This window comes from Onychomys torridus, chromosome 5 (assembly GCF_903995425.1).
Source record: "Onychomys torridus chromosome 5, mOncTor1.1, whole genome shotgun sequence".
Taxonomy (NCBI): Eukaryota; Metazoa; Chordata; class Mammalia; order Rodentia; family Cricetidae; genus Onychomys; species Onychomys torridus.
In genome coordinates, this window is record NC_050447.1 from 69,977,179 (window position 1) to 70,094,928 (window position 117,750).

The window sequence follows — 117,750 nt, forward strand, 5'->3', positions numbered from 1 at the left end:
GAATGGCATGGTGATCAATATGAAACAGACAATATGCAGCTGAGGGTGAACCTGAACTGATCCCTCTCCCTCCCTATGCTGGGGTTACATGCATTGCCCCCTGGCTTATACAGTGCTGGGGATCAAACCCAGGACCCCATGCATACAAGGCAAACACTCAACCAACTGAGCCACACACACAGGTCTGTTTCATCACTATGATTCTGTGAGCTAATTATCTTTTGCTCACCAGTTGGTTCTTCTGGATCGTGGTCACAAACGCTGCTGCTGAATTCTACTGAGAGCTCAGCTGGGCAGAACACCCACAGAGAATCACTCAGAAGACAAACAGCTGGGGTTAGCCTTTGCTTGGGCCTCTGGGTTCTCCCCACCATGACCTCCGTCCTCCACAAACTAAACATGCTTTCGTGATGTGGCAGCTGGGCTCCAAGAGAAAGTTACAAGAGATGATGAAACACAGTTTTATTGTAATCAGACATGCATGGCTAAGGGTTAAGGTCTTACTGGAGAGAGAGCTTCCTTATGTAAATTCCAGCCCTCTAGTAGCTGAGGCAGGTAGATAGAGAGTTTAAGGCCAGTCTCACTACAAATACAGAAAATTCTAAATAGGAACTTCTGCCTGCCTCTAATTATAGAATCTTTGAAGAACTAGAGAGGGAATGCTAACAGGAAAAAGAAACAAAAATTAGTGACAATGCTGTGGGGAAGGGAGGCAGGCAAGAGTGGTCTTGCTTATAGTCCTCTGAGAAACAGGCTGATGTTGGGGAAACACCAGCTTCTCCATATGCCTTTTCAAATTTTTAAATGTTCTTCAGGTTAAAAAAGAAGAAGCTGGGCAGCAGTGGTGCACCCCTTTAATCCCAGCACTTGGGAGGAAGAGCTAGGCAGATCTCTGTGAGTTCGAGGCCAGCCTGGTCTACAGAGCAAGATCCAGGACAGGCACCAAAACTACACAAAGAAACTCTGTTGAAAGAAAGAAAGGAAGGAAGGAAGGAAGGAAGGAAGGAAGGGAGGGAGAGAGAGAGAGACAGAAAGAGAGAGAGAGAGAGAGAGAGAGAGAGAGAGAGAGAGAGAGAGAAAGGAAGGAAGGAAGGAAGAAAGAAAGGAAGAAAGGAAGGAAGAAAGAAAGGAAGAGAGAGAAAAATTCTACAGACCAGAATTGGGCCTCCGGGTTCTCCCCATCATGACATCTTGCCATGTAACCCAGGTCGACCTCAAGCTTGATTCTGCTGCCTCAGCCTCTCAAGCCCTCAGTGACCTTTAAAAACTGATAGTTCACAGCTCTTCCTAGTGTACAGTTAATTGAGTGCATTAACTTGGTCAGACACTGCTGAAGAAGCTCTCCTTGAAGGCATATTCTAGATGGGATTAACATTCTGAGTGAAGCTTGTGACTCTTCATTTTGTGGGCTGGTCCTTTCATTAGAAAGCCTTAAGTATAAAGACTGAAGTTTCCCAAGATAGGAAGAATTTCTTTTCATTTAGACTGTATTAGAGAAACCCTGCCTCAGAGAAACCCTGCCTTGGTTTCTTGCCTGTGGAATTTAGATTCCAGACTGAAGTTCCAGACTGCTGATCTTATATAAACCTTAGGCATCCCTGCCTCGCTCACATTCATCACATTCACTCTCTTGTTCCCTCTGTCTCTCCCTCCTCTCTTTCCCCTATAGGTCTCGTTTTTCTGGAGAATCCTAACACATGTGTACTATAATTATGTTAGTAAAACATCATGTGTCATTTAAGCTCCCTAAGAAACTAGCTCTGGAGGTGGGATGTATGGCCATAAACTTTGTAATTAATATAAGCTTCTATGTGTTTATTTGGGGCTGAACAGCTGCGGGACCAGGCAGGACACAGGAAAACTTCCAGCTACAGACGCATGCCTTTAATCCAGATCTTGAGGCGGGAAGACATACCTTTAATCTGGACCACACCTTCTGCTGGAAGCCTATGTAAGGAGAAGGAAGAAGGAAGCTAAAACATCCAGCCTCATGGACTGAGCAGCTACTGGATTCTTGAACCTTCCATTCACAGGCAGCCATTGTTGGATTAGCTGGACCACAGCCTGTAAGCCATTCTAATAAATCCCTTTTCTATATAGATTCATTCTATAAATTCTGTTATTCTAGAGAACCCTGACTAATATATTTCCCTGAGATGAAAATTATCTCTGCTGTGTGTTGCATTAGATTTGCTAGAGCTTTTTGATCATGGAAAATTTATCAAAAATAATATGTATTTTTGCATATAACCCAAAATATGAACTAGAAGTAACATTTCTTACACAGTATACCACATATTGGACTAGACTCCTCCTAGAATGCAGAAAACCCTGGATTTGATCCCCAGCACCTAAAATGGGAACTTTGGGAACTCTGGGAACATCCTCACATCACAGACATACCCTAGGGCATTTCTTAATCAAGTCAAGTCATTAGTCACACTTAGCTCCCAGAACTGTGATACAATATATTTTTGTAGTTTAAATCACTCAATTTGTGGTGATTTGTTTTGGCAGTTCCCAAGATCATATCACTGTTAGACACAGAAGGACTAAAGATTCCAGAAAAGATAAAGTGTGAAAAGAACAGGCTTGATGGCTAGCTCATTTGGAGTCACAGATATCTCTAAACCTATTCAAAAAACAAAAACAAAAATAAACTAGAGCCTACCATGACCAGGCCAATGTCCCCAGTAGATACACCATACCTTCAACTGCATCCTTATCAGCTGTAAAAGAAATGTTTCACTTTCCATTTGACTTTCTCTCACTTGTCTTTGTTTTTTTTTTCTCATTTGTTCAGAAACCAAGGAGAGAAGAAAGGAACCAAAGAAAGTCCTTCATTCCCTCAAGGACTCTGATTAAACAATCAAGAGAATGTTTTGAGCATCCATATCTGTGGTGGTTTGAACAAGAATGGCCGCCACAGACTCATATAGTTGAATAACTGGAGAGCAGCATTAGGAGGTGTGGCCTGTTTGGAGGAACAGTGTCACTGGGGGTGGGCTTTGAGGTCACAGAAGCTCAAGCCAGGACCAGTGGCTCCCTTTGTCCTCTTTGCTGCCTGCCAATCCAGATGTAGAACTCTGAGCTGCTTCTCCAACACAGTGTCTGCCTGCACACTGCTATGCTTCCTGCCATAATAATAATGGAATAAACCTCTGAAACTGTAAGCCAGCCCCAACTGAATGTTTTCTTTTTTAAGAGTTGCTATGGTTATGGTGTCTCTTCATAGCAATAGAAACCCTAAGACAATATCCTCCTTCCCAGAAAGATTGGTGGCTTCCAGGCAAAGTATCACAGCCACTCCAGCAACCTGAGGTACAAGTGGAGACATGAGGTCTTACGGCAGCAAAGTAGTGAGCAGAGGCACCAAAGTTAACATACAAGGATCCATGAGATGGCTCCACAGACGAAATCATGTCAAGACCAATGACCTGAGTTCGATCCTTGGGATCCACATGATGGAAGACAAGAACCTACTCCCTCAAGATGTCCTCTGATCTGTGTGCGCACACCTGTACACACACATGCAAAATGTAAAACAACAAAGATTAGCATATGAAAGAAAGCAATGACCTTCCCTACCCAGGCTAACTTGTAACAGAGCACAATACAGGATGTTTCCTGCTCTGTGAACGACCCCTGCACCCCAAGTATAGACACCCTGACCCTTTGTCAAGCATTCACCATTACACCAACTCTAGCCCACTTTCACCCTCAGAAGTGTCTTTTTCTTTTAATAAACCAACTTGGTATCTACCGCTATCCACACATTCCTGGTACAATTCCTTGTTCCAGGACATTACCTGGAATTCCCACCAAGTGCCCTCCAGACTCCTGTATCCACCTTGAACTGGCTACCGAGCAAGCCTCAGCCCTGGACAAGGGAAAGGAGTAAGTATCCTAACATATTCTCTCCACAGACAGGTCGCAGCTGTGTCAGCCAATGGGGCCATTCAAGTGGTTCTTCCTCAGCAAGAAAGGTCTACTTCAAGGTGGCTCCAGCCCTGTGTAAGAAACTGAGATGGCTGGTGACTTTGGTATATCAGTTTCTTCTGCTAACAGCCTTGCCATGTTCTGTTACACTGCCACTGAATTTGGCAACAGGAGGTCTACTGACCTTGGATAGAGTGTGTGGTCTTCAGTCCTGTGCCTCCTTTTTGGAACCTCATAAGGAACACTGGCATACTAAAGACCTCTAAAGGAAAGAAGTCCCAATTCTGCCAAACAAGAATTTTTGAGCCTTCATGTAGAAAACCTATGGCTAGTCCATAAAACATTTGAAGTTCAGAGGGTCAAATATTTATTTAGGAAGTCTGAATGAGAAGAAAGTAAATGGCTCAGACCTAAGTGTGACCCCTAGCACCCATGTAAAAATCTAGGCTCATGCTGGGCGGTGGTGGCGCACGCCTTTAAGCCCAGCACTCAGGAGGCAGAGCCAGGCGGATCTTTGAGAGTTCAAGGCCAGCCTGGTCTAGAGAGCAAGATCCAGGAAAGGCGCAAAGCTACACAGAGAAACCCTGTCTCAAAAAAACAAACAAACAAACAAACAAAAATCTAGGCACACACCTTTAATCCCACTACTCAGGAGGCAGAAGCAGGCAGATCTCTGAATCTGAAGCCAGCCTGGCTACATAGAGAAATCTTGTCTCAAAGTAATAAACAAAAATCTGGGCTCTGTGGTATGTGCCTATAATCTCCGTGGTGGGGAGAAAAAGCCCAAGAGAACCCTGGAGCTCACTAGGGATCCAACCTATCTTAATTAGCGAATGCCAGTTCCCAATGAGAGTCCTTGTTTTAGAGTACAGCTACTGAAAAATGACACCTAAGGTTGACTTCTGGTCTCCACAAATACGGACTTGCACACACACAAATAAAAACACACACCATATGCACACCTTTGCTCACACAGAGACACACACTTTTTAAATGAAGAAAGAATATTTTTTAACAGAAAAAAAAAGTGCATTAGAAAATATGGTTGCAGGGGCTAGTGAAATGACTGAACTGGTAAGGGCACTTGTCACCAAGCCTGAGAGCCAAGTCCCATCTCCAGAGTCCACATGGTGAAAGGAGAAAAGTGATGTCCACAAGCTGTCCTCGGATGGCTACAGTCTCATAATTTCAGAGGCTTTGGTTACCCTGTCCTTACATATTAGGTAAGTGAAGACAGTGAAAAAGATTAAGTATGCCATGGTGGAAATTCACAGTACAGGAAAGCTATCCACCCCACTGCAGCCAAGGAACAGAAAGTGAGCTCAGAACTATGCCAAAACTCTTCCCAAAGCCTTCAAGCTTTGACTCCAAAACTGGAGGTCAAGGCATTTGGGATCCAGTGACCACCTGAATGCCCATTCTAAAACACTACTACATTGGGGGTCTATTGTGGAATATTAGTTGAAGATGTGTTACATTTGTTTATACTGTGGAACATTTGTTTAATGACACAAAGATGTGTTGCCTTCTTTTATGTTGCATTGGTTTAACTCTGTGAAGCTGTGTTACTTTGCCTGTGTAAAACACCTGATTGGTCTAACAACGAGCTGAATGGCCTAGGCAGGAAGAGAAGTAGGCGGGGCTGGCATGCAGAGAGAATAAATGGAGAAAAAGAAAGATCAAGGAACGAGAAAAGAAGGGCAGCGAACACCAGGGTCCAGTCATCCAGCTATACAGCAAGCCACAGAGTAAGAAGGAAAGAAAGTCATATAGAATAAAGAAAGGTAAAATCCCAGAGGCAAAGGTAGATGGGATTATTCAAGTTAAGAAAAGCTGGCTAGAAATAAGCCCAAGATAAGGCTAGGCATTCATAAGTAAGAAAACATCTCCATGTATTTATTTGGGAGCTGGCCCCCCAAAAGAGTAAAGAGCAAAGAGTTAAAAAAACAACAACAGGGGTCCAAGCTTTCTACACTTGACCTCTTGGGAAACATTTCAGATCTAATCCCTAGCATAAACACTGTAAGAACTGAGCCCTGGACACCAGAGAGGATAAAATCAAAGCACAGAAGAGCAATGGGTGCTAGAGGTCAGGCAGTCGGGGGACGGGGTGGGGGGGTGGTGGAATAGGAAGCCCAAGGCAGGTGAGGTTCCCCTCCTCACCAAAAGACATGACATGTTGGAACAGGATTACGTTCTGTGGTCTGTGGAGAACCAGGAGGAGTGAGTCGCACAGAGCAGAGAAGGCACATTGAGAAAGCCCCTTGGGAAGTCTTTCATACAACTAGAGCCTGAATATTTGTGTTCTTCTAGGCCTTTGGGGGATACTCACATCAGGAGTCTGTGGGGAAGGTCTATAAGGCTGTTTCATAGAGCGCTTTTGTGTGATTTTGTTTAAAGGGGTTGCTTCCCTGGGAAGATGCAGCTCACACCAATGGTCATGGCTTAGCAAGTGCAATGCTAGCTGGACTTCATCCTGCATCCACCTGCTGGTGCAGTACCAGCTGCACAACTGGATGTGGCAACCTCAAAAAACCCTAGCAAAAGGCTATTCCAATTCAATTCACAGTAGCAAATTAGTGCACAGGAACATTGGGAAGCTTATTTACTACTCATTTATAAATATGACTCAACATTTTAGAAGTAGTGTTGAAAAAGAGGAAAAGTGTTTACATGCCTCTTCAGAGACAGAATGATTCCAATTCTATAGAGGTGATACACAACTCTTAATAAGTATAAAGGAGGCCTGAGTGGACACTGCCTGGAAGGCACAAGAGGGCCAATTCGGCTGCCGTCAGGGCCCAGATCCAGTGCTTTGAGTCGGTTCACACTAACATCTGCTTCATCTGTGAGCTACTGGAGTGAGCAGAGGAACCAGTGCTGTAGAACCAGATGTTACAACTAAATAGGGCCAGACCTAAGCCTGCCAGCCATCCCCCACGGAAGAGCCACTGCAGCTGCATCCCATGCTGCTTACGCTGCTGGGAGACAAGAGCAGGGGACAGAGGTGCTGCCCTCAGGCTACAAGCACAAAGGTTGAGCCTGCAAGCCTTGGGGCAGCCAACATCAACATCAGGGCAGGGAGGTATGCTGCAACCTGGAACTCGGATGCCCTGCCTAGCTGCAAGATTACCCTAGCTCTGAGCTACAGCAGGATATCCAAGATGAGTCTTATCGATGGTCCAGTATTTATGGTATGTCAAAAACCAGAAACTTTGAACCAGACTAACAGCTGGGTGCAATGAATACTTGCATGTAAAGCTGTTTGGGAAAAAAAAAAAAAAAAAATGTAGCGAGCAACACACTGCAGTTTCCAATGCCATTACAACAAACCAATGTTCCATGGAGAGGTGGGGAAGATAGAGGAATGGAGTGATGTGTGTTCAGTGGGTGGGACTAGAGATGCAACAGAGAGATGCAACAGCTGTGACAGGTGTGAGAAAAGGCTGCAGCGGATAGGGGAACACATTATTACTGAGTAGGGTCTGCAGGGTGGTGTGTAGCAGTCTGGAGCTTGCACAGACTCAGCCCCTGAACACACTGCCCAGCCACAAGATTGCCCTGGTTCTCAGCAGCGACAAAATGTTAGAGAAGAAGAACATGGCTTGTTTTCTGGATTGAACCTCCTTGAAAGACCTCCATGGTCTCTGCAGTCCCCAGAGACCATGTTGCTATCCATGGTCCATGCTGCTGCCCTAGGCAATGTTGAAGCTGGAGGTTCATAGATGTCTGTGGTCTGGGCTGCCTCTGGAAGCCATGTCAATGTCTGAGGCCCATGCTATCGATGAAGGTCAGGTGGACGTCCATAATCTGTGCTACCACAGGAGGCTGTGTTAGTTTCCATGTTCTGGGTTGCCACCGGAGGTCATGTTGATGTGCATGGCCTGTACTGCTGTCTAAGGCCATGTTGATGTTAATGGGCTATTTTGTCACTAAGAGCCATATTGGAGCCCATGGTCCTGCTGCAGCCAGGGACTATGTTGATGATGTCCATGACCTGTGTTACCAAAAGGCCATGAAGATATCTATGGTCTATCCCGCCCCCTGAATCCATGTTGATGTCTATAGGTCATGGTGTCACTGGGGGCCATGTTGATGTAAGTGGTCTGTGCTGCCACCTGAGTCCTTGTTGTCCATGGTATGTCCTGCCACCAGGGGTCATGTTGGTGTCTGTGGCCTATGCTACCATTGAGGGTCATGAGATGTCCATGCTTCTGATAGAGGCTGTATGGATATCCATAATCTGTGCTCCCACAGAAGGCCATGTTGATGTCCATCATCTGAGTTACCACTAAAGGCCATGTGGATGTCCCTGCTCCATACTACTGCCTGAAGTCATATTGATGTCCGTGAGCTGAACTGCCACCAGGGACCATATTGATGTCCATGGCTCACAAACTGGAAGCTGTGTTGATGTCCTTGGCTTCTGCTGCCGCCAAAGGCCATGATGGTATCTGTGACCCATGCTGTGGCAGAGGGCTGGGTTGATGTTCTTCATCTGTAGTGCCACCAGAGACCATGTTGAGGTCCACGGCATAAGCTGATGCCAAAGGCCATCAGCTGTGGTCTGTGGTCCATGGTCTGTGCTATTGTGGTCCGTGCTATTGTGAGAACCATGTAGAAGTCCATGATCTGTGCTCCCACTGACTGTAAAGAGCAAGGTAGCTACTTTGGCAGTGGTTTCAGTGACTGCAGACTCACAGTTGAGAAGAGGGACATAGAAGTCTTCTGTGACAACCGCCATACCCCTAAACTCCTCCCCAAAAAGTGTAATAGTCTAGACAGGAAGGCATTGAAGAGAACTCTTAAAGGATGCTGAAGTTTGGCTCTCCACAATTGATGACTTCTGGGGGGAATGTGGATGGGAAAGGACTCAGTTTTCTTCAAGGAAGTTTAACCATGCCCCAGTGAGTATATGGGAAGCACAAGTTGGACTTTTTTTTCTTTCTTCTTTTTTGGGGGGAGGGGGAGCAGGCAGGTCACAAGGGTTGGGGGACAGACCTGAGAGGACTGAGAAGTGAGTGTAATTGGGGTACATTGTGCAAAATTCCCAAATAATCAATAAAAATATTATATTGGAAAAAAGCATAAAGGAAATGTGAATTGAACCAACTGGTGTTATAAACATAAGAAAGGGTATTATAAGACAAAACTGCCCAAAGCACAATAGAGGCTGTATCAACTGCAATCAACATGTGTCTCCATGTTGGGTGAATTATACAACAAATGGGCCTCTTTTCTTGAAGGAAATGTAAGAACTAGAAATGAAAACTAGTCTGCAATGGGCTTGAGTGCCGGGGCATAGCTCAGTGGCATGCCATGTACTTACTTAGCTTGCATGAGGCCTTGGATTTGATCTCCAACACACACACACACACACACACACACACACACACACACACACACACACATTTTACCCCCTCTGGCAGATCCTTTAAACGTCCCTTAACAGACAAGTGGTTTTAGTTTTTTTAATTATTGATTTTTATGTGAGCATACAGAGTAACAGGTTTCATCATGGCATCTTCATACTCACAGAACAATGTACTTCATCCTAATTCATTCCTCTCATTCACTGTCCTCTCAAGGTTTTTGGTTCTGATAAAAATTCATCCTAAATGGTAACTATTCTAGGAAGCATTAGTCCCACTGGGAGAACAAGACCACTACCAATTTATAGCAAGCTTTAATTAACTTACTGGCCAGGATGGTGGACTCTGGCCAGGACTTTTCCTAGCTTCCCAGAAAATGGCCATGAGTCACCAAAGCTTATAAAGTCAAACCCATAAAACTTCCATATTTCCTATCAGGTTCAATCAATGGCAAGAATATATCCTGACATACTTCCTACCCATGTATCTCACACCTACATCCTGACATACTTCCTGCCTATGTACCTCCCACCTACATCCAATCAAGGACAAGCATACATCCTGACTTATTTCCTGCTGATGTACCTCCCACCTACATGTGATCAAGCACATCCAGTGCAGTTGGGTCAAACAAACTAGTTTAAGAGAGTGAAAACATGTGGCTTGTTATCTTACATAAACAGCCTCCAGAATTTTAAGAAGTATCTATCCTTGGACTTTCAGGTTAAAGGCATTTTTGTTCTATAGATCTCTTAGGCACAGTAAATAAAACTTAAAACATAATCTTGGCTCTCACAAAGATGGCCTCCTAAACTGAGGGCATTCTGAAGATACCAATGCTATGTCTTATCTTCTAGTAAGGAAGGTGAAAGGAGAGGAAAGAGGGATTGTGGGAAATGGGGGAAGGCAAGAGTGGGGAAGAAAGAATGAAGAGCAAGGGTTGGGATGGCCTAACGGACATAGAGAAGCTGCTTTTGCTAAACTATTAACTCCTGTTTTGAGCCAATAAGGTAACTAAACACAGGAGGAAAGCCTGGCCCCTTCATGTTGTTTCCTTTCGAGATAAAAGACATGCTTGTCATACAATTCACCTGACATAGAAACACATGCTAATTACAGTTGATATAGCCTCTACTGGACTTTTAACAGTATTGTTTCTAATACCCCTTTCTTATGTTTATGACAGTAGTTGGCCCAATTCAACTGGAATCACTCTGTCTCTGAAGTAACATGTAAACACTTTCTTTTTCAACACTATTTCTAAAATGTTGTCTTATTTTTTTAAAGCATGATGAATAAGCTGCTCAAACTTCCTGTGCATTAATTTGCTACTGTGAATTTAAGTGTGTGGTCTCCTCTGCTTTGTTTCAGACTCTTGACTCTGCAGAGGCATGTCCATCACTCAAGAACATCTGCCAGGGCTGGAGAGATGGCTCAGTGGTTAAGAGTCCTTATTGCTCTTGTAGAGGGCCCAGGTTCGATTCCCAGCACCCCCATAGTAGTTGTCAACCATCTGTAGCTCCAGTTCCAGGAAATCTGATGCCCTCTTCTGACCTTCTCAGGCACCAAACACAAATGTTGTGCAGACAAGCAGGCAAAGCACTCGCACACAAAATAAAATAGATAAATCTAATTTTAAACATGTAAAGAGCAATCTGCTTGACTATCTCATCTTCCTTTCAAGTTGAAGGCACAAAGATAAACTGCCGTCCTCAACCTGCAGCCACCTGCGATTTCAGGAACAGCGTGAAAAGCAACTCACAGGATGGAGCACCCCAGATGAGGGTAGTCACCCATTGTGCTGCAGCTACCCCTGGAGCATGAGCACTCACCTCCAGAAAAAGCCCCTGTTCCCTCAAGCAGTAAGAACATCTTCAAAACCCTCATAGTCAATAGCCTGAAAAACAAGTCGTGGAACAGTAGTACTTTAATTACCAGTTAGAAAAATGAAACCTGAGTCTGGCCCTAGCAGGACACATAACACCCTAAATGTCCTAAAAGGGAATTAATGCATAGCTGTCCCTGTATATCTTGAGGACCCCTAGACCTTATATGATCACTGTATACAGGAAGTTTTCCCATAAAGAACAAAAATATGCCACTTCCCACTCAAGTAAGAATCAAACCAAATGGTAATCAACCACCTAGACAGGACAAAATCCCTAGGAAAGCTGCTTGACCTAAAAACTTCAGAAATAGCGTAAAGCCTGGATACTGTATAGATCAGCAGTGTTGTCTCTTGCCCCTTGAGAAAGCACCTTACTCTGTTCTGTAAAAACCTCTGCTTGTCTTCTACAATGTCCTCTGAGTATGTCTTCTGAATCCATATGCTGGAGATCTGAAAGACCAGGGAGCAGAGAAAGGGGAGCATGGGAATCCCCTGCCCACCCCTTCACTCCCCCCCCCACACACACAGTGCCTCTTAGGCTACACCTATCTGTAGCAGCTTCTTTTCTATATAAAGAAAATGGCAAATCCTACTACCGAGAGCCTAGCTGTAAATCTCTAACCTTCTAACAGACTCCCTGATTCCAGAATGCCTGGATTCCGAGAGAATATGAGTACTGTTCTCACTTCTCCCAGGAAAATTTACAGACCTCAGGTTGTCAGACACCAGGACTTCAAAGGGCCACCAGTAATAACTTAGCCCCCACCCATAGGAGCGTACCTTAACTGGATGTACCTGGCCTCAAACTAATTCACAATCTTCCTTTCCCAGAGTAGCACATTCCTACCGCAGAATGCCCTTCTCTCCCCTTGCTGCTCAGGAATCAGGGACAGCCTGAACTCCTCTGAAACCTATAAGAAGGCATCCCTACATTGCCTCATGGGCCTGAACTCTCCACAGAGTACTTATCATCTGTCTGTCTGTCTGTCTGTCTTTGGTGTCACTAACTCTTCTAGTAAATCTCTTACTCAAAAGGACAAATCCCAAACTTGAACATCCTCCAGGGGGTCCAGAGGATGACAGCGCCATTCACAGCTGCAGAAGAGTGAAGAGTTAACTGTCCTTTTGGACAAAATAAGTGAGATACAGGAAAGGATAAAAATCACACCGGCCTCAGTTTCTCCAATTTGGAGCAAGAAACTCAAACAGCATATTAAATTAGATACCAAGGTCATTTCTCGGGCTTTCACAGAAAATAACATCAGTTATTTTTAGACAATAACAAGGAATTGTAGGGTGTTATAGTGATTATTTTCCCAAATCACTGGCTCTGTATAATTAATACTTGTTTTGGGTTGAATGTTGTCTTAGTTACTGCTCTATTGCTGTGAAGAGACACCATGACCAAGACAGTTTATAAAAGAAGACATTTAACTGGGGGCTGGCTTGCAGTTTCAGAGGGTGAGTCCATGACCTTCATGGCAGGAAGTGTTGCAGCAGCTGGCAGGCATGACCTGGAGCAGTAACTGAGAACTTACAACTCATCTACAAGCAGAGAGAGGTGGACTGAGCCTCAAAGCCTGCCCCCAGTGACACACCTCCTCTAACAAGGCCACACCTCCTAATCCTTCCTAAGTTGTCCACCAGGAACCAAAACATTCAAATATATGAGCCTGTGGGGGCATTTCTCATTCAAACCACCACAAATATGAAATGTTCCTCCATAGGTCCACATGTTTGAACACTTGGTCCCCAGCTGGGGCTGCTGTTTGGGAAGGCTGTGGACTCTTTAGGACGTGGAGCCCCACTGGAGGATGTAAATCACTGGAAACAGACCTTCAGGCTTTATAGCCCAACCCAACACCCTGTTCACTCTTTGCTTCCTAAATGTGACTGCGATGTGACCAGCCTCCCTGCTCCTGACTTCATGCATTCCCTTCCAGCCACCATGTCTCCTTCCTCCCCATGGTGGACTATATCCCCCAGGAACAATAACCCCAAATAAACCTTTTCTCTCTGAAGTTGCTTTTGTCAGGGTATTTTATCACAATAATGAGAAAGTAACAAAGATAATACTTTAAAAAGAAAAGTTTTGGCCCAGGAACTCAATGGTTTAATAGCAAAAACAAAACAAAGTAGTGGGGATTCAACATTTCATCTATGCTCTTCTTTGATCTGATGGGAAAAATAACAAGAACTACACAGCTTTTACACACAATGGGAAAGGAGTAGACAGTGCTTAATAAATGGCCATCTTACTGTGTATCTTAATTATTCTCCTGCCACTGTCATTAAGTATCAAACAGAAGCAGCTTATGGCAAGAAGGATTGATTTTTGGCTCATGGCTCAGAGGGATTTTGGTTTCCATGGTTGAACAGTTCCATGATAGCAGAAATACATGGAGAAAATTCTCACATCTTAGTAGATCAGAAAGCAGAGAGCAGGCCCAGGAGCAGGGCTAGGTCCTAACTCTTGAAGGCCCACCCCTAGTGGCCTATAGCTACCAGCTAAGGCCTTGTGTCCCAAAGGCCATAGAAACTCTCAACACAGCACCACCAGCTGGGATCCAAGTATTCAAACACATAAGGCCATGAGGGACATGTCACACCACAACACTCTGATACTAATATTTACAGAGCATCAACCCGTCATCCAAAAGACAAACTTCTACTGGGATCCGGCTTTTCAGGAAGCACAGCTTTTTCTCTCAGGACTTGGTATTTTTGCCTGAGTTACAGATTGGACTTTGATTTGAATGAAGCCTTTCTCTGATGTTGCTGAAGCTTTGCCCTTTGCTTCTCAAACAGAGATGACTACCACCATGTAGAATTTCCAGGGAAACCTTCAACCAGAGGCATATACATACAGACACTTGTTTAAGTCCCTCTTTTCATTTCTTTGATGTACCTGGAAACAGAATTGCCGGGCCATATGCTAACTCTATTTAAGTTATAGGAGAACCCACCCTCTCAATATTTGAGCCAAATAGTAAGCCAGGGCAAAAGACAGACCTTGCTCAACTGCAAAGCAGGTAACTAACGCAGGTCACACAGAAGCCCAACACAAGGGGCCTCCCCCACCCCTTCCCTTTTCGTTTGTTTGCTTGAGGGTTCCCGTATAGTGTAGACTGTCTTCAGATTTGTAATTCTACTCCTCAGATGCTGAGGTTAATGGCATGCACCACCACACTTGGGTGAGGTGTCTCCTTTATTGGACTTAATTCTTACTGCTTCCACCTCTAGCAGGAAGGGTGACACTGTTTGTGACACTGGGTCTTGATATGTTGTTGCCCAGCCCATCTTTGAACCCATGGGCTCCATGACCCTCTCACGCCAGCCACCTGCATAGCTCGGTCCGCAGGCGTGTGCCACAGGGTCCAGACTCTGGTGTGTGTTTTGATATTCTTTCTGCAGCTTTGTAGAAGTGTTTACTGTAAGAGAAAACTTGCAATGTCCTAAATTAAATTACACAGGCCAGAGGACAGAGGTGGGGAGAGAGAAGGCAAGTTCGTTAGCGAGCTTCTGTGGAGCAAATTTACACTAGATCAAGTCAGCCGTGGTAGCACACTCGTAATCCCAGCACTCAGGCAGCTGACACAGGAGGATCGAGAGTTTGAGGCCAGTGTAGGTGACATAGTGAGTTTTAGGTCAGCCTGATATACAAGAGTGAAATCCTATTTGATTAAAAAATAACAACAAACACAAGCAAATAAACAAAAACTAGATTGACTAGGTAGGACCCAATCCCAGCTGAGGAGCTAGTGATGGTGGATGGCTACTCTGAGAGGGAGACTATCTTCTTTAAGGGTATGGCCCCTGGTAGGGGGATCACACTCTAGTGGAGGACTCCACGTCCATCAGTTTGTGGACAGCAAACGTTAGACCTGGTGGATTATAAAAATGTATTTTTAAAAAGGATTCAGCCTGGTGTGGTGGTGCATGTCTTTAATCCCAGCACTCAGGAGGCAGAGGCAGGTGGATCTCTTTGAGTTCGCAGCCAGCCTGGTCTATAGAGCAAGTTCCAAGACAGCCAGGACTGTTACATAGAGAAATTCTGTCTCACAAACAAAACAAAAAACAGCACAAAAGAACAAAACAAAAAAACAAAGAAGAGGACACAAAGTAGGGAGGTGATTGGGGTAGGCAGGTCTGAGAGGAGTTAAAGGAAGAAGTAGGGGGTGAATATGATTAAAATATTTTGTACACGTGTATGAAATTCTCAAATAATTAATAAAATATTCTATTAAAACAAACAGACTATTATACATTATTAAACCTTATCTCAAAGTCCCAGACTAATAATCGACTTTGGTTCTAAAACCAACCAATGCAGAAACACCCAAGACTTTTCCTTATTGTGCCTCTCTTTAGCCAATGTAGGTTTAACCAAAAAAGGTTCCATGTAAACAACTTATGTCTTCCTCAAATTTTTAATTTCCTATTCTTTTGTGTGTGTATGAATATATATGGTGAATGCAGTGTGTGTGTGTGTGTGTGTGTGTGTGTGTGTGTGTGTGTGTATGTGTGTGTATTCAGGCACACATACCATGCGCATGTGAATGGAGGCCAGAGGAGGATGTCCAGTGCCCTGCTCTTTCACTCTTTGCTGGATTCCTCTGAGACAGGGCCTTTTACTAAACCTGAAATTAGGCTGGCAGCCAGAAAACCCCCAAGAGCCTCTGGTCTCTGCACCACCCCACTCCACCCCACCCCACCATAGCCCCAGGATTACAGGAATGAATGAAGTCATAGATGCTGGGGATTCAAACTGAGGACCTCATGCTTGTTCAAGTGCTCTTACCTACTAAGCCATCTCTCCAGATATACACACACACACACACACACACACACACACACACACACACACACATCCAATTTTTCCTGCTTTGAGAATATTCTTAGCTCTAAGTCCGCAGACATTTTCCTACTGCTATGTAGCCTAGCTGCCTGTAGTTGTGAGAAATCGTCTTGGGATCTGGCCCTCTTTCTGGCTAGCATCTGTAACAGGTGATAATGATGATCACTACACTATAAAAGTGACTTAAGTCCAGCATGTATAACAGATGAATACACCCTTTATTCCAAAGATCCTTTTGTCTCAAGTTTAGACTAAATACCTATATGGCACAAAGTTGACCTATTGTGAATGCACAATTCAGTGACATCCCCTCATGTGGTATTGTGTTCCCAACAATATTGTGTACCCTAATAAATTTATCTGGGGTCAGAGAACAGACAGCCACTAGAACAGAGCCAGAAATGACAGCAAAAAATGGGTCAGAGCAAGCCATAGCAGAAGTTGGGCGGTGGTGGTGCACGCCTTTAATCCCAGCACTTGGGAGGCAGAGCTAGGCAGGATCTCTGTGTGTTCAAGGATACAGCCAGCATGGCGACACATGCCTTTAATCCCAGGGAGAGATAGCAGAAAGCAGAAAGGTATATAAGGCCTGAGGACCAGGAACTAAGTAAGTTAAGCATTTGGCTGGTTTAGCATTCGGGCTTTGGAGCAACAGTTCAGCTGAGAGCCCTTGGGATGAGGATTCAGAAACTTGCAGTCTGAGGAAACAAGACCAGCTGAGAAACTGGGGAGGTGAGGAAACTGTGGCTTGTTCTGTGTCTCTGATCTTCCAGCAATCACTCCAATAACTGGCCTCGGGTTTGATTTTATTAATAAGAACTTTTAAGTTTCCTACTACACCCTCACATCTATACCATTGCATAACCACCATCACAATCCAGTTTATGTGGGATGTTCTGTATGTCAAATATGTTGCTCTGATTGGTTAAAATAAATAAAGTACTGATAGGCCAGTAGCCAGGCAGGAAGGATAGGGTAGGCAGGACAAGGAGGAGGAGAATTGTGGGAAGTGGAAGGCTGGGTGGAGAGATACTGCCAGCCGCTGCCATGACAAGAAAGGTGTAAGGTACTGGTAAGCCACGAGCCACGTGGCAAAGTATAGATTAATAGAAATGGGCTAAATATAAGAGTAAGAGCTAGACAATGGTAGGCCTGAGCTAAGCATGGCCAAGCAATTTAAATAATATAAATGTCTGTGTGTTTATTTTATAAATGGGTTGTTGGACTAACAGGGCTTGGTGGGGGCTGGAGAGAAGGTCTTCAGCTACAAGTTTAGAACACATCCATCACTGCCCTGAATTTCCATGAGCTCATTTGTGAGGAAAGCTACTCTCAACCCCAGACAACAACTGGTCTTTTCCTGTCTGTTTTCCTTCTCTTGGCATGTATTGTTTGTTGAATCTTGGTCCATACAGTGGTCTGTATCTGCATCATTGAGTATGAATAGTCTGTTAGCTAAGCTGTGTTTAAATGTTACACATCTTTTCTTTCTTAAAGTCCAGTCTCTGCCTGCAGGGGTCTAGGGAAACCCATTTCCTGGGATCTTTTGACCTTGGTAGTACAGAGTTTCCTTTCCTAAGGCCATACAAAAATCCAGAAGAGTTTTCTGTTAGCATTGGAACAAAGGCCATTTAGTCTCCAACCCAGCATTCCACTAATGCCCTCACTATAACACACATCTGTAATGACAAGCTTGGGCACTAGGATCTGCCAAAAGGTCTGAGTTCCAATAAATAGACCACATAGCTGTCTTCTGAAGAGCTCTGTCTTCGACATGTATGAGGCCACCAATCCCCTCCCTTCTCCTAAGCTGAGTGAGTTCCTGTTCCCTCTAACTGCTGTGAACTCCATTCCACCCTGCCTCTCTCTTCACTCCTTTTAGGGCACCTGGTGTTTTGTTTAGAGTTACTATTGCTGTGAAGAGCCACCATGGCCATTGTAGTCAGAAGTTTTCCTCCCAATCAGCATTTTATTTATCAACCAATCAGAGCAACACACGTTCACAGCATACAGAAAGACCATCCCACAGCAGGCCATGGCAACTCTTTTTTTTTTTTGGCTTTTTGAGACAGGGTTTCTCTGTGTAGTTTTGGTGCCTGTCCTGGATCTCACTTTTGTAGACCAGGCTGGCCTCAGACTCACAGAGATCTGCCTGACTCTGCCTCCAGAATGCTGGGATTAAAGGCGTGTGCCACCACCGCCCAGCCAAGGTAACTCTTATAAAGAAAACATTTAATTGGGGTGGCTCACTTACAGTTTCAGAGGTCCAGTCCATTGTCATCATGACCGGGAGCATGGCGGAATGTAGGCAGATGTGGTGCTGGAGTTGAGAGTGCTACATCTTGACCTGAAGGCATCAGGAAGTCCAGTGAAAGTCACACTGAGAAGCTTGAGCAAAAGAGACCTCAAGGCCCGCCCCCACAGTGACCCGCTTCCTCCAAGGCCACGCCTCCTGGCTGTGCCACTCCCTTGGGGGCCATTTTCTTTCAAACCGCTACACCTGGGGTAGTTAATTTATCTCTTTAGATCAGCTTTTTCAAAAAACAGGGAGGAAAAAAAATGGTTATTCTTCTAAGAACTGTGGCTTAGAGTCATGCAGACACTAAGGCAGGGAATACAGAGGGATAGGTCACCAGCTCAAAACAGCGGATCACAGTTAAGGAGAAAACAAGGGGCCTGGCACACAAATTCACATATCTTATGAAGGTATTTTTTCAATTGAGTCTCATGCCTTTCCAGTGACTCTAGTTTGTGTCAAGTTGACATAAAACCAGCCAGCATACTTGGCTAGATGACTGTCTGGAGTAACACTTAATGGAGGAGACAAAGACATCTCCAACCAGAGGTTGATTTCATTCTTTCACGAAGGAGGAAATAGCTTTCTGTAAGGGGCCTCAATGGAGCCCTGACCTTTAATACTACTGTAATAATACATTTGTACAACATTTTATACTGTGAAATGCTATCCCGACTAACCTGAATCTGTATTTCCAATCATATTTACCTCAGAATCAATGATTTCATTTCCTTTAAAGCAGACTTATTTAGCTGAGCCACACATGTTTGTAATACTAACATTTTGGAGATGAAGGTAGAGGCAGGAGATTAATGCTGACTAACTAGAACTGACTATAATGATTACGATGTTACTGGCCAAGCTGGCTTGCTCACCCCTATCTCGGGCCAGTTAAGTTGAGAAACAATGGCTTTTTGTTTTGTTTTGTTTTAAATTCAAAAAGCTGATTTGGCAGAGAAGAATGGGGGACTCATTGCAAAACCTCTGTTGGAGGAATCAGGGGTACAAAGGGTTTTTAGAGAGAGAGAAGAGTAGGAGAATGGGAAAGCTACAGGCTGAGCAGAACTCTGTCTTGCAGGACTGGTTATCTCCTTCCCACACTGGCCAAGACATTGTAATGCACTTTGACCTCCTGGGCCTGGTTCCAGTATTTTTCATAAGCATAATGCTGTAATTTATACCTCACAGTGATTTACAAAGCTGGTGACTAAGGAGGGGCATTACTGAGGCCGCCAGAGGTTCTGGGTTCTGATGCTCTAGAAAGACTATTTAACAGTTAGCATCTTAGCAGGAAGAGGAATCAGAGGACAGAAGGGTTCAAGGGAGTAGGGACCTTCCCCCATTCCCTAGGCTGACACTAAGTATTGTATGCATGTTACACTTAGGTTAGTTTAAGCAAGCTGAGTGGACCTTGAGCATGACTGTGATGGTTTGAATGAAATGGCCCCCATATTCTCATGCATTTGAATATTTGATCCCCAGTGGGTGGCTGATGGGCAGGCTTAGGAGGAGAGGCCTTGCTGGAGGAAGTATGTCACTGGGAGAGGCTTTGAGGACTCAAAAGCCACAAACGTTCCCAGCTGTTGTTTGTGGATTGAGATGTGAGCTCTCAGCTTCTGCTCCAGCTAACACACATGCCATTCCTGCCATGCTTCCCCATGATGATGGGCTCTTACACCTTCCCTCTATAAATTGCCTTAGTCATGGTATTTTGAAATGGTCCTTATGAGACAGTTATTGACAGCCATGTTGATTAACCCAATTAAAAATTTTAATCATCTTATTAATGGCCAGAACAAGAGTGGGCTCCTGCCTCTGAAGTATCTTGGTGCCCAAGCTGAGGGGTATAGCATTTTTAAAGGCAAATACCACAAAGACCATAATCTACATCAAATTGGATGAGGGTCAGAGTAACACTGAAATGTTCATTGCTGGCAGAGGATAGAAGTTATTTCAGACATAACAGAACAATTATATTTGACTTAAATCATCTTTAGTTATTTTAGTTCACTTTATTTATATTGGTTGATACATCTGGACCATGGTCAAGGCCGTGGAAATCTCAAATGTGTTGCCAAGGCAGCCATGACCATTCAAGAGAGGAGGAGAGAGGGTTGAGAGCTGTCTAAGTAAATACAACATGGAGTTGGAACAGGATGCCATGACCTTAGGCACTATATATATATATGATTTATTTATTTATTATGTACACAGAAGAGGGCGCCAGATCTCATTACAGGTGGTTGTGAACCACCATGTGGTTGCTGGGAATTGAACTCAGGACCTCCGGAAGAGCGGTCGGTGCTCCTAACCTCTGAGCCATCTCTCCAGCCCGACCTTAGGCACTTTCATCACAGCAATAGAAAAGTAACTGAGACGATGAGTGACTCCACTTTGTTTTCAGGCTGATGTGTTCAGACCTCATTCAGTTTAGTCCAGAAAAAACGGTGACCTGTAATTTTTAACAAGTAGAGTGTGACTCACTCCAGGCACTCTTACCCTTCCTTGGGTAGTAGGTGGTTTCTTTTTTTTTTTCTTTTTTCTTTTTTAAGATTTATTTATTTATTATGTATACAGTGTTCTGTGTGCATGTGTGCCTGCAGGCCAGAAGAGGGCACCAGATCTCATTGCAGATGGTAGTGAACCACCATGTGGTTGCTGGGACTTGAACTTGAACCTTTGGAAGAGAAGCTAGTGCTCGTAACCACTGAGCCATCTCTCCAGCCCCAGTAGGTGGTTTCAGAACCATGAGTTTTAGGGATTTTAAAGGGGTAATATGTCTGTAGTTTATAGACCATTGCACCTCCAGAGGTTCTGAAGCAGTTCTCATACAAATTAATTAATACAAAGCAAGGCACGGTGTCAAACGTCTTTATCCCAGCACTGGGAGTAGGAGGGAGGCACATCTCTGTGAGTTCTAGGCCAGCCTGGTCTACATAACAAGTTCCAAGGCAACCAGGGCTATATAATGAGACCCTGTTGAAGAAGAAGAAAAAGGAGGTTGGAAGGGGAGGAGGAAGAGAAGGAGGAGAAAATCAGAGCAGAAGCAGCAGCAGCAGCAGCCACCACCGCCCCAGCTCCAGCAGCCCCAACAGGCTGGACTGATAATGTGCTAAGAAAGCACCTGGAAGGCCGAGACAGGAGGATTACTAACAAGCTCAGGGTCGCTGGACTTCATAGTGAGCTCCAAGTCATCCTAAACTATGAAATGAGACACTGAAAAAAATAGTATATGTAATTAAATAGTCCTGGTCAGAGTGTGTGTTTAGTTTATCACTCTCAGATCTGGTTTTGCAAGGTGATCCAAAGTCCTTACCTATCACTTATAGAGAACCAAGCTGGGTCTGAGCAAAAGACAACTTCTGGGCCAGGGTGTGGCACTGTGGTCATCTAACTGCCCAAGAATGACACAGAGAAAGGTAAACGTCATGGAGATCACTTAGGAGTGTGTGTGTGTGAGTGTGTGTGGAGGGTGGCATTGTGGAGCATGTTTCAGGAAGAGCAAATTGTCAGACTTTTTCTACCTGGAACTGCCTCTCCTGACCTCCCACTCCATGCCCTGGTAAGCCTGTGTGTGACCTCTTCCCTGTACCCTCACAGCTTCCCTGATTGTCATTTTACCTCACCTCACCATGCCTTAAAAGAGAGTCAAAAGAGAAAGTTAGAACAACTCAGTTTAACTATCAGTTAGGATGAGAGGAGATGAGAGGGGAGGGGAAGAAGAGGGAAGGGAAGGGAGGAGAGGAAAAGGGAGGGGAGGGGAAGGGAAAGGGGGAAGAGGGAGGAGAGGGATTTGTAACCTAGACTGGCCTTGAATCCCCTCGGTAGTAGTCAATGACAATTTTGAATTTCTGATTCTCCTGCTCCTAGCATTCCAAATGCTGGGATCACTACAAATTCCATGATTATAGGCTCCCAGTAAAGCCCTACTATGTGGTTCTTATGATGCTGAGGACCAAATCCAGAGCTTCATAAATATTAGGCAAGCATTCTATCAACTGAGCTACATCATCAAGCCAAGAGTTCCTAGCTATCTAAATACATGAGGAATATAAGGTGGGGGCACCCAACTCACAGGGGAGCAATCTTCTGTCTTAGGAGCACTTTCAGACCTAACCCTACACAAGTCCCCATCTGGCTGTTTATGTGTATCTGTTCAAATATTATTTTGTAATAAACTAGTAAATGTGTTTCCTTGAGTTTTGAGTTGCTTGGCAAATGAATAAAAACCCAAAGAGGAGAACCTGCAAAACTCAACTTACAGCAGGTTAGTGGGACAGAAACTCAGGTTAAATAACCTGGGGCTTCCATTTGGCATTGGGAGACTAGAGCAGATCTCTAGGGTGACGTTCCTGCCTATGGGATCTACCACCACAGGCAGGTATGGTGTCAGAACTCAGTAGAATGAAAGGACATCCAGCTAATATTCCCCGCAAATATAACTGGTTGATGGTAGAGAGATGTGACCAGGTGTCATAGAAGTCTTCTGGGTTGATTGTAGAGAGTATCAGAAAAATGAAGGGTGCCCCCCCCCACACACACACAACTTCTCAGACTTTCTGTGCCTGGCTCTAGGGTTAATTTGGGGCCAGGTGTTGGAAAGGACAGCAGGTGATCTGGTCTGTGCAATAGCTGGGCAGGGCTTGGCTCTCTTTCTTGTGTTGGTGAGGATCCCTGCCTCCCCTTCCAACCTGTGAGCAGGTACATATGCAAACACAACCACCTGTTCCTTATCACCACTGTAGCCCTTCTGTCAGTAAATGAAATTCTTCCCTGGTTATGACATCCCTTTGACCTTGTGCACAAAACCTGATCTCATGCTCTCTTCTGAGCCACCTGGGAACTTGCCCCAGTTTCTACCTACTTACCTTTCGCTGGGGGTCTGGTTGTCAAGGCAACGCTTTGCTGGGAGCTCACCCTTCGGATCAAAGGCCATCTGTGTCTTGCGTGCCACCTTACTGATGTCTTCTCGGGGTCTAGGAATGCGAACAAGGGCGGTTCTCTATTGTTTTCTAGCTTTTCGTTCTCCAGTCCCTGCAGTGGCAACCTCCAGTATGGTATAGCTCCATCGCGGTTAAGACTGCTTCCTGAATGTCATCCAAAACAACCCATCAATCCTACCTGCTTGGGTCATCTGATGCAGCCACGTGTTAACGGCTTGATCTAGGCGAACAAGAGCTCAAGAGCATTTTACAGGGTTGCTATCTTTCCTTTTTCCTTCCTTCCTTCATTTATTCTGTTTTGGTTTTTAATTAAAGCCTCCAAAAGAGGATAGGGGATCAGTGGGAGAGTATGCTGCCTAATTGTAAGGTTTAAACAAACACTCAGGTGGGAGTGGGCAGAGAAGCTAAGAGTCAGAAAGGTGAAAGTCTTGCTCTGAGGATGCCTGAGACCCTTCTGAAGGGCTCAGAGACCCCATGTGAGTCTGATCTTTCTCTATAGACACAGAGAAGCCCGGCCTCGGCCCATTTGGGCTGATGAATAGTTTATTGTAGTTAACGCCAGGTGCTTGACACTTCGGCTTCCTCCCAGTTCACTCGCGCCAGATCGCGGAGGTGGATCGCCGGGGCTCAGGAAGAGATGCCGAGGGGCGGGGCGTTGGGCGGGGCTTCCCAGGGGCGTGCCCGAGTGGGCGTGGTCTGGGAAATTCCCCGGCTAGGGCGGGAGCCTGCGCTGCGGTCAGCTGAGCGGCGCCCGGTGGGTCGCGAGGCCGCGCGTCACCGTCCGGCTGTCCGGTCGCCGCCCCCCCGGCCGGTCCCTGGTGGACATCGGCATCCAGAGCTCTGGGACTGGGCCAAGATGCCAACGAAGCAGTGACCTGAGAGGAGCGGATCCCGGCGGCCGGTGAGCCGGGCGGGGGGTGGCGGGCGCTGGCTGAGCGCGGCGACTCTCCCCGGCGGGCTCCACTCCATCCTGGCAGCGATTCTCGCTGCTGCCGTCTCCCGGAGCCTGCCGCGGGGAGGGTGACGAGGCTGGGGCGGCCCTCTCGTAGGACGGCTTCCCTGGCAAGGTTTCCAGGGCCCAGGCGGATCCTGACCTGGTGTGAAAGGGCAGCGGGGACGTGGGTGGGGGTCTGGGGGGGTGGCGGCCGCCCCAGAGGACCCTCCTCCTTCCCCAGGACGGTAAAACACAGGTTTGGCTGGCCGCAGGTGACTTCCAGTTCAGGTCACTGAGGTGGTTTGAAGGTGACGTCCCAGGTTGATAGTGATTAAGCAAGCAGTCGGTTCATTATAAGGAGGAAGTCGTTAAAGGTGCTGTGGCAAGGAATGAAGGCACTCTGAACGATGTGGCCCCGGAACAGTAAAGAATAGAGACCCCTTGCCAAAGTGGCAAGCTTACAGAGGGGTACATAAACTGTTGTGTCTATCTGGGAGAGTGTGCTATGTTCATGCATGTGTGTACACCCCTGTATGTTTGTATGTGTGTGGGGAGGGAGGGAGGGGGGGAGAAAAAGAGAGAGAGAATATATGAAAATGAATTTAATGAAACTGAGAACTTTATTTTTTTGTTTTGTTTTGTTTTGTTTCAAGACAGGGTTTCTCTGGGTAGCTTTGGAGCCTGTCCTGGAACTCACTCTGTAGACCAGGCTGGCCTCCAACTCACGGAGCTCCCGCTGCCCGTGCCTCCCCAGTGCTGGGATTAAGGGCGGAGCTGAGAACTTTAAAGGAATGGTTTTTACCACAGACAACCTGTAAATTGGAGGCAGTAAACAAGCTTCAGGGGAAAATGAAACCCAGGCCCTGACCCGGCCTCCATTATCGGGACTCCTGTATGCAGGAATGTATGCCCGAGGTGTTTAAGCTTGAAATGGAAACCCTTAGGGAGAACCTCAAGAAAATAACGTGAGGCAGTGCCTGGCCACTCGAGAGCTTTCACAACTATCTCCAAAGCTGCCCTTTTACCCAAAGCAGCCTCGCTCTTTTGACCTAGGGAGAGGAGCCCCATTGCCTCAGGGCTGATAATGAGGTAGGGCTGGGCAGAGTAGAGGTCACTGCCAGAGACTGCCTTGAATTGGATTGGACAAGTGAAGTTTCATTGCGGACTGTGTGCGTGTGTTTACACTGAGCCTGTTTGAGAAGTACTTTATGTATTGTGCCCAACACCATGAAAGTAATTACAGTCTTTACAACTAGCCTGTAAATTGCATATTTGTGTGTGCGTGCATGCGCTCATGCGCACACAAGAGAGAGGGAAAGTGTCTATATTTGGTGAGACTGATATAAACTTGAAAGGAATTGGTTATTATGAACTCCCTCTTTTAAGTAGCACATAGTTGTTCTAGCCATGGAACAGACCTGCTGATCCTCAAATCTGCTTTCTTGATTTTTTTTTTTTTATTAAATAGACTTAGCATGTTAATAAGTTCTTTGGATTTCCTGGAAAACCACAATCCAAAAGAAAAAAATTAAACTCTTTAAATTTTATTATATTTATTAATTCTCTAGGTGTGCATGCTTGTGTGTTGCATGTGTGTTCAGGAAAGTGTGCACGTGTTTGCCACGGTATTCAACATGTGGACAGCCAGGAGACAGTTTGTGAGAGATTCATGGATCCAATTCAGGTAATCAGGCTTGGCAGGACCTTCACCCACTGAACCATCTTTCTGACCTTAAAATCTTTTGTTTTTCGGTTTGATTTTGAGACAGGGTCTCACTATGTCTACCTGACTGGCCTGAAACTCACTTTCCAGACTAAGCTGGCCTTGAACTCAGAGAGATCTGCTTTGCTTTTGCCTCTCAAGTGCTGAGATCAAAGGCATGCACCATCACCTTCCCAAAGTCTTTTTTTTTTTTTTAATTAGCTTTATTAAAGCTTTCCTTGATTCTGCTTTGGCATGTGTATGATAACAAGTTACTAGAATATATGTTATATAATAATATGCAGATCCTCGGCAGTGGTAGAGAAAAACAGTTCTGATTTTAAAAATACAGATAAAAAGGATCTGGATGTGAACACCCTAGAACTGCAGGAAACTCATAACAATACTAACACATGGAGTTTGCGCTAACACAGCAGAAAGCATTTTACAGGTGTTGGACTTAACAGCCCTCATTAGGTTGTGTTTTCATCTTGTTTCAGCAAACACTTACTCCGAGGCTGCTGTGTGCTGATCTCTAGTAAGGAAAAGGTGGAGAGGAAGTAGATGGTATAAGTCTGGTATAATTGCTGGGAGGGCTGAGGAGCTGGACATACAAATGGCTTTTAGGTGCTCAGAAGAGCTGCTTCTCCACAAAATGTCATATTTGAGCTGGACATTCAACCTGCCCCGTGGGCGTGTGCCAGAGCAAATGGGAGCCAAATATTTTCCAGGCAGAGGACACCGCAGAGACAAGGACACAGAGGCCAAGAATGCATGGAACCATGAGCCCTTTAATGTGGTATTTGTGGCTTGGTGACAAGAGGTGACATTGATGTATATGAATAAGTAAGCCTGAAAATAAATAAAAACAAATAATTCTCCCCAACCTCAAATTTCAGCAAATGGAAAGAGAAGAATGCTATTAAAATTCATTCACCGAAAACCTGGTAAATTGTTTTCTTGTGTGCACCACAGTACTGGGGACACAGCAATAGACAAAATAGGTGAAAGTTGAACATTGCCAATGACAAGCAAAATTAAAGCCTAAGCGTAAGCCTTTAGGGATGGAGAGATGAGAGTTTGGAAGCATTTGGAGGGAGAAGTGACTGGACTGGACCCCTTTAGATTTGGGAGAAGGTGCCGGGTGCGGGTGGTGCACGCCTTTAATCCCAGGCAGGCGGATCTCTGTGAGTTCGAGGCCAGTCTGGTCTACAGAGCGAGCTCCAGGACAGGCACCAACACTACACAGAGAAACTCTGTCTCGAAAAGAAAAAAAAAAAAAAAAAGATTTGGGAGAAGAGGGAATGGAAAGAAGGAAGTCTTACTGCCATGTTCCTGCCTTCGGAAGGGAGTTAAGTCTGTTTCTGTTTTCTGTGTATTAGTAGGTCATGAAATAGCCTTACAAATAGCATTCCTAGCAAGCAATAGCAAGGCTGCTTTTATCCAGAAAGAAGATGTGTGTGTCCCACCTTCTTTTTCCACAGAGATAGTGGGTTTTGTCATGTAGCCATGGATTCTACTCAATCTCCCTTTAATTACATTTATATATTTATCCTGTCAGTAGGGGGGTGTGAGTATACACATGCACACTGTGGCACATACGAGAAGAACTCAGGCAGCATGTAAGAGTCACTTTTTCCTTCTGACATGTGGATCCTGGGGATCAAACTGGGGCGATCAGGCAGTGATCAGGCTTGACAAGTACCTTTATCTGCTGAGTTATCTTGCTAGCCCCCTTCAGCTCCTTGTGAACAGAAACTACAAATTTACCTATAGCCAACTATTGGCTCTCTTCAGGAAACCAGTTTTCATTATTTAAAACTAACTTACCAAGTTGAAGAGGGAGCTCAGCAGCAAGAACACTTTCTGCTCTTCTAGAGGACCTGAGTCCTGTTCCCAGTACTCAATTCAAGCAGCCCCAGCTCCAGGGAATCCAATGTCTCTGGCACCTGCATTCACATGCACATACCCACTTATGAACACACACCTACACATAGATTTAAAAAAGAGAGACTTCATTTACCCATGGAGGTATTTGTAGTTTGAGTTTTCCTGCCTGGCCCAGTCAGGACAAATCTCTCTTACCCGCCAGTCCCACAGTTGCTCAGACCCAACCAAGTAAACACACAGAAACTTATATTGCAGTTGCATGTAGCTACTGCAGGTATTGAACCTGCTAACATTTCATCCATAAACCTGAAGACTCATCGACACCAGGGAAAAGGACTGAGCTTGTTTTGCGTCCAGTGTCCAGCGGTTGGAAGTTGGCATACGGCAGGTAACACTAGGCACATGGCCATCCGGCTGTCAGAGCCATCCTGTAATGGAGGAGACAATGTCTGCTGGGAGTTGGGGTGGGGCAGTCATGGTTCATGTATTCTAAGCCAGCTCTGTGAAGCCACACACCATGGAAACCACACAGACATTCTTGTATTGAATAAGAAGTCAGAGTACGCAGTTGGGGATTTAGCTCAGTGGTAGAGCACTTGCCTAGCAAGTGCAAGGCCATGGGTTTGATCCTCAGCTACACACACACACACACACACACACACACACAAAGTCAGAGTAGATTATCTCTAAGGCCAACTCAGGAATGAGATTTATGCCCATGTCTCAGGGTCAGGTCATTACTATAATTACTCAACCTCAGAATTAAGAGAATGTACATGGTTAGGGACTAGGGAGCTCAGCTAGGGAATAGAGTTGGAGAGTTGCTTCTGACTTTCTACCTTGCTGATTCCTGGTCTTTCTTGTTAGTGAAGTCTTGACAAATCCTACATTTCTTACTGTATCCTCCATTGTCAAATATCTCTTCTTTCTTTACTTTGAAGCTAGGCTTGCTTGTGTAGCCCAGGCTAGTGGAGAACTTCTGGCAACCCCCTTGCTTCAGCTTCTCTACTGATGGGATTATAGGCTTGCATCATCATGCATGCCTAAAATTTTTTGGTTTCTTTCTCTCGTGCTATTTTTTTTTTTTCATTTTTTGTCTCATACTGCAAACTTTGATAGTCTAGAACTCACTGTGTATCCCAGGTTATCCTCAAACTCAAGGCATTCCTCCTGCCTCAGCTTCCCAAGCGCTGGGTTACAGATGTGCACCGTCTTCCCCTTCTTACTAAATAGCTTTGCCTAGAAATGATCAACCCAGCTTCTTATTCACCATGACATTTGAATTAAGGAATTAATTTTCCTGACACCGTTTGACAACAATGTGACTAGACAAGTTTGTGAGAATGGCCAATGTGATGGTGGGGCTGGCAGGGGGCAGTGGGGTGAGGGATACTGGGCATGCCTGTGTTGAAGGGTGGAGGGAGGACTGTGATCTTTCTGGGAAGTTAAGCATACATTTCAGAGTTGCAGAGCTGAGACCTATGAGGAGCATTATCCACTGATGAGTCAGCAGATAGTCTGTGGAGGCCAGGTGGCCCAAGGCCACACTCAGCTGCTAGTACAACTGATTTTCTACTGTCTCACCTAGGACAGCCCTGTTTTCTTCCAGTGTCCTTGTAAAATCTGGCGACCGGAACCAGTTAGAAGTATTGATGGAACAATTGGAACCAAGACCAGTTCTACTGTGGTTTCATCCATAGGCTTAGTGAAGATGGAGGTCAAGGAGGGGAGTAGTCTTCAGGACAGTCCCCTCCCTTCCCATTCCTCATCCTTCTCCCTTTGCCCCTTCCTCTTCCTCGGCTCTGTTCTTCCCCTCCCTTCTTTCCTTTCTTCTGATAAAGCCATGAAGAGATAACTTGTTGCTGGTTGTAAGTATGGTGACATGCCTGTTATCCCAGCACTGAGGAGGCTAAGGCAGGAAGTTTACCAGTTTGAGGCTAGCCTGGGCTACATAGCTAGACTCTGTCTTAAAAGAAAAATAGATTGAGAGATGTTGATTTACACATATAATAAGATGGAACTAAACACATCTTCTAGATGTCTATTTATTACTTTTTAAAAATCTGTTGAGATGGGCATAGTGGCTCATCTTTGTAATCTCAGCACTTGGCATGTGGAGGCAGGAGGCTCACCATGAATTCAAGGGCAATCTTCTCTACATAATAAGTCCCAGGCCAGCCTGGGCTATAAAATGAAACCTTGTCTCAAAAAGCAAAGATAAAAACAAAATCAAGAGAGTATGTTTGGTATAGGTGTAGCTCGTTAGAGTGCTTGCCAGTATCCATAAGTTCTGTACCTGGCACCCACTTCCCAACACATACACACACAAATCTGTCAAGTGTTTCTATGACTTTTCCAGATTAAATATCTCAGAAAATTTACTGCTGTTCCAAAAAATTCCATTTTTTATGAAATGTTATCTCCAACATAATTATGTACAGAGATGAAAATTTTAACTGATTTTTTTCTCTTCTATATGTATGTATATACATGTTCACCATGTCTGAAATTGATGTCAGGCATCTTCCTTGATTGCTCTCTAGTTTATTTATTGAAATAGGCTCTCTTCATTGAACCTGGAACCCCCAAATCCAACTAGTCTACCTGTCCAGCTTGCCCCAGGATCCCGTCTCTGCCTCCCAAATGCTGGCATCACAGGAGGTCACCATGCCTTTCTAACTTGATATGGGTTCTGGGTATCCAAACTCCAGTCCTCAAGCTTGCACAGTGAGCATTTGATCTCAGACCATCTCCTCAGACCCTTTCATTGATTTTGAGGGGCAGGTTTTCACCATATAGCCCACAGTGGTTTGAAATGTGTGATCCTCCTGCCTCAGCATCCTAAGGCAGTGGATATGTGTGCATCATCATACTCCATTGCAAAAATGAATTTTATGGAAGTCATAAACATGGGCTTAACCCAGAAAGGGTACAAGGAAGGAATCTTAAACCAATTCAGTTAGGTAAAACTAATATCCATACATGAAGCTCACAAGTGAGCAATGCTTTGGCAGTGAAATTGCCATCCTCTTTGTGGACTTCATGAGATGCATTTCTTCTTAGCAGATGCTTTAAGTAGCACAGCCAGCCTGCTCTCCCCATCAATGCTAGCACTGATTTACCCTCAAGTTCTTCAGACTAGAAGCAGTGGACCAGACTCTTGATTTTAGAGAACCCAGCATCCTGCCTCCTATGGGCATAGATAGAATGCAGCCCTCATTCTGTGCATCTGGTCTTGTTTTCATATGTGGGTATTAAGCATGCACACTACACAGCAGAGAGGGTGGTTCTACCTGTCAGAAGAAGGACTGATTTCATGTATAATGGACTACAACTCATGGAGCCACACAGGCACCTTAATCATGATGAGCTGGCAGTCTGAGAGCAATGCCTTCTCCCCTAGTTAGAAGGAAGATTGGGTACTGGGTTTGTAGCTCAGTGAGTGGTAGAGCACTTGCCTAATATGTCTAAAGCTCTAGATTCAATTCCTATTGAGTGTGGCAGGGAGCAGGGGGAGTGCTCACCAACATGAGCCCGGGTGCCTTCTTCATCCCAGGCCGTTTTGTGGCACCAGTGGCTCTCTGCTTCATCATAGTTGTACGGCAAGCATTATCATTTGATGCCATTTGTTGCATAGATGGATTTAAATTTATCTTATAATTATAGAGGTAAAATTTTTTTTTTTTAATTTATGTGTGTGTGTGTGTCTCTGTGAGTATATACCATGTGTATGTGTGTCTGTGGAGGCCAGAAGAGGACGTCAGATCTCCTAGAGCGGAAGTTACAGGCAATTTTGAGCCAACTGAATGGATGCTGGGAGCCAAAGAGGATCGAGTGCTTTTAAATACTGAGTCATCTCTCTGGACTTCAGTCATTTGCCCTTTGTAGAATAGGGCAGTGTGTGTGTTACTCTTATTTTGTATTGTTTTATGATCTATCCACATCAGTTCATGATGGTTACCTACCATTTTCATGAAGATGAGAATTTTTGCCTGGAATGTGTGTGTAACCAGTCATTGGAAAGATGTCTGTTTGCCTAAGTGGTAGGTAATAAAAAAAGTGTGTTGTTATTTGTTTTTGCCCTTTTCGGGGGGCCTGCCATCCAGCTCCCAAGTAAATCACATACAGGCTTATTTTTAATTATGAATGCCCAGCCTTAGCTTGGCTTAGTTTCTAGCCAGCTTTCCTTATCTTAAATTATCTCATCTATCTTTCCCCTCTGGGCTTTTCTTTTTCTCTTACTTCTATAAATCTTACTCACACTCTGGGGCTTGCTGGTTGTGTAGCTGGGTGACTGTTCCCTGGAGTCCTCTTCCTCTAGCTGCTAGATCACCCCACTTTCCCAGATTTCTCCTTCTATGTATTCTCTCTGCCTGCCAGCCCCGCCTATCCTTTCTCCTGCCTTGCTATTGGCCAGTTCTTTATTAGGCCATCAGGTGTTTTAGACAGGCCCAGTAACACAGCTTCACAGAGTTAAACAAATGCAACATAAACAAAACTAACACAGCTTAAAATATTCTACTACAGAAGTGGAATTGATATTTACTCATTTGTGTGTTCTCATTGACATATCTATGAAATAAAGTCATAACGTAGACATGTTTTCAGGATACACAGGAGGTATCAAGCTGCTTTAGTGTTTGTATGTGTTCACTGATAAATATCATATCAAATCCTCAATAAAAATAAAACTTCACTTGCGTCTTTTTTTTATTATAAGGTGGGTCTTTATATCAGCCTTGCAATGTGCCACTTCCGGCTTTTGGCGAGCTGTAACACCTGCTTCCTCACCTGAAAGATCAAGAGTAGGAGGTGTCAAAAAAAGGAGTAGGGCATGCCTAGTAGAGTGTTTCAGCACATACTAAGCCTAAGAATTGCCAGAAATAAATATTACCTTCCATTCCTTTGAATCAAAGACAAAAATACGAGATTTTAATAGCTTTCAATAAATATAAAATATTCAGAGTTTAATAGCTTTATTGGAATTTATCTAATTCCTAAACAATACAATTCACTCAAAATCAGGAGATTTGACCTTAAAAGATTTCAGGGGATTTAGGAAGTGATCCTTCACCAAGGCTACAGATATGCTCCTAATCATTATCACATCCTATGCTCCACATCTCATTTCCAGTTCTGCCTCTTTCTTCTACACGTGGCCCCATGGAGGTGGCCAGTGCAGCTGGATGTTTAAAGGGAAAGTCTTCACAGTGCAACTGGAGGGAGAGCCAGCAACCTTGGGAATAACTACTGCTCATTGCTAATGGATTTGTGGGCCTTTCTGAGGCCTGTGGCAGACTGGCGACAGCTATGATTTTAGCTTATGGCTTTTCCATAGGACCTGTTACCATGTCCCATCAACCTCTGAGCTGCCTGACTGAGAAGGGGGACAGCCCCTGTGAGACCCCAGGAAATGGACCCCCCAATATGGTTCACCCCAGCCTGGACACATTCACGCCTGAGGAGCTGTTGCAGCAAATGAAGGAGCTCCTGGTTGAGAACCACCAGCTGAAAGGTGAGCAGGGCTGTCATCTGGAAGCACAACAAGACTTTGAGCAGGGTTACAAGGCTCTCACAGGTCAGACTCAAAAGTGCTCTGTTCCGGGGCTGAGGGTGGAGATGAGTAATAGAGCACTTGCCCAGCCCGTGTAAGTGAGACTCTAGGGTGGATCCTTACCACTACGAGAGAGAGAGAGAGAGAGAGAGAGAGAGAGAGAGAGAGAGAGAGAGAGAGAGAGAGAAGAAAGTATTCCATCTCAGAAAATAGTATAATGACATTTAGCCCATTTAAAAGGCAAAAGAGGCACCTCTGTGATTACAATTAGGTGTAAATATTACTTGTCAGGAGAAAGCATTCTAAGCTAGGCATGATGGTGCAGGGCTGTATCCTAACTCCAGAACAGAGCCAGGGGATTCCAAGTTCAATGCTGTCATGTGCTACAAAGCAAGTTCAAGGCCATCCTGGGCTACAGATGTAGGAAAAAATTTGTTTCAAAGGAGGGATTATGTTCTGATATCTCAAGCCATGGCTAATTAATTAAACATTGTAATCAAAGAATGATAGGACTTTCCTCAGTCTTCCAGACTTCTGGTCACTAACAGGAATTTATATCTGCAAATCAATTTTATTTGGAGGATTTTGTTGTTTTGAGACAGTGTCTCATGCAGACCTGGATGGCCTCCTGCTCGCTATGTGGTGGAGACTGACCTTGAACTCTTCATCATCCTATCTTGCCTCCCAAATGCTGGGAGTACAGTTATGAGCCACCTTGCCTGGCCTTTCTTGTGACCTTTAAGGACTAGCAGTGGTGTCCTAGTTTGTGAGCAAACTCTGCTCACATCACTATAGCCTTTTCCTGCTGATGTGTCCACCCCAGGTCACTGGCGCTGTGTAGATCCACAGCCTCAGGGTATTGAAATGGCCAGAGGGGGGCTGACTCATGAAATTCCATCCATTCCCTGGTGGATGACTCCCTCTCTCTGAACCCCAAACAGAAGCCATGAAGCTAAATAACCAAGCTATGAAAGGGCGATTTGAGGAGCTTTCGGCCTGGACAGAGAAGCAGAAGGAAGAACGCCAGTTGTTTGAGACACAGAGCAAAGAAGCGAAGGAGCGCCTGATGGCCCTGAGTCATGAAAATGAGAAACTGAAGGCAGAGCTTGGGAAACTAAGAGAGAAATCAGAAAAGCCATTTGAAGTGAGTACGTGATCCACCGTGCTTTGATTTCCTTAGTATGTACAGTTGTGTGACAAAACTTTTCCTGGGAAGATACAATATACACATCTACTCACTCCAGAGAGGGATCCCAGGGCAGACCAAAGAACGGACACCATCAAAGTCCAACGTGGTGAACCAATGAGTTTTATTAGGGTCACTTACAGGAGCAGAAATGACTCAAAGACAGCAGCACCACCAAAGCCCACCCCAGCACGGGTGACAGCTCACAAAAGCTAAGAAGCCTGCAGGCAGCTCAACCAGTTGGAGAATGTCCTTTCCCAGCGACTCTGGTCTGAACTTCATCCAGGCACCTTGGCTGGTTTCTATTTTTCTCAGATAGGCGGTCTGGTCTCAGAGTCTTCTTTGTATTTCTCTGCTCTTGTTGTCTTTCCAGCTCAGCTCCCTTCAGTCAGAGGGGGACTCTCAGCTTTTATTGCTTACTCTGGCATGGAGGGACCTAGTGAGATCTGGTCAATTTCAGGGATTTCCTGAAGCTATTTTGAGTTGTTCACCTTCCTGTTTAAAGAGCTTTCCTGCAGGAAGGAAATTTTCTGTCCAGGAGGAAACTGTTCCATAGCAGCAGTAGAACCTTACTGGTCTAGACTGTGGTTCAGGCTGGACTGGTGTTTTATATGGTCTTGGAAGCGGCAGCGTGGTTTTGCTGGAAACACTGGCTGGGTCATATATATTCTCTGTTGGGGAGGGATATTGATAAGGACAGAGCTGAGGAGATGGCTCAGTCTATAAAGTACCTGCCATGCAACATGAGGACCTGATCTCCAACATCCATGTAAAATCTGGCATTTGTAAATTCAGCACCAGGAGCCAAGACTGTCAGATCCCTGAAAGTCATTGGCCAGCCAGCAAATCAGTGACCTCCAGGTTCAGTGAGAGACCTTGTCTCAAAAACTAGGATGCAGAGTGATCTAGTGATCTACAAACACCCCAGTGTCGATCCCTGACCTCCATAGAAAACACCCTCATTCATGTTCACCCTCATGTACATACCAACATAAACATACATACATACCAATATGATATATGTTTGTGCATGTGCATATATGTATATAGACAGATATCTCACAAACAAACCAGAATTTATAAGATCTCATACAGTATAGTCAAAAGATAATTCTGAGCTATGCATGGTGGCTTACAATGTAATCCCAGCACTGCAGAGACTAAGGCAGATGGCTCGAGAGCCCACAGCCAGCATGGTCCACATAGTGAGTCCCAGGCCAGGCTGAGTAGTGTGGGACTCTGTCTCAAAAAATAAAATAAAATAAAATAAAAACATTCAGGTTATAAATCAGTGTTTCATATTCATTACAATAGTAGAGGGGAGGCCGGAGAGATGGCTCAGAGGTTAGGAGCACTGGCTGCTCTTCCAGAGGTCCTGAGTTCAATTCCCAGCACCCACATGGTGGCTCACAACCATCTATAATGAGATCTGCTGACATGCAGGCAGAACACTATATACATAATAAATAAATAAATTTTTTTAAAAAGTGGTAGGTGGACCGCATTTGGTTAACCCAAAGGTCCTGTGAAATCCATTCATCTCTGAGAGTACATGTCAGAGGTACTGCTAAAGGACAAACCAGCACACTTGACCCCAGCTGGTCCTCTACCACCCCAGATGACATCCGGGTGACACCTGCCATCCGTTCCTTCCAAACCTTGTCCTTAACCCTGCCAGGGATGGAGCACTGGGTTTTCTGTTTTTGTTTCTTAAGTTTACTATCTAAAAATCTATTCTAGGCCGGGCAGTGGTGGCACACACCTTTAATCCCAGCACTTGGGAGGCAGAATCAGGCAGAGCTCTGTGAGTTCAAGGCCAGCCTGGTCTACAGAGTTCCAGGACAGGCTCCAAAACTACACAGAGAAACCCTGTCTAGAAAAACCAAAAAAATAAAAATAAAAATTAAAAAAAATCCATTCTAGGACCATGTGTAGTGAACTGGTACATACCTGTTATTCCAGCACTCCAGAGGCAGAATCAGGATTGCCACAAGTTGGAGTCCAGCCTGGGCTACATAGCAAGGCTCTGTCTTAAACAACAACAATAAAAACAAAACAAAAGCAGGTGTGGCAATGTGAGTTTGTAACCCAACACTAGATGGGGTTGGGGTGGGGGCTCCCTGGCTAGTCAGCCTAGCTGCAGTGTGACGGTCAGGTTCAGTGAGACAGTGTCTCAAGATAATAAGGTAAAAATAAAAAGAAATAAAAATAAGGTGGGGAAGTCATTGAGGAAGATATCCTGACACAGCCTCTGGCCTCCACACCCACATGCATGAGCAAGTGCACTTGTACACATGCATACACTATACACAAGTTCAAAAACAATAAATTCATGCTAGGGCTGGGGTGCAGCTCAGTGGTAGAACACTTGCCTAGCATGCACAAGATCCTGGGTCCAATCCCCAGTAATGAACAAAAGACAACAAAGAGGGTTTTAAGAATTCTATAAACTATAATTAGAAAGGTACTAAAGTTAGGGAGGGGGCGTGAAGCATGGCGTCTTGTACATCAAGCTATAGGGGTTTTCTGAGGAGGAACGAGGGAGGCCTGGAAGGTCATAGAAGAGACTATGAACTATGTGGTGTCACATTTTCCTTCCTACCCAAGAAGACTGAGGCCAGGACTTCAGAGAATGTGAGGACCACACCCCTAGTGATCAGTGAATGCAGATGAGTCTGTCCTCTCTGTGAAACAAAGCCCCCCATCTCAACAGGCCCATTCCCCATTGCTGTCATATGTGGTCATGTGTGCAATACCAATTAATGTGTATTATTGATTCTATATAGGCTGAAATCTAACTTTTTCTTAATCTTTGAGGTTTTGTCTTCTTTCTCTCAGATTTACTTTTTTCAATCTTACAACACCAGCATAGAGTAATAATATACCTGGCAGCTAGCATACTGGGGGAACTAGAGAGCCATCTCTGAGCCAGGTCACATTCTTGGTGCTCTGGCTTCTGATGTACTTGTGGTTGGGGGTTGGAGGTGGACATAAGTAGGTGTTTGTGGGGAGGGGAAAAGGTAGAAGGTTGCGTTTTAACAACTCTTGGTCCTTGTTTTCTGAGATTTTGAACTACAGTGTCCGAGTACATCATTGTCAGAGTCTGGTTGGTTATTTTCAGGATTTTAAACCATGCTTCTAGCATGCTATGGAAGCTTGCTTTCTTGTCATTAAGTTATTTTAAATTTATTTTTTGTTTGTTTGTTTGTTTTGTTTTTGTTTTTTTTCGAGACAGGGTTTCTCTGTGTAGTTTTGGTTCCTGTCCTGGAACTCGCTTTGTAGACCAGGCTGGCCTCGAACTCACAGAGATCTGCCTGGCTCTGCCTCCCGAGTGCTGGGATTAAAGGCTTTCGCCACCGCCACCCGGCTCAAATTTCTTTTTTCTTTTTCGTGTGTGGCTCTGTGGATTGAACCTAGGTTCTGACACATTTGAGGCAAGCTACCATTCAGCTTTATCCCTAGCCCCCAAATTCCCATTTTATATGGTGTGTCAAAATAAGTTGTTAACTAAGAGGGAGAATCTTCTGAAAGCATAGCAGACAAAGATGTTAGAAAAGTGCCTTTGCTAAAAACAGGCATGGTGCTGGAGATGGAGCTCAGTTAAGGAAGTGCTAAGAACCCGAGTTTAATCTCCAGAACACACATGAAAAGGCCAGGCATGGTGATGTGTGTATATAATCCCAGTGCTGGGGATGCAAAGACAGGTGGATTCCTGGGGCTCACTGCTAGCCAGCCTAGCCTACTTGTCAGTCCTAGACCAATAAGAGAACCTGTCTCCAAAATAAAACAAAAACAGAAAAGGTGGACAAGATGGTTGGCACCTGAGGAGTGACACCAATTGTTTTCCTACACACACACACACACACACACACACACACACACACACACACACGCCATAAGCATACCCACCCACATGTGCACCCCCAACACATAAATATAAAATGAGACATCGTGGTACATATCTATAATACCAGCACTTGAAAGGTAGAGGTAGGAGGCTCCAAAGACTTGGCCATCAAGTTTGCTGGCCAGACCCTTGGTTATTTTTGTGTTATTTACTCATTTTTGGTCTTCCCAGGGCTCCGTAAGTGGCTCCAGGCTCCCCAGCACAGACTTGGAGCAGGAGGTAGAGCAGCTGAAGACCCAGGTGAGGCGCCTTCAGGCTGAAAAGGCAGACCTGCTGGGCATCGTCTCAGAACTTCAGCTCAAGCTCAACTCCAGCGGCTCCTCAGAAGATTCCTTTGTCGAGATCAGGATGGCTGTAAGAACTGTGGTCGTTTTGATACGAAGCAAACTTCCAACCTCCCTTCTAGACATGTGAAAAATAGTACCTCAATGTGCTGTCAACACAGCCTATTCAAATAATGAGAAATTCCAGTATAAAAGAGATAAATCTGCTCCCATTTGTTAAGTGTAAGATGATGCTTAACAAGGGTCTGTTTATATTGGAATCCAATACTAGCTAAAATAAAAAAAATTACTCAGCTATTTGGACAAAAGATAGATTCCTCACCCCAAATCTGTTCCTCCCAAGTTGGACATTTTTATAACTGATCTGAAAAACAAATATCCCAAATGAAAACCAGAAGCATGAATTTTGTCTTTTTTTTCCCCCAAGCCAAATCTCAGAATTGTGTTGAATAGTTCACTTAGAAGAGCAAAATTGTGGTCAAATGTTTGGGTGATTTTTAAACAGCTCAAATTAGTTTTTATATAAGTGCCATAACACTGTGTGGTGGTCAGAGGACAACTTTGAGGAATTGGTTCTCTCCTACCACGTGGATCCAAGGAATTGAACTCAGGTCATCAGCCTTGGTGGCAAGTGTTTTTATCAGCTGAACCATCTTACCAACCCCTAAACTCCTTTTAACAGTGTTTTGATACGCTCTTTGCAAAGTCTAGTGAAGGACCATGATAATTAAAAATAAGAGGGACTGAAAAGATGGTTCAGCCGGAAAAGGTGCTTGCCACATAAGCCCGACAACCTGAGTTTGGTCTCTGGAACCCACAGTAAGGCAAAAGGAGAATGGTGACTTCACAGAGTTGTCACCTGACCTTGTACCTGCTCCACAGTGCAATCATCCACACATAGCCCCCACACACAAATAATATAATATAATAATAACAACCAATGCATTTTAATGATAAAATGTAATGATTGTGTAGCTTAATTGGTAAGAGTGCTTGCTTGAAAATGGACATGTGAAGCAAGCAAGCCAGCCTCCTGGGGACTCATGAAACAATTGCCCACAATTTGCTGTCAACACAGCTAAACCAAATGAGGAGTAAGCGTGTAACAGAGATAAATTGGCTATTAAATTTTGCCAAGGCAGCTGCCATTATAAATTTGCCTGCACCACTGCCTGTTAGGAAACCGAAGCCTAAAGACTCAGAACGACAGGATTTGTGAGCTGGTTATATTTCAATAAGCTAATGGAGTAAATCATCACAAATCCTCAAAGATGGTTCGGGATGCTTGGGCTACACTCTTCCCAAGCCATGGACAGAGTTTTCCAGCTCACAGGAGGAAAGTGAAGCACATTTACACTCACAATAACTGCCAACCATCTGGGAGGCAGCAGATGATGCTGACCCTGGGAGAACCCTCTTTGGAAGCTTGTTTATTTTTAAGTGTTTAGCACCGGACAAGGGTTGTCCCGTATGCATATGAGGGGTGCGTAAAGAAGCCATTGAATTGGCCCCTCCACTATTAGGAGGGAGATTTTGATTGTGAATAAGAGAGAAAAAATATTCAGAGGCATCTAGAAGAGAAAAGAAGCAAACTGGACATGGCCAAGACTGTCATTTCTTGACATAGGCACTGCCTTTGTAGTTTAGGGAATTGGAGTTGCCTTTGGACCTGACACTGGCCATATAAGCCTGGCAATGTATGCTTCATGTGTGAAGCCCTGGGTTCCATCTCCAGTGCCACATAAAACTGAGTATAGCTGGGTGGTGTTGACGCATGCCTTTAATCCCAGTACTCAAGAGGCAGAGGCAGGTAGATCTCTGTGAGTTTGAGGCCAGCCTGGTCTACAGCCAGGACTACTTCACAGGGAAACCCTGTCTCGATAAACCAAAAAAAAAGACAAAACAAAAACAAAACTGAGTGTAGTAGCATAAACCTATAATCCTGGGACTCAGTAGGTGGAGGTGGAGGCAGGAGGATCAGAAGTTCAAGGTTATTCTAACCTATATGGCCAGTTCAAGGGCAGCCTGTGATACATGAAGCCTTGTATCAAACAGAGGAGGTTAGGGTGGCTGGAGATATGACTCAGCAGTTAAAATAATACTGCCCTTCCAGAGGACCCGAGTTCCATTCCGAGTATCCACAGCTCACAACTGCCTTTAACTCCAGCTCCAGAGCACTGACACCCTCTTCTGGCCTCAGATGGTACCTGTGCTCACCTACACTTATTACACACCAATAGATACATGTATATAATCAATAATAAAATAAATAATTGGGGTGGGGCAGGAAGAACAGAGTTAAAGTGGGTATAGATTGAGGAGGAGCTCTTCTTTACCTCCTTGCTAGAAGCCGTGAATTGGCTTCTGAGAACAGAGTTTGAAGTCAGAGCTATCAAACTTCAATTCTGTGCAACCCAAGTGAATTGGCAAACTCAGGCAGTGTGTTTTAATCCCTGAGCTCTTGTGGGATGTCTCTTTTGATGATATCTAGGTATACTGAGTCTCATAAGAGAAAAAAAGCAGGTGGCTAAGCATTAGAGGGCTCTCTCCTTCAGTGAGGCTAAGAGATGCCTGAATTGAGGGTAAAAACCACACCAGGACAAAATCCTTTGTAATGGAAGTGCCATTCCACTTTGTCAGAGTTCATAGCTGATGTGGGAAAAGAGATTAAGGAGAGAAGTGGACTTTGTAGACAAGCTTGGAGAGTGGAGAGCAGCATGCAAGACACCTAAGTTACTAGATAGATCTGGAGTAGTTAGTGTGGGACTCCTTACTCACCAACTGCCCTACAGATTAGTACAGTTGGAAAATGGCCCTCTAAGGAATTCGTCAAGGTGCCCAGTGTGAGGATTTGAAAAGCATACTTCTGCAAGTGGCTGAAGATGACTGAAACACAGCTAGAGCTCCAGCCCTGTAAAGGGCTGATAAAAGCCAGGAAACGCAGACATTTTATCTCAAGCTTCCCAAGAGGCCTCTCCCAGGGTCAGCATCATCTGCTGCCTCCCAGATGGTTGGCAGTTATTGTGAGTGTAAATGTGCTTCACTTTCCTCCTGTGAGCTGGAAAACTCTGTCCATGGCTTGGGAAGAGTGTAGCCCAAGCATCCCGAACCATCTTTGAGGATTTGTGATGATTTACTCCATTAGCTTATTGAAATATAACCAGCTCACAAATCCTGTCGTTCTGAGTCTTTAGGCTTCGGTTTCCTAACAGGCAGTGGTGCAGGCAAATTTATAATGGCAGCTGCCTTGGCAAAAACATTGCTTTGTAAGCCTCATCCACACGTTTATGGAGTTGGGTTGAGTGTGTTCTGTGGTAGGAGAGTGACCTTCATGCCTAGATTTTTATAATCCTGACAAGGTGTGCAGGCCCAGAGGAGAGTGTTTTCTATTTCATTTGAGTGACCCCGTTTAGATCATATCTCATACAAAAGCTGAGTATTTTCCTTGGGTGGAATCTTTGGTCTTTTGCCTTGGGAAAGGGATCTGTCTTGCAAATTTACTGTATTCAGTCCCTTTTGTCTCTGCATTGACAGGAAGGAGAAGCTGAAGGGGCAGTGAAGGAAATGAAGAGCAACAGTCTTAGACCTACAAGAACAGACGCCATCAACATGTAGGTGGTGGAACTCCAGAGTTGTCAGGCGCCCAGAAGGGGCGATCTTGTCACTTTGAGCCTATCGTTGGAGGTTAGGCATGATGGACTGGAGAAAAGTAACTTACTTTGTTTTCGGAGGCAGGGTCTCCCTCTGTAATCCAGGTTCGATTTGAATCTGCAACCATCCTGCCTTAGCTTCCCACCAGCTAACATTCATTTTCAATAGTGTTTAATGTTGCAGCCCAAACAGGCGGGAAATGCAAACAATGTCTGGTGCCTTTCTAACCGAGTGCTGAGCCTCTGTTAAGAGGCGTTTCCTTTCTATTAGAAGTGTAAGCAAATTCATCCTCAACCAAAAAGGGACTCATTCCTAGTCAGCAGTCCTGTGTTTGCTCATTTGTTTGTCAGAGCCGCTCGAAGTAAACAGGCTGCCCAGCTTCCTTAAATGGGATGTATCCTTTTTCTCTTCCCCGTTCTTTCCTGATTATAATAAGCCACAGTAGCCAATACTGGTTACCAAGACAATGGCCATGATAGCTGTCAGTCACTGGGACATTTCTCTTGAAAGTGCCCCAGATCTTTTTCCTTAGTTTATTATTAGTGTGTATGTATATGCTAGGGAAGGAACATGCCACGGCACACATGTGGAGGCCACAGGACAGTTTACGAACACCTGTTCTCTCCACTATGTGGGTTCTGAGGATCAAACTCGGGCCATCAGACTTGATGGCAACATCTTGACCCACTGGGCCATCTCATCAACCTCAAAAATGTCAGGGAACTTACCTATGGAATCTCAAATCTGCCTTTCCCAAGCAGGTTCTAGGGAACACACAAGTCATGGAAGGGCCTTTGAGCAGAGGTGGTAGAAGATCAAGGCACTGAACTTCTTGGTTCTAATATTGAAGGCAATATTACCCAAAGCTGGTGATTTGCTTATTTTCTGTGTGTGAACATGCAACATTAGTCCATTTGCCTGTCAGTTTGCTTAGAATTTCTCTGCAGCTCTTACCTCACAGACTTTTAAAAACTTGTTTTCTATTACTTGATAAATATGCATAGAGAATGGCACAGAAAAAGTAGCAAAACTTTTTTTATGTCTGCCCCTATGTTCTCACGTCATGGAGAATGCAAATAACAACAGTTTTTCACCCACATAATTGGTATACATGAGTGTTATTCCTATTTTTTGGGGGTGGAGAGGGTTAATTTAAAATTCAACTTTCCCTAAGTTGCTGCTTTTAATATCAAGACTTTCCTGGAAATAGAGGGAAGAAAGCAAACTATTTGTAATTTTTAAGCCACTTCCTCTTCCTTTATTTTCATATGTAAAAGCTATTTCCTCTTTAAGGCCAGTAGCTTTTACCTTTTATGATCCTGGTAAGGGATCTGATATTGGTTTGTAGGCTTGGAGCTCCAGCTTTGGAGTCTGTAATCCTGGCTGGTAGCTATGTGAGCCTAGCAGATGACTGAAAGACTAGCTGCCGTCCCTGCCGTCCTTGTCACTCTGAACATTCCATTACTGGCTGATGGTCATAGTTGTTTGTGTCTCTTGACCAGATTCTGAAACTTAGAAAAACATTTGTCAGTAGTGTTTACATGTCTCTGCTTTGTGTGAAACCAAAACCAGAGAAGTTTTTCTTGCCTGACTCACAAAGGTGATAAGTCTTTAACAAGTTGGAGTGGGCAATGGCCTGAATGTACCTGAATAGTTGTCCGCAGCCCTCTCTGAAACCGGATCTCTACAGATCGCAGTAACTCTTTGCAGTGAGTGCTCACATTATGAGGTTAGCTTCCTTGAAGCATTATGTTAGCCCCCACAGCCTTCCCAGCATGCATAGAAGAGTTAAACCATGTCCGCAGGATCAGCTATGCTTGGGAAGGTTGAGAATTAACTGGAGGACGTTGGTTTCAGTTGTATTGGGTTTCTCTGTTCTTACTCTTGACATTTGTGTTGAGATTAAAACCCTTTTAACTTCCATACTGAATGTGCTGGTGATGTCTTATTAGGACCAAATCTATAGAAGATGCCAGGACCTATGTGGAGTTTGAGGAATTGACTGTGAGCCAACTCCTGCTTTGCCTGAGGGAAGGAAACCAAAAGGTGGAGAGACTTGAAATGGCACTCAGAGAAGCCAAAGAAAGGTAGGAACTATCAATGTGAAAGATGAATGGGTTGCACAAATAAGATACCATGAAGGTCTCCCTTTAAGTGTACATTCCAAGGCTTTTAGTCACATGACTGTATGCCCATTGCCACAATCCGGTCTTAGAACATTTCCTCCATAGAAAGAATCAGTACCCCTCAGCGTTCACTACCCACTTCTCCCAGTAGCTGACTCCCTGTCTTTGGAGATCTCTGAATACTGGACATTAATACAGCATTGGTCCTCTGTGACTGATTTCTTCCACTCACCAGAGTGTTTTTGAGCTTCATCTATAATGTTGTGTGTGCCAGTACTCTGTTCCTTAATGCTGGTGAATAATAAAATAGAAGATGTATAAGCCTGGCAGCTTGCTAATCATATATTCCTACTCTTTCTTCCTGCTTTCAAATAAAACAAACAAAACACAGCTTTCTCCCTGGATACCGGAAGGTGTAGAGCTCTTTAGAGGTGCACGCCCAACCCTGAGTACCCTGGAAAGGTCCCTTTTTCAATGACATTGAACTTCTCAGTATTTAACAGGGCAGGCCAATCAATCGTTGCAGAGATTCATATTCTCTGCATGGTACCAGGGTACCGGGTGCTTCCCAGACACGGCAGGACTGAAGCCAAGACATGTCATGGACACATGGTCACCCAGCCTGATTTGCACACACTGAAATCGGCTATGGCACAAATGCATTGCAAGACCAACCCTGGGTTTTTCTGAAATAAGTGGGCCAGCTTTCCGCCTTTCTCCCCAATCACTGGAAACAGATACCGGTGTTCTACATTTAATTTTAATGAAAATAAAATTTTAGGAAATATATGGGGGAAAGGACAATAGTAGGTTTGCCTTTCTTTGGGGTATGTGCAGCTTTCATGTTTCATGCTGTTTTAGGCCTTTTTTTTTTTTTTTTTTTTTTTTTTGGTTTTTGTCTGTCATTTTGAGTTTTTGTTTTTGTTTGTTACTTTAGGTTTTTGTTGTTTCAGGTTTTTTGAGATAGGATCTCACTATGTAGCCCTGGCTGGCCTGAAACATGCTGTGGTAGACCATGCTGATCTCACAGAGACCCACCTGCTCAACTCCTGAGTGCTGAGATTAAAAGTATGCACTGCCACAACTGACTTAATCTGTATTTTCTAAATATGCCAGTAAGGTGAAAGAAGTTCTTAGGGACCGTAGCCCCAGTTTAAATAGCAAGGGGAAGATGACTCAAAGTGAATATTTGCCCTAGAAAATTAAGATAACTTATAATTCAAATGTAGGTTAAAACCTGTGTCAATGTGAACGGTACTACAGTGTTAATAAGCCACCTCCTGCCTGTACCATCTGGTGTCTTATCCGTGTATTCAGCCTAGCCAGAGAGACGGTACTGCATACCAATTAGGGCTGACAGTTTGCAACACAAAACTAATAAGCAAAGACTTCTCTGCAGACTGCCCGTGGAGAAGTGGGCCTTTGACAGGAACCTGTGGAGAAGCAGTGCTTTGACCAGCTCCTTCCCACCCACACTTCTGCTTCTCAGTCACTTTCAACCCATCTGCTTGGTTCCTTTGGTAGCTGCCTTCATGGATAAGGTTTGAACTGTTATTTTCTTTGAAGATTTTTAATGGTGACATATTGACCTCTAAGTATGGCTGAGGAAGACTTACCTGTCTTGTACAACCGTCATCAACATAGTACATGCATTTCTGGAACTTGCTCTACCTCCTGTTCCCAGCTGAGATCAATAACTTTGAGCTTTAGTCAAATGCCTACTCAATGTTCATGTTACTGAGCATTGAGACACATGCACACAATGGATATGTGTGCTCACAGTTGGACCATGCACTGTGCAATGATCACTTTTCCTTCTTAGATTTTTTTAAGGTTTATTTACTTATTATGTATACAGAAGAGGGCACCAGATCTCATTATAGATGGTCGTGAGCCACCATGTAGTTGCTGGGAATTGAACTTGGGACCTTTGGAAGAACAGCCAGTGCTCTTAACCTCTGAGCCATCTCTCCAGCCCCCTTGGACTTTTTATATCTCAGTGCAAAATTAGCCACTTAAACATTTGCTTAATGTCTTGGTCTATTTCCTGTTCCTTTAACATAATGGGTTCTAAACTGTGGAAGTGGATTCAGCCTACAGTTCTGGAGGCTTTCAACAGAAAACGATCAAGCCTTTTATTAGGAACCCACTCCTGAAATGATAGCTTTCCTGAGGGCAGGGCTGCTATGGTGCCATGGTAATTAGGTGGCAACATGAAGGGCTGGAGACATGGCCAGCAGTTCAGAGCATATAGTACTCTTACAGAGGACCTAAATTTGGTCTCCAGCACCCACACTGAGTGACTCCAGAGGATCTGATGCCCTCTCCTGACCTCTGCATTCATATGCACACACACAAAATAAAAATAAAAATCCCCTGCTCCCTAAAATCTCCCCATGAGTTTTGGATGAGATGTTCAAACGGTAGCTCCAAGTTTTCCCAGTCTCTTAATTACATCTCTATTGATGTAGTGAGAAAGAATAGGAGAGGAGAATATTTTCTGAGATCTGCCTATCCAAAAGTCTTCATCTTTATTCTTGATGAACAGTTTGGCTAACCAGGGACCTCTAGGCTTGTTTTCCATGTGACGTTTAAAGCATTGCTTGGCGTGCTCTAGCTTCTGGTTACTATTGAGAGACCCATTGCCTTTCTGATTGTGTTCTTTTGGGATGGAACTTTATTCCTCACTCCTGCAGTTTCTTCAGTTTGTCCCGAGTAGTCTGAAATGTGACGACACAGGTTTCATTTTGAGGCTGTTTTTCATTCATTTGTTCTGACTTCCGTTGAACCTTTCATTCTCTGAGCTCCTTACACAGCAGTCTCCATTAATGTAGGGATTATGTCCAGACTTGGTCCTCTTTCTCTTTTCTAGAACCTGCTATCATCTTATTACTTTTAGATAGAACTGGTCATGTGGTTTTCTTCATCTGTGTTCCTCTATGACATCTGTGTTCTCTTGCTCACTCTCAGATCTGAGCAATGTTTATCTTTTTAGGGTGTTTTTTAAATTTTTTTTAAAGGTTTATTTATTTATTATGTATACAGTGTTCTGCCTGCATGTATGCCTGCAGGCCAGAAGAGGGCACCAGATCTCATTACAGATGGTTGTGAACCATCATGTGGTTGCTAGGAATTGAACTCAGGACCTTTGGAAGAACAGTCAGTGCTCTTAACCTCTGAGCCATCTCTCCAGCCCGGGTGTTTTTTTTAATTTTTAATGGGTGCAAATAATGCCTTGGGTCTCTGGGGATATTAATGATAATATCTCCTTTACACTCATCTGTTCGATTTTCAGTACAGAATGTGTTTTATTTCAAGGTTTTCCTCAAATGTCTAGTGATCTTGGCTGGTCAGCTTTAGCAGGGAGGAAGCCACTCAAAGCTTTGGGAAGACTCAGCTTGGGCATTTCCTTGGTGAGGCTGTGTCTAAAACCTTAAATGTTTTGCCTGTTCCTAGAGCAGTTCTCCAGAGAGGATGCCTCCTGTCTCCTGCTTAGATGATGTCTTTCTACACAGCAGGGTTCTTAGGATGAAAAGGACAGGGCAAGGACCGTGGTTGTCTAATGTAAATTCCCTCCCTTCAGGTAGCAAACCCAATCCCTCCACTGTGCTGACATCTCTGCATCCTGAGCCCCCTTATTTTGCCATTTTTCAGTTGCCTTTATTTAGCCCCCATCCTATGGATACACATGGTATCCCTAATCCCCTAGCCATAAAGAGTTTCAACAGTATGGCACGGGTAACTTCTTGGCTCTCCCTGTTCTTGGTTTAGAACATTAGCCCTGCCCTACTCATTCTGTCCTTTCTGTTTATTGCTGCTGCTGCTGCTGCTGCTATCTCTTTGTTCCTGCAGGCACGTGGCTGTTTGAAAGTCTCATTTGTAGGATTTGTAGTGGGAGGAAAATTACATGCATATACAAAACCTACTATGTATATAGACTTAAGTACTGGAGATTGAAGCCAGGGACATAGGCATGCTAGGCAAGGACTCTACCATGGATCCACAGCCTCAGCTCTATTTTTACTTTGTATTTTGATACAGGGTCCTCTGAAGTTGCCAAGGCTGGCCTCGATCAGCAATTGTGAGGTCGGTCACCCAGGCAGCCTCTGAACTGGTGACTTTCTCACCTCAGATTCCCCAGTAGCTGAGATTGCAGTCCTGGCCCCCCCTTGCCAGCCAGTCTTCCACCTTCAACCCCAGCCTCTCTCTGCTTCATCTGTTTTGAGACAGTTATGTTCCATGTTCCGTGTGTATTGATCTTAAGTCACAGCGGTTCTAGCCAGCGTTAAGATAAAGAACAAGGCCACTGCTAATGAGGCAAAGATAAAGAGACTTTGAAAACATCTCTTCTTACCCAGGCTGTGATAGCACCCGTGGAGTGCTTCCTCCGCTGCTCATCCTCTTGTAGGATGGAAACCTTCCTACGTGCCTTCGCTGTTGTTGTTTTTCAGAATTTCCGACTTTGAAAAGAAAGCAAATGACCATTCTGACATTGAGACCCAGACAGAGGGGCGCATAGAAGAGGAGAATGAAGAGGACAAAGACCCGGAAAGTGTGGGTACAACACTCCCAAGAGACTGTCACACCCCCATTGAAGGTGTAGCTGTGGGTTCAAGTCTTACATTGCTCTATGTACTTTAGAGATGGAGATTTTTGTTACTGGGTATTTCCTATTTCTCTTTTGTTTCCTAACCCTGGGTTTGAACTCCCTGTCAATCACAATAAGATGTATTCCAGTCTGTACTACATAAAACATTCATGTCTCCTCTTGACTGATATCATCCCCTAAATCCCTAAGCCAACAAGCCCACCACATGAAAAAGATATTTTGACTATGTTATGCTGAGATCCTTGTGGACATGACTCTGAAACTTTTAGAATTGGAAGATCTTGATTCTGACTCAGGACTCGTAGAGACAGGACCTTGTCATGGGAAAAAAATGTTCCTGAATATATATTCAGTGTTATGTAGTAATTTAGAGATATGCCTTGGAGCCTGAAGAGTCTTTTTTTTTTTTTTTTTTTGAGACAGGGTTTCTCCCTGTAGTTTTGGTGCCTGTCCTGTATCTTGATGCTCTGTAGACCAGACTGGCCTCGAACTCACAGAGATCCACCTGGCTCTGCCTCCCCAGTGTTGGGACTAAAGGCGTGTGCCATCACCACCCACCTGAAGAGTCTTAAGTTTAGGAAACATTCCCAAAGCTAGGAAGTTATGGTACTCACAGTAGTCCATGGAAGAGACTTATAAAATGATCCTTTTGTTCAGTGTATTCATCAGTGTACACACACACACACACACACACACACACACACACACACACACACACACCGCTATTTGCCACTTCTTTCTTTTTTTCCAAGGGGTGGGAAGGACAATAGCATCTTATACAACTATAGGCTAAGCTCTGACATACTGTGTAGCCCAGGAGAACTCTTGATGTTCCTGCCGCGGGTGTGCTAGGATTACAGACGTGTACCACCCTGTCTGGTTCTCAGTCCCTACTCTAAGACATGGAGAAGATTTCCAAGACTGGCCTGTTGGTGCACACCCCATAATTCCAGTGCCTGGTAGGCTGAGGCAGGAGGATTTTGAGTTTGAAGACAGCGTATGCTACATAGCAAGTTCCAGACCAGTGTGGCTACAGAAGGAAAACAGGAGGAGGGCAATGGGGCATGTGGAGAGAGAACACAGTGAACTTAGAGGAAGAGAGGACTGCTGGGGAACAGCACACCACTAACTGAAGTGAACCAAGTTATAGGAAAGTACTGACGTTTCGAGGCTGTCTGAAAACTCGTGTACCAATTGACAAGTGGAAAGAGCTGTCTGACAGAGATAAGCACGTGAACTAGAAGCAGAGGCTGGCAAGGCAGTAGGGGCCGAGTCTTCCCCCATGAACAAGACTGCACTTTGACAACTCTGTGGCTATGATCCCTGAAGCATGAGTGGGGTGGGGTTTAATAGCAAATCCATTATCACACATGCTCAGACTGATAGTTGATGCTCTACAAGGAAATAGAGCATACCCAGAAGATTGCTTTTATACAGGGCACTTGGGGAAGTCTTGCCCCAATTAAATCTACTTGGGGTATCAGTGTTAGCTGGATACAAGTGGTGCGGACTGTTTTCTCACTCAAGGTTCATTTCCTCTCTGATGGTTTCCTCATGTGAATGTCTGGCATTGTCTGTGTGATAGGTTGGAAGCGAAGTGGAAACGCTGAACGTTCAAGTGACCTCTCTGTTTAAGGAGCTTCAAGAGGCACACACGAAACTCAGTGAGGCTGAGCTAATGAAGAAGAGACTTCAAGAAAAGTAATAACTCATTAATTTTATTGCATGTTTTACAAAGTATGTTACTGTATCAAAATGGTTTTGTTACCGTATTCCTGACTAAAAGAAAGGCAGGGACCTAACTGAAATATGGTTCAGAAAATAGAGTTTCGATGTTGGTGTAGAAGCAGGAAGCCATCCTTGTTACTTGGTCATGAGGACACAGGAGGACTCGACTGTACTGTGAAGAGCACCAGCCTATGTGACCCTTGTACAGAGCTGTGAGGCTGATAAGCAAGGAAAAGATGTCTGGAATGAGCATAAGAATCGAGTGGGGATTTATTTAGAAAAGGCCCATCCCAGTCAATCCTTCCAGTCATCAAAACTGACATAGATGTCGATAATTTGGCCCCTGCCTGTTTTTCTTGATTTTAGGAACCTTCTGATGGCTAAGAATTTAGCCGATGGGTCGTAGTGCTGGCCTAGCATGTTCAAGGCCCTGTTCAACACCCAACTCTGAGATAGGGCTAGGAGTGTGAAGTCACCATGCCAGTGGCACATTACATTAATCTCAGCACTTGAGAGGCTGAGGAGGAAAGTTGGCAGTTTGAGGCCAGCCTGAACTAAATAGGGTAAAAGGAGGTGCAGGGGGCTAGTGAGATGGCTTGGTGGACAGACACTTGCCACCAAACCTGACAACCTGAGTTCCTTAGTTCCATCCCCAGGACCCACATGATGGAAGGACAGAACTGATTCCTCCAAACTGTCCTTTGATTTCCACGTGCACACCCCTACACATACCCACAAAACAAACAAGGAAATAAACATGTTTAAGAGCTAACCAAAGCTAGCAAACCAAATTAGACTAACTTGATGGCACACTGGTCAGGCAGTTTCACCTCCCCGAGCCTAGCTGCTTCTTCTGATCTCTAAGAGAAGCTCAGGGGCATTCCTTTCCTCTTACTGAATCCTTGTCAGAAATACAAGTCTTTGTGACAGACAGACTTGCTAAACGCTGAAAGGTACCCAGGGATTTTGCTATGAGATGCTGCTCAGCCAGCTACCACTTGATTGGGGGTTAAAATATCATCATGTCTCATTAAGAAGCAAGGAAGAAGGAAACGAAACAAAAAAGCAAATAGGAGGCAAAAAGAACAAAGTATTTTATTTTGCCTTCATAAATCCTGTAGACCTAACATGCTCTGTATTTTAAGTCCTTCGAGGATTTGCACAGAAGCCACGGGAGTGACAAAGCATTGTTTCTCCTCATGAAATATTCATCTTTTTCAGGTGTCAGGCTCTGGAAAGGAAACACTCTGCAACCCCATCAGAGCTGAATGAGAAGCAAGAACTTGTTTACAGCAACAAGAAGTTAGAGCTGCAGGTGGAGAGCATGCGCTCTGAAATCAAGATGGAGCAAGCCAAGACGGAGGATGAAAAGTGAGTGTGTGCCGCGGCGCGGGGTGGCGCTTGCCCAGGAAGGGGAAGGACAGCTGTCCAGACGCAGATCGGAAGTAGGACTTGAGAATCATGTCATAAAGTCTGATTTGTCATTTGGAAGAGTTCTAGGAGACTCTGGGAAGATTACATTTTTGAGTTGTATTGTAACAAAAACATGGAATTATTTTTATTCTATCATTTGGGGGACAGACAGTCTTTTGAAAGTTACCATTTTCTTTGAGGGTAAGAAAAATGCTGATCTGTGGTGGCTCTAGTTCCCTTTCTGTTGCTGTGGTAGACTATCCTGAATAAAAGCAACTTCGTGGACGAAGAGTTTATCTTGGTTGCCAGTTCCACATTCCCGCCCTTACTGGGAAGAAGTCACCGAGGTCCGGGCTGGTAGCAGCTAGTCACATCCACAGTCAAGAGCAGAGAAATGAATGCTTAGTTCTCAGCTTGCTTTTTCTACTTTTATGTAATCCAGAGCCCTAAACTAGGGGATGGCAGGCACCACCTGCTTTCCAGTCGGGTTGTCCCACATGGCGTAAGGCAATCAAGACAATCCCCACAGACATGTCCGCGAGCCAGGCTGATCAACACGATCTCTCCCTGAGACTTTTTCCTCAGGTGACTCTAGGTCGTGTCAAGCTGATAAAAGTTGGTGGGATGATAAAGGCAGAGATTTTTCTACTTGAGTTTTCAAAGGCTGTTAGGGAAACAAGAGGATGAGTTTCTGTGATATTTCCCTCATGATTCCATTTTTAATATCATATTTTAATAGATCCAGGTTAGCCACTCTGCAGTCAACACACAACAAGCTTCTTCAAGAACATAATAATGCACTGAAAACAATTGAGGAACTAACCAAAAAACAGGTATTTATAGAGGGAAAATGTACTTCTGTAGCCTGGTCAATGGAAACCATTGAATATTATATCTACAAAAAAAAAAACATGGCCCCTCAACTAAGTCTGGTTTCAGAAATCAATTTGCAGTATAATCAGTTGTGTCAAAATTGTTGTAGCTTTTCACACTATTCCTAGATAGAACATGCCGCGCATATGGAGATAATGCTGATGTCTACCAGGCAAGGCATGGGCTTTTCCTATTTCTCAAGGTTTGTTTGGAGGAGAGCTGAGAGCCTGGGCTCCTATATGAACAGTGTACAGGAAGACAGCTGGCTATGGCCATCTGCTGAATGAAATTATGCAAGGGCATCTTGCCTGCTGGCAGTGAACTTGGAACTCTGGATTTACAGCATTTAATTTAAATTAGTAACAATACCCAAGCATGATATAAAATTTACAGACCATGGTGTCTTTGAATTAAGTCTTTCAATTTATATCCTTATAAATATGCTCTTTGCCTCTTCTCTCTTCCCTCCTTTTCTCCCTCCTTCCCTCCTTTGTTCCTATAGTGGGGATTAAGCAGACCCTGAACTGCAACCCTACTGCCTCAGTCAGTCTCCTGGATAGCTAAGATTACAGGCCCAGGCTTTTCTTCTTCTCTTCTCTTCTCTTCTCTTCTCTTCTCTTCTCTTCTCTTCTCCTTTCTCCTCCCTTCTCCCCCCCCCCCCCCCCCCCCCCCCCCCTTCTCTCTCCTCTCTCTCTCTCTCTCTCTCTCTCTCTCTCTCTCTCTCTCTCTCTGTGCGTGTGTGTGTGTGTGTGTGTGTGTGTGTGTGTGTGTGTGTGTGTGTATCCATGTGTATCCACATGCATACTGGTATATCCATGTGGAAGCAAGAGGTCAATGTTTGCTGTTTTTTGAGACAGTCCACCTTAGTTGTTCAGTGTCTCTCTTATTGAACCAGAAGCTCACCAGTTGGCTAGGTGGGTTGGCCAGCAAGCCAGGCATCCTCCTGTCTCTGGATCCCCAGCACTAGGGTTGCAGATGAGAGTCACCATCACATCTGGCTTTTTTACATGGGTGCTAAGGATTTGGACTCAAGTCCTCATATACACAGCAGGCACTTCAGTGTCTCCCAGCCCTTTTTATAGCATATAACAAGATAAATAACAGTATCCATGCCTGGCAAGCTCATCAGAGTAGGGCTTGTTATTATTGTGTATTTGACAGTTATCTGGTGTTTGATGTGTGCTAAAGATCTGAACTCATATACTGTGAACAATGCTACACTCCGGGTTACCTTTAAAGAAATTGTTTGAAACAAGGAAGTGATTATTTGCAAGTCACAAGTGACTACAACTTCCTGAATGAGTTGTCACCGCTAAGTAACAGACTAGAGCTGAAGGTTTTTAAGTGTAAACTTTTCTGTTTTCCTAAAGTAGGCTGCATCATTTCAAAGCCACTTCTAGAATGAAGTTGTATTTTTTCAGGCAGAAAAGGTAGACAAGCTGATGCTGCAAGAGCTCCATGAAAAGCTGGAGCTGGCAGAGCGGGCCCTGGCATCCAAGCAGCTTCAGATGGACGAGATGAAGCAGACCATCGCTAAGCAGGAGGAGGACCTAGAGACCATGGCTGTCCTCAGGGCTCAGGTGAGAGGGTCTGGGACAGGAGCTGAGTGAGGTCAGCCCTGATCAGATTTCCAGTGTGACTACAGTGCTGTTTAACATACACAGTGCCTTTATGTTCTTTCTGCCAGTGCTTTTTTGTTCTGTTTTGTTTTGTTGATACACAGTCTCATTGTATAGCTCTGACTGACTTGGAACTCGCTCTGTAGACCAGGGTGGCAAAAGAATGCAAAAGATGATTAAAAACTGCTATTAAAACAATGTTCAGATCACCTCCATTCACTATGAAATGGATTGTTTCATGTTATAATTTGAGAACAATGAAATCACTGCCATAATGTATTAGTTATCTACTTTCCTATGTGGCAAATTATCCCGAAGTATAGCAGCTAAAGAGAGAAACCAACATTTGTTGTCTCGTGTACAGACTCTATAGGGGAAGTCCAGGAGCAGCCAAGCTAGGGAGGAAGGGGTCTGGCTCAGTTTCTCATGAGACTGCACTTAAAATGGGCTTGGCAGGCCATTTCCAAGATGACTCAGACACATGGCTGTTAGGAGGCCTCCATGTGTAGGCCTCCCCGGAGGCCTGCTCACTGCATGGCAGCTGGCCTCCCCCAAAGCAAATGACCCAGAAGAGAGCAAGGCATGAGCCACAGTATCTTTTATGACCTAGTTTCAGGATCCACCAACCATCCTCCTGTAACATCTGAGTTACCAAGGCCTGCCCTGTGGTGGGAATAGACCACAGAAGAATTTCAATACCAGGACATAAAGATCATTGGAGCCAAGTGGAGGCTGGTAACCACACAGGCAGAGGAAGTGGCTTAATGCATGGGAGAGTTCAGGGAAAGTAAGACTTTTATCTAGGTCCAAACACTCAGGGAACTGTAGACGAATTTCTAAATGGTCTTATTAAATAAAAAGCACGGAGCCAAATATAGGGGTGAAAGCCTTAGAGATCAGGGAAATAGGAATAGCCACCAACCAGCCTTACCTCACCAGCTCTGTAGCTTTCAAATGTGAGCTACTTCCTGTCTTTCCCACACCTTTATTGCTTTGCTGTTCTGCCCTCTCATTGGCTATCTCAGCCTAGCTACCTCACTTCCTTGTCACTCACTGCCTATCTGTACAAACCTCCAGGTCTCTATGGTTGGTACTGGGATGAAAGGCGTGTGTCACCACGCTTGGCTCTGTTTCCTAGTGTGTCCTTTAACACACAGAGACCCTGCCTGCTAAGTGATAGGATTAAGGGCTTGTGCTACCACTGCCTGACTTTGGTGTTTATTTAAAATGGCTTGCTATTTCCTCTGATCTCCAAGCAAACTTTATTTATTAACATACAAATAAATGATCACCACATTTCAGCACAAATAAAATATCACTACAGGGAACTAAACCAATTTCTTTTTTGAGACAGTCTTGCCATGTAGCCCAGGCTAGGCGAGAACTTCACGTCCTCTTGCCTCAGCCTCTGGAGCACTAAGATTACAGGCGTGTGCTGCTGTGCTTAGCCAGGTTTTTCAAAGACTGAGGACTATTGAGCTCATTTGAAAAATGATGACGAGTCCATATTTCCAGGACTTTTTAAAGACGGGGTCTTGCTGTGTAACCCAGGATTGGCAACACAGACCTGAACAGACGTAGGATTCTCCTGCCTCCATCTCCCAGGTGCTATCCTGAGGACCTTTAATAAGGTTAAATGAGCAGCCAACATAAGACTTAGCACAGTTCTGGAGTTGTGTATTTATTTATTTGTTTGTTTGTTTGTTTGTTTATTTGTTTAATTACTTTAAATGTAGCTTAAGACTAACATTCTGGTAAACCATTTGCTATCTGTTATTTCTGAATACTGTTTTTAAAGAATATTTTACTGAATTAATGATGCATGCATTCCTTAAGCCATTTGTATCAGTTCAGTTTGGTAGTTCCAATTGCTTAAAGCACCCACATACACACAACTTGCTTGCATCTACTGTTTAACAGCATCGGAAAGCCATGTTTTAGTACAGCAGTTAATGGCAGAAGTCTGTGTCATACCCAAATCCTATCCACAGGTGCAGCACTAACCCCAACCTCAGATAGGTCAGGGTCAGAACATCCCTGAATCCGTGCTCATCTCCATGGTAACTTACTTACCTTTTCCTCTAACAGATGGAGGTGTACTGTTCCGATTTTCATGCTGAAAGAGCAGCAAGAGAGAAGATTCATGAAGAAAAGGAGCAGCTGGCCTTGCAGCTGGCAATTTTGCTGAAGGAGAGCAATGACTTTGAGGATGGGGGCAGGTAAGACAGAGCAAGATGAAGTGTGCTGGGTAAAGCAAGCAGGTCAGCACTCATGGGCACGCCATAGAAGCCGGTCCTTACCCACCTCTGAGATCTGCTTGCTCCACCTCATCTGCTCATGGGTCACACTTAGTTCACCTGAGAGCAAAGCTTGACAGGAGCCTGCAGGAACCTGGCCAACTTCCTTGCTTCAAAATAAAATAAAATAAAATAATGAAGATAACATTATGCGTCCCAGTATCTTACCTGGCCTTAAATTGTCTGTTTTAAAAGAAAATACTAAATTCTGACTTTAAAAACTTATTTTTTTACTTTGTTTGTTTGTTTGTTTTGAGGCAGGTCATATCCTGTAACTCAAATTGGTCTAGAATTTGCTATATGCTGTCCTGGAACTTGCTCTTTAGACCAAGCTGGCCTCAAACTCACAGAGCTCTGCCTGCCTCTGCCCCCCAAATGCTGGGATTAAAGGTGTGCGCCACCCCTACCCTGTGAGGTTTTATGGGTTTTAATTTTTTTTTCTCTTAGCAAATGAAATAATTTGCTCTACTGAATTGCCATGTAGTGTCTTGATCCAGAAATATGTCACTTTTCTCTGATCCACTTTGCTATCAATAGAGAGTTTGGTTATTTCCTGATTTTAGAAAGGCCTGATTAGTGTCTTTGTCACATTCTGTCCTGGTAGTAGTTAAGAATCAGGTTAGAGGGGCTGGAGAGAAACTCAGTGGTTAAGAGTACTGTCTGTTCTTCCAGAGGACCCAGGTTCAAATCCCAGCACCCATATGGCACCTCACAGCTGTCTGTAGCCTCAGTTTCAGGGGACCCAACACCCTCACAAGGACATACATGCAGACAAAACACCAATTCTCATAAAATAAAATTAAAAAAAAAAAAAAAATCAAGTCAGAGCCAGGTGGTGATGGCACACACCTTTAATCCCAGCACTTGGGAGGCAGAGGCAGACAGATCTCTGAGTTCCAGGACATCCAGGACTATACAGATAAAGCCCACCTATAAATAAATAAATAAATTAAATAAATGAATGAATGAATGAATAGATAGATGGATGAATGGATGAATGGATGAATGAATAATAGAAAGAAAGATAGAAAGAAGAGAAAAGAAAAAGAAAACAAGAATCAAGTTAGTCCTGAGTTTTGGGTGGTGTCACTTTGTTCCACAGCACTGGTGGGTGAACCCAGGGCCTCCTTGTGCATGCTAGGCAAGCACTCTGCCACTAAGCTACATTCTCAAGTCAGTTCTGGTTCTTATGAATGTCAGCCTCACATTCGCCGCTTAATGGTGTCCTGTTGCAAGGTTATGGTACATCACAAGTAGTGTTGCTTTTGATCCCAGCAGGCAATCCTTGATGGAAATGCAGAGCAGGCATGGGGCAAGAACCAGTGACTCTGACCAGCAGGCTTATCTGCTTCAAAGAGGTGAGTTGCCTATGAGCTAGGATTTCAAGGGAAAACTCCACTACATTGTGTAGAATGTATCCCAAATCAAACCAGTCAAAATATGGCACCTCGTATTTCCCCAGAATTCCAATCTCCAAAACCCTCCCATTTCAGCCCAGACTCTTCACCAGCCACATGTCACTCCATGTACTATGTGCTGATCTGAATCACCCTCTTCAACTCACTCTGAGCCTCTATTTGCATTTATTTAGAAAGGTTTTGCTTTGTCTTGTTTGTGATGCTAGGAATTGAACCCAGATCCTCATGAAATGCTAGACAAGTCCAGGTCTTAAATGCATGGTGCTAGATTTATTATGCAGTAACAATGTTCTGGAATTTATCGTAAGATATCAAAAGGGAAGTGTTGTCTTTGAGTCTACATAGGAAAAAATAATAATAAATCCAAAGATCTAACATAGCTAGGAACGAAATTATTGGCAATGCTCTACCGACAAGATGTCATCTTACATTTCACAGGATTAAAAAAGGTTAAGTACTAGACCATCCCCAGTGCCTTTCTCATTCTGTTTGGGTTTGTTGCTGGTGCTGTGATAACATACCCCAACAAAAGCTACATAGGGAGGGTTATTTTAACTCAGGTTTCCAGGCAGGCTATCATCCATCATTGCAGGGTAGTGAGAGCAGTTGGAACTTGACAGTCACCTCACAGCCACTGTCAAGAGCAAAGTTAATGCATGCGAACCTAGAACTCAGCTAGCTCTCTCCATGCTTACCTAACTCAGGACCCAAACCCCAGGAATGGTGCTCCCACTGTGGGTTTCCCATGTAATCAACATAATCAAGACAGTTCCCACAGACATGCCCACAGGCTAGCCTGAGCTAGAGCCTCACTGAGACTCCCTTCCCAGGTGACTCTTGATTATGGCAAGATGACAATGAGAAGTAAATAAAACTGATTACTTCTGTAGAACTACAGTTTAATCACCAGCTTTGAAACATTAGTATATATAGTAAACTGTTAAATCTGGGGGCAGTCTCTCTGAATGCCATTTTGCATTTCCTCTCTGTCTGTCCCTCCCTCCTTCCCTACGTCTCCTCCAGCCCTAGCCAAAGTCTGTTTATAGGAAAATAAGTTAAAAATAAGTTTAGCAGCCAAGTGTTGTGATTTATGCCTGTAACCCTAGTACTTGGGAGGCAGAGACAGGAAGATTGAGGACTCTAGGCCAGCCTGGGCTAGTCTTTCTCAAAAAACAAATAAATAAATAAAACAGATTAATAGACATACATGAAAGTATCACAGTGAAACCCACTGTTTTGAATAATTAACATGCATTGGAGCTATATAAATAATAAAGGAGCTAGATAGATGATGACTCAGCAGCTAAGAATACTTGTTGGTCTTTCAGAGGACCCAAGTTCAGGTCCCGGCACCCACATCAGGACACTCAACACTGCCTGGAACTCCAGCTCTAGGAGATCAGTCCTTCTGGTCTCTGTAAGCACCTGAACACACACAACACACATACAAACATACATGAATTAAAAAAAAATAAAATGAATAATTTACATATACATGTATATACTGACTAAAAACAAAAATCCTAAATCACAAAGTAAATACAAACAATAAACAATGTGTTCATGGAGCATGTGCAGAGGAGATAGGTAGCACATGACCTGACATAAATATTACCCGGGGCACTTTCAGCATCAGGGAATAAAAGCTAACCTGTCTCCAAAAGTTAGGTTGGAGTATGGCAGAGAAAGATGCTAGAAGTCAACCTGTGGCCTCCACATGTGTACGCACAGTTGAGCATACCCACACACATATGTGCATACAAAAATCTATACCCACCCCACCCCCACCCCACACTGCTTGCTCCAGTGATAGTGAGCTTGCTGAACATTCCTAAGGCCCTAGTTTGACCCTCAGTATTGCAAACAAATCAATAAAAACGCCCAAGACTTGCTCACCACAAGCCATGTAATAGCCTTCTGTGTCATAAGTTCAAGCAATGTGCTTTGAAGCAAACATATGTTAAAGGCCATTTTCTTTGTTATACTCCAAAAATGACGCTTGAGGGCTGAACCAGTTACTAGTCTAAGACTCTAAAAAGCCAAAAATGTGGTCCACAAAGGTCACATAAAGATGCCCTAAAAGCAGAAGCACTTTTCAGCATCAATGGCTTTTTTTTTTTTTTTTTGATCAAAGATCTTCTTAGAGTTGGGATGCATTTCAATTATGTTTTGTGAAGAACATCATGGCAGTGGGAACATGTGGAGGAGGAGGCTCTTCACATGGTGGTGGACAGGAAGCAGAGATGAGGACAGGGTCAGGGTACCCCAGAGCCCTAACACACATGCACTGACCTACTTCCTCCAGATAAGCTACACCTTCTAAAGGTCCCACTCACAATTCCAAGGACCAGTGCATGAGCCTCTGGAGAGATGCATCATACCCACAAGGCCTTCTGCAGAGTCAGGGGCCCTCCTCTTAATTGTGCTGAATCTCCCCCCATACCTGAGGCTGGCTGCACCTGCTACCTTTTCACCCGGCTTCCCCACCTCATTGATATCCCAGCACAGAGTGGTACTTTCATACAGCTACTGAATAAAGGAGATTGTTGTCTGCTTCTGAGAATGGGCATGCCCTTCTAGGAGACCTTCCCAGCTTGTTTAATCACTCTTTTGTTTATATCCCATCCATCTCTTACTCTTGTGGATTTAATTCTTTTTGGTTTTTGGAGACAGGGTTTCTCTGTGTAGCTTTGCGCCTTTCCTGGAACTCACTTGGTAGACCAGGCTGGCCTCGAACTCACAGAGATTCACCTGGCTCTGCCTCCCAAGTGCTGGGATTAAAGGCGTGCGCCACCACCGCCCGGCTGGATTTAATTCTTAATAGTATGTGTCTTGTCCTGTGCCTAGAATTGAAACTATGATTTATTTCACAGACCTTGAGCTTGAGATGCAGTTTAAATGTTACTATTTCTAGATTTCTCTGTGTGCCTAGTCATAATTTCCACTAATAACCCAAAAGTATGCATTTGTATCCCACCAGATACTGATTACTAAGTTTAACAGATGCTCACGTTAACCATCTGTTAGGAAATTCAGGCCAAAGTGCTCTTGAGATGGAACTGATGGCACATGTCACTTCTTGTTTATTCCCAGGAGCCGAGGACATGAGTTGGGGACAGCAGCAGCCTCGGAGTATTCCGATTCACTCTTGCCCCAAATGTGGAGAAGTTCTGCCAGACATGGACACGCTGCAGATCCATGTCATGGACTGCATCATTTGAGTGTTGTGTCAGCCCCCCAACTGTTGGTAAATGCCAGATTGCTCCTCCAAGACTTGGACTTCTGTCTTATTTGTTGTCACACAGATATTTTTGTCACATTATCCTTATTTCAGGAGAAAGAAAATGTACCCGTCCTAAGGAGACCATCTCTGGACTGACACGAACTTACAAAGTAGAATCTAGTTACCGCCCTTCCAATAAGAGATCCAGTGTTTTTATGTTCCCTCAGGAGAGTCACTGAGAGCAGTCAGCCAGAATGACATATATTACGAACCTTTACGAGACAGGAAAAGGAAATGGTCGGGAAATGTGTCTGGAGTGCTTTTCTAGGCAAGTCTTCACCCTACAGACATGTTGTATGTATGATTATTCAGAGGCTGCCATATGGCTCTGCCTGAGCTATGAGCTTTCTGTGGCTGTCAGGCCAGGTGAGCATTGGGATGTGGCTCAGGAATGGAGTACTTTCCTACAGCTGGTCAATGTGACCACACCTTCAGTCTGTTTTGTACTGGAGGTGTATGGGCTAGTATAGCACATAGTTTAATTTTAAATAGAGCAGCTCCTTTCTTCCAAGATGAAGTAGAAGCTTACAGACACCAGTTATTACAAAATAAGATTTTGCTACAAGTCTGTCCCATGGCTCATATGTGACCAGTAACATTGTAGTATGTATATTAAGGTTATTAATATAACCTTAATACTGAGATGTTTTATTCATGATAACAGGAGCAGATCCTTTTCAGGGGGTCATCACATGTTCAAATGAGATTCCTGCTAAAATGGTGAACAGAGTCAGGCATAGTGGTGCACAGCACACCTGCAATTCCAGCACATGGGAAACTGAGGCAGGAGATCACCAGCTCATGGCCAGCCAGGGCTACATAAGAGTAAATAGGGATTCACCATATTTTCTGTAAAAAAATTCCAGCAAGAACTAAACAGATCACAAAAGTAAACAGTATCAAGTCCTAAAACATTTAAGAGAACATGAGAAGGTCTGCTTTGGTTTTGTTTACCATGAGATCTCTAAATACACGCAGCTGTGTATTTAAATAGAGTCAAAACAGTTGATTCATCTCAAGGGAACATCCTATCCAAGTTACAGTTATCTCCATGCCTGAACAGTTTCCCACACTGCAGGACAGTAAAACACTGTACTGGTTCAGCAGTGGTTGGGTTTGATTCTCCCACTTGCACCCTAGAGACAGTGTTTGTTAATGACATTTCTAAAATGACAGTGAAATTTTTTCTTTTCTTATAGTTTCTAGTACAAATTTCTTTATTATTTTATGCTAGATAAAGTAGATTTCTATAGTATCCCAGATAGAGGAGGAAACCAAATGGTTTCACAATGAAGTTACTGGGAAAATCCTTTCATTTTGTTCAAGTACAATTATCTGATAAATCCAAACTGTGAAGTGAGAACTCAATGGTCTTAATAAGGCCATTTGTTTGATCATGAAGAGGATTAGAAATGAAGACAAGTTCAAATCAAGACGATTGGAGAGATGCCTGTATACCATCTTTGTAGCAGCATTTTCTGCAGTAGCTAGGATACAATGCACCTAGGTGTCCCTTCACCTAAAGAAAATGCAATACACATATATAATGAAGTAGTATTCAGCCTTTAAGAATAAGGATTCTTATCACTTTAACATAGATAAACCTGGAGGACATCATGTCAAATGAAATAAGCCAGTCATAAATACCACATGACCTCACTTATATGTGGACTCTGAAAAAATTGACCTCATAGATGCTGAGAGCTGACTGGTGGTTAGCAGCACGTGAGGGAAGGCGTGAGAAGGGTGAGAGGGTGGTGATCAAAGGGTATGAAGTCTCAGGGGAGATGCTGTAGTGATCGACTGCACAGAACAGTGGCTGCTATAATTGTATAGTAAACAACTTGTAAATGCTGTGTGTGTGTTATCTGATTTATTGAATCTACTAAGGCCTTGTTCCATCTTACCAGTTAGCTCCAAGTCATAGGACCTTTGTGCATGCTATTTTCTTTCTTCCTTTTCTTGTTTTGGTTCTTTTGAGACCTGCTTTCACTATGTAGCCTTGGTTGTCCTGGAACTCACTAGTTAGACCAGGTTGGCTTCAAACTCACAGAGATTCCCTCCTCCTTCTTGACTGCTGGCATACATCACCATACCCAGCTTATGCATGTTATTTTTATGCCTGGTCATCATCCAAGTGTGTTAATAGCATGATTATCTGCACATGCTAATCAGACTTTTGTCACTGTGACAAAGTCTCTGTCAGAAAACTGGAAAGGAAGAAAGCCTGCGTTTGGCTCAGTGTTCCAGCCAGGGCAGGTGTGGTGGACCTGGGCAGCTCACACCATGGGAGGCCAGGCAGCAGAGAGAGATGCCCGATCCCATGGGCTCCCCACCTGCTGGGTAGTGCTGCTTATGTTTAGTGCCACTCTGTCCCTCTCTGGAAACTCGGGAGAGCTACTAATCTCCAGGGTTCTTAGCAATCTATTCAAGCTGACAATAAAAGTTACTCTTTGCAACCCCTCAGGTTGCCAGGCTTGCACAGTGAGCACATTACCAACTTAGCCATCTCACCAGCCCCACATCCTTGTTAACATTTGTTAACATTTCGTTCTTTCTCTTTCTGATAATGGCTTTCTTAACAGATGAGATATATATCACTGTCATTTGGCTTTGCATTTTCCTAGTGGTCAGTTATTTTAAGCCTTCTATATACCTGTTGGTGAGTCTTTGGAGACATGTCCGTCTACTCTAGTCAGTCCTTTGCCCATTTGTAAATTGCATTATTGGGTTTTGTTCCATTTCCAGAGCAACATGTTTTGGATATTAACCACTTTGTACACCTGCCACCCCCACACGCAGAGTTTGCTTAGCAAGCATTTCCTATCATTCAATAATTGGTCCTTTCAACTCTGATTATTCCTTTGCCCAGACTTCTTTTATTCTGATGGAGTTGAATTCCACTTACTTTCAGTTTTTCTTCTGCTTTTAATAAATGACTAATAGTGAATGACTGTTGAGCACGAAGACTAAGCAGAAGAGAAAATCTGTATCATACAATCCAAAGCCCAGCGAATATCACAAAGGGAAACCAGAAGATGGGGAGGGGTGCTATGATACTCTGGCCATTGCCTGAACTCATAGCTAATGGGGATACCTCCACAATACCTACACAAGATGGGACTCCTGTGAACATGCTTTCACAGATGAAGAAAGTGCTCACAATGCCCTACCTGTCCTTGAAGAGCTGTTGACAGTTAATGGGTTGCCAGAGGAAGGGGAGTCATTCTCCTTAGTAATGTAATCACTGGTAAGTTGCCCACACATTAGTAAATAACTCCTGTCTGCGCTCATGTAAGCAACCCTGAAGAATTCAATGGTTTCATTAAGACCTGTCCATAGCAGGAGGGTTAGTTGGGAAGTAGGCAGCAGGAAAGGACAGAAATCAGAGAAAGTCAGGGAGGATTATCTGATCAAAACACATTGTATTCATGTATGAAATTTTCAAAAAATGTATACATATAAAAATTTCAAGATATCAGTTTTTCTAACTTAATCTATAAATTCAATGTGATTCCAGTCAAAGCCCTAGCAAGCTATGTTGTGGACATCAACGAAATGACATCTAAATCTTAAATGGCAGGGTATTATAAAAGATCTGAAGGAGCCAGCACAATTTTGAATAATGAAGTCCAAAGCTTTGTTAAGTTCCTGGTTGTTGCTACCATTTTGCTATTAAGATGTATTCATTATTTATTTTGGGACATTAACCACTTTGTGTACGTGTGTATACATATATATGTATATATGTATATATAGTATATATATGGCTTTCAAACAACCTCAGTACACTGAGAAACTATAATCAAGACTAGAGTATTGGCAATGAAACAAATAGATAATAAAGAATGGAGTATGCAGAAAGAATCAAACTCAAATGCAATAACTAATAGTTGAGGATGAGAGCAGGGCCACATGAAGGGTGGGGGCATCAGGATGAAGACTGTTCTATCCACTCTGGCTGCTCTGGCCATTGGTTCCTCTACTTCTCAGTTTTTGGCCTTCTGCACCAGAGGCTCCTGGAACTCACTTTGTAGACCAAGTTGGCCTCAAACTCACGGAGATCTGCCTGCCTCTGCCTCTGAGTGCTGGGATTAAAGGCGTGTGCCACCACCGCCAGGCACCTGAGGCCCTTAATCTTAGAGGAAACTGCACTAGCTTCCGGAAACTCTGTGAACCACTGAAAGCATGCAAACTCTTGACAGTATATATTTTTCTTTTCTTTTTTTTACTGGAGCTGAGGACCGAACCCAGGGCCTAGCAAGTGCTTTAATTTCTCAAAGAGGTTCATGTGTACCCCCATTACTGCCCTCCCCCCAAAATTAAGAACCACTACATGGGGGTCCCTGTTTGTAATACCACCACTCGGGAGGCTGAGGCAAGAGGACTACCAGGAGTTCAAAGCCAGTTTGGGCTAAATGGCAAGACCTTATCTTAAAAAAACACAAAAAATCCCCGCAATATTTTAAAGCTAATGTGTGGGCCCCAGTTTTTCTCTAAAGAGAGTGAAGCCTCTCTTCAGTGCCTGGATTGAAGAGAAGCAAGCTGCCCCAGGTCCTTTCCTCACCATTCTCTTTCTTCGTGTTGGGGTTTAGCTATGAAGTGTCCTCCCCAAAAGATTCCTGTACTGAAGTTCTGGCCCCCAGTAGAAGCGATGTTCAGAAGACCATTTGAGATCGTGAGGATTAATCCATTGATGGATTCCAGGTTCTAGTAGACTGATGGGATATGGTGGAACTTTGGAAGGCAGGGCCTAGTTGGAGAAAGGTCACTGAGCACAGGAATGATAAACTTTGTTCTTGGACTTCCTGTCATCCTGCTTCCTGGCTGCACTGAGGTGAGTGAGCAGCTCTGCTCAACCACACCGCACCTCTTCCGCTGTGCTCTGCCTCATCAGCCATACCCTTGTGCCCCACCAAGGTCTAAAAACATCAGAACCAAAATCTTTCCTGCCTTAAGTTGTCTCAAGTATTTTGTCACAGAAGTGAAAAGTCTGCCTAACATCCACATATGCCATTCTGAAATCAAAACCAGACTCCATTAAATATGTTCTTCCCATGTTCCCCACTAAAGTGCATTACCTCAAGAAACACCCAGTTGCATAAGTCAGAAATTTATCGGCCAGCTCTACCTCCTTTCTCTCCCCCTGATATCCCACATTCAATGGATTCTGAATCTACTTCATTTTTTTTTTTAAATCACTACCTCCTCTTTCCTCAGAATCACCACTAAACCAACTTCCACACAGATTTCGTGGTTCTCTACACCCATCTGTGCTTGAGCACTTGGATTGATAGATACTGCTTCCTGTTCCTATGTTGCATGGGAAGCAAAGTTACCTGTAAAGTTAAGGAGAAGAAAGGAATTTCAGAATACCAACAAGAGTTAGTTTATCTAGACAGGAGGTGGTGCACGCCTTTAATACCAGCACTTGGAAGGCAGAGGCAGGCAGATCTTGAGTTCGAGGCCAGCCTGGTCTACAGAGTGAGTTCCAGGACAGCCAAGGCTACACAGAGAAACCCTGTCTCAACACCCCCCTCCCCAAAAAAGAATTAGTTGATCTAATTATTGCAGTCTCTCCATTACTGTGAATTTTTCACACTGATATTACTCACAGGCTCTAATGATGATGAGACAGAGTTCATAAATGGAGCATTGGTATCCATGGTACAATAGAAAAACCCTGTACATGGCAGGATTCTTTGTTTTCTAGTCATCTTGAAGCTAGTTTTAATTATGCAAAAAACCGAATGTGACCACAAGAGATAGATATACTGTGTTATCTAAAATCAGTTGGAGGAATTTAATCTCTGAATAGTGTCACTTGGCACTGGGTGTGGTAGCTAAAGCCTGTAATCCCAGCAATCTCGAAGCTGAGGCCAAAGGTTTCAAGAATTCTAGGCCAGGGTTTGAATATAGCTCAGTAGTAGAGTGGTATTGCTTAGCATACATGAACTCCTAAATTCAATTATCATCACAAAAAGAAAAAGAAGAGGAGAAGGAATCCCGAGACACACCAGGCCCTGCTACATACTGTCATAAAAGAGTAAAGGGGGCAAGGTGACTCATGCCTTTAATCCCAGCACGTGGGAGACAGACATGTGGATCTCTGTGAGTTCAAGGTTCACCTGATCTACATAGAAAATTCCAGGGCTGCATGGAGAGACCCTGTCTCAAACAACAACAAAATTGGACATGGAAGTATTCTTATTATGGAGGCTAAATGTTCTGCATTTGGAAACTTTTTTTAGTACTATGTATCAACACATTTTAAGATGTAAATATATAAAGTTTGAATTTGGTAAAGAATGATCTGATAAATTATTCTCAACTCTGACATAAATCCTAGTTCCCCAAATGCACACTATTCTAGGAATATTGGTTTCTGAGTCCAAAAATATCATCTAGCCTTCCCTCGTTCTACAGATGGTGAAACAAAACCTGAAGAGATGTTAGTTTCTGTGTATGTCAGACATAGTGAAAAGTAGAAACTTTCGTCTCTCTGTATTTAAATCCTAATATCTAAACTGGACGCGAGATCAGTAAAGCTGGTTCAGACTTCGATAGGTCCCCTTGCTTACATCGGGGAAGCCTGTGAGGAGAGGAGTGATGAGTGGTAGAAGTCTAGGCTTCTGTAGTTCTTACATCAATTTGAGGGAGATGGGTAAACCCTGCAGCTCAGGAGAAGGTAACAACGCTTGAACTTCTCCGCGCTAGGGGGCGCTAGACGCTCTATTTTAGTTACAGGAACCTGAGGCTTCGCCAACCGGAAATTCTTTGCCCATAACAAAGATGGCGCCTGGTGACCTACACCAATCAGGTTGCTCTTCTGAGAGGCGGTGTTTTACCCCCTCCCAGAATCAGTGTCATCGTACAATTCCGGCGTAGCCAATCAGAGCGTCCTCCACAGACGAGCGCGTGACGTCAGAGGTGGGGCGGAGCCGGTTGCGATTTTTGGCGCGTTCCTGCGTGGACCGGGAAGAGGACCGGGTCTGGGTGAGTAATCGCGGGCTTTGGGCGTGTGCAGGACCCTGGCTGTCCGCGAGGGGTTTGAGGTCTGCGGGAGAGAGGCGCGAAGCTCTGAGGGTGACGGGCGACGAGATCCGGGTCGAGCGAGCAGGCGGCCTTCGGCCGGGGCTGGAAGACGGAGGGCTCCTGTGCTTAAGGAGCCTGTTTTGGTTGTTTCCTTTCTAAGAGCGTCCCTTTACTTCTATTTTTTAAAAGTTTATCTTTGACAGTTTCGTGTACACCCACGTGAATGTGACACTTTTGGTCACATTCGCTTCCCGCTCCCTCTTATCCACCTCCCCTTTCTCTGAACCCCTTCCCCGTACGTGCCCTCTTTCGTGTCTTTTTAAAATAACCCACTGAATGCCATTAGGGTTGCTTACATAAAGAGCACCATTTTAAAACGCTCGCCGCCCCAGTGACTCCCTTCCTGGCCCCTATTGTACGCTACTTTGTGCACGACTCTTACAGACACGTAGTCTCTGCCCTAGGCTCCGAGGCTTGCACTCTCAGGGATCCCGACAACAAGCCCACAATAGCGGACAAATGTACAGTGACTAGGGTTCCAAAAGGGACCTACACGGTGTGGCCGATTAGAAAGGCTCCGAAATTAGCTAAGTGGAGATGAGAAAGAGCTCCAGGGGAGCTTTCTAGACAAAGTGCTTGAAAGCTGAAGGCGGTGTATGGTTCAAGACGCTGAAAGCAGGATGATCGAGCAGGAAAATGCCTTAGAAGGTGGGCATAGAGGTAGAATAAACAGAAAAGACGGAATAGAAAGAAACAAGGGGGAAAGCACCCATTGCTTCATGGGCTTTGTGAGTTTTGTTCTAAGGGTAATGGGAAATCATCAGAATGTTTCAGTTGAAAGAATTTCATGGCCTGATTTATTTCCCTAAAATAGCATTGACAGAGGGATGATGAGCTGGGGGTGGTTGCAGCACTTGAGAGGCAGAGGCTAGTTGACCTCTGTGAACTATGTAGCCAGAGCTACATAGTCAGAGACCCTGTCTCAGAGAGAGAACGAATGAATTAACTCTGGGGTAGGAGGAATCAATTGTAGGGAAGGAAAAAACCAGGGCAGGAAGGTGATACAGTTGTTCAGGCTTAAAATTAATAATGACTTGAATTAGGGTTTTCACTGTGACATTGGAGAAAAGTGGGAAATGTAGGCAGGGTTTTGTCGGTAAGAGACATAGGACTTTGAGGATGCCCTGGTTATCACGACCAGAAGGGTGTCCTGGTTAGATTTGGGGAAGCAGGGCAGGAGACTGGTAGAAATGAGCAAGACCGTTTGCTCCTAACCCTCGAGAAGCTTACAATTGGGAATACCCCAGTAGATGACCCTTCATAGGGTCCTTACAAATGTTTGTTGAGTGAGTGAAGAGAAAGTACCATAATTAATACTTGACTTGCTGAAGGTGCATATTCTAGCACAGGTGTAAGCTGAGTAATAGGATGCAGTTCTAAGTGTCACTGAAGTGTAGCCAGGGATGGTGACACAGAGGCAGACTATGAAAGAAAGCAGCCTGGTCTATCTGGCAAGTCCTGGCCAGCTGGCCTGACACAGTGAAAGGGCAAGCCAGTTGGAGACCATCTGCCTGTGAAGGCCCTGGGCTCAGTCCCACACAGGAAGGGGAAGTGGGGAGGGGAAGTGGGGAGGGGAAGTGGGGAGGGGAAGAGGGGGGGATTTTTCATTTTAATTGTCACAACAGTCTCATGAGTTGGAGGCCACCCTGAGCTGTGTTCAAGTTTGACCTAGTCTAAATAGAGTTTTGTCTCAAAACACAGGGAAGAGTTGTGCAGTGTTGTCCACTGTTCTGTTTTTCTTCAGGACAGGGTTTCTCTACAGCCCTGGCTGTCCTGGAACTCACTTTGTAGACCAGGCTGGCCTCAAACTCAGAGATCCACCTGCTTTTGACCTTTGTTGACCTATGCAGATCTGTCTGGGAGACCTGGGATTTGGGGACCTTAAAGAATGGACTGGATTACAGTCTAATGCTGCAGACAGTTTTAGTTCACTTTTAGTGTACTTTTAGACATGAATAGAACAAAGAAAGAAATGATCCAAGGAAGGTTGTTTGAGTTCAGAAAAACGTGTAAATAAACGCCAGTAAATACAGACTAAGTATTAGCCCATTCTCAGAACTTTTTCAGAACAGACCAACTTAAACACAGTTACCTGGCATGGAGAAACATGAGAGCAGGGCAGCAGACTGTGTCCAGATTCAGGGTGCGCTGGCCAGATTGGGTTCTGTAGCTGCGTTCCGATGACCAACATCTGTAGAATCCATGCCTTACAAATTGAATGCAAATGTTTGTCACAGGAGGCACAGAATCACTTCCACGGACAAACCAGGGAGCAAAATGTCTTGGGTAAAAGGAAGGGCCTCTGCCTTTTTTCCTGGAGCTTCTTTCACGGTTCCCCTGAAGCAGTGCTCACCATTCATCATCATCATACTCTTTTGGAGCCTGTCCTGGAACTCACTCTGTAGCCCAGGCTGGCCTTGAACTACACCTGTTTCTGCCTCCTGAGTGCTGGGATTAAAGGTGTGTGCCACCACCGCCCAGCATTCAACATCATTCTTTTGGCTGTGTTCTGACAACCTGCCCCCACCTCCCCAGTACTAGTATTGAAGGTGTTTGATACCACGCCCGGCTTCTGTGTTATCCTATCTTAATTGTTCATGTCCTCTCTGCTTTGCCAACTAGTGTGGCCTTAAGATCCTAACTCAGAAAGAACTGTGGAATCTCCCCCTGGGCTGCAATAAAGTAGACCTCAGATGTGCTATAATAATAAAATGGAATAATAGCCCTAAAATTGATCCCAGCCTCAACAGTTTTTGTTCACACTTAGTTGAATCTGTAGTCTTATCATCTCACACCCTACACTGCACTTTAGCTGAGTCTCCGCAACCACAATTGGAAGCCAAGTGGATGAGTACTGCTTACGTACAAGGAGGATGCTAGTAAGCTGTTGATAATGGGAGAGGGGGTGAGAAATGCCAGGTGCTGGGTGCATTCCAAGGTTAGAGTCCACAGAGTCTGGGACTTGGGTTTTGTTGGGTGTGCATCATGAGAAGGCTCAAGGGTGACGTTCTAATGTTGCTTTTTACACAGCCAAGATTCTTCACTACTCACCTCCTGGGCCACCTACCTGATCCACCTTCACACTTGCTCATCTCCACTATTCTCTTGACAGCATGGATGGTAAGGCCTTCCCATTTTATTGATTGCCCTTTGGTTCATGGAGAACTGCCATTTGGTCCTTCCTTCTACCACAGAATAGTGGGAAGGCAGGGGTGCTTAGTAACTTGTTACATCAAATTCTCAGATCAAGGGGTTGAGCTGGGCGGTCTCACTTCAGGGGTTACTCTGGATGTGAAAAATCTTTTGAAATGGTTTTAGTCTAGTTTTAATTCTTGTAGTCCTTTCTTTCTAATTTTGCTTGTTTCTCGGGGATTTGTGCAAAGATAAATCCCAGTAAAGAAATCTTGCTTTCTTTAGCAAAGCTCACCTCAGAATGTCTGTGCTGGTTCCGATGGGAACTGAACAAATAGAACACACTGTGGGGTGTTTCCTTGGGCTTTGTTTGCTTCTCTGTTTTTGCATTTCTTTCTTTCTTTTTTCTTTTTCAAGACAGGGTTTCTCTGTGCAGCCCTGGAAGTCCTGGTATTCACTGTAGACCAGGCTGGCCTCCAACTCCAAGATCTGTCTGCCCTTGCCTCCAAGTGCTGGGATTAAGGGTTGTCACCACCACTGCCCGGCTGAAACTGCAGTTCTTTTTGACTCAGGTTTATTACACTTTGTCCTCTTCAAGAAAAGTAAAACCAAACATTGAAGCTATCCTGGGCTAGATCTTGTTTCAAAAAACAGGGGGAAAAAAAAGAACTATGTTCTAATTTGAGTTAACTTTATCTTTCGCATGATAAATAATAATGTGTGGAATAATGTGTTACTTATTTATAAAGGTCAAATAAAAGCAAATATGACAAAAATGTTAATGATAGCTAGTTCTGGGTGATGACTATATATCTTTCCCCATTTAAAAGTAACAATTAGTTGGGTGGTGGTGGCATAAAGCACTCGGGAGGCAGAAGCAGGTGGACCAAAAAAAAAAAGGTAACAATTAAAGAGTGGGTAAGGTCTGATCAACATCTATGTTTAAGTATTTTTCAGTTATTCCTTATTGGTCAGAATCCATGAAAGCTGGTATTGCAGGAAGGTGACTCTTTATTCAAGTAGTGCTGTTAAGAAGTTCTAGCCCAGTGCCTGGCTCCCTTGCTCTCCCTTAGCTCAGTGTCTTCTAAGAAGCACTCGGGCAGGAAAGTCAGTAAAAGGCCAACAGAACAGCCAGCAGAGAGACAGATCTGGAGGCTTGTTTCTCGTGGGGGTCCACAGAGGTTTCCTGGTGAGAGCTGAGCTTGCTTTACCCAGCAGGGCTGCATAAGAGGATGATTGGACCATGGGCCTGGGTGTCAGGTGTTGGGAAGGGTCTGTACTTTATCTAGCAAGGGAGAGGTCTTTTGCCTCACCCCTTGGCATTGTTATAAAAGCCCTTTTGAATAAAGTTCTGGGCTGTTGGGTATTGACCCAGGTCCTCCCAAAGCTATCCTGTTTCTGACTTTCCTCTCGTCGGCTAGGCCTGTCGTTCTATCTATAAGTTCCTTCTTCCTCTCTCCTCGTTGTAGGAACCCTGGAAAAGGTGGGGGCTGGTCCCCTGCAGTGTCTGTTGCAGCGTGAGTGCTGACTGAGGTGTGCTTGTCACTGAGGCCTCACCTGGGTTAGACTTACTTTTTCCCATTTCTTCTAGTGGAGGAAGATGACTTGTCTCTCCTGACGTCTCTGCTGGAGGAGAACGAGGCCGCCTTGCCTTGTCGTTCAGAAGAGAGTAACACCTTGTCTCTGCAAGACGGTGAACCTGATGAATTTGATGAGCTTTTTGATGCTGATGGTGATGGTGAATCTTACACAGAGGAGGCTGATGATGGAGAAGAGGGGAAGACAGGAAACCAGGAGGAAAATTTGGCCACTCTCTTTGGCGATGTGGGGGACTTAACAGATGATGAACTTCCTACACTGCAAGTTGAAAACAAGGTCCCTACTCCCAGCCAGGGAAAAACCAATCAGGAGTTGCAAGGTACCCTGACTGCTTACTTTCTCCAGTTATTCATGAGAAAGTAGATGACCACCAGTTTGACAGTTTTTATTACAGTAACTGCAGGTGCAAGGGTGGTGGTGGCCAATGGCTTTATTTAAAGTAAATAAACAAAAGGCTAGATAGATGACTGCAGTCAGTTAAACACATCATGAGGACCTGAGTCCACATCCACAGCGCCCACTTAAAAGCTGAGTGACCCTGGAGCGCATTGTCAAGCCAACCTAGCAGAATCTGTGAGTTCAGTGAGGGACCCTGCCTCAAAACAGGGAGCAGTCAAAGAAGACCAATACAAAGCCCTGTGTGTGCGTGCACCCACGTGACTACGCTTGAGCGAGTTGATGAGTGAGGCATTGAAGGTCAGCCTCCCAGCATCCAGGGTCCTCACATCCCTGTCAGCCAGTATAACTGATCTTCCAAAAAATGGCTCTAACCCTGTTCATGCTTCGCACAGAATATGTTACTTTAGGATTTGTGTTTGTGGTAGCCAGGGACAGAGCTACAAAGCTACCACAGTTTGTTTGAGCAAGAGACCATCCTGAGACCATTCTGAACTGCCGCTTCGAGGCAGGCACCTTTCTTAATCCTGCCACCTGTTCCTGTATTTTGAAGTTAGAACAAGAGTCAGTAGTTGGCTGTTGTTTCTTCTGAACCCAGCATTTATTGTGTTAGTTATGATACTTCAATTTGTGAAGTAAATTGGTGGACTTCTGTGACAGGTGTCCATACAAATTCCCCTTTTGGTTTTTTTGTTTTGTTTTGTTTTTCCAAGACAGGGCTTCTCTGTGTAGCTTGGGTGCCTGTCCTGGATCTTGCTCTGTAGACCAGGCTGACCTTGAACTCACAGAGATCCGCCTGCCTCTGCCTCCCGAGTGCTGGGATTAAAGGCGTGCACCACCACTGCTTGGCCCCTCTTTGGTTTTTTTGGTTTGGGTTTTGTTTTTCTTACCCTGGCTGTCACCTCAGGCTCCTGAGTTTTGGAATTACAGGCATGCACCACTATGCCCAGCTGTAGGATAAGCTCATAGCTAGCCCAAGTGTCAGGCTTGATTACTAGGGATAAAACATTTGTTTCCCTACGGAAGCCCTTGGAAGTATAACAATTATTCTTGAGTTTGAAGTATGGCACTTGTCTTAGATAGTTTTATGTCAACTTGACACAAGCCAGAATTATCTGAAAGGAGGGACCATTACTTGAAAAAATGCCTCCATAAGATCAGGCTATAAGGCATTTTCTTAGTTAGTGAACATGGGGAAGAGCCCAGCCTCTGCATCAGCACCTGTAGTTCTGCCCTGTTCTGACTTCCTTTGATGGTGAACTGTGATGTGGAAGTGTAAGCCAGACAAACCTTTTCCTCCCCAAGTTTCTTTGGTCATGGTGTTTGATCACAGCAATAGAAACCCTAACTGAGACAGGATTGTATTGTGAATCTCGAGGTTTGGGGAGGGACACCAGAAATAATGCCAGTGTTGGTGTCAAGTACAGCACTCTATCTCCCAGATCCTTAGTGTATTTTTCTTTCATAGATGAATTAAAGAAGCTGCAAGAGCAAATGAAATCCTTACAGGAGCAGCTAAAAGCAGCATCGATTAAACAGCCTCCAAGTGCACCCCTTTTGCATGGACCACCTGGTAATGTGACCATAATTCTAGCAATAATATGCGTGTTTGTTACAAAGAAACAGTAGCATTACTGTTTCCATCCAGCTCTTGCCAAAACTAACATTCCTAATTCCTTTTATTTTCAATCAAGAAGGTGGGTCTCTTCGGCCCCCTCTTAAGGAGAAGAAAGTTCGGAGAATTCAGGAATCAGCATGCTTTTCTGCAGAGCTTGATATCCCTGCCTTACCCAGAGCCAAGCGGGTGGCTAGGATGCCGAAGACTCCTGCAGGTATGATACTCAAGGTCTCACTGGGTCTCACTGCTCAGCCTTGTTGAAAATACATTGTCTACTGGGGTGGGGGTGTGGGGGGTGGGGAGAATGAGCTTGTGTGCATGCAGATGCCTGCAAAGGTGGTGGATCCCTTGGAGCTGGAATTGAAGCATTTGAGAACTACCCAACCATTCCCACACAAAGTTCTATTGGACTGTGCTACCAAGGCCCGTTGGTATGCTCTGGCCTCCATTCTAGACCAGCTGGGGCTACATATTGAGACTCATTCTCAAAACAGCAGCAAAAAGTTATCCCATATGTAGATTACAAAAAAGAATTCCATATGTAGGTTTTCTGCTTCTCAGTCATTCTCTTTTTACTTCTTATGCTAATTTTCTAGAGTCATCTTCAAGGACAAGTACACCCTCACAACCACTGCAGGTCATTTCCAATTTTCTGGAGCCCCAAAGTTCCTCTTCAAGGGTGAAAAGTACACCCTCACCACAAACTATTCCTGGAGACAAACCCAGAGGGGTGACTAGAAGGCAGAACGCAGGAACCCCTGGGAATTCTGAGGAACGGCCCCCACAGGTGCCCCAGGTCTCCGTGGAAGCCTTCTCGGGCCTGCGACTCAGGTCAGTTGTGTAACAACATCCCTTGGGGTCCCTCTGCTTGTCCCACTAGATGGCTCTATGTGCTGTCAGAAGATGGGTCCTCTAGAGGCAGTGTGCGAGCAGCGGACCCACAGCATGGGCAGCTCTTGAGTGAGGAGCTTAGCCCCTCAGTGGGTGCTCAGTGGGTGGTGCTGTCTTTAATCAGTGCAGTGTGGTGTGGTGTGAGCTGTTTAAGGAAGTTTCCTGTACAATGGAGAATGGTGGTTTGTACCTTTAATCTCAGCATGTGGGAGGCAGGAGGATCCTCAGCAGAAGGGTATCTCTGAGTTCAAGGCAAGCCTGTTCTACATATTGAGTTCCTTGGCAGCCAGGTTATGTAAGAGACCCTGTCTCCAAAAACAAAAAAAGAATGTTTACCCATTAAAAGGGAATGGACAAATAATAGATATTTAATCAGAAATTGTCAAATCAAACAGTGATAAAGATTTTATTGTAAAACTTTCCATCTTTATATAGGTGCAGTTTAGACTGTTGTGTGCAGTGTTAGGATCCTAGACTTTTTCAGTATATAAATATATACAATTCAGGTGTGATACTTTTAATTCCCACACTCAGGAAGCTGAGGGAAGAGAATTGAGTTTAAGGCTAGCCTGCATAACTACATAGCCAGCCTGGTGACAAAATGAAACACAGTCTCAAAGCAAAAAAAGATACAGTTTAACCAGAATAGCAGTGCCTTCTTATAATTGTAATGTGATTACAAAAGATTATAAAGTAAACTTTATAGACAAATCTGTGTTCAGGGAAAAGAAAGTAATCCTCACTCTGAAAAATTTTAATCTACTTTAAGAAAAAGAAAAAAACTTAACTTTAGCCAGGTTGAGGCAGGAAGATCGTGAGTTCTAGGCCAGCCTGAGCTACATTCTGAGATCTTGTCCCAAGAAACCAAAACTAACTAAATAAAAATAAATGTATGCTAAATCCATATTATACAAAAGTCCCAGATGTTCCTCTTACCAGAATAATAACATTAATTACCGGCTTCTTGACCCAGGCGACCCCGAGTGTCCTCCACAGAAATGAACAGGAAAATGACAGGTCGGAAACTGATCAGGCTGTCTCAGGTCAAGGAGAAGATGGCAACTGAGAACTTGGAAGAGACGGACTGGGTGACATTTGGGGTTATACTGAGGAAAGTCACTCCGCAGAGCGCTAACAGTGTAAGCTGCTTTACTGATGCCTTAGCTGTGCCTGCCCAGGCTAACAGTGGGGTCTCCCAGCCTTCATCTGGTGCCTGTCAGTCCTTCTCTTCAAATAACTTCTAGTCAATGCTAGTCAGTCTTGGTGTCAAGGGCACTGTTAGCAAAGAACTCTTGACTTAGAGCCAGTTTGCTTCTTATTACCCACACATTCGCACTGCATTCCAGTTGTCATGGTTTGCAGTGACACCTGTGTCGGTCCCTGAGACACTCTGATCTCTCCTGTGGAGAAGGCCAAGTAATCAGAGAGGCTGAGTCCTCAAATCCCAGAGATCCTCTGTGGTTGTACCATGACAATCCAGCAGCGTTGAGATCTTTAGCCTATGCCGGCGAGGTGTATACTCAGCTGTTAATAGCGTAGTTGGTGATAACTGGTATCTGGTCCTGTGGTCAGGTTGGAAATGATCAAGCTATAGCTGCTGCTTGTCTTGCTAGGGTGGGCGTGGGAAGCTGTGGCACACTGTCACATACCAGGTCACTGGGTGGAAGGGCTAGCCTCCCTGCTGCTTAGATCGCACAGTGAGACCCGCTCCTAAGTTTGCTTGTGCCCTGCCCTGCTTCTCTTTCGTCAGATGAGGCAGGTCATAAATACTAAAGCCCAAAGAAAGAGTAACTTAGAGTTTGAAGGCACTTTCCCAGCCAGTTAGGGTGAATTATATTCAGACACTTTTCCACAATAAAACACTTGAACCCTAAATGGAGGCACTGTAAGCCAAGGTTCAAAAATGATTAATAGTGCTGTTCACTCCAGGGGAAAACATTCAGCATCTGGAAACTGAACGATCTTCGTGACCTGACACGGTGTGTGTCCTTGTTCTTGTTTGGAGAAGTCCACAGAGATCTCTGGAAGACAGAGCAAGGGACTGTCATCGGGTTGCTCAATGCAAATCCCATGAAGCCCAAAGAGGGCTCCGAGGAGGTAAGAATCTCAGCTTTGTGTATCAGAACATCTGTACTGATCTACCGCTGGGCTTTACCTGATTCTGTGCACATCGTTCCAGTTCGCCATTTGTTGGCTCATTGCCTACCAATATTCTGTGCATCTCCTTACTCTAAACTGCTTTGAATTAGTGCCACGGTTCCCAGAGTTGCTGAACTCTCATTATTATTGCTATTTTATTTATTACCAAAGAGAAAAAAGACACACACGTGTGACACGGCTCACGTGTGGAGATGAAAGAATGACTATGGAGTCACTTCTCTTCTCCTTGTGTGGGTTCTGGTGATTGAACTCCGGGCTTCAGCCTTGCACAGTGAGCACCGTCACCTGCCATCTCGCCGGCTCAAGCTCATGAACTCCTCCACTCTGGGGTCCTTAAATTCCTTGCGTAAATGCCCATGGTTGCATCAGGAGATCGGTGGGTTGCGGTTGAATGAATTTGCTTCATTCATTTTACAGTCCTAGCTGTAGCTTGTCATCAGAGAGGATCTTCATCTTCCCCATCGTCATTAGAGTTCTGGGTTACCTTTGCTTTCCTGGTGAATTGCTAACTAGTGTGAACTGCGGTGGTAGTTTTTTTCTACTCTGACCCAGCAAGGACTTTATTTCCAGCAGAGAATGGTGAAGTCTTCATTTGTTGGTTGGGAGTGTATTTGGCTGTGTGTAACAATAAACTCGAATGGAGTTTCTTTTAAATAACAGTGGGATTTAGATGGGCATGATAGTTCACACCTCTAATCTCATTAGTCCAGAGGCCAAGGCCAGAGGAGTGCCATTAGTCTAAGACCCAGTCACATAAAAACAGAACAACAAAGTCAGACAATGGGTTTTCTTTTCCCTTTGTGTGTCTGTATGTGTGTGTTTCTCTGTCTCCTGTGCTGGCCTTGAACTAGCAGCAGGTTTCTTGTCTCTGCCTCCCAAGTTCTAAGAATGTAGGTGTAAATTACTATCCCAAACTTGTTTTTCTTTATTTTATTTTTTACTTTACTACCTTTATTTGTTTATTGTGGGCCGGAGGGGGTGCATGGGTGTCCGAGCATACATGTGGAGATCAAAGGACAGCTTGCAGAATTGGTTCTCACCTCCTACCATGTGGATGCCAAACACTGAACTCAGGTTATTAGAGTTTTTAGCAAGCACCTTTACCCACTGAACCATCTTGCCAGCCCAATTTTCCTTGTAAGTCTAGTCTAATATTGTAAGAGGAAGGTCACTGTTTTGGTCCAATCTAGGCTCTGTGGTGAATTTGGGCCATCCTCCAGTACACAGCAAGACCCTCCCCTCTCCTCCCTCAAACAAACAAACAAACAAAAATCTAGAAATAGGTAATTTAGTAATGTCATGTCTCTATGAGTATCTTATTTTATTTTTTTTTAATCACTGTGAAGAGATCCCATATCCGAGACAACTTATAAAAGGAAGTCTTTAATGGGTGCCTTGCTTACAGTTTCAGAGGGTGAGTCCATGACCATCATGGTGGGGAGCATGGCAGCAGGCAGTCAGGCAGGCATGGCACTGGAGCAGTAGCTAAGTAAGAGCTTGCATCCTGACCTGTAAATCGGAAGCAGAAAGAGAGACTGGGCCTGGTGTGGGTTATTGAGACCTCAAAGCCCACCCCCAGTGCTATACCTCCTTCAACAAGGCCACACCTCCTAATCCTTCTCAATACAGTTCAACCAACTTAGGACCTAACATTCAAATGTATGAACCTGTGGGGCAATTTTTACTCTAACACAGTGAGTTTCTGCCTTACACTGAATATCTCTGAAGCAGAAGCAGAATGCTATGTGTCTCTCCACTCCCCACTCCACCACCCCACCCCACCCCACCCCCCAGGGAGGGCAATAGTAGTCACTGTTTACTGATCCTGGGTTGGGGTGCTCTGAACAGCTTGGTGTTTTCTGCTAAAGCTCCTATGTCTGGTGGTAAGTTGTGTGCAGACTCTGCTTCCAGAGTGTGAATCCTGTTAGGCAAAGCAATTTCATTACAGACGGGCTGCAAGAACCAACAGAAGCCTGTGTTCCTTGGGGGCTCATTCCTCTAGGCTCAGGAGAACTGTCCAGTGTAGGAGTCTTACCTGTGGCCAAGTTTGCTCCATGTCTAGCTGGGGGTTTTGAAAGCTTTCTGATCTGGAATTTATCACCTAGTAACCACTGGGCCTTCTGATCTCAAGTGACAGATGTCCCGTTCTGGAAACAAGGACAGAGCCCAGTCAGTTGAGGACATTCCTTCTTATCTCAGCCTATATTCTTGGTAGGTCTGCCTGAGAATTGGCAGCAGGGAATGGGAGAGCTGAGTCAGCCAAGGTCATTCATTCTGTCCTTCTGGCCTCATACCACCATTGGCGGCAGGATAAAGGAGGGTGAGCCAGCCTCTCACTTTTTAGTGGGAAATCAAGATTCCCTATGAATTCCTGTTTCAGTCTAATTTGCCAGGCCTTGGTCACATGACCATTGTTGACTGTAAGGAATGCTGGGAAAACAGGGCTACATCTGAGTTGTCTGAGGCTGAGCACTTGGCCAGCCTGGACAGTCAGGATTCCCACAGCCAAGAGGAAGGAAAAGTCGCTTAGAGAGAAGGGAGCTGAGGGAGTCTTCTGCACTCCCCAGTCTACAGCTGATAGAGCTCTGGCTTCAAAAGTGCCTTCCCAACCAGCTGCAGACAGCCCCCGCCCGTTCTTATGATAAAGGCCTTCAGCACTTGCGTAACCTCTCTCTTACAGGTGTGCTTATCTATTGACCATCCTCAAAAAGTCTTAATTATGGGAGAAGCTATGGACCTGGGAACCTGTAAAGCCAAGAAGAAGAATGGAGAGCCGTGTACACAGATTGTTAATTTGGTGGGTCTCAAATCTGTTGGTCTGGTTTTTGCCTATGAAAAGAGTCAATCATGAGGGATAGACTTTGGGTGCTGTGGTGGTGACGAGCAAATGGATGGGAGCTCTAGAAGTCACAGGTTCTCATCTTGTACATAGTGTTGTGAGGCTGGGGGAGAGGGTCTGCACTGCTCCCAGCTGCTCATCCAGGCCTCCCTGTGTGTTTTCCCTGCAGCATGACTGTGAATACTGCCAGTACCACATCCAGGCCCAGTATAAGAAGCTTAGTGCAAAGCGGTCCGATCTGCAGTCCACCTTCTCTGGGGGACGGATTCCCAAGAAATTCCGAAAAGGCACCAGCCTCAAAGAGCGCCTGTGCCAAGATGGTTTCTACTACGGTGGGGTTTCTTCTGAGTCCTTCGCAGCGTCCATGTAAGACGTTTCTTGGGCTGCTTTGGGGAAGGATTTTGCTTGTCTCTCGACAGAGCTGGTGGCTGGACTGTCCTGTAACTGTCCTAGGGGCTTGCATGAGCTTCATTTCTCACAGCTGAAGCCAGAGTGGTTAAGGACATCTTTCAATCCTGGGGAGAGAGGAGTACATCCCTCAGAATGGAGGGAAAGTGAGTCATGTGATTGGGATGGAGCCCAGGCTTGAGGTTTAGCCAGTTGTGGTGGTCCAGCTTTTGGGAGACGGAGGCAAAAAGAACATGAGTCCACCATGGCCAGCCTAAGCTATAGAGGGAGACCCTGCTGCAAATGGAGAAAATGGTCTGGAGAGATGGCTCAGTGCACACTGATTGGCCAAGGAGCTCAGCTTGCTTCCCAGTCTTCAGGTCAGGTGACTTACAGCCGCTGTAATCCAGCTGCAGGAGATCTCATGCTCCTTTTTGACCTCTCTGGGCGCTGCATTCACTGTGCACAAGCCTACACTCAGACACATGCATATACACATAAAAAAATTTAAAAAAAACTTTTTTTTAAAAGTGAAAAAACAATCGCCAGGCAGTGGTGGTGCATGCTTTTAATCCCAGCACTTGGGAGGCAGAGCCAGGCAGATCTCAGTTCAAGGACAGCCAGGGCTACACAAAGGAACCCTGTCTAAAAAAAAAAAAAAGGAAGAAGGAGGAGGAGGAGGAAAACAATCAAGAGGTGGAGGGAATAGGATCAGGACTCCGTGTCCAGCTGTGGCAAAATTTCAGGCCAGCTTAGGCTATATGAACTACTGTGTCAAAACAAAGAAGTGCAGACCTCTTGAGTCATTCCCTTTATTATTACTGTTTGTTGTTGTTGTTGTTATATAGTGGTGTTGTAGACCTTAGAAACCACTTTAACTTCATGAACACATGTGTGATGAACACAGGCATGGTGAGGTAGGACAGGTGTCCATGGCCCTCTACTGGGATCCTAGACTGTCAAAGGAACCCCAAAGCAGGTGGATGGTGTGTGGCCTTGTCATCTTACCATAAGGATAGCATCTGAGCATGGGACAGGTGAGAGCATGTACAAAGGAACTGTGGTTGATCTAAAAACAGAAGAAGATTTTATTTCTGATCTTACAGAATTAGGCCTCATTATTTTTAGTAGCTATATAGTATCTTTATATGGTAATTTTAAGTATTCCCTGTGGGTGAGTGCTAATGGTATTTCTACAACATTGTAGTTTTTTGTTTTTCAGGACAGGATTTCATGTAGAACAGGCTGGCTTAAACTCAATATACAGTCAAAGCTGGCCTTGAATTCCTGATCCTCCTGCCTCCATCTCCCTAGTGCTGGAATATGTATATGCCACCCTGCCTAGCTTCTAATAACTTTTAAACTGACCTATAATTATAAAATGCTAAAATTTTGCAGTCATTAATTTTTTGTTTGTTTGTTTGTTTTGTTTCTCAAGACAGGGTTTCTCAGTGTAGCCTTGACTATCCTGGAACTTGCTCTGTAGACCAGGCTGGCCTCAAACTCACAGAGATCTGCCTTTGTCTGCCTCCTGAGTGCTGGGATTAAAGGGATGTGCCACCTTTAATTATTTTAAAACAAATTCTTAGTCTTCTATATCACAGTACTGACATTTTTTGAAGTTTCTGGCCCTTTGGCAAGGCCTCATGCGAATCTGTAGGTTACCTGTTCTCCATTTGTGTTTTGGTGTACAAACCAGAACTACTGGGCTACTGAGTTCTGAAGGCATTGCAGTTCAGTAACTCTCTTTCTGCTGTGGTGGCTCTTGTCTTTGCAGGGCAGCAGCTATGGCCCCTAAGAAGAAGGTTCAAACCACTTTGACTAATCTGGTTGTGAAGGGCACAAACTCCATCATCCAGGAAACAAAACAAAAACTCGGTAATTTTTTCTGCACCCTTCCTCTGCCTCCAGTGGATGCAATATTTGGGATTGAGAATGGTTATGGCTTACTTATACTCTCCAGTGATGAATGGCCACTCATCACCTGGTTAGTGGACAGTATGACATAGGCTAAAGGAAGAAGCTTGGTGACGAATGGTAAGGAAAATCTGCAGCTAATCTTAGCCTTGTGTTGGCTTCGTGTACTTAGTGAAATCTAGCTGGTCAGGCTCTCAGTATCCAGCATTAATGCCAGGTTGATCTTATCAGTTACCCTTAAAAATAGACCTAGGTCCAACAGCACCAATTCACCTGTATGGTCCTAAAAGTGACCAGTAGCCTGCATGGCCTCTTATCATGCATATTCCAGAAACGGCATATCTGTGGGCCCCGCTGACCTTGGGGACTTAGCATTTGATATTCATGATCCCCTTGCTATCCTGCTAGTCTGACTTTTAAGTTAAAAGTTCTGCATTTTCTTTTAGTAGTCCATCTTCTTCACTAACCAGTTCCTAAGTTATGACTATAGAGTTTAATAAATGATGTCACATGATATCAAACCATTTAAATTTTGAATCCTCTAGAATAAATGTTTGCATGTTTCAGGAATTCCCCAGAAGAGCTTGTCTTGCTCCGAGGAGTTCAGAGAATTGATGTCCCTGCCCACATTTGGAGCCAGAAACTTAAAGCATTTAGCCAAAACCAAGACTTCAGGTACAGTCAGCGTATGTGATTATGATGTGTGTGCCCATGTTCCCCAAACCTCTCCAATAACCCCCAGTATATGGTTTGTGTTTAAGACATAATGGGGAGCCCAAAACCTGCCTTCCAGTCTATCTCCGCATCAGCCCTCTTGAAGCAGCAGAAGCAACAGATGCTAGAAATGCGGAAGAGGAAGTCAGAAGAAATACAGAAACGGTAAGAGGAGTAGATGCCACTCCCTGCTTGGATAGCTCGTCCCAGGAATCCTCAGAACATTCTAGTGTTGTTTTTTTAATGTGACTGCCGATTTGGGTTGGCTACATTATAACTGAAATGACAGTCAGTTGTCTGCCTCTAACTTAGGCTAGTGCTCCCAGAGCCTGCTGGTCCTGAGGAGAACCGTTAGTACGACCCTGGGAAGGAGGAAGAAGGAAGGTGTGAAGAGGCTTTCTGAGCACTGACCTTGACCTCAGTATTTTATCTACAAAATGAAGTTTGGGTGTGGTGGTTCTCAAGCTAAAGCTCCAGACTTTTTTTTTGAGCTGAGGATCGAACCCAGGGCCTTGCTAGGCAAGCACTCTACCACTGAGCTAAATCCCCAACCCTTTTTTTTTTTTTTTTTTTTTTTAATATGGTGTCAGGCGTGGGGCTGGCAAGGTGGTTCAACAGGAAAGCATGATTGCCACCAAGCCATACAAACTGCATTCCATCCCCAGGCCAGCACAGTAAAAGTACAGACCCAATTCCCACAGGTTATCCTCTGACCTCCTGTGTGTACACTGTGGTGGGCAGGCATGCATGCACACATACATACATAAATAAGTAAAAGCAATTTTTGGAAAGTGTCGGCATGGTAGCACATGTCTATAGTCCCAGCCCTTGAAGGTAGAGGCAGGGGGGCTACACGTTCAAGCAACAGGGTGACCCTGTAGGAAGTCAGACATCCTTCTTGAGATATAAAAGAATCACGGTAGCCGGGCGGTGGTGGCACATGCCTTTTAATCCTAGCACTCAGGAGGCAGAGGCAGGCCTGGTCTACAGAGTGAGTTCCAGGAAAGGCTCCAAAGCTACACAGAGAAACCCTGTCTCAAAAAAAAGAATCACTGTGTAGATTGCAGTGCTATTTTTGCTAAGGTTGTTTGTTTGTTTGCTTGTTTGCTTGTTTAATTCTTTGTAAGCTTCATACATGTCTATTAGGAATTTTAGTCATTTCATGTCTGTGCCATTACACCATCTCATCCCTCCTCCCTTGTGAAGGATACTCTCTTCCTGTAGGATAAACTGAAAAGCAGGGAGATTCAGTGAGGTCCTGGGGGGTCTTAGAGCTAACCACACACAGAGATACCTCCACATCGCAGTTGAAGGTGTGTGCTGTAGACAGCATCTCCTGCAAAGCCATTGGTAAAATAGTCATCAGTTAGTTAGTGATAGAACACCTACAGCGTATTCAGTTAGTCAAGAGTGAGCGAAGCTGCTGTTGCTCTTAATTGCTAATTTGAATTATTAACCAAAGAAAGGAAATTGTTTACCAACAGCTAGTTGTCCTCACTTGCTTATCAAGGGTCTCCCAGACCCAGATAAGATAGAGTTCTAGACTTCAAGTTTTTTGAGCCCTGGGTGGATATTTACTTACATTTATTTACTTAGGGTTTGGGTTGTGGGACGGAGCCCAGGGCCTGGAGCATCATTTGTCTAGCCACATGCCCAGCCCCATATTTAGTTACTTCATGTTCCTTTTAAGATTCCTTCAAAGCTCAAGTGAAGTCCAGAGCCCAGCAGTGCCATGTTCGTCTCCACAGTCTGCTGCCCAGTCTCCTCGGATTGGGGCTGAGTTCCCCAGGTTGGAAAGAACCACAGCCCCCCAGATGCCCAAGCTTGGTAGAGGCATCTCAGAAGGGGATGATGTCCTCTTTTTTGATGAATCTCCGCCACCAAAACCAAAACTGAGTGCAGCAGCAGAAGCTAAAAAGGTAAGTGGGGTGCTGGGAGGCAGCCCAGTGAAGTGCTCGCTGTGCCTGAGGACCTGAGTTTGTATCCCCAGCACTCGTGTAAAAAGCTAGGCCTGGGGGCTGCATGTAACCTGGGCAGGAGAGAAGTGCACACAGATGGATCCGTGCTAGCCAGCCATTCCGGTGGGTTCTGGGCCCAGGGAAAGACCTTGTCTCAAATGATAAGGAGGGTGAGCCTGGGGGTGGGTCATTGGTCACAGCACTTGGACGCTCTTGTGGAGGACCCACGGTGGGTTCCTAGCACTTACATCAGACAGCTCACACAGCTATAACTGCAGTTCCAGGGGATCTCTACACAGGTATATCCTCCAGGGCACCTGTACACATGGTGCACATACAGACAAGCAGGTACTCAGACCTACAAATCCCTAAACTCTAAATAAATAAGGTGAGAGTAGTCAAGGGAGAAGAACACTGGTGTCGGTGTCTGGCAGCTCGTGTACGTGCACACAAGCACTCACATACGCTGTAAACACCCAAGGGTTGGTTTGTTCTGTTGTGTTGTTTGTTAGGTTTTCCTGGTTTCTGTTTTCATGGCTTGGCTTTGCATTCTGTGACAGACCCCATGCTAATGTCCAGGAAAGATGGTCCCTAGCAGCCATTTACCAATATAATCCTAATAGTTTCAATCCTAAATAGTTTCATTGCAATGATAATGATGTCAACATAATGCCATTAATCTAATCCAAGAAAGTGAGAGCCATTATCTCAATGCAATTTCTTGTCAGTCTAGAGGAAGCAGCCTTCGGGAAGATACTGTTACTGATAAAAGGTTATGAGCACACAATGTCAGAAAATTAGTTCAGAGTCCAACATGTAATGAATCCAGGCTGCTGCTGGTAATCCTTGCCCATGTTGATGAATACACTTCTACAGGCTTGCTTCTGAACCCACCACATGCACACTTTGTCTATCCTACATGACGTCACAGCACACAGCACCAATGAACACTGTCCGAAACACCTTGGCTTAGGTTCCATACTGTTTTACAGTATAATGTGCAGTGGTTTTGCTGTATGCACAATTTTCCACTCCTACAGAAACAGGTTTAGTTACAGAAATTAAACATAGTGGTTTAATTATAGCAAACAAAGACATTTAATATTTCCTCCTATCATTCTTCAGCATATAAGTATCAAATTAGTATATCTCTAAAATGTATTATGTTAGAACATTTAATTTTAAAAGTTGCTAAATGAATTTTTTGGCTTGAGATTAGGACAGACTTTCCAACAATATCCAAAAGGGCCCTGAACATACTTCTGCTATTTCATAGTGCTTATTTCTGTGAAACATGATTTATAGACCTAGTTCTTTGCTAGCTATTTATAGACCTATTTCTGTTCTGTCAAATTTGAGTAGTTAATTGTGTGTAGCCTTTTTAATGTATGTGTGTGTATGTGCCATGCCATGCATGTGATCAGAGGACAACTTGTCAAATTTGAGCAATTGTGCGTAGTCTTTTTGATGTGTGTGTGTGGCCACACCATCATGTGGTTAGTGGTCAGAGGACAACTTGGGAAGAGGCTCTCTCTGCCCACCATGTGGGTTCCCAGGATGCCACCCAGATAGATCATCAAGCTTTTCCCATAGGGCCATCTCACCAGCCAAATTTCTGCTAGAAGACAAAGGGGAATGGGGCTACAGGTGCCTGTCTCATCTCAACCCTTTTTTTCTTTCTAGTTAGCTGCTATTGCCAAATTAAGGGCAAAAGGCCAGATTCTTGCAAAAGCGGATCCAAACAGTATTGTAAGGAAGCAAATGGACCCCCAAGATGTGCTGGAAGTGAAGGAGCGAGCAGAGAAGAGCAACATGGATTCTCCTGAAGGTATTGCAGCTCACAGTCAGTAGTGGGAGAGACTCCGGGTTGGTAAAGGAAGGGTTCTAAGCATTGCTAGTGTCCTGACACTGTGGGTTTTGAGTTGGTCTCTAAATAATCCGAGGTGCGCTCCCTCCAACTCTATCTTCTTGCTCCAGTGTCCTGAGGCCTGGGTTTACAGTCACAGATTACCTGCCTGGCTCAGCTGGTCATTCTTGTATAATCGCATCAGCTTGGAATGGAATTATGGACAGTTTGAGCACATGGGGAAAGGATTGTTCACTGAGTCTTTGTGTATTTTATATTAGCATAAAGATTTTTGAAAGGAATGGAATTCCTTTGTTCTAATTTTCTGTTTCTATTGTTAAAAGCATAGGAGCTGCTAAATGTTGTTGAAAATTGACTTCTAATTCAGATTTTGTTCTTTTCTGTCATCATAATCAGCAGTGAGGACAGTCTGTTCCTCTCAAGTGTGCTCCCCCTCATGCTGCAGGCTCTACCTCTCCGCTTAAGTTTTTGTTACTTGTTTTTGTTGTTGTCGTTAGTTTGTTTCTGTTTTTTCAACAAAGTCTCATTATGTAGCCCAGGTTGTCTTCAGACTTGGCAATCCTCCTGCCATACCTTCGCCAATAATGGGATCACAGGCCCTCATGCCCAGCGTTCTGTTCACTCTTGAAGTCACCCCTGCCGGTTACAGGTGGGGTCCTGATGTCAGGGTTGAGGAGCCTGGAAGGCATAGGAAGAGGAGAAGGGAGCTGGGGGTGAAGCACACTGGTGCCCTCAGTCTTCTTTCTCAGCAATAGCCAATGCTGTTCTTCTGCAGATGAGTTAGAGCCTGCCAGGAAAAAAAGGAGAGAGCAACTTGCCTACTTAGAATCAGAGGAATTCCAGAGAATTCTAAAAGCAAAGTCCAAGCACACAGACATCCTGAAAGAGGTAAGCGCCTAAGGGATCAGATCAGTGTCCTTCAAAACAAGGTGCTGGTCAGACTGTCTGCTTCTCTACTCAGGTGAAGAAGTACCTATATGGCTGTATGGTTTGCTTTGAGAAGCAGGAATATTTCAGATGGGGTGTGTGTGTGTGTGTGTGTGTGTGTGTGTGTGTGTGTGTGTGTGTCTGTGCGCACTTCTGGGCATCTCTCATCTCTGCCTTAGTAGTACTAAGGTTATAGATGCATGCTCCTGCAGTCAGCTTTTCATGTGAGTTCCAAGGATCCAACTCAGCTGGTCAGGCTTTCAAAGTGGGTGTTCTTACCCACTAAGCCATCTGCTTGGCACCCTCAAGTAACATTTTAACTCTGCATTTATCCTTGCCATGAAGAATAACAACTGTTGTATTATTAAGTAGACTGCCACATCATAAAAATGTTTACATGTAGTGTGACTATGTTATATTGAAATAATGTTGTTTACTACTTGCTAATTTCTTCTCTGCAGTGTGAGAGGAATTTTTTTCCATTCAGACATTTTTATATTGACATCACAGGTGCATCCAGCCAACAGTTAACCCCATCACTTCCAATCCCCTTTAATAACAAGTATTGTAATAACAAGCATCCTTATTAAAATTAATGAATAGCCGGGCAGTGGTGGCGCACGCCTTTAATCCCAGCACTCGGGAGGCAGAGCCAGGTGGATCTCTGTGAGTTCGAGGCCAGCCTGGGCTACCAAGTGAGTCCCAGGAAAGGCGCAAAACTACACAGAGAAACCCTGTCTCGAAAAAAACAGAAAGAAAAAAAAATTCATGAATAATATAAATTGCCTATACTTACAGTTTCAGAGATATCATTATAGTATATGAACTAGTATTAGGAAGAATATAGGAAAGTATTTCTGACAATACATATTTCATCCTTTAAATGCTTGGCTATAGCTTACCCTAAGAAAAATAACGTAGTAGTCGGAGGCTTGAATCTGTAAGTGTATATGAAACAGTCTGGAAATAAGGCCTCAGCAGAACAAGTGTGAGTTATCCTGAGAACTAAAGTACAGTCCTCTTTCACTCCACACAGGAGCTGCCTAGTCATGTTCTTGGAATAGTCCAGTGTATATCAACCATGCACAAGTATGTCAAGTTGTGTAGCAATCAGTCTGTTCTCTATGTTATAGTCAGGTTCCTATACACGTCCCCTAGAGCACACCGTATCTGTGTAAGACAAGGAATGTTCCTGTGTCATACGGGGAGTGCAGAAAAAGTAGCACCCTGATCCTGCTAAAGTCAAGATAGCGGTCATTCAGAGAGCAGATTCTCAGAATGTCCCCTGGGAGCGCCACTATTCCTAATTATCTGTTCTTCTAATCGATTAATACCTAACAACAAAGTTGTAAAAGTCTTTCCACTGGACTAGAACTCAGAAAAGGTGGCAAAGCCAACCCCAAAGACTCCAGCTGAACTCCCTGTGTGTTCCCCAAGGTGCTGTGCTGTGCCCCAACCCCACAGCTGTGTCATCACCCTTCAGAAACACCTCCCTGCCCTCATCCCTCCTGTTCTAATTGCTTGGGCTGTTCTTGTGCCTGAGCACTTGGAGAGACTGGTACCTAGCAGGTGGAGCGGTCCTTCCCGGGCCGTGTGCACCTTCCTGGGTGGGGTCTGTTGGAGCAGTCTGCGTACTGACAGTGCTCGTCTTAAAACCAAGTGCCTTTAGATCTCTTTATCCTTTCGTTCCCTACTTGAAGGACTCTCTTCTGCGTATTATGATCTTAGGCTTGCAGTTGGTTTACTCTGGGGAGGGTTCTGACACTTTGTCTGTCCCCTGTTCTGTTTTGATGCTTATTGAACGAAATCACTGGAACCATTGTTGGACTCTTCGGAGCTGATTGGACTTGGCACAGTTACTCCTGTGGGTTTTCTCCTCAGGCCGAGGCTGAGGCACAGAACTCCTATTTTGAGCCACTGGTGAAGAAAGAGCAAATGGAAGAAAAGATGAGGAGCATCAGAGAAGTGAAATGCCGAGTGGTGACGTGCAAGACGGTGCGTGCAAGGCGGGGCTCGGACTGTGGGCCCCTTTTCATGACGGGGGACAGCAGGATGTCGGGAATTTGGGGGTGGGGCCATGTCTTGTAATGCCGTTTACTTAGGCAGGGGAAGTAAACAGCACAAGATAGACAAGGTTTGGCTCCCCACCTGACTGGGAGCTGTGCAGAGCTGTGCAGTGGAGCATTTGCAGGGAGATCCTGCTTTGTGGCCACCAGGACCAAGTTGTTCCTGTTGCTGTTTGTCGGGTATTGATGTATTGATGGTCAAAGATTGCTGTCCTGGAACTGACTGTGTCCCGGCTGTCCTTGAGCTTGTAGCCCTTCCGCCTCAGCCTCCCAAATCTGGCGACAGAGACATGCACAGCTCAGCCTTCCTACCGTCTGAGTGTCAGTGAGTGCTAGTCCAGGCTTCTGCTTCACTGGGAGTGGGGCAGACATCAGGAAAAGCGGTATGAGAGAGGGTCAAGAAACCCACTTGAGCCTGGTGTGGTGACTCTGTGCCTCCAGTCCCAGCATTTGGGAGGTGGTGGAAACAGGCTCTACATGAGCGTGAGTTTAAGACCAGTGGGGGCTACAGAACCCTGTCTCAAAAAAAAAAAAAAAAAACCATCATTGAAGATTTGGTCAAGTCCCTGCAGTGACAGAGTGTGGAGGCCCTGATAGCGGTGGCTGGTCCCTCCTTCAAAGCCCTCAATGGACATGTGCTTTGTGTTGGTCTGTGCAGTGCACCTACACCCACTTCAAGCCTCTGGAGACCTGCATCAGCGAACAGCATGACCTCCATTGGCACGATGGCGTGAAGAGGTTTTTCAAATGTCCTTGTGGAAACAGGGCCATCTCCCTTGACAGGCTCCCAAATAAGCACTGCAGGTATAGAACTAATTGCATGGGGTTCTCTGTCTCTGTGGTACTTCCTTTATGGTCCCTGAAACATGAGTTCGGTCACAACATGCCTTCCTATGGCTCCTGTTAACCCTTAAGATTGTTACCTGGGACCCCTGAGAGCTAGGGCCTCCCCCAGGTGAAGGGTGTGTATGGTGGCGGCTGATGGATGTTCATTAGGGTGAGCAGTGTGTACAGCCCGAGGATGGAAGAACAGGACCTTTTCAGTCAGCAGACAGCACTCCTAAGAATGGTGCCCACATCCACCCACCCCCGCTTCTCTGTTGTCAGCTCTTGACCTAGAACATTCTTCTCCAGTAAACGTAAATTAGTGCCTAGATTGTGTTCCTCACTGGGCTGTGTATTGCCCTGTTCTGGCATCTGGAATTTCTTCTCTGAAGTCTCCAGATTATAGAGGAGTTCTCAGGTCGTGGAAGGCTTATTCTTTGTAGCTGCAGAGCATAACCCGTAGATGAGGTAAAGAACATGGGTACCTCCTTGACCAGCTCCCGTGAACGAAAGGCCAGCTTTTCCCCAAAGTGACACCCCCACCCCATTGTCTTTATGTGTATAGGGTTGGGAGTCCCTAATCCCTTACTACTGAGTAAAGCCTTTTTCTTCTGTTTCAGTAATTGTGGCCTTTACAAGTGGGAGCGGGACGGGATGCTAAAGGTATGTATGGTAATGTGTTTTCATTGCTGAAACAAAATGACCCGGATATCAACTTTAAAAGAGAGAGGCTTTACTCTGTCTGGTTCACAGTTCTTCAGTTTCTGCCTGGTTAGTCTACGGCCTTGTTTTTGGACCTGTGGTGAGGCAGCAAATCATGGTGGGAGAAGATGTCAAAGGAGGCTTCTTTACCTCATAGTTCAGAACTACAAAGAACCCTTTGTCCTGTTCCTTCAGGGTCTCATCCCCAATGATCTAAGAATCTCACTAGGTTCCACTACCTCTGAGGAGCACCACGCTGGTGCCAGAGCTATAACACATGGCCTTGGGGACATTATAAATCTGTAGCTGTGCACTTGCATTGTAATCCATAGTTCAGTTAGTGACCCAGGAAAGTAAAGGTAAGCCATTTCTTACGCATGCACTCTCTGTTTTCCAGGAGAAGACTGGTCCGAAGATAGGGGGAGAAACCCTGTTGCCAAGAGGCGAAGAGCATGCCAAGTTTCTGAACAGCCTTAAATAACCCTCTGCAGATGGTCTCTCACACCTGGCCTTACTCCTTGTGGCTCTGAAAAAGCAGTAGCTTGGCTCTGTGTGGCTGTTCTTCCTGGTTGACACCATGAGAAAGAAGTGCTTGCTAAGCACACCTGTGTGCTGGTTTGACACATAGTTGACAACACCAGAGTTGACATCACCATGCACATGGGAAATCAGGATACCGTGGTCTTTCCTGTTCACACTTCAGTGCCTTCCTTACAGCAAGCCACACAGATTTTTCTGAGGCAGGGTTTCTCCTTGTAACCGCCACACAGATTTTTGCCCCGAAACTGGAAGGCGACCAGAGAGCTGTGCTTCTGGGTCTCCTTGTTGGAGGCCGAGAATGCATTTTTTTTCTTAAATCACAGTCAAGTTCACCTGTTAATATGGATACCGAAAGACAGAAGAACGAATTTAGGATGGCTGTCTCCCAACTACTAGGCTTGGTTTCCTTGCCTGTAAAATGAAGCCTGGGCTGCACGTCCGTGTAATGCCCCAACACTCAGGTTCTGGGTGATGACTTTCCTTGCTGAGTCTGGATGTGCTGACATCGGAGCCCCACTCTTTCCTTGAGTTCCAGCCTTGTCATGGACATCAAGTCAGTGTGTTGATACAGAGAGGGAAGTGCTCTGCTGACAGTGCTGTGGGACTCAGATAGAAATTCCTCATGGTGGGTTGATTTAAATTAAAGCAGACATACAACTGAGAAGCTGTAAAGCATGACTCGAAAACTAACTGTTCAGACAGATCCCATGGGCTTTGGGGGTTGTAAGTTACTTTACTCTGTATGTCAGGAACCTTAGAGGTCAAAGCCTGTAGTTTACCCCAGGAAACATAGTTCTTGAGATCAGGCTGGCTGGACAGCCATTTTAGTATTCGACCTGGTGAATGCTGGTGCTGTCTAACAGTAGAATAAGCCGGGAGATCGTTACCCTGGAGTCTGACAGCATCATGTCAAGAGTATAATCCTATGGAAAGTAGGTATGAAGACAGATGGTTGAGGCTTTCAAGAGCCAAAGATACAGTCGCATATTCCGGATTCTATACCGTAGTGTTCCTGCTCTGTCTGGGCAGAGGGTGCTACCGTGGAGTTTCCCTTGAGATCTGACCACCATCCCCTTAGAAGTGCTGTGCTTACAGGAGGGTTTGGACTTTGGTTTCTAATTTAACAAAGTGTTTATTTGTTAAACCAAAAGGTACTTAAAACTGATATTTCGAACAGAGATGTATCTGAAGTCGGAGGCATGGCTACTTAGAACTTGAACAGTGGATCACTCTGTGAGCCACCTTTACTATGTGGGACGTGTGTGCTCATCTGAACGGCATAACTGGAGTCTTCACCTGCATGCTGCTTTAAAATGTTTCTATGTTTACAAAGCTTCATGGGGACCTTTGTTTTGAAATGTTTAAATTTTAAATAATTAGAAACACAGTGGAACCACTTCCCACTCATACTGAATATTAAAAGGCTTTAATTTGTGTGCATTATGTGTTTGTTTCCCAGAATATTCAGGGGTAAGGAGGAGTACTTATGAGCCTTGAACATATTCATTAATGGATTAATCTTTTAATCCTGTTTTTTAGTGCTTTTACCAACTATTAAATACTTCCATACAAACTCACTTTGTGTTTCTCTTTTTTTCTTGATGTTATCGGTGCCTTACTGTATCATCAGGTAGTTAGAATAGGGTAAATGCTTAGCAATTAGCAGAAACTGGTTACATCCTTTATAGAAAACCTGACTGATCTGAATATATCTTCATGATGGTTTCTTTTGGTTTGGTTTTTGGTTTTTTGAGACAAGGTTTCTCTGTGTAGCTGTCCTGGAACTTACTCTGTAGGCCAGACTGGCCTCGAACTCAGAGAGATCCAATCTGCCTGCCTCTACTTCCTAAGTGCTGGGATTAAAGGTGTGCACCACCACAATGATTTTTTGTTGTTGTTTGTTTTTTGTTTTTGTTTTTTCTTTGTTTCTGTTTAGAAAATAATAACTTTTTGAAAAACAAAATCCTGTTTCCAAACAAGGAAAGGAAAGTTGAAGTCTTTTAGATAACAATCTTGCAGAATTGCAGATAGGGACCTTCTGAATGACTGAATGTTTCCCAAGAGAAGCTGAAACACCAGATGCTTCAGCTGGCTGATGTTTAGCAAAACAGCAGTTGCCTAAATAATGTCTCGAGGTATTTATTAAAAGGCACAGGAGATGGATCCATGGCTCAGCAGTTAAGAACAGTCAGTGCTCTTCTAGAGGAGCTGGGTTCACATCCAGTACCCACATGGTAACTAACTACTGTCTGTAATCCAGTTCCAAGAAATCCAATTCCCCTTTACCCCACTTTCTGGCCTCTGAAGTACACTTACATGCAGGCAAAACACTCCTACATGTAAAATAAGAATAAATAAAATCTTTTTTTTTAAAGCAGGCACACAAGTCTGTATGTGCTAAGTTCGCCACTGATAGCCATCAAAACTTCTACTCTGCCACGGAAGCCTGCATTACTCTGTGGTAGAGTCTGGATAGGCTGAGTCTCTCCAGAACTGTGGAGAGTTCAAAAAGTGAAATTCTACATTTGCCAATGTTTGGAAAAGAAATGAAAGGTCAGTTGGCTAAAATTGGAAGCAATTTGTAGAAAAACTTTTAAAAAGCACCTGCCTTTAATCCCAACACTCAGGAGGCAGAGCCAGGCAGATCTTTGTGAGTTCAAGGCCAGCCTAGTCTACCGAGCTAGATCCAGGACAGGCACCAAAACTACACAGAAATGTTTTTCTTGAAAAAACAAACAAAAAAATGTACAATCACTAGAAAGTTGTCCTTAAGCCACTTTTAAGTCAGACTTTAACCCAGACCCTGCCCATAGGAAATAATGTAGAAAAGAACCCATTTTTCTGTCTTCCTAGAGTTTACGATAAATAGTATAACACAGAACACACTGCAACGTCTGGCCTATTTCATGTGGTTGTGAGATTCATCCATGTTGCTGCATGTGTCTATAGTTATTGCTGAGTATCCCACTGTATGGGTATGCCTGTCTGTCGTTGGTGTTTTTTAGTCACCTGTTGCTGGACATTTTGGCTGGATCATTTCCACTTTGGGACTGTGACTAAAGCTGCTATAAATCTCCACTCAGAAGTATTTCTGTGTATACATCTTGGGTCTTTCAGATAAAATCTAGAAATGGACTATCTAGGTTGTATCATAAATACGTGTGGTAGCTTCATAAGACACTGCCTTACTCTGAAACGGTTGTATCCTCATACACAACATCTAGTAAATGTATGGGAATTCAATTTTCCATTTGCTCCACAGCCTTACCAACACCTGATTGTCAGCCTTTTAGTGTGTGTGTGTGTGTGTGTGTGTTTACACATACATGTTCTGTGTATATGCAAGTATCCATAGAGGCCAGAAGAGGGCATCAGATCCCCTGGCGCTGGAGTTAAGGGCTGTGGTGGCTGCCCTGTATGAGTCCTGGCAACCAAAGTCAGTCACCTGGAAGAACATCAAGTGCTCTTAACTGTTGATCCATCTCCCCTGCCTCTTGTCAGTCTTTTGAAGTTTAGCTATTCTGATCATTGTGTAGAAGCATTTCATTGCGGTCTTAATTGTTATCACCAATATTGTTCATCATCTTGTGCTGTTCACCAGTCAACTATTTGTGTGTATCATTGGGCTGAGTTAGAAAAATCCTTTCTATGTTCTGAATACAAGTGTTTGCTTTAATCATGAAGGACTCTGAAGATTGTTGTGCATGGTCTAAATCAGTGGTTCTCAACCTTCCTAATGCTGTGACCCTTTAATACAGTTTCTCATGTTGTGGTGACCCCAGTTATAAAATTGTTTCATTACTAATTCGTATCTGTGATTTTACTGCTGTTGTGAATCATAATGTAAATAGTTTTGAAGATAGAGGTTTATCAGATGGGTCACAACCCACAGGTTGAGAACCTCTGGTCTAGAGACTGATCTGCACTAGCCATATTTTTATTTTGAATGTGTGCATTCATTGAGTATATAAAAAAAGAGTTAAAGACTATTACATAGCAAGTGATAGATATAGCTGAAGTGCATGAGGTCAGAGGACAACTTGGCAAAAGTTGTTTCTCTTTCTGCCATGTGGGTCTCGGGGATCAAACTCACACATCATCAGTCTTGCCCCCATCTCTGAGCCATCTCACCAACCCAAATTTTGAAGCTCTTACCAAAGCATTAGAATACCACTGTTTGAAAATTAATCAGAAACCAAGTAATACAGCCAAATGGGGATGCACATGACTACTATACAGAAAATACAAGACTTATTGTGGAGCTTTGGAAAATCACTGCAAGCCTCTTCCCAGGAAGTCTGAGTAAATAAAATCACCCCTGGAGCACACAGTGTCTTTGGTCACTGTCTTAGTTTGTTTTGGGTGGTGCTGGGAATTGAGCCCAGGACCTTGAACGTGGTAAGCATGTGTTTTACCAGTCTACTTCCCAGTTGGGCCCCCACCTCCCAGTATTTGTAAATAAAATGTGCAACTAATGAATAGAAATTAGTAAGACATTTTTGACGCGTTTGTTCTCAACCTCCTCTTCAGAATGAGGGATAGTGATGAAAGTTCAGAGAAGAGCAGAAGCCTGGCCCAAAAGCCACACTTGACAAGGCCAGAAAAGAGCAAAAGCCACACTTGACGAGGCCAGAAAAGTCCAAATTGCTCTGTTGCTAGTCGCCTGTGAAATCTGGTCGCTCAGATTCCTGGTCCTGTTACCTTTGGCGTCGTTCTCACCAAGAATGACAGTGCTTGGCTTTTAGTGGAGGAGCTCTAGGCTGAATTTGGAAACCTAAGTATAATGGACCCCTTGTTGGAGACAAGGGTGAATGAGGTAAACGAATTCCTCCCCAGCCTGTATGCTGCCAGAATTCTTTATCTAGAGCCAGCATGCCGAGTGCAGCCATTGAAGAGGCAAGGGTAGACTCTTGGGGGATTGTTTTATTGACTTTATTTTAACTGGCTGTTCTCCCAGATCTTATTTTTGGACATCCATTGGTGCCGGTATTCCTTCTCTCGGACACACGGCTGCTGTGTGGTATGGCCCTGGACAGGAATGCAGCCAGCTGTTACCAACCTGTCCACTAGCCTGTGGGAAGGGGTGCCAACCAGAAGGTGTGAAGGAAAGTGGGTCAAATGGACAGGGTCAACCAGATTAGGACCCTTGTTTCCCTGGGAAGTAGAGCAAGCCATACTTTGCCTTTCTTCTGTTACATGCAGATATGTGTGGGGTTTGCATTCACCAGCTCAACAACCATAGATTTAAAAAGATTGCATCTGCACTGACTTCAGATGTTTTTGTCATTTGTTCTCAAAATAATAGTTTGAGAATAATATCATTTACATTGTATTACCCACTGGAACATACAAGACGATGGGGGGGGGGTTTATATGCAAATGCCACTGCATACGTGGTTTATGTAAGAAATGAGCATCTTCAGATATTGGTAAGTCTGGGACCTGGTCCTCTCGGACACCAAGAGACAACTGTCAATCAATTTGGAAAGTGCCTTATCTTCCTAATTACCCATCAAAGAGTAACGATCTCACCGCAGGAGGCAGTGGCACACACATTTCTTTAATCCCAGCACTCGGGAGGCAGAGCCAGGTGGATCTCTGTGAGTTCGAGGCCAGCCTGATCTACAGAGTGAGATCCAGGACAGGAACCAAAACTACATGGAGAGACCCCGTCTTGAAAAACGGAAAAAAAAGAAAAAAAGTGCTGCTCTAAAGGCCTGTGTTGTTATTTAGGTCCTGGCCAACCAAAAGTAATCCCTCTTGGATCAGTAGCCCAACAACATGTAATCCAGCCACCTGAACTCACCCGGGCTAAGCTTGCACCACTACCCACATGTTAGTCCCATTAGAAAGGTTCACCACCCTTGGTGGTGGTTGGTGGTCTGAAGGTATGAATGGACGTGGATCAATCTAAGTGGATTGGGGATGTAAAGGAGCCACCCCCAAGAGAACAAACTTAGGAATTAAAAATAAAAGTGGTTTGGGCTCTTATTCTGTCCCTTTGGGATGGGACAGGGAAGCAGGTGGAATCTATGGGTATCTTACCTAGTAAATCGGGAACATCTCTGAACTTTGCTCTGCTCAGACCTGAGCGCAGTCTCCAATTTGGATGAGACTGAGCTGATGGGAAGGCAACCAGCCAAATCCTTTCTGTTGAGATTTATCTCAACATTGAGATGCCCATTCCTCCCACATAACCTCAGCATCCTCAGGTCATAAGTAATAAAGATAGCTATCAAATATTGAGGTACCTGCCAAGCCTTTGGTTTATACCAGTTTCCCCCAGTTACATGGCATGTCCAGAGGACAATGTAGAGCAAAAGCTGTTAGCTTTCCATCCCTATAACAAATACTTGGGGACACGCAGTATATAAAGAGAAAGGAATTGGGTTCCTTCTTGTTGGGAAGCTTCAATCCATGGTTGACTGGCCCTGGAGCTTTGCATGAGGCCTGTCATTATGGTGGGAACATATGGCACTCATTTCATGGCCAGCAGCAAGAGAGAATGGAAAGTCATCAAGATATGCAATCCCCTTAAGGTGTTTGTCCCAGAACACCTCTTTCTGGGCCACCTGTAGAAGTTTCCACCACCTTCCAGTAGCACAAAATGGAATGCCAACCATTTAACCCCAGGCTTTTGTGGATAGTCCAGAGTCAAACTATGGCAGACAGGCTCCTGAACAGCCTTTTCTGTTGGGGCTGGGCCTCACCCAGAAGCATTGTGGGTAGGAAGATGCAAATCAGGTGGGTGTGCACTGATAACATGGTGAGGTCTGATGGGTGAGGGGAGAGGGCACTAGCAATAGCATATATTTAAGGGCCCTTTCCCTGAGACTTACCTGTGAATGTTTTCAAATTGCTGATTTCACCAGGCCCACATTTTAACCCTTTACTGAATAAGGAATAGGGACACGGACGCTAGCCACACACCCCAAGAACACCATTGGTTTCAATATAAAACAGTTATGGAGGAAAAGCTTAAAAGCACAGAAAGTTCTCCAAGTACCTGTTAGCCCACAGAGAAACTTCCTCATGTGGAAACTGGACCCACCTGCACCATGACCACTGTATTGACACTTCCAGGAAAGAGGCCCGCACAAATACCCCATAGGAAAGAGAAATGGGGAAAGAGATGAAGTATCCGTGGCATGACAGAAGAGTGTCATGCCACTGTGAACTGGACGTGTGTCTTTAGCTTTTGCTGTGAAGGGACGTGTCTTCCAAGCTGGATTCTCCTAGTTTTGAAAGGAAAGCACCAGGTACTGGAAAAGAGGGTGGTTCCTCCATTTTACCTGTCCACAGTGTCTCTGCACTCAAAGTTAGGGTGGGATGGGAGGGGTGTAGCTCAGTGATAGAGCATGTGCTTAGCATGGCAATCCCACAGCTCCCTTGGAGTTTTGTGACTGTGATACGCAAGGTTGCTTCAGCACTTTTATTAATAGGCCATAAGCCAACAGAGGCTTTTTGCTGCAATCCCTTTAACTGTCCTATCAGATGGGCATTCTAATTGTGTTGCCAGTGGCTAAGCAAGGGGACAACATGTAGATTTGATCATGGGAAAAAAACAGGTGGTTGCTCACCTCAAAAAAAAAAAAAAAAAAAATCCACAAAGAAGCAAAAGCCAGGCATTGTAAGACATCGGGATAAAGGGCGTGTGTTCCCAGGAGCTGCTGGCCTGAGCAGCCTCCAGGGTCACCTTGTGGGCCTGTCTGTAGGAGAGAGGCAGTGGGCCGGAGGTGGGTCAGGCAGGGAGGTAGGGGCGTGTCTCATGCCCTTTTTCCCCAGTTGCTTCAGATCCAGGTCAGATGGGAGGTCAGATGGGATGGCGGTTGTAGAGGTAGGGAGGGTACAGGCCGTCATAATGCCACTGTCGCCACTGCTCCACTGCCTCCCTGGTCCTCTCTTCCTGCTCTGAAGAGGAAGGACAAAGGTCACTGTGCAGTCAAGAGGACACCCAACCCAGCTGCAGTTGTTGATCAGCCCACAGCACGTGCTGACGGGACACTGAGCTAAGTGTTCCTGTGTGCCCAGGAGACTCCCAGGATCAGAGCTGGAAGGGGCCAATGAGCATGTGTGCACAGCCCAGAGGATAAAGGTCGTAGCCAGTTGACACCCAAACTGCCTTACCTTTACTACCTACCAATGAGGGAAAGAGTCTTACTGTCACTTAAACAGACGACTAGACACCAAACTAACAAGTAACATAATGACCACATGGGGACAAGCCACACCTTGAAAAACTCATGTATGAAGGCCAGTGAGATGGTTTGTCTGAGGGTAGTACTTGCTGTTAAGCCTAACACCTGAGTTCCATGCCTAAAACCCACAGGAAGGGAGAGAACCAACTCCTATAAATAGCTCTCTCACCTCCACATGCACATGCACATGCACATGCACATGCACATGCACATGCACATGCACGCATGCACACCAAGAAATAACAGTTTAAAGACAAACATGGAAATTATTGACAGCATGGAGTGGTGTATCATGGTCCTTTCTATAAATTTGTTTTTGGGTTTTTTGTTTTGTTTTGTTTTGTTTGCTTTTTTGAGATAAAAATCTTATTATGCAGCTTAGGCTGACCTAGAATTCATGATCCTGCAGCATCAACTTCCTGAGGGCTGGAATTACAGGTATGTGCCACCATACCTGACATGTTCTATATTTTCTAAGCTTCAAAACTAAAATTTTGTTGTCAAAACTAGCTGGAAAAGGGACAGATGATGCAGTGTCAGAAACCATGGCTACTGAGGATGTCTCATTTCTGTGTGAGCCTACAAGATGTTCCCCTTCTTCGTCCTGAAATCCCCTTTTGTATTTGGTACCTGGAATGACCAGGTCCATACAGAGCCCAGCCCTGGTGGGGGGTTTGAGCCTTCCAGACATTTTTCAAGCTCAGTGGGGCAGTTCCTCTTCCAGGTATGACTTTGACATAGATGCTGATCAAGCATCTCTTTGTTGATCAGGTGTCCGTTTTAGGAAGCGGCTCACTTGGGAGAGCTCAAACTTACAGTGACTTAACATGAAACTGCTAACCAAAAGCAGATTGGCATGGGGCTCAGAACAAAAGGGGAACTGACCTAGGCCCTCTACATATGTGTAACAGTTGTGTAGCTTGATCTACTTGTGGAACTCCTAGCAGTGGGAACAGAACCTATCCCTAACGCTTTGGCTGGCTTTCAGGAACCTGTTCCTCATATGGGGTTGCTTGCCCAGCCTTAGTACAAGGGGAGGAGCTCAGTCCTACCTCGACTTGATATGCCATGCTTTGTTGACACCCATGGGAGCCCTGCCCCTTTCTGAATAGAAACAGGAGGAGTGGATTGGTGGGTGAGGGGACTGGGGAAGAGGGAGGAGAAACCGCAGTTGGGATATAAAATAAGTGAATAAATTCAATTAATAATTCAAAAAAGGGTATCTTATTGCCTGCCAATTGTTACGTCTAGTTTATAGCTTTCAATATTTGTTATTTTTCACTACCCAGAGTCCTTAAAAATCACATAAATAGCTGGGCGGGGGGGGGGGTGTGTGTGTGGGTGCACGCCTTTAATCCCAGCACTTGGGAGGCAGAGGCAGGCGGATCTTTGTGAGTTCGAGGCTAGCCTGGTCTACAGATTGAGATCCAGGAAAGGCACAAAGCTACACAGAGAAATCCTGTCTCAAAAAACAAAACAAACAAACAAAAAAATTGATTCTGGGGTGAGCTAGGCTCTCTTTCCCCTTTCTTTATTAAGCTCTAGAGAGACCATTTAGGTCACTCTCTTTCTCCCTGCTCATGTCTTCATCCTTGTGGACCAGCGGGAAGATCCCCCAAGGCCTCCATGAATATGATGGAGAAGAGCAGCTGGGGCCGGCAAACCTGACCTCCCATCCTAGGGCATCTCCTGGCACATCACCGTGTATGGCTGTGCACCTTTTCCAAGCCTCACTCTTTCCAATTATAAAATGAAAATGGAAAGTTCTGTCTTCAGAGGAATGTTGCAGGAGTTCTCATACAAATGCTCAATGCCAACAGCTGCTGTAGTGACAGTCCCCAAGAGCCTTGCCCTGCTGGACCTCTCTCTCTGTTCAGGTGGGACTCAAGGACCACAGTCCTAGTATCCTCTGAAACCCCACATCCCATCTCATCACCAAAGAGAAAACAGTAGTGTTATTCCACCCATATACTAGAAATTTGAAAATGGTACATTTTGCTTGCTTTATTTATTTATTTTTTGTTTTTGTTTTTGTTTTTGGAGACAGTTTCTCTATGTAGCCCAGGCTGGCTTCAAAGTTGCTTCAATCCACCAAGTAAGTGCTGGGATTCCATACCAGCATCACCAGGCCTGACAAAGGCCTGAAACATTTAAAATGGCACTGTGTCAAGTGTTATTAGGAACAGTGTGAGTAAAAATTACACTGAAGGAAATTTGGATTCCAAATCCTCAGATTTTAAAAACAAGCCGGCTCTCCTCAGCTGCTCGCCAAGATCAACAAATCTCTAACAGAAGCATTTGCTCCTGAGGGGACAATCTGAGTTCCTTACACTACGTTCCCAAGAAAGTTTGATGTCCTAGGATCTGAGCCCAACACCTGCTTGCAGGGCTTGGCTAGGTGCCACCTACAGGGGATGGGCACAGCTTCAGCCCTCGGTCCCTAGCAGCATAGTCTTTTCACGATGCCCTTAGAGGAAGGACCTCCTCAGCCATCAGAGCCCAGAAGCTAGGAGAACAGAAAGCTGACAAAACCTGAGTGAAGGCTTTGTACCCAAGCTTGTGCACCAGGAGGTTCCAAGAGACTGTGTGGGAGCATGTCAGGCTTGAAATCGGAAAAGACCCAAAGAGAAATGTTCATATCCTCATTGTCCCCCATCTCCCCTTTCTCCCATCTCCCCGCCTTCTCTCTCTGTTAAGCATTCCTATGGATGTTTGCTGTGGGTGACACTCGAGACCAGTAGCCAGCTGTGGTTCAGACAGAACCTGCTAGAACTCCTATCCCCACCCACACCTCCTCCACTGAGGCCTTGTGTGAGCATGTCCTGAGGGCAGATAGGAACCCCATGTGGGGTTGGAGATTTAGTTCAGTGGTAGAGCACTTGCCTAGCAAGTGCAAGGCCCTGGGTTCGATCCTCAGCTCCCAAAAAAAAAAAAAAAAAAAAAAGAATCCACAGGAACCCCATGTGTAAGAAAAGATGTGCCCATTGCCTTGTCAGAGACTCTGGGCTCTCTGCATCTTTTCTCCTCTATTGACAAGAATACAAAGAACACCTCCAACAGATGAGTGAAGGCACAGAACCCATGGGGGGAAAAACCTTCTAGGATCCATGTTGCTATTGGGTGATTGAGAAGCCAAGACGGAATATAGATGTTAGAAGTCGGGTAGTACAAGGCAGGGTAGAAAGAACCAGCACTTCTGTGTCGTCTGTTCTCTGGACCAGAGTGTTGTTATGGGCTGGCGAGATCACTTAGTGTAAAATGATCTTGCCACCTACAAGTGTGAAGACCAAAGGATCAAAATCCATGTGGAATGCTGGGGTGGGCACAGTGTCCCCAGCCTCAGAAGGTGGAGACAGCATCTCCAGAGAGAGCTGGATAGTGAGGCTAGCCATGTTGGCAAGCTCTGGGTTTGATTGAGAGGCCCTGCCTCAGGAAATGAGGTGGAAGAGCAATCGAAGATGATCTCTGACATCAACCCCAGACCTCCACATGTATATGCATGAGCATACACACATGAACATGAAAAAAGGAAGCAAAAGAGGACACTGATTGTAGTGAACAGGTAAGGAAGTGGTCTTCATTCTACTGGATAAAGTAGCACCTGGAATTGGTACATTGATTTCTAAGGAACTCATGATCATGGTTTGGATATCCACCCATCAACCCTGTAGGAGCCAAGTCACAGTTTGGGGTGCTCATGGGGGGAGTTTTATTTCCATCCAGTCAGCCAATAACTCCCTGGTCTCCACTGTCCCCAAGCCAGTGTGTCCCCAACTCTACATCCTTTGTCTTCTTCCACAACTTTTCAGCCTGCATAGCCATTTTTTTTTAACCTGTTCTCTTCACATCTACCATGGATAGGTACTGAAAATGGATCCCCCTGCCCTTACCTCCCTCCTCCAATCAACAGCAGGGAAACATGGGGGCAAGCCTGGGCTGGCTTTCCTCACTATGCTCCCCTCCCCCAAGGCTGCTGCTGGGGAGCTCTTACCGTCTCTTTGTTCCTCCACGAAATTCTCAAACTCGTTCCTTTGTTCCTCATAATACTCTCTCCGCAGCTCATCATCCCGCAGCTTCTGTCTGTTTTCCACTGTGAAAACAGAGTTATTCTTGAGAAAGGAGCAAGCAGGGCACGTGTGTGAGTGATGACACCACACTGTACCCATGTGTGAGCGGCACCACACTGTACCTGAGAAACTCAATCTGCTGATGTGAAGAGGATGATCAAGGACTTTGCTGAAATAGTCTGTCCCTCACCTGGACTTTAAAACAGAGACCATCCTATCCAGTCACTCCATTTTGCAGAGGAGAAGATGGAGGCCCATAAGGGGAAAGTGCTTTGGCTCTGGTCACAAAGTTAGTGGTGTGATCCAAGTACCAAGCTACTTAGAAACTTTAACTCCCATGATGGGAAATGAACTTTCTAAAGGTTAATTGAGTTGAAAGTTAACTTTGGGGCTGGAGAGATGGCTCATCAGTTAAGAGCACTGGCTGCTCTTCCAGGGAACCCGGGTTTGATTCTCAGCACCTACACGGCAGCTCACAACCACTGGTAACTCCAGTTTCAGGGAATCCAGTGCCCTTATTCTGGCCTCCATGGGCACTGGAATGCATGCTGTGTATATAATACATACATGCTAGCAAAATATCCATATGCACAAAGTAAAAATAAAAATTTTAAAAGTTCATCTCACATGGATGAATACCTTCTGTCTCAGCAAGAATGTGGGGTTAGCAGTGAGATTAAAAATGTAGATAAGAGGGGCAGGCAAAACCTCAGTGGGTGAAAGTGCATGTCACTAAGCCTGATGACATGATCCATTCCCTAGGACCCATATGGTAGGAGAGAACTGACTCCCCCTGGTTGTCCTCTGACATCTGCTTGTGCACTATAGCAGGTATGCACTTGCTACATACAAAAGGCAAATACACACCCAAAGCAAATGCATAAATGTCACTTCAAAAGTAAAAGCAGGCCGGGCAGTGGTGGCACATGCCTGTAATCCCAGCACTCGGGAGGCAGAGGCAAGTGGATCTCTGTGAGTTCGAGGCCAGCCTGGTCTACAAAGCAAGTTCCAGGACAGCCTCCAAAGCTACAGAGAAACCCTGTCTTGAAAAAACAAAACAAAAACAAACAAACAAACAAAAATAGTAAAAGCAGATAAGATGCCATTCTTCCACCTCTTAGGAGGGACAACCCCATTATGCCATTAAGAAGGGTGTGAAACCACATGTCAGCAGGCTAGGGAGTATGACTCCATGGTAGAGCACTTGCCTAGAATGTACAAGTCCTAAGGTTCAATTCCCAACATTGCAAAATAACAGTAATATTCAAACAAGTTTTCACCAAGTATGATGGCTTCTATAATAAAAGTCTGAGAGCTGTGATGCTTTGGCAGATGATATTTAAAGCTCTTTAAAGGTTCTTATAATGTGTCCTTCAACTGGAAAGTACACTGACGGCCTTAGGGTCATGGGCACTTCAGGAAGAGTGGGCCCCTCAGATTGCCTCACGTTCTCAAGGGTCCCCTCACATCATGGACTGGACTAAGGAGCTTGTTGCCCTCTGACACTGACACGCAAGAGGAGAAAGAGAAGCAGAAAAACTAAGGCCAGGGCAGTGTCACCAGCACTCCGCGGGAGAGTGCTGGACTTGCCTAGCACGCACAAGGCCTTGACGTCAACACCTAGTACTGGGGGAGAGGGAAGGACAAGAGAAGAGGTGGGCAGGAAGACGGCTCAGCAGCAGGGTACTTACCACCAAGCCTGACAACCTGAATGTGAACCCCAGAATCTACACGGTGGAAGGAGAGAATCGGCGTCCACAAACTGTCCTCTGACCTCTACAGACACACTGTGGTGTGCACATGCACACATACCCACAACCCAGGGTGAATCAATGAATGGGATTTTTGTTTGTTGTGTTTTGTTGAGGGAGGAAAGAAGGAAAAAGAAATAAGGGAGTAGAGGGGAAAAGAAGGAAGAAAACCTCAAATCCCTCCTGGAAGCAAGAAGCTTATACTGATAAGTAAACATGTGAATACTAATTAACTCATTAAAGGCAGGCTATCTGTGTATTTGCCGTAGTACAGATTTCTGAGGGAAGTCCTTTGTTTCTTCCTAAAGTTCTGCCTTTATTTACAGTGGCAGAAAACTTTATCCTGACAGAAACGGTCCACAGTCCAGTCTATCTCCACATCCTACAGATTCCTCAGGAGGTGACTCAGGCTCAGAGAGGTCTGCTGACCTAATGGAGCCACACAGCAGCCTGGACACTTACAGAGCATTGTCTCCCTTCTGACTCACTGGCGGCTCTGCTGTGGCTCCAGATATCAGAAAGCTGCCACAGGAGTGCTCAGGTTTAGGCGGGACATTCTGAGTGACTACCCATTCCTGAAGAAGCATCTATCTAAAAGAAGCCATCCAAAAATTGGTCATCTGATATAACAATACAAAGAATGATCTCATTCTCTACCAAAACAGTGTTTTATAGGATGTGCCAACATACACATTGCATACATCTTTTAAAAAAGTAACTGGGCATGGTGCCATGGACTTGTAATCCCAGAGCTGGGATGGAAGAGATGTCCAAGGGACTGGCTAGCCAGCCAGACTAGACTATCTGACAAGTTCCAGGCCACTGAGAGACCCTGCCTCAAAAAGAAAAGTGGATGGCAACTTAGAAACACCTGAAATTGTCTTCTGGTCTTCACATGCATGTACACACCCCTACATACACTCACCCCCCACACACACACATACACAAAAATACATCCATCCCATTCTTATTCTGAAGAGTTCAGGTTATTCCAAGGTGATGCTCCTCTACCTGTCCATAGAAGTTGGCCCCAGTGACTGCTGATGGACTTCTGTGAAGTCCTGGGTATTCCCCCACTGCCTGCCGGAGCTTCTGTCCAAGGTGAGAGACCTCAGGCTTAATCCTACCCCTCATTATTCCGACTCAGTTTCACCGGACAGAAGATAATTCCCTGTCCATACCTGTTTCCTCCCCCAAAGTCTGCCAGAGGTTGCATCTCTGATTGCAATCAGGGACTGCACCTCCAGCCCAGACTTTCAATGTTACTTGACATTGGCCTACTTCAAATTTGAACGTTTGTGCAGTCTGGCAATTTTCCTACTGTGGTTGGTTAGACTTCTCCAATTAAAAAAAAAAAAAAAGATCTTCAAGCATGTCTATCTCCGTTCTTCCCTATCATTTGAAAATAATCCTGCTGTTTTTACAGAAGTCACCTTGCTGACTACAGTAAGGGACACAAAGAGTTCATTCATCCACACACATACAAGGAAAGAATCAAGCCGTAGACTCAGCCAGGACAGTCTGAGCTCAGAGGCTGGGAAGAATCAGTTCAGGGTAGCAAAGTCCAAGGCCTCCTGGGTCGGAAGGTCAAGAACCAGAGTCTTCAGGTCCTGGAGACTCCAAAATTCACAGCAAATTAAACTGAAGAAAAGCAAAACAAAAAACCACCAGCTCCCTCCCTTGATACATTGCCCCCTGCCTCTTCCCTGGGTCTATAGGTAAGGAAATCGGAACGAGGGGGAGGAAGTGGCTGTGGCCACTCAGCAACAGAACTGCCACCAAGCCTGCACTTCTCAGCACTCAGGTCCCTTGGACTGGTTCCCTGAGTGCCACACTGTTGTCCCGGGTGCACCATGCCACTACTCCTTAGAGCACGCTGAAGTGACCTGTTCCTTCTGGACCTAGCAGACATCCCCTCTCAGTCTTTTCACTGTCTGAATACATCTCGGTGCTCCTGATGTGGCACAGCTTTTACTGTTCCTTCTCTTGATGCCACAGTAATCCAACCTGTGACCCACACCATTTCTACATTTGTATTTCATGTGTTAGGAGGTCAGAGGACACAGGAGTCAGTTGTCTACTATGTGGGTCCCAGGGATTGAATTTGGGTCACCTCCACCCATTGGGCCATCTCACTGGCCCCAAATGTGGTACGATGGCTCATTTAGAGCTCTAGTTCACCTTCATACCGAGGGCTTTGGTATTCCATTGTGGGAGGGAGACCATCCGGCTTCCTTACCATTGACTTCGTCTTGGGATTTGGGAGACCTCTTGCCACGCCTCTTGAGGAAATTCGAGGCATCGGATTCTTGCATGAAAATCTTCTCTTTCACACCTGAAACCAGAAAAGTACTCTTCACAACCAGCATGGGGTTGGGGGTGGGGGGCAGGATCCACCAGTCCCGTGTGTACAGATGTCCCCTGGACTCACCTTCTGATGCCTCTTCTCCGGCTGCCGGTCTGTTCCCCACGGATGCACTGGTCCCCTCTTGTAGCACTGTGGGATGGGGTACAGGGACAGGCTGCAGTGGGGCTTCAATAATTCTGGGTGCAGTAGCTTGTTAGACTACATTTGGGGCCCTCTGCCCCTCAATATAACCAGTCACATAGCCAATCTTCATGAGAATCTACCATATGAGCTGACTTGTTTCCTATTTGTTATCTTCCCTATTTTTCTCTGTGTTATATTATCTTGTACACACACACACACACACACACACACACACACACACACACCAAGAATAGCTACCTTAATAAACACACTCCTTCCTACCTATGGCACCTGAGCAAACTGACCTATATATAGAAGGTCTTACTGCATAGCTAATGCAGCCCACCCTTCCACCCTTCCATACTCACTACACAGGAGCACCATGGCCAAGAGAGAGGATAGGAGGATGACTTGTCTCCAGGACATCTTTGTCGTACACCTCCAGAGGCCACGGAGCAGATGATAAGATGGGGTGTCTTGGAGCCCCTAAGTACTGCTGAAGCTGCTGCCCAGTGAGTCCTCACTTCTGAGTCAGACAGACAGGCAAGAGAGAGAGAAACAGGAGGCAGGAAGCTGGGGTGCCACTGGAGGAGAGTGGGAGGGGTCCTGGCTGTGGTTTCCATTGGCTGCTCCTGGCCAGAGCACTGGAGATGTTTTTGGCGCCTGGCAAAACTTCCACAGAAGCGGAGCTTGTAGTTGGTGGGGGCCCTGGCAGGGACAGTTTGGAAGTGTCCTTTCCAACACCCATGACCAAGGAGGTGCTTTGAGGAATCCTCAGCATGAATCAGGGTCGGGGAGGCCAATGGCATGTTAGAATGAGTTCTTTGCATTTGCTTAGAATGAGGGAGGGTAGGATCCTGGTAACCATGGTTGTAATATATGGGGCCAGAGGAAGAGGGAATTACTCAGAGATCATTTGCATTCAAATGTCAGACAAGGATGGCCCCTAATATCTGGACTATATCCTGATGTCTGGGAACGCTCACTGAGACATATGGGCCATTCTGATGATGCCTACAGGACTTCCTCTCTTGATCCATTGTTCCTTGGGTTGATTATTGTCAAGCGAAACATGGAGTCCTTGGCCGAGGGATATAGTTCAGTGGTAGGGAGTTTTCCTGGCATGTGTGAGGTCCTAAGCTCAATTCCCAGGACTGCAAATATAATGAATTAGTTATAAACAGTTTTAGAATGTGGAACTCTAGGCTTACCAAGGTTGCAGAAGACAACAATAGCAAAATAGTTATACTTGTTTATAACTGGGCTGAGGCGATGGCTCCGCATTTCAGAGTGCCTGCTGCACTTGCAGAGGACTAGAGGTGGATACAGACTTCTGATCGCCAGGTGAACGACTATACTAGCACGTGGTCCCAGGACAGGCATGGGCCCCGGGGCAGAGCCATTTTGACAGGAATCCTAGTGAAACCGCAGATGTGGGAAACACCTGTGGCCACCTTGACATCCCCTGTCTACCCATGCCCATTGAAGGTCCATCCCGTTCAACTGCAGGCATTTGCTGAGCACTGACTTTCTCCCAAGCCCCTTTACTAGTCACTTTGTGGTAAACTTTACCGCTTCCTCAAAGCCACTTATTCCCACTCTGGGGCTTTGTACAGCCATTGTCTACACCCAAAGACCTAGAAAGTGACCCCCATGCTGCTCTCTTAGTCAAGGCTGGGAGAAAATGGCCAGAGATCGGAGCCTCTGAGCAGAGTACTAGAGCCCTTGAGTGAGAATTAAGTGTGAATCTCACATTTCTATGCTGTTGGCCTTAGATTTGTGCCAGCTACACTGAGATGGTCCACGAAATGGTCCCTGACCACTTCTCACGCTCTCCCAGTTCCCTCAGAACTTTCTATCCCAAACCATTGGCACACAGCTCATTATACTCTTCAGTCTTCCTTCTATGCCAGGGCTGCCCACCAGGCTGGGCACATGGCCGAGCTGGCCGGGACTCATGATGTTTCACCCTGTAGTATCACAATCTGGGTCACCTCAAGAAAGGGTCACAACTCTAGGGACTGGAAGGGGAGCAAATGAGAAAAGTTCAGGATCTGAAAGCAGAGGACTTAGTTTGACACTTGGGTAAATTCCTGACGGCATCACCACTGGTGTACAAAAGAGACAGCCACATGCCTGCATTCATAGTGATGCTATGAATGTGTCAAAACAGCCAAGTTATGAAATCATCTGCCAACAGATGAATAGATGAAGAAGATGGCTTGGGGAGACGGTTCAGTTCATAAAATGTCTGCCATGCAAGCGCAAGGACCTGGGTCTGGCTCCCCAGAGCCTGTGTAAAGAGGCAGAGGAAGGAATACTTGAGGCATGCGGAGACAGGCAGATCACAGAAGCTCATGGACCATCCAGCCTGGCGGAGCCAATGAGCTCAGGGAGACAGTCTCAAAAAAATAAGGTGGATGTGGTGATATATTGTATACTCCAATAAAACTTACCTGGGGATCAGAGGACAGAGCTAGCCACTAAATTAGACATAGAAGTCAGGCAGTGGTAGCCCACACCTTTAATCCTATTACTAGGGAGGCAGAGATCCATCTGGATCTCTGTGAGTTCAAGGCCACACTGGGCCACATGAGAGAAACAGAACCAGGCTGTGATGACACACGGCTTTAATCCCAGGAAGTAATACGGCAGGACACAGAAAGGTACATAAGGAGTGAGGAAACAGGAGCTCGCTCTCTTTAGGCTGAGGGTTTCCTAGAGGTAAGAACTAGTGGCTGGTTGCTCTGCTCCTCTGACCTTTCAGCTTTCACCCCAATATCTGCCTCTGTGTTTTTTATTATAAGACCTTTTAAGTAATCAAGGAAAGACACCTGGTGTCAACCTCATGCCTCTGCACATGTATATGTATACACTAACAAGTACACTTACCACAGAGAGAGAGAGAGGGAGGGAGGGAGGGAGGGAGGAAGGAGGGAAGGAGACTGGGAAGAAGGGAGATACACACAATGGGGGTTTATTTAACTATAAGGAAAAATAAAATTATATCATCTGCAGGAAAGTGGATAGAATTGGAGATCACCATGTTACATAAAACAAACCAGACTCAGGCTAGGAGTGGTGGCGTACACCTTTAATCCTGGCACTGGGGAATTAGGCAGGCAGATCTCTGTGAGTCTGAGGTTCATAGGTGGAACACAGATTGTATATACAATGTTATATAACGTGTATATTTCATGTAACACAGCTTATATTGGAGGTAAAGAGGAGCTATTGGGAAGTAGGAGGGGACAAGAGAAGGAAAGCAGGGGTGAATATGATCCAAGAATATACATATGTGAAAAGTTCACATGACATTATTGTGCACAAATAATGTACAATAATAATAACAACAGTAATGGTAATAGTAATTGATAAAGACTTGGTTTGGATCCCATAAGTACCATGTACTAGATTTGGCCAGTGACATGATGCTTGCATTTTCTCTTTTTTATATTTTCTCCATCTCCATGAACAACTCCACCATCCATCCATCCAGTTATCCAAATCAGAAACTCAGAAGCCACCTAAAGGCACACCTCAACCCCCTCCTGCCCTTAGCTTGTTAGTCACCACATCCTAGTGTTTGTTCTTCTGAAGTCTATCCAGACATTCTCTCTCCCTGCCATCCCTGCTGCTCCTGACCTCCTCAGACATCATCTGCCATGGATGACTGCAGCAGCCTCTTCCACATCTCATTACTTCGGTCTAATCCCTTCATCCCAAATACCCTGGGGAGGGTGACCTTGAGTTGCCCTCTGGTCACTTGTCAGTGATTCATTATCATATGATGTCAATGCACATGACCAATGCTCAGAGCCTGCCAGGCCCCATTGCAAGGACCTCAGTGTTAATTCTCCTGTCATTCTGTATCACAGAGGAAAGAGGGCACTGGAGAATAAGGAGGTAAGTGACTTGCTCAGGCCATAAAGCTCAGTAAAGCCAGAGATGGAACTGAGCCCAAGCAGCCTGGCCCTGAGGTTTGTGTGCCTAGTTGTCAGCCTCTCCTCTCTCTCTCTCTCTCTCTCTCTCTCTCTCTCTGTGTGTGTGTGTGTGTGTGTGTGTGCACATGTGCACATGCATGTGTAAATCAAACTTCTCTCCATGCTCAAGCACTGTCTATCTCTAGTCTCTCTACAAACTCCTACATTCTGGGACCACTGGGGCACCTGCATGTCCTCAGGAGTGGTTGGTTCTGGATCTGTGGCAATGCTTCCCATTCAGATAGGGCTGCATGTATCTCTGTTAGAGCCATGAGGTCTTTCTGAAGGAAGATGTACAGCCTATTCATCCCTAACATAATAACTAGCTCAAACTACTTGCTTCATAAATGTTTATTGAGTCAGTCACGGAAAACATTCTTGCATAAGAATATGAAAATAAAACATCCAGTTGGGTGTGGTGGTGCATGCACTTAATCCCAGCACTCAGGAGGCAGAGGCAAGCAGATCTCTGTGAGTTGGAGGCCAGCCTGGTCTACAAAGCGAGTTCCAAACGGCCACAGCTGTTGAACAGAGAAACCTTGTCTTGAAAAACAAAGAAAAAAGAAAAGAAAACACCCATGAGCTCATTTCTAACATGTGTCCTCTGTTCTCAAGAGCTTGACATTCAAGGCTCAAGCTTCACCTTCTCAGCCTTCACATCCCTTTGAGTCGCTCATACCTCACCCAGCTCTTGGACTCCATATGGGAGGATTTTGAGTGGATGTACATGTGTCTGTGTGCGTGTATGCACAGGTATGTGTGGTGCCTACGGAGTTCAGAATAGATTAGTTCAGAGATTCCTAAGAGCTGGAGTTACAGACATTTAGAGTTTCTGTTTGTTTTTTAGTTTTATTGAAACAATGTCTCACTATGTAGCCTTGGCTGACCTAGAACTCGCTATGTAGACCAAGCTGGCCTCAAACTCATAAGAGATCCACCTGCCTCTGACTCCTTAGTGCTGGAATTAAAGGTCTATGCCATCACGCCTGTAGGTTACAGGCATTTGTGAGCTGCCCAATGGTGCTGGGATCTGAACTCCAGTCCTCATGGTTAAGCAGCAAGTGTTCTTAACCACTGAGCCATCTCTGCAGCCCCCACTGTGACAAGCTTTTTGAGATGGAATTTGTGGGCCACATAATTCACCCATTTAAAATGCACAACACAACAGCTTTCAGGCTATTCACAAAATGGGGCGACCTTCACCACAATCAACTTCACTTCCGTCCTTTAAAAGGAACCTCTATATCGTTAGTGGCCATTTCCACATTTTCCTCAGCCCCAAAGCAACTTTTTATTTATGCTTTATGACTATGGATTTGCCCAGTTTAGACACTAGACATTTCTACTGAATAGAATCATACAACAAACACGTAGTCTTCTGTGCCTGGCTTTTTTCACTTGGCAAAATGTTTTCCAGGTTTACTCATGGTGTGGAATGAATTAGAACTTCATTTCTTAGATGAGTAATACAGAATAGGGTAGGGTATGTTTGTCCATTAGATCAATATGTTATTTCTACCTTTGCTCACCCTGAATAGTGCTACAGTGAATTTTGTGTATGGGTGTTTGTGCGGGCATATGCTTTCATTCCTCTTGGATGTCTGGATTCCAGGTCAACTTTATGTTTAATATTTTGAAGGACTCTCATATCTAAAGTTTTCATTTATTCATCAGCCTTATTCATCTGTCTCCTTTGGTGCTTTGAGGTCCCTTTGAGGGGAATTTCCACCTGGCTCATGCCTACCATACCACCTGGCACAGCCTAGCTGCCTCGTAAATATTTATTGAATCACTCAGTGAAAATACCCTTGCCTAAGACCATTGAAAGGAAACATTCATGTGTTCATCTCAATGGGCTGTTCATGAGAAGGCCTGAGCATTCCACATCCATATGTTCCTGTGGCTAAGGTCCTTCTCAAACTGCAAGGGTGAATTTGGGGTGTACTTAGGAAGGACTGCACAAGAAGCCATCAAGATGCCCTTAACATTCCCCTAGTTTATCCAAACTTTAAACAAATCTCTTTCTTCTTTGAAGCCCCCAGTTTACCTTTTCATGGAAAATTTACTTTAGAAGATAAATCCTCCCCGATTAAGGAGAGTGAGTTCCAGACTTCCCTGTGGATAGCAAAAGGGCTCAGGGCCCTCCCTTATATGAAAGTGGCACCATACATGCATACAACCAAAGCACATTTTCTATGCACTTCATTTTTCTTGTTTTTTTTTTTTTTTTTATAACATTGTCTTGCTACATAGATCAAACTGACTTTGAACTCACTCAATAGTCCAGGCTGGCCTTGAACTCATAATCCCATAGTCTTAGCTTTCCAAATGTTGGGGTTATGGGCCTGAATCATGATGTCTGGCTCCCATACACTTCAGGTCATCTCTAGATTACTTGTAATCTCCAATATAATATAAGTGGTATGTAAATAATTGTTATACTATATTGGCAAGGGAATAGTTGCTTGGTTCACCTGCAATTTGTTATTATTTTATGTGCATGGGTGTTTTGCCTGCAGGTAGGTCTGTACATCCCATGTGTATAGCGCTCAGGTAGGTCTGTACATCCCATGTGTATAGCGCTCAACAGAGGCCAGAAAAAGGTATCAGATTCCCTGGAACTAGAGTCATTGGCAGTTGTGAGCAGATATGCAGAAGCTAGAAATTGAACCAAGGTCCTCTGAAAGAGCAATCTTAACTGGGAACCATCTTTCCAGCCCCTTACTGAGATCCATCTTTCTGCAGCATAGACTTGGAAAGACCCAACACTCCTGTCCCCCAGTCTTGGTGAAAGGGTATGTGCCTAGCTTAGAGTTATGAAAGCTCCTACCATCCAGCCCTTTGGTGCAGTTGCTTCAGGCCCACTCACGTTACAATAGTCTTGAACAAAAACTAAAATGGTTGGATTCATTTTAGCTTTGACAATAGCATTGACTCAATATTTCATCTGACTCTCCAACAACATTGGGCATAGCTCATATGTCATGTAGAAATGACATTAGGGGAGTGTGTCCATGCAAAATAGATGCCTACATGCCCTGGCCCACCCATAGTGTCACCTAGTATAAACATACAAAGTCTTGTCTGTTCTTAATGTCAACAATTCATGGTGTACTTTCATTTTCCTTTATTCCTTTTCTTTAGACCTGGCCTCACTATATAGCCCTGGCTCTCCTGGAACTTACTCTGTAGACCAGGCTGGCCTCAGACTCACAGAGATCCACCTGCCTCTGCCTCCTTGAGTGCTGGGATTAAAGGCATGCGCCACCACACCCAGCCTCATTTTCCTTCATTTTTAATGGACTAATTATAACCTCCATTTAAAGAGGTGAAGTAGAAGTAGAAGTTGTATCACAAGAGGAATTTGTGATACTTGGAACCAAGGAGTTTCTAGAATTGAGCCCTGCCTTTCCTCCATTCTCCAGCATTAGGAGTTATGGAAAGGAAGCATCTTAATACAAATGTGAACACCTGCTTATTAGACTTGAATTATAGTAAAGACAGGTTGTAATTTTTTTTTCTGGAGCTGAGGACTGAACCCAGGGCCTTGCGCTTGCTAGGCAAGTGCTCTACCACTGAGCTAAATCCCCAACCCCAGGTTGTAATATTTTAATCAATTTATTTGAAGCCCTCCTGGAGCTCTCTGTGTTGACACAGGTGGATGTAGAACATGAGAGCTCCATGAGTCAGGACATTTCTAAATCCTTCCTGGTGCCTTTTTATGTGAAAGCCATCTGTTTCCCTAAGTGCCGGCCCATAGCATCACGGAGAGTCTATATAGCACCTTTCCTCACAGAAGGTCCTCCTTTCATTTCTATTATTGTGATAAAATATCCTGAAAGCAATTTAGGGAGAAA

The 117,750-nt window shown here is 44.7% G+C and overlaps 3 protein-coding genes across 4 annotated transcripts; 2 read left to right on the forward strand and 1 right to left on the reverse strand.

The window, feature by feature from the left end:
* The first annotated feature begins 23,993 nt into the window (after nt 1-23,993).
* Nucleotides 23,994-61,758, forward strand: Optn (optineurin). Its single transcript, XM_036188558.1, has 14 exons — nt 23,994-24,197; nt 33,161-33,337; nt 34,318-34,520; nt 38,641-38,823; nt 42,288-42,364; nt 44,357-44,491; nt 48,982-49,084; nt 50,725-50,840; nt 52,089-52,238; nt 53,020-53,113; nt 54,575-54,733; nt 56,861-56,991; nt 58,345-58,427; nt 61,581-61,758. The coding sequence occupies exons 2-14, from the start codon at nt 33,172-33,174 to the stop codon at nt 61,706-61,708; spliced, it is 1,728 nt and encodes a 575-aa protein (XP_036044451.1). The 5' UTR covers nt 23,994-24,197; nt 33,161-33,171; the 3' UTR covers nt 61,709-61,758.
* A 6,962-nt stretch (nt 61,759-68,720) lies between these two features.
* On the forward strand, nt 68,721-94,945 carry Mcm10 (minichromosome maintenance 10 replication initiation factor). Its single transcript, XM_036186689.1, has 20 exons — nt 68,721-68,766; nt 71,896-71,985; nt 73,589-73,915; nt 75,461-75,565; nt 75,687-75,824; nt 76,207-76,441; nt 77,475-77,640; nt 78,431-78,598; nt 81,342-81,458; nt 81,670-81,866; nt 83,665-83,765; nt 84,372-84,479; nt 84,566-84,683; nt 86,209-86,437; nt 88,160-88,304; nt 89,119-89,231; nt 91,152-91,265; nt 91,995-92,140; nt 92,782-92,824; nt 93,261-94,945. The coding sequence occupies exons 2-20, from the start codon at nt 71,979-71,981 to the stop codon at nt 93,342-93,344; spliced, it is 2,661 nt and encodes an 886-aa protein (XP_036042582.1). The 5' UTR covers nt 68,721-68,766; nt 71,896-71,978; the 3' UTR covers nt 93,345-94,945.
* On the reverse strand, nt 88,864-110,482 carry Ucma (upper zone of growth plate and cartilage matrix associated). Of its 2 annotated transcripts, none has more exons than XM_036186690.1 (5): nt 110,279-110,482; nt 109,851-109,916; nt 109,659-109,754; nt 105,593-105,691; nt 88,864-89,130 (listed from the first exon to the last, which is right to left on the reverse strand). In XM_036186690.1, the coding sequence occupies exons 1-5, from the start codon at nt 110,334-110,336 to the stop codon at nt 88,934-88,936; spliced, it is 516 nt and encodes a 171-aa protein (XP_036042583.1). In that variant the 5' UTR covers nt 110,337-110,482; the 3' UTR covers nt 88,864-88,933. The 2 variants fall into 2 exon arrangements, with proteins under 2 accessions (XP_036042583.1, XP_036042584.1); XM_036186691.1 differs by lacking the exon at nt 88,864-89,130 and adding an exon at nt 100,830-101,314.
* Between the last annotated feature and the right edge of the window lie 7,268 nt (nt 110,483-117,750).

Bases quoted from the DNA above. Each gene is read 5' to 3' on its own strand.
- Optn (XM_036188558.1), top strand. From the start codon at position 33,172: ATGTCCCATCAACCTCTGAGCTGCCTGACTGAGAAGGGGGACAGCCCC. The intron at 44,492-48,981 runs GTAGGAACTATC...GTTGTTTTTCAG, and splicing joins CTCAGAGAAGCCAAAGAAAG to AATTTCCGACTTTGAAAAGA. The intron at 49,085-50,724 runs GTGGGTACAACA...TCTGTGTGATAG, and splicing joins AGGACAAAGACCCGGAAAGT to GTTGGAAGCGAAGTGGAAAC.
- Mcm10 (XM_036186689.1), top strand. The intron at 75,566-75,686 runs GTAATGTGACCA...TTTTCAATCAAG, and splicing joins CCTTTTGCATGGACCACCTG to AAGGTGGGTCTCTTCGGCCC. The intron at 92,825-93,260 runs GTATGTATGGTA...TCTGTTTTCCAG, and splicing joins AGCGGGACGGGATGCTAAAG to GAGAAGACTGGTCCGAAGAT.
- Ucma (XM_036186690.1), bottom strand. From the start codon at position 110,336: ATGTCCTGGAGACAAGTCATCCTCCTATCCTCTCTCTTGGCCATGGTG. The intron at 109,755-109,850 runs GTGAGTCCAGGG...TTCTGGTTTCAG, and splicing joins CGGAGAAGAGGCATCAGAAG to GTGTGAAAGAGAAGATTTTC. The intron at 89,131-105,592 runs GTAAGAGCTCCC...TTTTCCTGGCAG, and splicing joins CGTGGAGGAACAAAGAGACG to GCTCTAACTCATCTGCAGAA.